General features: G+C 43.2%; 2 protein-coding genes and 1 pseudogene across 3 annotated transcripts; all 3 read right to left on the reverse strand.

The window, feature by feature from the left end:
• Nucleotides 1–374: 374 nt before the first annotated feature.
• Nucleotides 375–27900, reverse strand: LOC135530219 (eukaryotic translation initiation factor 4E type 2-like; annotated as a pseudogene).
• Nucleotides 27901–30620: 2720 nt separating this feature from the next.
• Nucleotides 30621–44991, reverse strand: LOC135530220 (TSC22 domain family protein 1-like). Its single transcript, XM_064958584.1, has 5 exons — nt 44359–44991; nt 37475–38173; nt 37232–37380; nt 34200–34251; nt 30621–30861 (listed from the first exon to the last, which is right to left on the reverse strand). The coding sequence occupies exons 2-5, from the start codon at nt 38171–38173 to the stop codon at nt 30727–30729; spliced, it is 1035 nt and encodes a 344-aa protein (XP_064814656.1). The 5' UTR covers nt 44359–44991; the 3' UTR covers nt 30621–30726.
• Nucleotides 44992–65724: 20733 nt separating this feature from the next.
• LOC135530221 (2-acylglycerol O-acyltransferase 2-A-like) lies at nt 65725–95868 on the reverse strand. 2 transcript variants are annotated; one of them, XM_064958585.1, is made up of 7 exons: nt 95820–95868; nt 95438–95598; nt 81866–82044; nt 77262–77466; nt 68619–68793; nt 67642–67841; nt 65725–66532 (listed from the first exon to the last, which is right to left on the reverse strand). In XM_064958585.1, the coding sequence occupies exons 2-7, from the start codon at nt 95529–95531 to the stop codon at nt 66378–66380; spliced, it is 1008 nt and encodes a 335-aa protein (XP_064814657.1). In that variant the 5' UTR covers nt 95532–95598; nt 95820–95868; the 3' UTR covers nt 65725–66377. The 2 variants fall into 2 exon arrangements, with proteins under 2 accessions (XP_064814657.1, XP_064814658.1); XM_064958586.1 differs by lacking the exons at nt 81866–82044; nt 95438–95598; nt 95820–95868 and adding an exon at nt 79482–79728.
• Nucleotides 95869–132629: the final 36761 nt, after the last annotated feature.

Genomic DNA, 132629 nt, shown 5'->3' on the forward strand with positions numbered 1-132629 from the left:
CTGCTTCTCAGCAGTCTGAGGCACTGCATCTCAGTTGGCCTGGCATCGTGCGGGTTCGGCCGGTGTAGGCCGTCATTATAAAAAAAATGTTATATTCTGAATTGCCAAGTTAAATAAAGGTTAAATAAAAAAACTTCTGTATGTGCCTCTACACTACGCTTTATTATTTAAAAAAATATCCCGGTTCCTATCCCTCTCACATTTTGTTCCGCCCCTCAAATTATACAAATGTAACTGCCTGAGAGCACTGGACAGGAAACAACCACATGGAACCATGTAGTCAACATTACATGAGCATTCCAAAGGTCACATTTAGGATTTTAAAAAACAGATTAAGATTAGGGTTAATGTAATAATGACGTGGTCAGACAGGATACCAAAGACACTTTTATTTCTGTATTGTCATGGAAGAACACACAGTTGGTCCCACACTGGCCTGTTGTAACTCAAGGACAAGCTGCAAAAACACACTACTCCATCTCCGCAGTGAAAAATCTATGAGTGAGAGAGGCAGAGATGGGAGTGGAGGGAGGGAGAAAACGTTCTCTCCCTCCAGTCCAGTCTCTCCCTCCCTCCACTCCAGTCTCTCCCTCCCTCCACTCTCTCCATCCCCCCACTCCAGTCTCTCCCCACTCGTTGTTCTCCCTCCTCCTCTTGCTTTCTCTCCATCCTCCATCTCTTCACAGGGTGATCTTTGTGTTGCGGAAGCTGGAATTATCCCTAAGAAGAAAACGCAGATCAATATACAGAATTCTCCTTAGAGACAACACACTGAGTGGTCGTTAGGTGGGAGTGTGTGTGTGAATCGTACTTGAGGCTGTCGTTGTGTGTCTTGTACTCCATGATGGTGTTGGGAGGGAGGTTCAGAACGCGTCGAAGAGTGTCTCGGATTCTAGATGTCGTCACCTGATCGCTGGCCGTCTTATTCCATATAGACAAGATGTCTTCCTGTAAACAACAAGAACATTACACACTAACCCTGATCGCTGGCTGTCATGTAGACAGGATGTCTTCCTAGAGAAACACACATTACACTGACCACTCGATATTCGTGTTCACGCGCTCCAGCAGGTGTATCTCACTGATCATCCATAAAGCCAACACCTCATTCGGCCGCCTTTCGTTCCAGTACTCTGCTGCCTGTGACTGGAACGAATTGCAAAAATCGCTGAAGTTGGAGACCTTTATCTCCCTCACCAACTTCAAACATCAGCTATCTGAGCAACTAACCGATCGCTGCAGCTGTACATAATCTATTGGTAAATAGCCCACCCATTTTCACCTACCTCATCCCCACAGTTTTTATTTATTTACTTTTCTGCTCTTTTGCACACCAATATCTCTACCTGTACATGATCATTTATCAATCCAGTGTTAATCTGCAATATTGTAATTATTTGCCTACCTCCTCATGCCTTTTGCACACATTGTATATAGACTCCCCTTTTTTTTCTACTGTGTTATTGACTTGTTAATTGTTTACTCCACGTGTAACTCTGTGTTGTCTGTTCACACTGCTATGCTTTATCTTGGCCAGGTCGCAGTTGTAAATGAGAACTTGTTCTCAACTAGCCTACCTGGTTAAATAAAGGTGAAATAAATAAAATAAAAAACAAGTCAAACGCTCGTTGTCGAGTCATCGAGGGCTCCCCTGCGCCCTTCGGAAGCCTCTTCGAGAGGGAATCCTTTGCCAACTTTGTGCCCTTAGTAGTAGGGATGTGACATTTAAAATGTTTAAACAAATTTTGGATCGTTAACGTTTAGAAAAAAATCCCTAACCGAAAACCTTTTTATTACAGTTATCCCAAAACTACCACTCGCAGGCCACTAACATAAAATTACATTGAACAAATACTGTAAGTAGGAGATCAGAATCTTTCAAATTATTTGGATATAAAGCGCTCCGCAACTCATCGTTGACAGCTGGAAAAAAATTATAGAGTGAGACGGGGAAGTGACATCATCAGTCCTGTATGAACTGACTGTGAAATGGAGGCAGTACAGATGCTGAAAGGGAGGCGCCGTGAGACCAAACCCGTTTCTGGCAGCCGTGAGATAAGGAACGGAGGGAGTAAGGCATATCTAGAACCAGACTACTAGATACCAATGGTATAGAATGTCAGCTTCAATACCCATATCTAGAACCAGACTAAAAGATACCAATGGTATAGAATGTCAGCTTCAATACCTATAAGGCATATCTAGAACCAGACTTGTTGGATGTCTATGAACACGCGGTCATGTATCACATTGAAGTGGGAAACAAAGTACGTACTGACAACATGGAGGAATAACCCATGTTATACTAACCCTAACCCTAACCTCTAACCCAACAAGCCATCACATTGAAGTGGGAAACGAAGTACGTACTGACAACATGGAGGAATAACCCATGTCATACTAACCCTAACCCCTAACCCTAACCTCTAACCCAACAAGCCATCACATTGAAGTGGGAAACGAAGTACGTACTGACAACATGGAGGAGAGGGAGGTGAGCGCCGTCTGGTAGGGTTTCCACTAGTTACCACAGACAAATCGGCTATATTGTAAAAATGTATGAAAACAAGGTTAGCAGTGTGGTTAAGGTTAGGGTTAACGTTAGCAGTGTGGTTTATGTTCAAATCAAAGTTTGTCACATGCGTCGAATACAACAAGTGTAAACATTACCTTGAAATGCTTAATTACAAGCCCTTAAATCATATTTCTTGAACTGCACTGTTGGTTAAGAAAAAAGTGACCAAGTAGACTAAAACAATAATTAATAATAAAAAGTAACAATAACGAGGCTATATACAGGGGACACCGGAGTCAGTGTGCGGGTTAGGGTTAGCATGTTATTGGAGGTCATTTGTACATGTAGGTTAATAACCTCTTGAAGCTAGGGGGCACTATTTTTATGTTTGGAAAAATAACGTTCCCAAAGTAAACGGTCTATTTCTCATGACCAGATGCTAGAATATGCATATAAATTGACAGATTAGGATAGAAAACACTAAAAAGTTTCCAAAACTGTAAAAATATTCTGTGAGTATAACAGAACTGATATTGCAGGCGAAAGGCTGAGGAAAATCCAATCAGGAAGTGCCTCATATTTTGAGACCTCTGTGTTCCTATGCAGGCCTGTCCTCCATTTAAAGGGATATCAACCAGATTCTTTTTCTGTGGCTTCTCTAAGGTGTCAAGTCTTTAGACATAGTTTCAGGCTTTTACTTTGAAAAATGAGCGTGAAGGATCACATTGCGTAAGTGGAGAGGTGGGGGCTCAGAGTGAGTTGGTGCGCAATTGAGTAAACCGGCCATTGTTCCTCCCGCTGTTATGGAAAAAGCTACACACTCGGTTGATATATTATCTAATATATATTTTAAACTACCTGAGGAATGATTATAAAAAACATTTGACATGTTTCTGTGGACATTGTGAAAACTATTTGGAATTTCAGTCTGCGTTGTCGTGACCTCTCTTTCCTGTGGATTTCTGAACATAAACAAACAAACAAACGTCGGTATTTTGGGTATAAAAATCATCTTTATGGAAAAAAAGGAACATTTGTTGTGTAACTGGGAGTCTCGTGAGTGAAAACATCCGAAGATCAAAGGTAAATGATTAATTTGAATGCTTTTCGTGACCAAGATTCCTGATGCTTAGTGTACATAATGCTATCGATAAATTTACAAACGCTTGGATTGCTTTAGCTGTAAAGCATAATTTCAAAATCTGAGACAACAGGGTGATTAACAAAAGGCTAAGCTGTGTTTCAAAATATTGCACTTGTGAATTCATGAATATGAATATTTTCTAGTAATATTATTTGACTGTTGCGCTATGGTTTTCAGTGGTTGCAGATGAAAATGATCCCGCTACAGGGATGCCTTTTGGACCCAGACGTGGTGCTCCGGTACTGCTTGCCGTGTGGTAGCAGGGAGAACAGTCTATGACTTGATGATGAGTCTGACAATTTTATGGGCTTTCCTTAGACACCGCCTATTATATAGGTCCTGGATGGCAGGAAGCTTGGCCCCAGTGATGTACTGGGCCGTACACACTACCCTCTATAGTGCCTTATGGTCAGATGCTGAGCAGTTGCCATACCAGGCGGTGATGCAACTAGTCAGGATGCTATCGATGTTGCAGCTGTAGAAATTTTTGAGGATCTGGAGACCCATGCCAAATCTTTTCAGTCTCCTGAGGGGGAAAAGGTTTTGTTGTGCCCTCTTCACCAATTTCTTGGTATGTTTGGACCATGACGGAAAGGCTCTGGAGCAACGAACAGCCCTTGCTGTCTCTGCCTGGCCGGTTCCCCTCTTTCCACTGGAATTCTCTGCCTCTAACCCTGTTACAGGGGCTGAGTCACTGGCTTTCTGGTGCTCTTTCATGCCGTCCCTAGGAGGGGTGCGTCACTTGAGTGGGTTGAGTCACTGATGTGGTCTTCCTGTCTGGGATGTGCCTCCTGTCTGGGATGTGCCCCCTCCCTTGGGTTGTGCCGTGGCGGAGATCTTTGTGGGCTATACTCGGGCTGGTCTCAGGATGCTAAGTTGGTGGTTGAAGATATCCCTCTAGTGGTGTGGGAGCTGTGCTTTGGCAAAGTGGGTGGGGTTATATCCTTCCTGTTTGGCCCTGTCCGGGGGTATCATCGGATGGGGCCACAGTGTCTCCTGACCCCTCACGTCTCAGCCTCCAGTATTTATGCTGCAGTAGTTTATGTGTCGGGGGGCTAGGTTCAGTTTGTTATATCTAATTCTCCCTTTCTCTCTCTCGGAGGACCTGAGCCCTAGGACCATGCCTCAGGACTACCTGGCATGACTCCTTGCTGTCCCCAGTACACCTGGCCGTGCTGCTGCTCCAGTTTCAACTGTTCTGCCTGCAGCTATGGAACCCTGGCCTGTTCACCGGGCGTGCTACCTGTCCCAGACCTATTATTTGACCATGCTGGTCATTTATGAACATCTTGGCCATGTTCTGTTATAATCTCCACCCGGCACAGCCAGAAGAGGACTGGCCACCCCTCATAGCCTGGTTCCTCTCTAGGTTTCTTCCTAGATTTTAGCCTTTCTAGGGAGTTTTTCCTAGCCAACGTGCTTCAACACCTGCATTGCTTGCTGTTTGGGGTTTTAGGCTGGGTTTCTGTACAGCACTTTGAGATATCAGCTGATGTACGAAGGGCTATATTAATACATTTGATTTTGATGATGGTATCCACATCACCAACAAACTTGAAACTCTCGACCAGCTCCACTACAGCCCCATCGATGTTCGGGTTAAGGTTTAAAACCATATTTTAAGAAGAGAAATTTTAAAAATAGTTGGGTTTTATGATTTTGTGGCTAACTGGTAACTAGCGACAACCAATAGCCAGGAATGTGGTAGATTGAGCTGTATTGCACCAAGCGGCCAAGCGCCAAACCACACGTGTGTGTACGTACCTGGAAGCGATTAGAGACCACCACCCCACAGATCTCCTCTCTGTGTGTGTGTGTGTGTATGTGTGTGTGTGTGTGTACGTGTGTGTGTGTGTGTGTGTGTACGTACCTGGAAGCGAATAGAGACCACCACCCCACAGATCTCCTCTCCCACCATGAACTGTTCTCCCAACATGGCCAGAATAATGTTCTCCCAGAACCTGCTGGCCAGACCTGTCAACAACAACAATATTAACAACATGGCCAGAATAATGTTCTCCCAGAACCTGCTGGCCAGACCTGTCAACAACAAGTGGTGTCAGATTTCACCTCCTGTTTCACACAGTAGACATACTCCAGTGCTTCTGAAATCAGGGCTACTGCTCAATTCAAGCCATTTTAATCTAGTGTCAACAGATCGATTTCTAAGCAAAATGGAGGTCGGAACCAGTACCAGAACGTCCCTTAAGCCGACGTAGCTAGATAGTTGGCTAAGTTAGCTACTGTAGCTATCCAGTACCTCTTCCAGTATGTGTTGTGATGTAGCTAGTTCATTAGCTACTGTAGCTATCCAGTACCTCTTCCAGTATGTGTTGTGATGTAGCTAGTTCGTTAGCTAGGCTAGCTACTGTAGCTATCCAGTACCTCCTCCAGTATGTGTTGTGATGTAGCTAGTTCATTAGCTACTGTAGCTATCCAGTACCTCTTCCAGTATGTGTTGTGATGTAGCTAGTTCATTAGCTACTGTAGCTATCCAGTACCTCTTCCAGTATGTGTTGTGATGTAGCTAGTTCGTTAGCTAGGCTAGCTACTGTAGCTATCCAGGACCTCCTCCAGTATGTGTTGTGATGTAGCTAGTTCATTAGCTAGGCTAGCTACTGTAGCTATCCAGTACCTCCGCCAGTATGTGTTGATGTGATGTCTACACTTGAAGGGAGATTTAGAGAAGCAAAGCGAATACACACACACACAACAGACCTTTCCGCAGCCTGATGATCCACTTCCCTCCGTTCTTATTAGCTTCATCCTGGAGGGTTACACACACACACACACACACAGAATACCAAAAAGGTATGGTTATACTGGAAGGGATGCTATCATACTGATGGACTCACCATCTTAGAGACACACACCTCCCACATTATACCTATATATATATATATATACATATATTTAAAAAATAATATCATCTATGTTAATTTATTATATTTATATTAATTAACAATGTTAATTGTTTACTCCATGTGTAATATATATATATATAGGTATATATATATAGGTATATATAGGTATATATATAGGTATATAACTCTGTGTTGTCTGTTCACACTGCTATGCTTTATCTTGGCCAGGTCGCAGTTGCAAATGAGAACTTGTTCTCAACTAGCCTACCTGGTTAAATAAAGGTGAAATAAATAAAAATAAAAAAATAAAAAAATATACAGTTGTGGCCAAAAGTTGAGAGCAGTTTGCTGCTTCAGTGTCTTTAGATATTTTTGTCAGATGTTACTATGGAATACTGAAGTATAATTACAAGCATTTCATAAGTGTCAAAGGCTTTTATTGACAATTACATGAAGTTGATGCAAAGAGTCAATATTTGCAGTGTTGACCCTTCTTTTTCAAGACCTCTGCAATCCGCCCTGGCATGCTGTCAATTAACTTCTGGGCCACATCCTGACTGATGGCAGCCCATTCTTGCATAATCAATGCTTGGAGTTTGTCAGAAATTGTGGGTTTTAGTTTGTCCAGCCACCTCTTGAGGATTGACCACAAGTTCTCAATGGGATTAAGGTCTGGGGAGTTTCCTGGCCATGGACCCAAAATAACGATGTTTTGTTCCCGAGCCACTTAGTTATCACTTTTGCCTTATGACAAGGTGCTCCATCATGCTGGAAAAGACCTTGTTCATCACCAAACTGTTCCTGGATGGTTGGGAGAAGTTGCTCTCGGAGGATGTGTTGGTACCATTCTTTATTCACAGCTGTGTTCTTAGGCAAATTGTGAGTGAGCCCACTCCCTTGGCTGAGAAGCAACCCCACACATGAATGGTCTCAGGATGCTTTACTGTTGGCATGACACAGGACTGATGGTAGCTCTCACCTTGTCTTCTCCAGACAAGCTTTTTTCAGGATGCCCCAAACAATCGGAAAGGGGATTCATCAGAGAAAATGACTTTACCCCAGTCCTCAGCAGTTCAATCCGTGTACCTTTTGCAGAATATCAGTCTGTACCTGATGTTTTTCCTGGAGAGAAGTGGCTTCTTTGCTGCCCTTCTTGACACCAGGCCATCCTCCAAAAGACTTCGCCCCAAGCATACTTCCAAAGTTGTGGCAAAATGGCTTAAGGACAACAAAGTCAAGGTATTGGAGTGGACATCATAAAACCCTGACCTCAATCCCATAGAAAATGTGTGGGCAGAACTGAAAAAGTGTGTGCGAGCATGGAGGCCTACAAACCTGACTCCGTTACACCAGCTTTGTCAGGAGGAAGGGGCCAAAATTCAACCAATTTATCGTGGGAAGCTTGTGGAAGGCTACCCAAAACATTTGACCCAAGTTAAACAATTGAAAGGCAATGCTACCAAATACTAATTGAGTGTATGTAAACTTCTGACCCACTGGGAATGTGATGAAAGAAATAAAAGCTGAAATAAATCATTCTCTCTACTATTATTCTGACATTTCACATTCTTCAAATAAAGTGGTGATCCTAACTGACCTTAGACAGGGAATTGTTACTTGGATTAAATGTCAGGAATTGTGGTTACGGTGTATGTAAACTTCTGACTTAAACTGTATAATAATAACAATGTATACATCTACATGTTACCTCCCACATTATACCCATATATAATAATAACAACGTATATATCTACATGTTACCTCCCACATTATACCCATATATAATAATAACAACGTATATATCTACATGTTACCTCCCACATTATACCCATATATAATAATAACAACGTATATATCTACATGTTACCTCCCACATTATACCCATATATAATAATAAATAATGTATATATCTACATGTTACCTCCCACATTATACCCATATATAATAATAACAATGTATATATCTACATGTTACCTCCCACATTATACCCATATATAATAATAACAACGTATATATCTGCATGTTACCTCCCACATTATACCCATGTATAATAATAATATAATGTATACATCTACATGTTACCTCCCACATTATACCCATATATAATAATAATATAATGTATATATCTACATGTTACCTCCCACATTATACCCATATATAATAATATAATGTATATATCTACATGTTACCTCCCACATTATACCCATATATAATAATAACAACATATATATCTACATGTTACCTCCCACATTATACCCATATATAATAATAATATAATGTATACATCTACATGTTACCTCCCACATTATACCCATATATAATAATAACAACGTATATATCTACATGTTACCTCCCACATTATACCCATATATAATAATAATATAATGTATATATCTACATGTTACCTCCCACATTATACCCATATATAATAATAATATAATGTATATATCTACATGTTACCTCCCACATTATACCCATATATAATAATAATATAATGTATATATCTACATGTTACCTCCCACATTATACCCATATATAATAATAACAACGTATATATCTACATGTTACCTCCCACATTATACCCATATATAATAATAACAATGTATATATCTACATGTTACCTCCCACATTATACCCATATATAATAATAACAATGTATATATCTACATGTTACCTCCCACATTATACCTATATATAATAATAACAATGTATATATCTACATGTTACCTCCCACATTATACCCATATATAATAATAACAACGTATATATCTACATGTAACATCCCACATTATACCCATATATAATAATAATATAATGTGTATATATCTACATGTTACCTCCCACATTATACCCATATATAATAATAATAATATAATGTGTATATATCTACATATTACCTCCCACATTATACCCATATATAATAATAATAATATAATGTATATAGAAATGTTACCTCCCACATTATACCCATATATAATAATATGTGTATATATCTACATGTTACCTCCCACATCATACCCATATATAATAATAATAATATAATGTATATAGAAATGTTACCTCCCACATTATACCCATATATAATAATATGTGTATATATCTACATGTTACCTCCCACATTATACCCATATATAATAATATGATGTGTATATATCTACATATTACCTCCCACATTATACCCATATATAATAATATGTGTATATATCTACATATTACCTCCCACATTATACCCATATATAATAATATGTGTATATATCTACATGTTACCTCCCACATTATACCCATGTATAATAATAATATAATGTGTATATATCTACATGTTACCTCCCACATTATACCCATATATAATAATAATAATATAATGTGTATATATCTACATATTACCTCCCACATTATACCCATATATAATAATATGTGTATATATCTACATGTTACCTCCCACATTATACCCATATATAATAATAAATATGTGTATATATCTACATGTTACCTCCCACATTATACCCATGTATAATAATAATAATATAATGTGTATATATCTACATGTTACCTCCCACATTATACCCATATATAATAATATGTGTATATATCTACATTACCTTCCACATTATACCCATGTATAATAATAATAATAATATAATGTGTATATATCTACATGTTACCTTCCACATTATACCCATATATAATAATAATAATATAATGTTATATATATACATATTACCTCCTACATTATACCCATATATAATAATATGTGTATATATCTACATGTTACCTCCCACATTATACCCATATATAATAATAATATAATGTATATATCTACATGTTACCTCCCACATTATACCCATATATAATAATAATATAATGTTACCTCACATTATACCCATATATAATAATGTATATATCTACATATTACCTCCCACATTATACCCATATATAATAATATGTGTATATATCTACATGTTACCTCCCACATTATACCCATGTATAATAATAATAATATAATGTGTATATATCTACATGTTACCTCCCACATTATACCCATATATAATAATATGATGTGTATATATCTACATGTTACCTCCCACATTATACCCATATATAATAATAATAATATAATATGTATATATCTACATGTTACCTCCCACATTATACCCATCCCACATTATACCCATAATAATAATAATATAATGTGTATATATCTACATGTTACCTCCCACATTATACCCATATATAATAATATGTGTATATATCTACATTACCTTCCACATTATACCCATGTATAATAATAATAATAATATAATGTGTATATATCTACATGTTACCTTCCACATTATACCCATATATAATAATAATAATATAATGTGTATATATCTACATATTACCTCCCACATTATACCCATATATAATAATATGTGTATATATCTACATGTTACCTCCCACATTATACCCATATATAATAATAATATAATGTGTATATATCTACATGTTACCTCCCACATTATACCCATATATAATAATAATATAATGTGTATATATCTACATATTACCTCCCACATTATACCCATATATAATAATATGTGTATATATCTACATGTTACACATTATACCCATATATAATAACATTATACCCATACCCATATATAATAATAATAATATAATGTATATGTATATATCTACATGTTATCTACATGTTCCCACATTATACCCATATATAATAATATGATGTATATATCTACATGTTACCTCCCACATTATACCCATATATAATAATAATAATATAATGTGTATATATCTACATGTTATACCCATATATAATAATAATATAATGTATACATCTACACATTATACCCATGTATATATCTACATGTTATAATACCCATATAATAATAATAATGTGTTATATATCTATAATGTTACCTCCCACATTATACCCATATATAATAATAATATGTGTATATATCTACATGTTACCTCCCATTATACATGGGTTTGATTCCCCTATTAAACAAGTGGAAGTCAGAGTGGCCAGTCAGATCTATATCGCACCAGGTGACTGTAGAACTTCCAGAACTGCTCCATGGCAACCAATCATAGCATAATAACATCAATGTAATCATCTGGTCACATCCTAACCCAATCAACCACATGTTAAACACAGTGTGTATATAATAATATAGTGGTGTATGTACTGACCACATTATGCGTGTTGGTGGTGTGTGTACCCATGTATATAATGTTAAACACAGTGTGTATATGATGCGTGTATAGTGGTGTGTGTATGACCGATGCGTGTTACCTCCCACATTATACCCATATTGGTGGTGTATATATGTACATGTTACCTCCACATTATGTATATATAATGCGTGTTATGGTACATGTTACCTCCCACATTATACCCATATATAATAATAATATGTGTATATATCTACATGTTACCTCCCACATTATACCCATATATAATAAGGTATGTGTATATATCTACATGTTACCTCCCACATTATACCCATATATAATAATAACAACATATACAGTCAGTATATACCACAAGGTATAGTTATACTGTATATAGGATGTTCCCCTACTGCACATTATCACCGTCTACACACACATATATCACATCAGTATGACCTCCCACATTATACCCATATATAATAATAATACTGCAGGATATATCTACACATTACCACCCACATTATACCACATATATAATACCACAAGGTATAGTTATATAGAAATGTTACCTCCCACATTATACCCATATATAATAATATGTGTATATATCTACATGTTACACACACACACACACACAGTCATATATAATAATAATAATAATATAATGTAGAGGATGTTACCTCCCACATTATACCCTGTATATATCTACAGTTACTCATTATACCCATATATAATAATAATAATATAATGTGTATATATCTAACACACACTCCCACATTATACCCATATATAATAATATGATGTGTATATATCTACATGTTACACTCCACACAGTTATACCACAAGGTATATAATACTGGAGATGATGTATATATCTACAGGACTCACCTCTAACACATTATACCCATAACATAATAATATAATGTGTATATATCTACATATTACCTCCCACATTATACCCATATATAATAATATGTGTATATATCTACATGTTACCTCCCACATTATACCCATATATAATAATAATAATATAATGTGTATATATCTACATGTTACCTCCCACATTATACCCATATATAATAATATGTGTATATATCTACATGTTACCTCCCACATTATACCCAAGGTATAATAATAATATAAGTGTATATATCTACATGTTACTCACCGTCTAACACACACACACACACACACACACACAGTAATATAATGTGTATATATCTAAGGTATAGTTATCATGTATAATAATAATAATATGTATAATACCTCCCATTATACCCATATATAATAATACATATACCACATGTTATCCCACATTATACCCATGTATAATAATAATGGATATAATGTTATATATCTGCAGGACTCACACATTATACACATATATAATAACAATAATATAATGAGTATCACAAGGTATATTATACCCATATATAATAATATGGAGATATGTTACCTTCCACTGCAGGACTCATGTTACCTTCCACATTATACCCATATATAATAATAATAATATAATGTGTATATATCACACATTCACATGATACCCATATATAATAATAATAGTTATAATGTATATAGAAATGTTTCCCACATTATACCCATATATAATAATAGGTATATATCTACATGTTACCTCACACACATACACACATATAATAATAACAGTAAGTATATGAAATGTTACCCCACATTATACCCATATATAATTATACTGTGTATATAGGATGTTCCCCACATTATACCAGGATATATATATCTACATGTTACCACACACATACACACACACAGTCAGTATGAGTATATACTACACAAGGTATATATATATAATATGGATAGGATGTTACCCCTACATTATGCAGTGACTACATATTACCTCTAACATTATACCCATATATAATAATATGTGTATATATCACATGTTACCTCCCACATTATACCCATATATAATAATAGTCAGTATGTGTATATATCCACATATTATACATTATACATATATGGAGAGGATGTATCTACCCTGCACATTACACCCATGTATGAATAATATAATGTGTATATAAACATGTTACACAGGCTAAATCTGCAAGGATTACTCCCACATGAACCCAATATAATAATATAATACAGTTACCTCCCACATTATTGTAGGGAAAATAATATAGTTACCTCCCACAGAGACCCATATATAATAATAATAATAATATAATGTGTATATATCTACATATTATCCCACATTATACGATATGGAGTATATAGACTACAGATTACCTCCCACATTATACCCAGGGAGTATAATACTGACAATAATACTGACATAATATAATGGTATATATCTACATGTTACCTTCCACATTATACCCATATATAATAATAATAAGATAACTGACAGAGGTATATATCTACATATTACCTCCCACATTATACCCATATATAATAATATGTGTATATATCTGACACCTTCCCACATTATACCCATGATATAATAATACTGAGAGGTATATAGACATGACACATTATACCCATGTATAATAATAATAATAGATGTGGATATATATCTACAGTTACCTCCCACATTATACATATATAATAATATGTGTATAGATCTACAGAGGGATTCCCTGACTTTAGGGAGACAAGGGAGACTGAGGGGAGACTGAGAGGGAGACCAGGAGACTGAGAGGGAGACTGACAGATGGCAACCAAGACTGTTACCTCCCACAGGAGACATCAATAATCAGATGGTCACATCCTAACCCATCAGGGAGACTGTTAAACACAGTGGAGACGTGAGTGGAGGGAGACTGACAGAGGGAGACTGAGACTGTTAAACACAGGGATATGACAGTGGTGGAGACTGACAGAGCGGAGACTGACAGTGGGAGACTGTTAAACACAGTGTGTATATGACTGTTAGAGTGTGAGTACTGACCGATGCGGAGGTGGTGTGTGTGGGAGACTGTTAAACACAGTGGATGACGTGTTAGTGGGAGACTGACAGAGGGAGACTGAGACTGACAGTGTACTGACCGATGCGTGTTGGTGGTGTGTGTGAGACTGACAGTATGATGACAGAGGGTGACTGACAGAGGGAGACTGTGTGAGGGAGACTGACAGAGGGATGACTGACAGTGGTGGAGACTGACGAGAGGGAGACTGAGAGGGAGACTGACAGAGGGAGTGCCGACTGAGGGAGACTGTTCATAACTCTGTGTGTTGGCAGCCGGGAGAGTCCTCCGAGAGAGGGATACCACAAGGTATAGTTATACTGGAGAGGATGGCAGGACTCAGGGAGACACAGAGGGAGACACACACACACACACACAGAGGGAGACTGAGAGGGAGACTGACACAGGGAGACTGACAGAGGGAGACTGACAGAGGGAGACCACAAGGTATAGTTATACTGGAGAGGATGTTCCCCTACTGCAGGACTCACCGACTAACAGAGGGACACTGAGAGGAGACACACACAGTCAGTATGAGTACCACAAGGTATAGTTATACTGGAGAGGATGACTGACAGGACTCAGAGGGAGACTGACAGAGGGAGACACACAGAGGGAGTACCACAAGGGTTATACTGGAGAGGATGACTGCAGGACTGTCTAACACACACACACACACAGTCAGTATGAGTACCACAAGGTATAGTTATACTGGAGAGGATGTTCCCCTGCACACACCCACTATGAGGCATTAGCTATAAAACAGGTTACACAGGCTAAATCTGCAAGGATTACTTGAACCCAAATATTAAATCAGATTTGAGGGAAAATAGGATAGATGAGCACAGAGAGACTGACAGAGGGAGACTGAGAGGGAGACTGACAGAGGGAGACTGACAGAGGGAGACTGACAGAGGGAGACTGACAGAGGGAGACTGACAGAGGGAGACTGACAGAGGGAGACTGACAGAGGGAGACTGACAGAGGGAGACTGAGAGGGAGACTGACAGAGGGAGACTGACAGAGAGGGAGACTGACAGGGAGACTGACAGAGGGAGACTGACAGAGGAGACTGACAGAGGGAGACTGACAGAGGGAGACTGACAGAGGAGGAGACTGACAGAGGGAGACTGACAGAGGGAGACTGACAGAGGGAGACTGACAGAGGGAGACTGACAGAGGGAGACTGACAGAGGGAGACTGACAGAGGGAGACTGACAGAGGGAGACTGACAGAGGGAGACTGACAGAGGGAGACTGACAGAGGGAGACTGACAGAGGGAGACTGACAGAGGGAGACTGACAGAGGGAGACTGACAGAGGGAGACTGAGAGGGAGACTGACAGAGGGAGACTGAGAGGGAGACTGACAGAGGGAGACTGACAGAGGGAGGGGGATGAATCTCATTTGTTCCCATCTGGTCAAGTCTGTCAGTGATGCCAGTTGTAGAATGTAAAGTAATGCTTCAATTCATATTTAAGGAATGGATGTGGTATATTATTACGCATTTCTTTCAAATAGACTGTTGTTGGCAATTAGCACATTTTGCAGGTTGGATTAGTGAAAATATATACAATGAAATGAAAAATCTACAGTAAACACACCTACTCATTCAAGGGTTTTTCTTAATTTTTTACTATTTTCTACATTGTAGAATAATAGTGAAGACATCAGAACTATGAAATAACACAAATGGAATCATGTAGTAACTCCCCCAAAAAAGTGTTAAACAAGTCTAAATATATTTTATATTTGACATTTCTTCAAAGTAGCTACCCTTTGCCTCGATGACAGCGTTGCATACTCTTGGCATTCTCTCAACCAGCTTCACCTGAAATGTTTTCCAACAGAAGGAATTCCCACATATGCTGAGCACTTGTTGGCTGCTTTACCTTCACTTGGCGGTCCAACTCATCCCAAACCATTTCAATTGGGTTGAGGTTGGGTGATTGTGGAGGCCAGGTCATCTGATGCAGCACGCCATCACTCTCCTTCTTGGTCAAATAGCCTTAACACAGCCTCGAGGTGTGTTGGGTCATTGTCCTGTTGAAAAACAAATGATAGTCCCACTAAATGCAAACACGATGGGATGGCATTTCACTGCAGAATGCTGTGGTAGTCATGCTAGTTAAGTGTGCCTTGAATTCTCAATAAATCACAGACAGTGTCACCAGCATAGCACCCCCACACCATCACACCTCCTCCTCCATGCTTCACGGTGGGAACCACACATGCTGAGATCGTCCATTCACCTACTCAGTCTCTCACAAAGACACGGCGGTTGGAACCAAGAATCTCAAATTTGGACTCATCAGACCAAAGGACAGATTTCTACCGGTCTAATGTCCATTGCTTGTGTTTCTTTGCCCAAACAAGTCTTCTTATTGGTGTCCTTTAGTAGTGGTTTCTTTATAGCAATTCGACCATGAAGGCCTGATTCACGCAGTCTCCTCTGAACAGTTGATGTTGAGATGTGTCCGTTACTTGAACTCTGTGAAGCATTTATTTGGGCTGCAATCGGAGGCTGGTAACTAATGAACTTATCTTCTGCAGCAGAGCTCCTGGGTCTTCCTTTCCTGTGGCGGTCCTCATGAGAGCCAGTTTCATGAAGGTGTTTGATGGTTTTTGCGACTACACTTGAAAAAACGTTCACAGTTCTTAATTTTCCAGATTGACTGACCTTCATGTCTTAAAGTAATGATGGACTGTCGTTTCTTTTTGACAGTTTGTACTGTTCTTGCCATAATATGGACTTGGTCTTTTACCAAATAGGGCTATCTTCTGTATACCACCTCTACCTTGTCACGACACAACTGATTGGCTGAAATGCATTAAGGAGGAAAGAACTTCCACAAATTAACAAGGCACACCTGTTAGTTTAAATGCATTCCAGGTGACTACCTTGTGAAGCTGGTTGAGAGAATGCAAAGAGTGTGCAAAGCTGTCATCAAGGCAAAGGTGGCTACTTTGAAGAATCTCAAATATATTTTCATTTGTTTAACACTTATTTGGTTACTACATGATTCCATTTGTTATTTCATAGTTTTGATCTCTTCGCTATTACTCTACAATGTAGAAAATAGCAAAAATAAAGAAAAACCCGTTAATAAGTAGGTGTCCAAACTTTTGACTGGTACTGTATGCGTGATTGTGTGTTTAGTGTGTGTTGCGTACCTTGCGTCGATTGTTGTTGATGGAGCCGTCTTCCTCCCGGTTACAGACAGTCTCATCCTGATCCTCTGGGTCGTCATCTTTCAGACTGGGGGGAGAGAATATACACGGAGTGTACAAAACATTATGCTCTTTCCATGACAGACTGACGAGGTGAATCTGTGTGAAAGCTATGATGATGTCACTTATTAAATCTACTTCAAATCAGATAAAGGGGAGGAGACGGGTTAAAGAATGATTTTTAAATCTTGAGACATGGATTATAATCTCTGGTGGACAGATTCGCATGTAAACAACGAGAATCTGTCAAGACTCACGTAGAATGTGACTACGGGTAGCAGTAGTTCCTTGTTTTGGGGAACGATCATTTGGACGAATCAGGATTAGGCCGTGTTTAAACTGGGGAGATGATTTCAAGCCCTGTGCTCAGTAGTTAGTGTACCCCCAGGGAAACACTAAAGACGGAGAGTTCGTTCTACATTTATATTTTTATTAAATGCCATGTTTCATATTAGCACCCCCAAAACAATAATTTGCAAATGTATCAATTTGATATGTCACTTTGAGATAAAAGCGATGTTACTGTGCCGGTACACAGCTTTGAAACACAGAATTGCACCAGCTGGCTGTGTAACGAGTGTGTGGCTTTTTGACAATAAGGCAAAAACGGGAGTAAGCAAGAAGGAGTCGACCGGGAATGCTACTCTAATAGGACAATTATATCAAGAAGACTTTATAACAGCCCTGATAGGCTCTTTATTGACAACTCTAACAGGACAATTATATCAAGAAGACTTTATAACAGCCCTGATAGGCTCTTTATTGACAACTCTAATAGGACAATTATATCAAGAAGACTTTATAACTGCCCTGATAGGCTCTTTATTGACAACTCTAACAGGACAATTATATCAAGACGTGTAGTCCACTTGTCATTCCAATCTCCTTTGCATTAGCGTAGCCTCTTCTGTAGCCTGTCAACTATGTGTCTATCTATCCCTGTTCTCTCCTCTCTGCACAGACCATACAAACGCTCCACACCGCGTGGCCGCGGCCACCCTAATCTGGTGGTCCCAGCGCGCACGACCCACGTGGAGTTCCAGGTCTCCGGTAGCCTCTGGAACTGCCGATCTGCGGCCAACAAGGCAGAGTTCATCTCAGCCTATGCCTCCCTCCAGTCCCTCGACTTCTTGGCACTGACGGAAACATGGATCACCACAGATAACACTGCTACTCCTACTGCTCTCTCTTCGTCCGCCCACGTGTTCTCGCACACCCCGAGAGCTTCTGGTCAGCGGGGTGGTGGCACCGGGATCCTCATCTCTCCCAAGTGGTCATTCTCTCTTTCTCCCCTTACCCATCTGTCTATCGCCTCCTTTGAATTCCATGCTGTCACAGTTACCAGCCCTTTCAAGCTTAACATCCTTATCATTTATCGCCCTCCAGGTTCCTCGGAGAGTTCATCAATGAGCTTGATGCCTTGATAAGCTCCTTTCCTGAGGACGGCTCACCTCTCACAGTCCTGGGCGACTTTAACCTCCCCACGTCTACCTTTGACTCATTCCTCTCTGCCTCCTTCTTTCCACTCCTCTCCTCTTTTGACCTCACCCTCTCACCTTCCCCCTACTCACAAGGCAGGCAATACGCTCGACCTCATCTTTACTAGATGCTGTTCTTCCACTAACCTCATTGCAACTCCCCTCCAAGTCTCCGACCACTACCTTGTATCCTTTTCCCTCTCGCTCTCATCCAACACTTCCCACACTGCCCCTACTCGGATGGTATCGCGCCGTCCCAACCTTCGCTCTCTCTCCCCCGCTACTCTCTCCTCTTCCATCCTATCATCTCTTCCCTCTGCTCATACCTTCTCCAACCTATCTCCTGATTCTGCCTCCTCAACCCTCCTCTCTTCCCTTTCTGCATCCTTTGACTCTCTATGTCCCCTATCCTCCAGGCCGGCTCGGTCCTCCCCTCCCGCTCCGTGGCTCGACGACTCATTGCGAGCTCACAGAACAGTGCTCCGGGCAGCCGAGCGGAAATGGAGGAAAACTCGCCTCCCTGCGGACCTGGCATCCTTTCACTCCCTCCTCTCTACATTTTCCTCCTCTGTCTCTGCTGCTAAAGCCACTTTCTACCACTCTAAATTCCAAGCATCTGCCTCTAACCCTAGGAAGCTCTTTGCCACCTTCTCCTCCCTCCTGAATCCTCCTCCCTCTCTGCAGATGACTTCGTCAACCATTTTGAAAAGAAGGTCGACGACATCCGATCCTCGTTTGCTAAGTCAAACGACACCGCTGGTTCTGCTCACACTGCCCTACCTTGTGCTCTGACCTCTTTCTCCCCTCTCTCTCCAGATGAAATCTCGCTTCTTGTGACGGCCGGCCGCCCAACAACCTGCCCGCTTGACCCTATCCCCTCCTCTCTTCTCCAGACCATTTCCGGAGTCCTTCTCCCTTACCTCACCTCGCTCATCAACTCATCCCTGACTGCTGGCTACGTCCCTTCCGTCTTCAAGAGAGCGAGAGTTGCACCCCTTCTGAAAAAACCTACACTCGATCCCTCCGATGTCAACAACTACAGACCAGTATCCCTTCTTTCTTTTCTCTCCAAAACTCTTGAACGTGCCGTCCTTGGCCAGCTCTCCCGCTATCTCTCTCAGAATGACCTTCTTGATCCAAATCAGTCAGGTTTCAAGACTAGTCATTCAACTGAGACTGCTCTTCTCTGTATCACGGAGGCGCTCCGCACTGCTAAAGCTAACTCTCTCTCCTCTGCTCTCATCCTTCTAGACCTATCGGCTGCCTTCGATACTGTGAACCATCAGATCCTCCTCTCCACCCTCTCCGAGTTGGGCATCTCCGGCGCGGCCCACGCTTGGATTGCGTCCTACCTGACAGGTCGCTCCTACCAGGTGGCGTGGCGAGAATCTGTCTCCTCGCCACGCGCTCTCACCACTGGTGTCCCCCAGGGCTCTGTTCTAGGCCCTCTCCTATTCTCGCTATACACCAAGTCACTTGGCTCTGTCATAACCTCACATGGTCTCTCCTATCATTGCTATGCAGACGACACAATTAATCTTCTCCTTTCCCCCTTCTGATGACCAGGTGGCGAATCGCATCTCTGCATGTCTGGCAGACATATCAGTGTGGATGACGGATCACCACCTCAAGCTGAACCTCGGCAAGACGGAGCTGCTCTTCCTCCCGGGGAAGGACTGCCCGTTCCATGATCTCGCCATCACGGTTGACAACTCCATTGTGTCCTCCTCCCAGAGCGCTAAGAACCTTGGCGTGATCCTGGACAACACCCTGTCGTTCTCAACTAACATCATGGCGGTGGCCCGTTCCTGTAGGTTCATGCTCTACAACATCCGCAGAGTACGACCCTGCCTCACACAGGAAGCGGCGCAGGTCCTAATCCAGGCACTTGTCATCTCCCGTCTGGATTACTGCAACTCGCTGTTGGCTGGGCTCCCTGCCTGTGCCATTAAACCCCTACAACTCATCCAGAATGCCGCAGCCCGTCTGGTGTTCAACCTTCCCAAGTTCTCTCACGTCACCCCGCTCCTCCGCTCTCTCCACTGGCTTCCAGTTGAAGCTCGCATCCGCTACAAGACCATGGTGCTTGCCTACGGAGCTGTGAGGGGAACGGCACCGCAGTACCTCCAGGCTCTGATCAGGCCCTACACCCAAACAAGGGCACTGCGTTCAACCACCTCTGGCCTGCTCGCCTCCCTACCACTGAGGAAGTACAGTTCCCGCTCAGCCCAGTCAAAACTGTTCGCTGCTCTGGCCCCCCAATGGTGGAACAAACTCCCTCACGACGCCAGGACAGCGAAGTCAATCACCACCTTCCGGAGACACCTGAAACCCCACCTCTTCAAGGAATACCTAGGATAGGATAAGTAATCCTTCTCACCCCCCCCTTAAATGATTTAGATGCACTATTGTAAAGTGGCGGTTCCACTGGATGTCAGAAGGTGAATTCACCAATTTGTAAGTCGCTCTGGATGAGAGCGTCTGCTAAATGACTTAAATGTAAATGTAATGTAAATGAATGGCAAGAGGAATGTTGAGTTGTCCTGAAAACATGGTAAGCTAACGTTACTGAGTGTCAAGCTAGTTAGCATGTTGGTTAGCAAGCTAAGTAGTTGCTAAGTAGTTGCGTTTTACAGACTGTCAGTTTTACACATAGCTAGCTAGATAATGAACTAAAGTGCAATTATCAGAACCCATTATCTAGCCTATGGTAGCTGTATCTGTCAGATGTAAAGCAAGGAGGATCATGGGATGTGTCAGAAGCTATGCATGTTGACTAACTACAACATGTTAGCTAGATCCAATTAGCTAGCTACAGCCTACAGATGTAACCGGAATAATCTGGGCTCTGGAGAGATGGCAGTTAGATGGTCAGAAAGTTACCCCAGCCACTAGCAGCTGATGACCTTGGTGATGTGGAGCCAGCATCACCCCAGCCACTAGTATCTCTGTAGCACCTAGCTAATTTCCGATTTATACGAAATTGTTTGACTACAGAGGTAGCAAAACTGTACTTCAACTCTATGATACTCCCCCACTTAACATACTGCTTGACTAGTTGGGCCCAAGCTTGCTGTACAACATTAAAACCTATTCAGTCTGTCTACAAACAGGCTCTCAAAGTGCTTGATAGGAAGCCCAATAGCCATCATCATTGTCACATCCTTAGAAAGCATGAGCTCTTGAGTTGGGAAAAACTTGTGCAATACACCGACGCATGTCTTGTATTCAAGATCCTTAATGGCCTGGCTCACCCTCCACTCAATATTTTTGTTAAACAGAAAACCCAGACATATGGCAGCAGATCCACAAGGCCTGCCATGAGAGGTGACTGTATAGTTCCCCTAAGGAAAAGCACCTTTAGTAAATCTGCATTCTCTGTGAGAGCTTCCCATGTCTGGAATACACTGCCATCAGACACACATAACTGCACCACATATCACACTTTCACAAAATGCTTGAAGACATGGCTAAAGGTTAATCAGATTTGTGAACATGGTCCCTAGCTGTGTGTTGCCGCTTTCCATGTTGTCTGTAGCTTGTGAGGTGTGGAAACACTTTGTTGCTTTTATGAATTTTGTCTTGTTGCTTTTATGAATTTTGTCTTGCTGCTTTTTGTTCTATGTTGCTCTGTCTGTATGCTACGTCTTGCTTGTCCTATGTTGCTCTGTCTGTATACTATGTCTTGCTTGATCTATGTTGCTATTGTCTATATTGTAATTGTTTTTAATAACCTGCCCAGGGACTGCGGTTGAAAATTCGCCGGCTGGCTAAAACCGGCACTTTTACTGAAACGTTGATTAATGTGCACTGTCCCTGTAAAAATAAAAATAAACTCAAACTCACCTGGAGATGGACTGATAGGGGTAGTGAGTGTGCTTGAAAGTGAGCCCTCACCCCTGACCCACTGATCCAGGGCTTCCTGCCAAACCAGTCTCTGACAGGGAGTTACTCCAGGATTATACAGCCCTGACCTCCCACTGCCCCAGGGCCTCCTGCCTAACCCTAACCCATATTATCCAGGGCCTCCTGCCTAACCCATAACATATTATCCAGGGCCTCCTGCCTAACCCATATTATCCAGGGCCTCCTGCTTAACCCTAACCCATATTATCCAGGGCCTCCTGCCTAACCCATATTATCCAGGGCCTCCTGCCTAACCCATATTATCCAGGGCCTCCTGCCTAACCCATATTATCCAGGGCCTCCTGCCTAACCCATATTATCCAGGGCCTCCTGCCTAACCCATATTATCCAGGGCCTCCTGCCTAACCCATATTATCCAGGGCCTCCTGCCTAACCCATATTATCCAGGGCCTCCTGCCTAACCCATATTATCCAGGGCCTCCTGCCTAACCCTAACCCATATTATCCAGGGCCTCCTGCCTAACCCTAACCCATAACATATTATCCACGGCCACTGGTTGAATTGGATGTACTCAAGACTTTTCTAAAAACAGTGTCCATCCTCTGTCCCCAGGTGAGTCTGCTGGGCTATGGAACTCTAGAGCAGCCACCCTGTTCAGTCATCTCTGAGAAAGGATGTAACAAGCTAACCCTTTCAATTGCCACATTGTGGGGGATGACCAATGCAGTAAAGTTTGGAATAAAACAATTCATTTTCCAATAGTTAGATTACCGAATAAATACTTTTTCTTAGGATGTTTGGCATGTTGGTTTTCACTTGGTTTCTTTTTTTACTTATGTGGTAACTTCAACATCAAGCACTGAGTTTATGATTCACAAAGTTAGTGTGGATGAAGGGGAGGAGACAGGTTGAAGAAGGATTTTTAAGCCTTGAGACATGGATTGTGTACCGGTCATTCTGAAAGTATTCAGACCCCTTTACTTTTGGATGAAATTCAGCTCTCTTCCTAGAGCTGGCCGCCTGCCCAAACTGGGAGAGAAGGGCCTTGGTCAGGGAGGTGACCAGGAACCCGATGGTCACTGACAGAGCTCCAGAATTCCTCTTTGGGGATGGGAGAGCCTTCCAGAAGGACAACCTTCTCTGCAGCACTCCATCAGGTCTTTATGGTAGAGTGGCCAGACAGAAGCCACTCCTCAAAAAATGGCCGGACAGCCCGCTTAGAGTTTGCCAAAAGGCACCTAAAGGACTCTCAGACAATGAGAAACAATATTCTCTGGTCTGATGAAACCAAGATTGAACTCTTTGGCCTAAATGTCAAGCGTCACGTCTGGAGGAAACCTGGCACCATCCCTATGGTGAAGCATGGTGGTGGCAGCATCATGCTGTGGAGATGTTTTCAGAGGCAGGGACTGGGAGACTAGTCAGGATCAAGGGAAAGATGAACGGAGCAAAGTACAGAGAGATCCTTGAGAAAAACCTGCTCCAGAGCGCTCAGGACCTCAGACTGGGGCAAAGGTTCACCTTCCAACAGGACAACGACCCTAAGCACACAGCCAAGACAACGCAGGAGTGGCTTCAGGTCAATTCTCTGAATGTCCTTTAGTGGCCAAGCCAGAGCCCGGACATGAGCCCGATCTAACATCTCTGGAGAGACCTGAAAATAGCTGTGCAGCGACGCTCCCCATCCAACCTGACAGAGCTAGAGAGGATCTACAGAGAAGAATGGGAGAAACTCCCCAAATACGGGTGTGCCAAGCATGTAGCATCATACCTAAGAAGAATCAAGGCTGTAATCGCTGCCTAAGGTGCTTCAACAAAGTACCGAGTAAAGGGTCTGAATACTCATGTAAATGTGATATTGCAGTTCTTTTATTTTTAATAATATTGCACACAAAAATAAACCTGTTTTTGCTTTGTCATTGTGTGGTAATGTGTGTAGATTGATGGGGAAAAAACAAATCCATTTTAGAATAAGGCTGTAACATAATAAAATGTGTAAGTCAAGGGTTGTGAATACTTTCCTAATGCACTGTGCATTAGTGCATGTCACACTGCATGGCACACTGCATGGCACACTGCATCAATGCATGTCACACTGCATGGCACACTGCATGGCACACTGCATGGCACACTGCATGGCACACTGCATATCAATCATCTTGCTGCTTTAGACTGGAACTGATGCTTTGTGGTTTTAAACTGCCGCCTATTGGAAATATTTCAAGTTATTAATTCACAGCAGACCGTAAAGACATTGGAGAGGTAGATGAGATATGTATATTTTTCTTATTAATTCCAGAGATCAGTCTCAAACCTGCTCCACGCCAATTGCAGGACTTTCACACAGAGGTCACCAAGTCACACCCAGTTCAAACCACATTTAAAAAAAATACAAATGTGGCTTGTTTATCAAATGTTCTTCCTTGGAATAATAACACAATTATTTAAAAACTGTAAATACTTATAGGTTTTGATTTTTTTTTTATTATGAAAATGCTCTTTAGTATTATAACTAACATATTACTAAAATAGTTTGTAAAAGTGTTGTAGGCTACCCTGGTCTATAATTAGGGCTACGGCGTGTTCAGGGGTACAGCTAGGGGTTACGGCGTGTTCAGGGGTCACGGCTAGGGGTCACGGCTAGGGGATACTGTGTGTTCAGGGTTACGGCTAGGAGTTACTGCGTGTTCAGGGCTTATGGCGTGTTCAGGGGTTAAGGCGTGTTCAGGGGTTAAGGCGTGTTCAGGGGTTACGGTGTGTTCAGGGGTCACGGCTAGGGGATACTGTGTGTTCAGGGTTACGGCTAGGAGTTACTGCGTGTTCAGGGCTTATGGCGTGTTCAGGGCTTATGGCGTGTTCAGGGGTTAAGGCGTGTTCAGGGGTTACGGCTAGGGGATACTGTGTGTTCAGGGGTTAAGGCTAGGAGTTACTGTGTGTTCAGGGGTTACGGCGTGTTCAGGGGTTACGGCGTGTTCAGGGGTTAAGGCATGTTCAGGGGTTAAGGCGTGTTCAGGGGTTACGGCTAGGGGATACTGTGTGTTCAGGGGTTAAGGTTAGGAGTTACTGTGTGTTCAGGGGTTACGGCGTGTTCAGGGGTTACGGCGTGTTCAGGGGTTAAGGCGTGTTCAGGGGTTACGGCTAGGGGATACTGTGTGTTCAGGGGTTACGGTGTGTTCAGGGGTTACGGCTAGGGGATACTGTGTGTTCAGGGGTTACGGTGTGTTCAGGGGTTAAGGTGTGTTCAGGGGTTAAGGCGTGTTCAGGGGTTACGGCGTGTTCAGGGGTTACGGCTAGGGGATACTGTGTGTTCAGGGGTTACGGTGTGTTCAGGGGTTTACGGCGTGTTCAGGGGTTTACGGCGTGTTCAGGGGTTTACAGCGTGTTCAGGGTTACATATTGAGAAAGAGGGACATGTTTTGTTTAGGTTTTACACATTTTTCTAAATATAATATAGTTAACCATGATCAGAAAATGTTTCACTTTTGATGGGTAGGCACCAGTCATTTATGGCACCGTGGGTCACCACAACGTGCACCCAGGCAAACAGTGATATCGCTCACCGGGGAAATCTCGTTTAGCGCAGCTGGCATTGTGATGCAGAAGAATGAGTTGAGCACGGTGCTCAATATAACCAATAGTAGCTGGTAGCATGAAAAATGTCCTCAAATAAAGGCTTTTTCGCAGTTACTTCAAAACTATTGCAAGCAGCTGGGACATACGATAATGTTATAAAATGGCGGATTCAATATACTAATTTTCAGTGGAGCCAGGACCGACTTAAAACGTTACCACTTCCATGCAGTTTACAACCACGCAAGGGTTGCTGTTAGCTAACCTTACCTAATTGGCGGACTGTGTGTAGATGTTACCTAATTGGTGACTGTGGGTAGATGTTACCTAAATGGTGACTGTGGGTAGATGTTACCTAAATGGTGACTGTGGGTAGATGTTACCTAATTGGTGACTGTGGGTAGATGTTACCTAAATGGTGACTGTGGGTAGATGTTACCTAATTGGTGACTGTGGGTAGATGTTACCTAATTGGTGACTGTGGGTAGATGTTACCTAATTGGTGACTGTGGGTAGATGTTACCTAAATGGTGACTGTGGGTAGATGTTACCTAATTGGTGACTGTGGGTAGATGTTACCTAAATGGTGACTGTGGGTAGATGTTACCTAATTGGTGACTGTGGGTAGATGTTACCTAAATGGTGACTGTGGGTAGATGTTACCTAATTGGTGACTGTGGGTAGATGTTACCTAATTGGTGACTGTGGGTAGATGTTACCTAAATGGTGACTGTGGGTAGATGTTACCTAAATGGTGACTGTGGGTAGATGTTACCTAATTGGTGACTGTGGGTAGATGTTACCTAAATGGTGAATGTGTGTAGATGTTACCTAATTGGTGACTGTGGGTAGATGCTAAAACAACTAACATCGTGGTTAGCATCATGGCTAGCGCAGACAGATAACTTACTGTTCAAATTGATTCATCTCAGCTTCGAGCAGTCTTCTTCACAGAGAAGCGAACCTCACGACAACAAGGAGAGTTGATGGGTTTAAACGTTAATCGTTTATCGTTTATTAACCCGCTGGTTACGTTCACTCGCTTCAAACAACACGCAAGATAGCTGGTCGCGGTGCAACTGAAGTTCCACACAGCCGCGGTTCCGCTTGTGAACGGAAGCAGACGGGTCGGTGGATGGGACAAACGGAACGAAGTTGAACACGGAATGCCTCAGCTCCGTTAATTTCAGGAATGTATTGATGTTGGTTGGATGGATGGATGGACAGATCTATGGCCTGCTTTCCTATTTTAGATAATTCACAATAAACATAATGTAATACATGTTGCGGACCGGTATGCTCAGGCAGTATCTGAAGAACTGTAGCAGTAATATCATGGTCCACCACAGGAGGGCGCTTTTACCTCAGTTGTTCAAGTCTGTTCTGTCGTCAGTAGATGTAATACAAGCCTGGCAATGACAGTGGTGATAGTTTGCAATTTTGGGACTTTTCTATTGGTTTATTAAGCCAGGCAAGCACAAACAAGCACATATAAAGTATTTGATTTATGTTGGACATCAGAGCAACCTTGAGGGAAACTTATGAGTCAGAAAAGGATGTTCATATGATAGGCAAGATAATGTATACAAAACCGTGCCGAACATATCCAACTGACAATATCCTAAAGAGGTGTGGTGTGTATAGAGGTGTATATAGAGGTATCGTGTATATAGAGGTGTATATAGAGATGTGGTGTATATAGAGGTGTGGTGTGTATAGAGGTGTATATAGAGGTGTGGTGTATGTGGAGGTGAGGTGTGGTGTGTATAGAGGTGTATGTAGAGGTGTGGTGTGTATATAGGTGTATATAGAGGTGTGGTGTATATAGAGGTGTATATAGAGGTGTGGTGTATATAGAGGTCTATATAGAGATGTGGTGTGTAGAGAGGTATATAGAGGTGTGGTGTGTATAGAGGTGAGGTGTGTATTGAGGTGTGGTGTATATAGAGGGGTATATAGAGGTGTGGTGTGTATAGAGGTGTGGTGTGTACAGAGATGTGGTGTGTATAGAGGTACATATAGAGGTGTATATAGAGGTGTGGTGTATATAGAGGTGTGGTGTGTATAGAGGTGTATATAGAGGTGTGGTGTGTATAGAGGTGTGGTGTATATAGGTGTATATAGAGGTATATAGAGGTGTGGTATGTATAGAGGTGTATATAGAGGTGTGGTGTGTATAGATGTGTGGTGTGTATAGAAGTGTGGTGTGTATAGATGTGTGGTGTGTATAGAGATGTGGTTTATATAGATGTGTGGTGTGTATAGAGGTGTGGTGCGTATAGAGGTGTGGTATGTATAGAGGTGTATATAGAGGTGTGGTGTGTATAGAGGTGTGGTGTGTATAGAGGAGTGGTGTATATAGAGGTGTTGTGTGTATAGAGATGTGGTTTATATAGATGTGTGGTGTGTATAGAGGTGTGGTGCGTATAGAGGTGTGGTGCGTATAGAGGTGTGGTGCGTATAGAGGTGCGGTGTGTATAGAGGTGTGGTGTGTATAGAGGAGTGGTGTATATAGAGGTGTGGTGTATATAGAGATGTGGTGTATATAGAGGTGTATATAGAGGTGTGGTGTGTATAGAGGTGTGTATAGAGTTGTGGTGTATATAGAGGAGTGGTGTATATAGAGGTGTGGTGTATATAGGTGTATATAGAGGTGTGGTGTGTATAGAGGTGTATATAGAGGTGTGGTGTGTAGAGGTATATAGTGGTGTGATGTGTATAGAGGTGTATGTACAGGTGTGGTGTATATAGAGGTGTTTATAGCGGAGGTGGTGTATATAGAGGTGTTTATAGCGGAGGTGGTGTATATAGAGTTGTTTATAGAGGAGGTGGTGTATATAGAGGTGTGTATATAGGTGGTGTATTTAGAGGTGTTCATAGAGGAGGCGGTGTATATAGAGGTGTTTATAGAGGTGGTGTATATAGAGATGTTTATAGAGGAGGTGGTGTATATAGAGATGTTTATAGAGGTGGTGTGTATAGAGTTGTTTAGAGGAGGTGGTGTATATAGAGGTGTGTATATAGGTGGTGTATTTAGAGGTGTTTATAGAGGAGGTGGTGTATATAGAGCTGTGTATATAGGTGGTGTATTTAGAGGTGTTTATAGAGGAGGCGGTGTATATAGAGGTGGTGTATGTAGAGGTGTTTATAGAGGTGGTGGTGTATATAGAGATGTTTATAGAGGTGGTGTATATAGAGTGGTTTATAGAGGTGGTGTATATAGAGGTGTTTATAGAGATGGTGTAAATAGAGGTGGTTATGGAGGTGGTGTGTATAGAGGTGTTTATAGAGGAGGCGGTGTATATAGAGATGTGAATAGAGGTGGTGTATATAGAGGTGTTTATAGAGGAGTAAATAGAGGTGGTGTATATAGTTTTTTTATAGAGGAGGTGGTGTATATAGAGGTGTGTATATAGAGGAGGTGGTGTATATAGAGGTGTTTCTAGAGGAGGGGTGTGTGTATAGAGGTGTATATAGAGGTGGTGTTGTATATAGAGATGTTTATAGAGGTGGTGTATGTAGAGGTGTTTATAGAGGAGGGAAAGATTGCAACACCTTGTAGAGTCCATGACCGACAAATTGAGGCTGTCCTGAGGGGGGGTGGGGTGTTCCTAATGTTTTGTACACACAGTAGATATCACAATATATAACTATCACTATATGTTGTATATAGAGATGTTTATAGAGGAGGTGGTGTATATAGAGGTGCTGATCCCTGACTGTTTCCTTCCCATCCTCTTAGCGCTCCGATCCACATTCTGACCCAGCTCAGCTGGTTACCCCTGACAACGCTGTGTGTGTGTGAGAGAGAGTTGTGAGTAGTCAGGCAGGTTTTTAGTAAGTTATTTATTCTTGTTTTCTGCAGTTAGAGAGAATCAGTAATGCTGTATGTATTCTGGAAGGACCACTGCAGGAGCGTAACATGGCGTTGCTGTTGTCAGTCTCTCAGAGTTCTCAGGATATAGTTCTCTCTCTCCAGCTGGGCGTTCCTTTCTGATAGTTCTTTAATCTGTTCCCATAGCAACTCCACTTCCTCTCTGACCGCCAGCATCAGATGGGTCTTTACAAGGTCCTGAGTGGACAAATATTAAGAACACCATGACAGACTGACGAGGTGAATCCTATGATCCTTCTTGATGTCACTTGTGAAATCCACTTCAGTGTAAGTGAAGGGGAGGAGACAGGTTAAAGAAGGATTTTTAAGCCTTGAGACATGGATTGTGTATGAGCAAGAGGAAGGATTTAAGTGCCTTTGAACGGGGTATGGTAGTAGGTGCCAGGCGCACTGGTTTGTGTCAAGGACCGCAATGCTGTCAAGAACTACAATGCTTCTGGGTTTTTCCACGCTCAACAATTTCCCGCGTGTGTCAAGAATGGTCCACCACCAAAAGGACATCCAGCCAATTTAACACAACTGTGGGAAGTATTGGAGTCATCATGGGCCAGCATCCCTGGGGAAAGATTGCAACACCTTGTAGGGTCCACCTTGTAGGGGGGGGGGTGTTCCTAATGTTTTGTACACTCAGTAGATATCACAATATATAACTATCACTATATAACAATATACTGTATCAATATATAACTATCACTATATAACAATATACTGTATCATTATATAACTATCACTATATAACAATATACTGTATCAATATATAACTATCACTATATAGCAATATACTGTGTCAATATATAACTATCACTATATAGCAATATACTGTGTCAATATATAACTATCACTATATAACAATATACTGTATCATTATATAACTATCACTATATAACAATATACTGTATCAATATATAACTATCACTATATAGCAATATACTGTGTCAATATATAACTATCACTATATAGCAATATACTGTGTCAATATATAACTATCACTATATAACAGGGGCGGCAGTGTAGCCTAGTGGTTAGAGCATTGGACTAGTAACTGAAAGGTTGCAAGTTCAAATCCCAGAGCTGACAAGGTACAAAATCTGTCGTTCTGCCCCTGAACAGGCAGTTAACCCACTGTTCCTAGGCCGTCACTGAAAATAAGAATTTGTTCTTAACTGGCTTGCCTAGTAAAATAAAGGTAAAATAAAAATAAAATAAATATACTGTGTCAATATATAACTATCACTATAACAATATACTGTGTCAATATATAACTATCACTATATAACAATATACATGTCAATATATAACTATCAATATATAACAATATACTGTATCAATATATAACTATCACTATATAACAATATACTGTGTCAATATATCACTATATAACAATATACTGTGTCAATATATAACTATCACTATATTACAATATACTGTGTCAATATATAACTATCCCTATATAACAATATACTGTGTCAATATATAACTATCACTATATACTGTGTCAATATATAACTATCACTATATAACAATATACTGTGTCAATATATAACTATCACTATATAACAATATACTGTGTCAATATATAACTATCACTATATAACAATATACTGTGTCAATATATAACTATTACAATATACTGCGTCAATATATAACTAGAGATATAGAACACACTGTAAACTGTGTGGTTTATAATCTGGGTGGTGGTGAACTCAACGAAGCTCCCCTTGAGTGGGTATCGATCACAGATACGTAGCATCTCATCATATTTCAACCAGCCATAAAAGTGATGATGACTGTTTTCTGACCAGTATAGCCGTCCCACCAGTTCCTGTGGGTTTTGTAGAAGACGTCATTGGGGGAGGTTGCCTATGTCTGGACTTGCCGCGTGGACCAATCAGGACGAAGACCTGGGTTTTGAATTTGCGAGTGGGGGGGTATCACAGAGGAATAGGCGGTAAAACCGCGGTGGTAACTGACGTCAGTGGAAGGGTTAGCGGCAGCTACAGCCTTCATATCCCTTGAGGTAGAAGGTCCATTGCTGACTCGAGATCGGATCTCTTCCCTTGCTTGCGAGGCTCACCAATACGGAGGTAAATATCGCCATCCTTGGAACAGTAATCGTCTGTTGATCAGTACCTTTAGCTTGTTCGAAGTGAGCGCCACTGTAAATTAGCTTCTTCATGCTAGCTAAGTGTTGCTTCTTGTATCATGTACTGTGATTGGTTGATAGGTTGATAAGGTTGATCGTTCCAAAACCACTGGAGGGGGTGAGCATGGTACCTCCCGGGCAGTTTGCGTTGGGGAGGTTCCAGCCTGAACCGAAATCTACAAGGTGTCGAAATAGTTCCACAGGGAAGCTGGCCCCATGTTGACTCCAATACTTCCCACTGTTGTCAAGTTGTCTGGATGTCCTTTGGGTGGTGGACCATTGATACACACAGGAAACGGTTGAGTGTTACAAACCCAGCAGAGTTGCAGTTCTTGACACAAACCGGTGCACCTGGCACCTTCTATCCTACCCCGTTCAAAGGCACTTACATATGTTGTCTTGCTCATTCACCCTCTGAATGGCACACATACACAATCCAGGTCTCAATTGTCTCAAAATCCTTCTTTAACCTGTCTCCTCCCCTTCATCTAGACGTGGATATCACAATAAGGTTATTACACAACAGACCTAGATATCACAATAAGGTTATTACACAACAGACCTAGATATCACAATAAGGTTATTACACAACAGACCTAGATATCACAATAAGATTATTACACAACAGACCTAGATATCACAATACATGGCATCACTATAAGGTTATTACACAACAGACCTAGATATCACAATAAGGTTATTACACAACAGACCTAGATATCACAATAAGGTTATTACACAACAGACCTAGATATCACAATAAGATTATTACACAACAGACCTAGATATCACAATACATGGCATCACAATAAGGTTATTACACAACAGACCTAGATATCACAATACATGACATCACAATAAGGTTATTACACAACAGACCTAGATATCACAATAAGGTTATTACACAACAGACCTAGATATCACAATAAGGTTATTACACAACAGACCTAGATATCACAATAAGGTTATTACACAACAGACCTAGATATCACAATAAGGTTATTACACAACAGACCTAGATATCACAATAAGATTATTACACAACAGACCTAGATATCACAATAAGATTATTACACAACAGACCTAGATATCACAATACATGGCATCACTATAAGGTTATTACACAACAGACCTAGATATCACAATAAGGTTATTACACAACAGACCTAGATATCACAATAAGGTTATTACACAACAGACCTAGATATCACAATAAGATTATTACACAACAGACCTAGATATCACAATACATGGCATCACAATAAGGTTATTACACAACAGACCTAGATATCACAATACATGACATCACAATAAGGTTATTACACAACAGACCTAGATATCACAATAAGGTTATTGCACAACAGAGACCTACCATTGCCTGCTCTATCTTGTTGTCTATTGCGATCATGCTGCTGCTCGACCCACTGCAAAGACAATAAAATAAACCAGTCAGAATATGTTGACGTGTGTCTAGGTTCAGTGTCATGTGGTGGCACATGGTTCACATTAATGCCTATTCCTAAATCAAACACCTCAAACAATCTAACATATTCCACTGCAGCAAAAACACACACACACCAATCTAAAATGGCACCCTGTTCCTTACATAGTACATAGACCAGGGTGCCTTCACAGTCTTTGTTAGATCACACAGCACAGAGGCACAGAGCCAGAGACCCACTTCAAACCCAGCCAGCTACGCTAACCCCACAGAGCCAGAGACCCAACTCTAACCCAGCCAGCTACCCTAACACCACAGAGCCAGACCCAACTCTAACCCAGCCAGCTACCCTAACCCCACTGAGCCAGAGACCCAACTCTAACCCAGCCAGCTACCCTAACCCCACAGGGCCAGAGACCCAACTCTAACCCAGCCAGCTACCCTAACCCCTAACTCCACAGAGGCAGAGACCCAACTCTAACCCACCCAGCCAGCTACCCTAACCCCACAGAGCCAGAGACCCAACTCTAACCCAGCCAGCTACCCTGACCCCACCAAGCCAGAGACCCAACTCTAACCCAGCCAGCTACCCTAACCCCACAGAGCCAGAGACCCAACTCTAACCCACCTAGCCAGCTACACTAACCCCACAGAGCCAGAGACCCAACTCTAACCCAGCCAGCTACCCTAACCCCACAGAGCCAGAGACCCAACTCTAACCCAGCCAGCTACCCTAACCCGTAACCCCACAGAGCCAGAGACCCAACTCTAACCCAGCCAGCTACCCTAACCGCTAACCCCACAGAGCCAGAGACCCAACTCTAACCCAGCCAGCTACCCTAACCCCACAGAGCCAGAGACCCACCTCTAACCCAGCCAGCTACCCTAACCCGTAACCCCACAGAGCCAGAGACCCAACTCTAACCCAGCCAGCTACCCTAACCGCTAACCCCACAGAGCCAGAGACCCAACTCTAACCCAGTCAGCTACCCTAACCCCACAGAGCCAGAGACCCACCTCTAACCCAGTCAGCTACCCTAACCCCTAACCCCATAGAGCCAGAGACCCAACTCTAACCCAGCCAGATACCCTAACCCCACAGAGCCAGAGACCCAACTCTAACCCAGCCAGCTACCCTAACCCCACAGAGCCAGAGACCCAACTCTAACCCACCCACCCAGCCAGCCACCCTAACCCCACAGAGCCAAAGACCCAACTCTAACCCAGCCAGCCAGCTACCCTAACCCCTAACCCCACAGAGTCAGAGACCCAACTCTAATCCAGCCAGCTATCCTAACCCCACAGAGCCAGAGACCCACCTCTAACCCAGCCAGCTACCCTAACCCCACAGAACCAGAGACCCAACTCTAACCCAGCCCCAGCCATCCAGTTGATCCCAGATGAGAGCAGGCTTTGTCTATGGATTTAGATTATGCAGATTACTTCCTGATTCTATCCACATGTCTCATTGGCAAATCATCACTTTACTTTCCGCATGGCGGAGTCTCCTGTCAAGGCGAGGGAAGTGTGTGCTCACAGAGCCAGAGACCCAACTCTAACCCAGCCCCAGCCAGCTACCCTAACCCCACAGAGCCAGAGACCCAACTCTAACCCAGCCAGCCAGCTACCCTAACCCCACAGAGCCAGAGACCCAACTCTAACCCAGCCAGCCAGCTACCCTAACCCCTACCTTAGGGTAGCTGGCTGTGGCTGGTTTAAGAGTTGGGTCTCTGGCTCTGTGGTGTTAGGGTAGCTGGCTGGGGCTGGTTTAGAGTTGGGTCTCTGGCTCTGTGGGGTTAGGGTAGCTGGCTGGGGCTGGGTTAGAGTTGGGTCTCTGGCTCTGTGGGGTTAGGGTAGCTGGCTGGGTTAGAGTTGGGTCTCTGGCTCTGTGGGGTTAGGGTAGCTGGCTGGGTTAGAGTTGGGTCTCTGGCTCTATGGGGTTCGGGTAGCTGGCTGGGGATGGGTTAGAGTTGGGTCTCTGGCTCTGTGTGGTTAGGGTAGCTGGCTGGGGCTGGTTTAGAGTTGGGTCTCTGGCTCTGTGAGGTTATGGTAGCTGGCTGGGGCTGGGTTAGAGTTGGGTCTCTGGCTCTATGGGGTTAGGGTAGCTGGCTGGGGCTGGGTTAGAGTTGGGTCTCTGGCTCTGTGGGGTCAGGGGTTAGGGTAGCTGGCTGGGGCTGGGTTAGAGTTGGGCCTCTGGCTCTATGGGGTTAGGGTAGCTGGCTGGGTTAGAGTTGGGTCTCTGGCTCTGTGGGGTCAGGGGTTAGGGTAGCTGGCTGGGGCTGGGTTAGAGTTGAGTCTCTGGCTCTATGGGGTTAGGGTAGCTGGCTGGGGCTGGGTTAGAGTTGGGTCTCTGGCTCTATGGGGTTAGGGTAGCTGGCTGGGGCTGGGTTAGAGTTGGGTCTCTGGCTCTATGGGGCTAACCCCATAGGGCCAGAGACCCAACTCTAACCCAGCCAGCTACCCTAACACCACAGAGCCAGAGACCCAACTCTAACCCACCCAGCCAGCTACCCTAACCCCACAGAGCCAGAGACCCAACTCTAACCCAGCCAGCTACACTAAGCCCACAGAGCCAGAGCCCCAACTCTAACCCAGCCAGCTACACTAAGCCCACAGAGCCAGAGCCCCAACTCTAACCCAGCCCCAGCCAGCTAGTTGAACACAAATGAGAGCAGGCTTTGTCTGTGGATTTAGATTCTCACGAGGGACCATTCTGCCTCTCCCACACACCACACTGTACTGCACTCTCATTGGCTCACACAGGCACAACCTCACTTCCAAACCCCACCCACTCAGTGCCTCAGCCAATGACAACATTCTCAGCTGCCCACTCGCTCGGAGTATGCTGATTATCTCTCTCTTTAGAATAAAGAAACACAGCTCTCCCACCCAACAGAAACATGACTGAGGTCAAATACACTCACTGTCCCGGAGGGGGATCTAACCCACACACACCACCATACCTGTCATCCCCCGGCAGATGGAAGCCCCCCCCGGAGCCGAACATGGACCAGCCCGAAGGAGTCTGGATGGGTGTCAAACTGGGTGGGAACACACCATCTCTATCCTGTAGGGGGGAGCTGGGCTGGGAATTAGACACTCTCAACAGGGACTAGACAGGTGGAGGGAGAGAGAGAGAGAAGAAGAAACAGTGAACACCTTCAAAACACCTCTGCGTGTGTGTGTGCGTGTGTGTGTGTTCTCACCCTCCCGGTAGCGTCCACATCCAGGCGTAGAGGAGGGGGGATGTTCCGTGGGCGGGGGCTGGGTGGAGGGGGCGTGGAGTTGACCAATCGTAAGTGGAGTCTGTCCAGGTGTGTGGGGGAGGACGGGCCACTGTGGAGGAGGAGGGGCTTCAGCCCTCCAAACCTCTCCCCATCTGACCCTATTGGCTGGGCCAGCAAGTGGGAGGTACCCTGAGAGTGCACAAGGTGTCCCGTCCTGAGCGCACGCACGTTCCCCAGCAGCCCGCCTGCAGCCCCTCCCCTCTCTAGACCAATCCCCTCAAGCGACTCCAGAGAGTGGGCGTGTCTCATGCTGTCAATCACCCGTCTAAGCCCCAACCCTTCCTCTCGTTCCAGGAAGTCAGTGCAGGTCCATCGCCCCCGGTGATAGGGTTCTCCGTGGCCCTGGCCCAATCGGACGACACGGAACCTGGATCCCTGTCCTGTGGCATCTTGGGAGTTGCATTTCCTCAGCGAGAGGGGAGTCGTCGGCTGGGAGGTGCTTCCCTGCTGGTGGAAGGGGCCAGGCTGGGAGGAAGCAGGGGATTGGCTGGAGGACGGAGGGGAGGGATTTGATTGGCTAGAGGCCTGGGCAGGGGGTGGGGCTTCCCCGGAGCTCTGAGTGTAGTCTGACGTCACACTGGTAATCTGGAAGCCACTCCTCTTCTTCCCTCCACTCATCTAAACACACAGAGACAGAGACACACAGTGAGAGCTGGATGTGCCAGCAGGGCTAGTGTGTGTGTGTGTTTTGATAAGTGGGGGGTTAAGGTTACTGTTAACTGACAGTGGTAGGGTACAGCAGTCAACCACAGAGGGTTACTGTTAACTGACAGTGGTAGGGTACAGCAGTCAACCACAGAGGGTTACTGTTAACTGACAGTGGTAGGGTTCAGCAGTCAACCACAGAGGGAGTGGCAGTGAGTAGCTATTGCACAACACTGGGCTAGATGTGTGTGTGTGTGTGTGTGTGTGTGTGTTCAGGTTGTGCGGCACTGACAGATATAAACCAGTTTACCAACATTACTAAATAATTATGACTTAAAAGAAACAGGTGGTATTTCTGCTTCATGATAAACACCAGATCTCACAGCTGGATTGGTGTCAACGAAGCACATCATATGATATAACAATCTGATACCTGGATAGGTGTTTAACAAAAAAACAGGCCCAATAACCATGATTTATGAGCGTTAGTAAAAATAAAGAAAAGAAGATGAGTTTCTCTGAAATCCTCCCAGATGTTCCCTAGTAAAGTCAAACTTGGTTACATTCATATGGCTATTTCACTGTCAGTTCTAGACTCAATCCTCTAACTTCTTGTGCTAAGTTGAGGGAAGGATAAATCTTTTCTCATCTTTTGCTGAGTTGAATGTGAACTCTACTCCGTTAAGGAAGACTTTCAGCGTTACGGGAAAACGCAGCGCGAATCTCACCCCCTTGTTGTACAGCTCATAGAATGCAGCCCGGTCCTTGGTTACCTTGCTGTAGTAGCTGTAGTAGCTGGCCGGTCCTTGGTTACCTTGCTGTAGTAGCTGTAGTTGCTGGCCAGTCCTTGGTCACCTTGCTGTAGTAGCTGTAGTAGCTGGCCGGTCCTTGGTTACCTTGCTGTAGTAGCTGTAGTAGCTAGCTGGTCCTTGGTTACCTTGCTGTAGTAGCAGGCCGGTCCTTGGTATTTTGCTGTAGTAGCTGTAGTAGCTGGCTGGTCCTTGGTCACCTTGCTGTAGTAGCTGTAGTAGCTGGCCGGTCCTTGGTTACCTTGCTGTAGTAGCTGGCCGGTCCTTGGTCACCTTACTGTAGTAGCATCCCGGTCCTTGGTCACCTCGCTGTAGTAGCTGGCCGGTCCTTGGTCACCTTGCTGTCGTAATCAAATGCATTTATATAATATATCCCATTTAGCGGACGCTTTTGTCCAAAGCGACTTACAAGTCGGCTGGGGTACTTTTACATATTGGTCGAACCCACGACGCTTGGCGTAATCACCGACTGAGCCACACAGGACTATAGCCCTATAGCCCTTCATACATCAGCTGATATCTCAAAGTGCTGTACAGAAACCCAGCCTAAAACCCCAAACAGCAAGCAATGCAGGTGCAGAAGCAGCCCGGTCCTTGGTCACCTCACTGTAGTAGCAGCCCGGTCCTAGGTCACCTTGCTGTTGTAGTTGGCCGGTCCTTAGTCACCTTGCTGTAGTAGCTGGCCAGTCCTTGGTTACCTTGCTGTAGTAGCTGGCCGGTCCTTGGTTACCTTGCTGTAGTAGCTGTAGTAGCAGCCCGGCCCTTGGTTACCTTGCTGTAGTAGCTGTAGTAGCTGGCCGGTCCTTGGTTACCTTGCTGTAGTAGCTGTAGTAGCAGCCCGGTCCTTGGTTACGTTGCTGTAGTAGCTGTAGTAGCAGCCCGGTCCTTGGTTACCTTGCTGTAGTAGCTGTAGTAACAGCCCGGTCCTTGGTTACCTTGCTGTAGTAGCTGTAGTAGCAGCCCGGTCCTTGGTAACCTTGCTGTAATAGCTGCCCAGTCCTTGGTTACCTTGCTGTAGTAGCTGTAGTAACAGCCCGGTCCTTGGTTACCTTGCTGTAGTAGCTGGCCGGTCCTTGGTCACCTTGTTGTAGTAGCTGTAGTAGCTAGCTGGTCCTTGGTTACCTTGCTGTAGTAGCAGGCCGGTCCTTGGTATTTTGCTGTAGTAGCTGTAGTAGCTGGCTGGTCCTTGGTCACCTTGCTGTAGTAGCTGGCCGGTCCTTGGTTACCTTGCTGTAGTAGCTGGCCGGTCCTTGGTCACCTTACTGTAGTAGCATCCCGGTCCTTGGTCACCTCGCTGTAGTAGCTGGCCGGTCCTTGGTCACCTTGCTGTCGTAATCAAATGCATTTATATAGCCCTTCGTACATCAGCTGATATCTCAAAGTGCTGTACAGAAACCCAGCCTAAAACCCCAAACAGCAAGCAATGCAGGTGCAGAAGCAGCACGGTCCTTGGTCACCTCACTGTAGTAGCAGCCCGGTCCTAGGTCACCTTGCTGTTGTAGCTGGCCGGTCCTTAGTCACCTTGCTGTAGTAGCTGGCCAGTCCTTGGTTACCTTGCTGTAGTAGCTGGCCGGTCCTTGGTTACCTTGCTGTAGTAGCTGTAGTAGCAGCCCGGCCCTTGGTTACCTTGCTGTAGTAGCTGTAGTAGCTGGCCGGTCCTTGGTTACCTTGCTGTAGTAGCTGTAGTAGCAGCCCGGTCCTTGGTCACCTTGCTGTAGTAGCTGTAGTAGCAGCCCGGTCCTTGGTTACGTTGCTGTAGTAGCTGTAGTAGCAGCCCGGTCCTTGGTTACCTTGCTGTAGTAGCTGTAGTAACAGCCCGGTCCTTGGTTACCTTGCTGTAGTAGCTGTAGTAGCAGCCCGGTCCTTGGTAACCTTGCTGTAATAGCTGCCCAGTCCTTGGTTACCTTGCTGTAGTAGCTGTAGTAACAGCCCGGTCCTTGGTTACCTTGCTGTAGTAGCTGTAGTAGCTGGCCGGTCCTTGGTCACCTTGCTGTAGTAGCTGGCCGGTCCTTGGTCACCTTGCTGTAGTAGCTGGCCGGTCCTTGGTCACCATGCTGTAGTAGCAGCCCGGTCCTTGGTCACCTTGCTGTAGTAGCTGGCCGGTCCTTGGTCACCTTGCTGTAGTAGCAGCCCGGTCCTTGGTCACCTTGCTGTAGTAGCTGTAGTAGCTGGCCGGTCCTTGGTCACCTTGCTGTAGTAGCAGCCCGGTCCTTGGTCACCTCGCTGTAGTAGCTGGCCGGTCCTTGGTCACCTTGCTGTAGTAGCTGGCCGGTCCTTGGTCACCTCGCTGTAGTAGCTGGCCGGTCCTTGGTCACCTTGCTGTAGTAGCTGGCCGGTCCTTGGTCACCATGATTTAGTAGCTGGCCGGTCCTTGGTCACCATGCTTTAGTAGCTGGCCGGTCCTTGGTCACCTTGCTGTAGTAGCTGGCCGGTCCTTGGTCACCTTGCTTTAGTAGCTGTCCGGTCCTTGGTCACCTCGCTGTAGTAGCTGTCCGGTCCTTGGTCACCTCGCTGTAGTAGCTGTCCGGTCCTTGGTCACCTTGCTGTAGTAGCTGGCCGGTCCTTGGTCACCTTGCTGTAGTAGCTGTCCAGTCCTTGGTCACCTTGCTGTAGTAGCTGTCCGGTCCTTGGTCACCTTGCTGTAGTAGCTGGCCGGTCCTTGGTCACCTTGCTGTAGTAGCTGGCCGGTCCTTGGTCACCTTGCTGTAGTAGCTGTCCAGTCCTTGGTCACCTTGCTGTAGTAGCTGGCCGGTCCTTGGTCACCTTGCTGTAGTAGCTGTCCAGTCCTTGGTCACCTTGCTGTAGTAGCTGGCCGGTCCTTGGTCACCTCGCTGTAGTAGCTGGCCGGTCCTTGGTCACCTCGCTGTAGTAGCTGGCCGGTCCTTGGTCACCTCGCTGTAGTAGCTGGCCGGTCCTTGGTCACCTTGCTGTAGTAGCTGTCCAGTCCTTGGTCACCTTGCTGTAGTAGCTGGCCGGTCCTTGGTCACCTTGCTGTAGTAGCTGTCCAGTCCTTGGTCACCTTGCTGTAGTAGCTGGCCGGTCCTTGGTCACCTCGCTGTAGTAGCTGGCCGGTCCTTGGTCACCTCGCTATAGTAGCTAGGGATCAGCCGGAGTTCAGACCCTTGGAACTCAAGTGTTTTTCTGTTACTGAGCAGAGGACACTGTTCTTCACTGAGTATTGATGGAACCTCACCAGCAACCTCAGGTGACTGTGACAGCAACTCCTTCCCCAAGATCTCCATCAACAGATTAGCAGTAAAGGTGGTAGCCTGTGGTAGTTTCACTATCTCGGGCAGGCCTGTGATTTTGATGGTTTGGTATCTTGATGGTTTGGTATCTTCTCCAGTACCCATGTCAGTTGGTGAGAGATTCCCGAGTCTTCTCCAGTACCCATGGCAGTTGGTGAGAGATTCCCGAGTCTTCTCCAGTACCCATGTCAGTTGGTGAGGGATTCCTGAGTCTTCTCCAGTACCCATGTCAGTTGGTGAGGGACTCCCGAGTCTTCTCCAGTACCCATGGCAGTTGGTGAGGGATTCCTGAGTCTTCTCCAGTACCCATGGCAGTTGGTGAGGGATTCCTGAGTCTTCTCCAGTACCCATGTCAGTTGGTGAGGGACTCCCGAGTCTTCTCCAGTACCCATGTCAGTTGGTGAGGGACTCCCGAGTCTTCTCCAGTACCCATGTCAGTTGGTGAGGGACTCCCGAGTCTTCTCCAGTACCCATGTCAGTTGGTGAGGGACTCCTGAGTCTTCTCCAGTACCCATGTCAGTTGGTGAGGGACTCCCGAGTCTTCTCCAGTACCCATGTCAGTTGGTGAGGGATTCCTGAGTCTTCTCCAGTACCCATGTCAGTTGGTGAGGGATTCCCGAGTCTTCTCCAGTACCCATGTCAGTTGGTGAGGGACTCCCGAGTCTTCTCCAGCCCAGTAACCCAATCGCCTATGTCAGTTGGTGACATTTCCAAGTCTGTAACCTGTACTCCCTGGGCTTTCACATCAATTTCAAGTTCTGCAAAAGGTTCATTGAATGTACTTATTTAGCACTTTCATGATAGCCACTACTGCTGGAACATTGTAGATACATCAGCCTTGTACCTGGTGTTGACTGTGTTTGGTGCTGGTTGTTGCTCCTCTTTATGTTGAGAAACAGCTACTAGCAACATGAGTCCGATCTTTTACTTCTCTGATATACAAATATTAGGTCAGTGTTAATATTAATATTTAAATATTAGGCCAATGTTAACATTTAAATATTAGGCCAATGTTAATATTAATATTTAAATATTAGGCCAGTGTTAATATTAATATTTAAATATTAGGCCAGTGTTAATATTAACATTTAAATATTAGGTCAGTGTTAATATTAATATTTAAATATTAGGCCAATGTTAATATTAACATTTAAATATTAGGTCGGTGTTAATATTAACATTTAAATATTAGGTCGGTGTTAATATTAACATTTAAATATTAGGTCAGTGTTAATATTAATATTTAAATATTAGGCCAGTGTTAATATTAATATTTAAATATTAGGCCAGTGTTAATATTAACATTTAAATATTAGGTCGGTGTTAATATTAACATTTAAATATTAGGTCGGTGTTAATATTAATATTAGGCCAGTGGTAATTTTATAGCATTTTAAGCAAAAAAAGGGGTGATAATATTGAATGATATTTGCGCACCTCACTCCATTACTCACCCAGAACAGGAAGCTCGAGCTACAGCTATATCATAACTAGACCAGTTGGTAACTCTACAGTCTATATCATAACTAGACCAGTTGGTAACTCTACAGTCTATATCATAACTAGACCAGTTGGTAACTCTACAGTCTATATCATAACTAGACCAGTTGGTAACTCTACAGTCTATATCATAACTAGACCAGTTGGTAACTCTACAGTCTATATCATAACTAGACTAGTTGGTAAACCTACAGTCTGTATCATAACTTGACCAGTTGGTAACTATACAGTCTGTGTATCATACCTAGACCAGTTAACTCTCCAGTATGTGTATGATAACTAGAACAGTTAACTCTACAGTCTGTGTATCATACCTACAGTAGGGCCGTTGTTAAGGTCTTCATAGGGGACAGCTATAACCCTAAGTATTACTGTTATCGGTTCAACAATCACTCAGCTACGTGCTTGAATGTAATTCCGCTCAGTGACGTCACCGGTCATAACGTACAACGAAGCCTCTATACAGCCTGACCCATCAACAAGTTCCGTCCATTTCAATACAATCCCTCCCCCCCCTTCACAGAGCTCTTCAGATGCACAACTTTCTTTGGTATTGTTTTTCCTTTTTGGTAGAGTTTGTTTCAGGCGAAAGACGACGTACCTTGTTTGATGGTCGCCTCTATGACTTACATGACGACATCTCATCACAGCTGAACAGACACACTGCATAACCTTCACCAGTTGGATGTTGGGATAAATAAATGTCAACTTTATAAAATCAGACTTTTATAAAAAAATTGTAGAAAGAGTTGGAAAAGTACTCCTCGCCCAATCGCCGCTAGCTCTATCGGCCGTAGCTCCCGTTTCCAGGCACACCCCACGGTTATAATATCCCGTTGGACCGGAGAGATGAGCAGGGACCGTACTTGGATCAGGGCATGGGGCAAAGGGTGAGGAGAGTCTGCTGCAGTCCCGGTCCGCCCTGTACTAGCAGCTCTTCCATGGAGCCCCGACAGAGACAGGCATCAGTAGAGGAGCCGCGGAGAGGGAAAGCAGGCTGGAGTTATATGTTAGCTGGCCTGGGACAAGTGAGTTAACTAACTACAGTAACTAACTACATTCTAGTTTTAACTAGCTACTTCTGCTTTCCGCGGTGTCTGTCCGTCTTTACTCTCCCTCCACCCGTCTCTCTCTCCAGGAAAAAGAAGGGTAGCGTTCTGCTCTCACACTATCTACATGTTTATTTATCTTCAGCAAACTGTTGACAACTTGCATAAACCCGGAAGTTCCGCTCCGTGTTTATGGCGCCCTGGCGGTCCCTGCTGGCCAGATCAAAGTACTGCTGTCTCCCTCCAGCGGATGGCGTTTTTTCGTTGTTTTTTCGAAGTGGGATGGGGCCTGATGCCATCGAAGAGGCGTGTACACGTGGGGAACTTGGTGTAGAGATATCGGAGGAGCAATGATTTTTATTTTATTTTTAATTTAACCTTAATTTAACGAGGCAAGTCAGTTATTTTCAATGACGGCCTACCAGGGCGCCTTGTTCAGGGGCAAAATGACAGATTTTGACCTTGTCTTCTCAGGGATTTGATCCAGCAACCTTTCAGTTTCTGACCCAACGCACTAGGCTACCTGCCATCCCTAATGTATCCCGTATAGCCCGGTGTTATTCATGATAATAGCCCATAGCCGGGTGTTGTTATTATTATTATTATTTTTTCACCTTTATTTAACCAGGTAGGTTAGTTGAGAATAAGTTCTCATTTACAAATGTGACATGGCCAAGATAAAGCAAAGCAGTGCAACACAAACAACAACACAGAGTTACACATGGAATAAACAAGCATACAGTCAATAACACAATAGAAAACTCTATACAGTGTGTGCAGATGAGGTAGGATAACGGAGGTAAGGCAATAAATAGGCCATAGTGGCGAAATAATTACAATTTAGCAATTAAACACTGGAGGGGTAGATGTGCAGAAGATGAATGTGCAAGTAGAGATACTGGGGTACAAAGGAGCAAAATAAATAAAATAGATAACAGTATGGGGATGAGGTAGTTGGATGGGCTGCTTACAGATGGGCTATGTATAGGTGCAATGATCTGTGAGTTGCTCTGTCAGCTGGTGCTTAAAGTTAGTGAGGGAGATATGAGTCTCCAGCTTCAGTTATTTTTGCAGTTCGTTCCAGTCATTGGCAGCAGAGAACTGTAAGGAAAGGCGCCCGTAGCCGGGAGTTATTCATGATAATAGCCTGTAGGTGTGTGTTATTCATGATAATGGCCCGAAGCCGGGTGTTATTAATGATAATAGCCCTTAGCTGTGTGTTATTCATGATAATAATTGCCCTTAGCTGTGTGTTATTCATGATAATAATTGCCCTTAGCTGTGTGTTATTCATGATAATAGCCTGTAGCTGGGTGTTATTAATGATAATAGCCTAGCTATGTGTTATTCATGATAATAGCCCGTAGCTGTGTGTTATTCATGATAATAGCCTGTAGCTGTGTGTTATTCGTGATAATAATTGCCCTTAGCTGTGTGTTATTCATGATAATAGCCTGTAGCTGGGTGTTATTAATGATAATAGCCTAGCTATGTGTTATTCATGATAATAGCCCGTAGCTGTGTGTTATTCATGATAATAGCCTGTAGCTGTGTGTTATTCGTGATAATAATAGCCCTTAGCTGTGTGTCATTAATTATAATAGCCCGTAGCTGTGTGTTATTCGTGATAATAATAGCCCTTAGCTGTGTGTTATTCATGATAATAGCCTGTAGCTGTGTGTTATTCATGATAATAGCCCGTAGCTGTGTGTTATTCATGATAATAGCCCGTAGCTGTGTGTTATTCATGATAATAGCCTGTAGCTGTGTGTTATTCGTGATAATAATAGCCCTTAGCTGTGTGTCATTAATGATAATAGCCCGTAGCTGTGTGTTATTCGTGATAATAGCCTGTAGCTGTGTATTATTCATGATAATAGCCTGTAGCTGTGTGTTATTCATGATAATAGCCTGTAGCTGTGTGTTATTATTATTATTAATGTAGCTGTGTGTTATTAATGATAATATCCGTATCCGGGTGTTATTAATGATAATAGCCTGTAGCTGTGTGTTATTCATGATAATAGCCCTTAGCTGTGTGTTATTCATGATAATAGCCTGTAGCTGGGTGTTATTAATGATAATAGCCCGTAGCTATGTGTTATTCATGATAATAGCCCGTAGCTGTGTGTTATTCATGATAATAGCCTGTAGCTGTGTGTTATTCGTGATAATAATAGCCTGTAGCTGTGTGTTATTCGTGATAATAGCCCTTAGCTGTGTGTCATTAATGATAATAGCCCGTAGCTGTGTGTTATTCGTAATAATAATAGCCCTTAGCTGTGTGTTATTCATGATAATAGCCCGTAGCTGGGTGTTATTGATGATAATAGCCCGTAGCTGTGTGTTATTAATGATAATAGCCCGTAGCTGTGTGTTATTCATGATAATAGCCCATAGCTGGCTGTTATTATTATTATTAATGTAGCTGTGTGTTATTCATGATAATAGCATGTAGCTGTGTGTTATTCATGATAATAGCCCGTAGCTGTGTGTCATTAATGATAATAGCCCGTAGCTGTGTATCATTAATGATAATAGCCCCTAGCTGTGTGTTATTCATGATATCAGAGGCTCTTATTGCTTGTCAATCCAATCCAGAATTTAATTCTCTCATTTTATTGCATTCTCTAGACAATCAACTCCAAGGAAGCAAGCTGGTGTTTTGACCAGGGAATGGTGGTGAAAAGGGGTCTGAGCTGGTGCCTCTTGCAGCTGAGGACACATCCCTGACAGTGGATGTGATGAGGTGACAAGATGGCGGCTGAGGCCACATCCCTGACAGTGGATGTGATGAGGTGACAAGATGGCGGCTGAGGCCACATCCCTGACAGTGGATGTGATGAGGTGACAAGATGGCGGCTGAGGACACATCCCTGACAGTGGATGTGATGAGGTGACAAGATGGCGGCTGAGGCCACATCCCTGACAGTGGATGTGATGAGGTGACAAGATGGCGGCTAAGGCCACATCCCTGACAGTGGATGTGATGAGGTGACAAGATGGCGGCTGAGGCCACATCCCTGACAGTGGATGTGATGAGGTGACAAGATGGCGGCTGAGGCCACATCCCTGACAGTGGATGTGATGAGGTGACAAGATGGCGGCTGAGGACACATCCCTGACAGTGGATGTGATGAGGTGACAAGATGGCGGCTGAGGCCACATCCCTGACAGTGGATGTGATGAGGTGACAAGATGGCGGCTGAGGCCACATCCCTGACAGTGGATGTGATGAGGTGACAAGATGGCGGCTGAGGCCACATCCCTGACAGTGGATGTGATGAGGTGACAAGATGGCGGCTGAGGCCACATCCCTGACAGTGGATGTGATGAGGTGACAAGATGGCGGCTGAGGCCACATCCCTGACAGTGGATGTGATGAGGTGACAAGATGGCGGCTGAGGCCACATCCGTGACAGTGGATGTGATGAGGTGACAAGATGGCGGCTAAGGCCACATCCGTGACAGTGGATGTGATGAGGTGAAGAGAGAATTTAGCCTACTTTATTTTCTCAGATTATTTGACCGGCATCTACCCATTATGTCATATCCTGAATGAGATGGTTGTCTCTGGACAGCCAATAACAGATAAGAACAATATATCCTGAATGGGATGGTTGTCTCTGGACAGCCAATAACAGATAAGGAACAGCAACATAAAGAACCTTGATCATAGGATTGTCAACCCTCCAGTTTGGCCTGGAGTCTCCTAAAATTGGACTTCATATCCTGAGGAATCATCAACCGCCTTAATGAAATGAATGTATTACCAAATCAAATTTTATTGGTCACATACGTGTTTAGCAGATGTTATTGAGGGTGTAGCGAAATGCTTGTGCTTCTAGTTCAGTGTCACGCCCTGACCTTAGAGATCCTTATTTATTCTCGATGTTTGGTTAGGTCAGGGTGTGACTCGGGTGGGAAAATCCTATGTTTTCTATTTATTTGTTGTTTTGCCGAGTGTGGTTCCCAATCAGAGACTGTCATGTCTTGTTATGTCTGTTCCTGTCCTTTCTCTTCATTCTCTCTCTCTGCTGGTCTTTTTAGGTTACCTTCTCTGTCTCTCATTCTTCAGCTGTTCTACATCTCCTCTAACTAGCTCATTCACTCTTTCACACCTGTTCTCTCTTCCCCCTCTGATTAGGTCTCTATTTCTTTCTCTGTTCCTGCTACTTTCAGTGTCTGATTCTTGTTTGTGTTTTTTGATGCCAGAAGCAAGCTGTCGTCTCGTTTGCTTCCACCTTGTCCTGTCCTGTCGGAGTCTGCCTGGCAGGAGCATCCTGCACTATACTAACGTTCTTTTTGTTCCGCTGACAACGTTGGAAGAGGATTTATGCCATTCCTGTATTTTCATTAAAGAACTCTGTTTTCTGTTAAAACCGCTTTTGGGTCTTCATTCAAGTTCATAACAGAAGAATCAGAACAAGAATGGACCCAGCGGCTCCGGACCCTTTTCACTCCGCCGTCGAGATCCAGGGAGCGATGCTAGGCAGACACGAGGAGGAATTGTCTGCTGCTCAACATGCCGTTGAGACCCTGGCCGTCCAAGTCTCCGACCTCACAAGACAGGTTCACCAACTCCACCTCGATCCACCGCCCACTTCCAGGGTTTCCGAGTCTCCGGAGCCCAGGATCAACAACCCGCCGTGTTACTCTGGGGAGCCCACTGAGTGCCGCTCATTCCTCACTCAGTGTGATGTGGTGTTCTCTCTCCAGCCCAACACTTACTCCAGGAGCGCAGCCCGCATCGCCTACGTCATTTCTCTCCTTACCGGACGGGCGCGTGAGTGGGGCACGGCAGTCTGGGAGGCGAGGGCTGAGTGTATTAACCAGTATCAGGACTTTAAGGAGGAGATGATACGGGTTTTTGACCGTTCTGTTTTTGGCGAGGAGGCTTCCAGGGCCCTGTCTTCCCTATGTCAGGGGAATAGATCCATAACGGATTATTCTATTGAGTTTCGCACTCTCGCTGCCTCTAGTGACTGGAACGAGCCGGCTTTGCTCGCTCGTTTTCTGGAGGGTCTCCACGTCGAGGTTAAGGATGAGATCCTCTCCCGGGAGGTTCCTTCCAGTCTGGACTCCTTAATAGCTCTCGCTATTCGCATAGAGCGACGGTTTGATCTTCGTCGCCGAGCTCGTGGAAGGGAGCTCACGTTCTCCGTTGCTCCCCTCTCCACATCACTGCCACCTGCCGCATCACTGCCACCCTCCTCCGCCGGCTCGGATGCTGAGCCTATGCAGCTGGGGGGTATTCGCATCTCGGCCAAGGAGAGGGAACGGAGAATCACCAATCGCCTCTGTCTCTACTGCGGCTCCGCTGGTCATTTTGTCACCTCATGTCCAGTAAAAGCCAGAGCTCATCAGTAAGAGGAGGGCTACTGGTGAGCGCAACTACTCAGGCCTCTCCTTCTGGATCACGCACTACCTTTCCGGTCCATCTCCGCTGGCCCGGTTCATCTGCTTCCTGCAGTGCCTTGATAGACTCTGGGGCGGAGGGCTGTTTTATGGACGAGACCTGGGCTCGGGAACATGACATTCCTCTCAGACAGTTAGGGGAGCCCAGGGCCTTGTTCGCTTTAGATGGTAGTTCTCTCCCCAAGATTCAGCGTGAGACGCTGCCTTTAACCCTCACTGTCTCTGGTAATCATAGCGAAACCATTTCTTTTTTAATTTTTCGTTCACCTTTTACACCTGTTGTTTTGGGTCATCCCTGGCTAGTGCGCCATAACCCTTCTATTAATTGGTCTAGTAATACTATCCTATCCTGGAATGTTTCTTGTCATGTAACCTGTTTAATGTCTGCTATCCCTCCTGTTTCCTCTGTCTCTTCTTCACAGGAGGAGCCTGGCGATTTGACAGGGGTGCCGGAGGAGTATCACGATCTGCGCACGGTGTTCAGTCGTTCCAAGGCCACTTCTCTCCCTCCACACCGGTCGTATGACTGTAGTATTGATCTCCTTCCGGGAACTACTCCCCCGGGGTAGATTATACTCTCTGTCGGCTCCCGAACGTAAGGCTCTCGAGGATTATTTGTCGGTTTCGCTCGACGCCGGTACCATAGTCTCCTCCTCCTCCCCCGCCGGAGCGGGGTTTTTTTTTTGTTCAGAAGAAGGACGGGTCCCTGCGCCCATGCGTGGATTATCGAGGGCTGAATGACATAACAGTTAAGAATCGTTATCCGCTTCCTCTTATGTCTTCAGCCTTCGAGATCCTGCAGGGAGCCAGGTTTTTCACCAAATTGGACCTTCGTAACGCCTACCATCTCGTGCGCATCAGGGAGGGGGACGAGTGGAAGACGGCGTTTAACACTCCGTTAGGGCACTTTGAATACCGGGTTCTTCCTTTCGGCCTCGTTAACGCTCCAGCTGTCTTTCAGGCACTAGTTAACGACGTCCTGAGAGACATGCTGAACATTGTTGTTTTCGTTTACATGGACGATATCCTGATTTTTTCACCGTCTCTCTCGATTCATGTTCAGCACGTGCGACGCGTCCTCCAGCGCCTTTTGGAGAACTGTCTTTATGTGAAGGCTGAGAAGTGCACTTTTCATGCCGCCTCTGTCCCTTTTCTCGGTTCCGTTATTTCCGCTGAGGGCATTAAGATGGATCCCGCTAAGGTCCAGGCTGTCATTGATTGGCCCGTTCCTAAGTCACGCGTCGAGCTGCAGCGCTTTCTGGGCTTCGCTAATTTCTACCGTCGTTTCATCCGTAATTTCGGTCAGGTGGCAGCTCCTCTCACAGCCCTTACTTCTGTTAAGACGTGCTTTAAGTGGTCCGTTTCCGCCCAGGGAGCTTTTGATCTTCTTAAGAATCGTTTTACATCCGCACCTATTCTTGTTACACCTGACATCTCTAGACAGTTTGTTGTTGAGGTTGACGCGTCAGAGGTGGGCGTGGGAGCCATTCTTTCTCAGCGCTCTCTCTCTGACGGCAAGGTCCATCCTTGCGCGTTTTTCTCTCATCGCTTATCGCCGTCAGAACGTAACTATGATGTTGGTAATCGCGAACTGCTCGCCATCCGCTTAGCCCTAGGCGAATGGCGACAGTGGTTGGAGGGGGCGACCGTTCCTTTTGTCGTTTGGACTGACCATAGGAACCTTGAGTACATCCGTTCAGCCAAACGACTTAATGCGCGTCAGGCTCGTTGGGCTCTGTTTTTCGCTCGTTTCGAGTTTGTTATTTCTTATCGTCCGGGCTCAAAAAACACCAAACCTGATGCTTTATCTCGTCTCTTCAGTTCTTCTGAGGTCTCCACCGACCCCGATGGGATTCTCCCTGAGGGGCGTGTTGTCGGGTTGACTGTCTGGGGAATTGAGAGGCAGGTAAAGCAAGCACTCGCTCACACTCCGTCGCCGCGAGCTTGTCCTAGGAACCTTCTGTTCGTTCCCGTTCCTACTCGTCCGGCCGTTCTTCAGTGGGCCCACTCTGCCAAGTTAGCCGGCCACCCCGGCGTTCGGGGTACGCTCGCTTCCATTCGCCAGCGTTTCTGGTGGCCCACTCGGGAACGTGACGCGCGTCGATTTGTCGCCGCTTGTTCGGTCTGCGCGCAGACTAAATCTGGGAACTCTCCTCCTGCCGGCCGTCTCAGACCGCTTCCCATTCCCTCTCGACCGTGGTCTCACATCGCTTTAGATTTTATCACCGGACTGCCTTCATCAGCGGGGAAGACAGTTATTCTTACGGTTGTCGATAGATTCTCTAAGGCGGCTCATTTCATTCCTCTCGATAAGCTCCCTTCTGCTAAGGAGACGGCTCAGATCATTATCGAGAATGTTTTCCGAATTCATGGCCTTCCGTCTGACGTCGTTTCCGACAGAGGCCCGCAGTTCACGTCTCAATTTTGGAGGGAGTTTTGCCGTTTGATTGGGGCTTCCGTCAGTCTCTCGTCCGGCTTTCATCCCCAGTCTAACGGTCAAGCCGAACGGGCCAATCAGACTGTTGGTCGCATTTTACGCAGTCTTTCTTTTCGTAACCCTGCGTCTTGGTCAGAACAGCTCCCCTGGGCAGAGTACGCCCACAACTCGCTTCCCTCGTCTGCTACCGGTCTATCCCCTTTTCAGTGTAGCCTCGGGTACCAGCCTCCGCTGTTCTCATCTCAGCTCGCCGAGTCCTGCGTCCCCTCCGCTCAGGCTTTTGTCCAGCGTTGCGAGCGCACCTGGAAGGGGGTCAGGTCGGCACTTTGCCGTAATAGGGCGCAGACTGTGAGGGCCGCTAATAAGCGTAGGACCAAGAGTCCTAGATATTGTTGCGGTCAGAGAGTATGGCTCTCCACTCAGAACCTTCCCCTTAAGACAGCTTCTCGCAAGTTGGCCCCGCGGTTCATTGGTCCGTTCCGTATTTCCCAGGTCATTAATCCTGTCGCAGTGCGACTTCTTCTCCCGCGCTATCTTCGTCGCGTTCACCCGGTCTTCCATGTCTCCTGTGTTAAACCCGTTCTTCGCGCCCCCGCTCGTCCCCCCCCCCCCCCATCCTTGTCGAGGGCGCACCCATCTACAGGGTTCGTAAGATTTTGGACATGCGCCCTCGGGGCCGTGGTCATCAGTACCTAGTGGATTGGGAGGGGTACGGTCCTGAGGAGAGGAGTTGGGTTCCCTCTCGGGACATGCTGGACCGTTCGCTGATCGATGATTTCCTCCGTTGCCGCCAGGTTTCCTCCTCGAGTGCGCCAGGAGGCGCTCGGTGAGTGGGGGGGGTACTGTCATGTCTTGTTATGTCTGTTCCTGTCCTTTCTCTTCATTTCTCTCTCTGCTGGTCTTTTTAGGTTACCTTCTCTGTCTCTCATTCTTCAGCTGTTCTACATCTCCTCTAACTAGCTCATTCACTCTTTCACACCTTTTCTCTCTTCCCCTCTGATTAGGTCTCTATTTCTTTCTCTGTTCCTGCTACTTTCAGTGTCTGATTCTTGTTTGTGTTTTTTGATGCCAGAAGCAAGCTGTCGTCTCGTTTGCTTCCACCTTGTCCTGTCCTGTCGGAGTCTGCCTGGCAGGAGCATCCTGCACTATACTAACGTTCTTTTTGTTCCGCTGACAACGTTGGAAGAGGATTTATGCCATTCCTGTATTTTCATTAAAGAACTCTGTTTTCTGTTAAAACCGCTTTTGGGTCTTCACTCAAGTTCATAACAGAGACAGCTGTCTATCATTATCTCTGATTGGGGATCATATATAAGTTGTGATTTTCCGTTTGGGTTTGTGGGGTGTTATTTTCTGTTTAGTGTCTGTGCCTGACGGAACTGTTCGCTTTCATTTTGGAATTTGTTATTTTTGTTTGAGTGTTTCTTGAAAATAAATATCATGAACACTTTCCACGCTGGTCCATTCTTCCTTCCACCGACGACGAGCGTTACAGTAAAGACAGTGCAGTAATATATAACAATTTCACAACAAATACCTAATACACACAAATCTAAGTAATGAAATAAGAATATATAAATATTTGGACGAGCAATGTCAGAACGGCATAGACTAAGATACAGAAGATAGTATAGAATACAATAAACACATATGAGATGAGTAATGTATAGACTAAGATACAGAAGATAGTATAGAATGCAGTAAACACATGAGATGAGTAATGTATAGACTAAGATACAGAAGATAGTATAGAATGCAGTAAACACATATGAGAATGGCAATGCAAGATATGCAAACATTATTAAAGTGACGAGTGTTCCATTTATTAAATTGGTGTTCAAGTCTGTATGTAGGCAGCAGCCTCTCTGTGCTTGTGATGGCTATACAACGTTAAATTACTTGTGTAATATCCTGAAAATTATTTCAGTCCAAGTTGTCAACCCTACTTGAAGTTACTGATGTAAAATTAAGCTGCTGATACCTAGCCTACCTGTAAATGTAACTAATATGTTTTTGTTTGGTTTCCATCACAGAATTGGATGGGCAATCACAGTAGAGCCCTGTATCCCAAACCCCAAAAGAACCAGCAATGTGTCACATCACCTGTCCTCATGCAATTTGTTTTGCAGGGAACACCTGTACGTTCTTTCATAGTGAAATATTTATACATACAGTGCCTTCAGAAAGTATTCACACCCTTTCTTATTGCAAGCATAAGTAAGTTCAGGAGTAAAAATGTTCTTAACAAGTCACATAATAATATACATGGACTCTCTGTGTGTATCAAGGCACAAGGCAAGACCCAAATGCAGATACAGTAGGCAGATGGTTGGAGTCTTACAATGTTTATTAATCCAAAGGGGTAGGCAATGGTCGTGGTCAGGCAAAAAAGTCAAAACAAGATTAGAGTCCAGGAGGTACAGAGTGGCAGAAATGCTTGTGGTCAAGGCAGGCGGGTACAAAGTCCATAAACAAGCAAGGGTCAAAACCAGGAGGACTAGAAAAAGGAGAATTCAAAAAGCAGGAAAACGGGAAAACCGCTGGTTGACTTGGAACATAAGACGAACTGGCACAGAGAGACAGGAAACACAGGGATAAATACACTGGCACAGAGAGACAGGAAACACAGGGATTAATACACTAGCACAGAGAGACAGGATACACAGGGATAAATACACTGGCACAGAGAGACAGGAAACACAGGGATAAATACACTGGTACAGTGCGACAGGAAACACAGGGATAAGTACACTGGGGGAAAACAAGCAACACCTGGAGGAGGTGGACAATAACGAGGACAGGTGAAACCAATCAGGCAATAGTGTTTAACTTGATTTTTGAATGACTACCTTATCGCTGTACCAGGGTAAACCTACACAAAACACAGCCCTTATTTTAAGTGTTTCTAAAATCCCCTATGGGAAAAACGAATGCAGGAAGAATGATTGGAACCATTTCCCTCTTTGACCGCTAGGCTTTATGGGTATTATGACACCTCGATTGTGGGGCTCTATAAAAAGGCACTAAAGTGAATAAATGAACGTTATGTGCTGACTACAAAGTGTTAAGTTCTGCAGAAATTTCAACACAACACATCACGGAGTACCACTGTTCATATTTTCAAGCATAGTGGTGGCTGCATCATGTTATGGGTCACAGTTTAGTGTCAACCCCTTTGAACTCCACCCAACACAGGATGTAATGTTCTCTAGCACACAACCCCAACACAGAAGACCAGGACAGGTAAGTATGCGCAAGGATACGTTTAATTTTTAACATGGATTGGACTCCCTCGGGTAGGTTACCCTCTCCCCTACTCCCTCAGTATCGGGCATGTGAAAGTGACACTGTTACACACTGAATTATTCTGATATGGCACTGCATATGGTGAAAGGCACTACAAATCTCCCTCCACTGCACACTGAATTATTCTGATATGGCACTGCATATGGTGAAAGGCACTACAAATCTCCCTCCGCTGCACACTGAATTATTCTGATATGGCCCTGCAACAATATACACTATGTATACACAAAAGTATGTGGATTACACCTTCAAAATGAGTGGATTCTGCCATTTCAGCCACACCCGTTTCTGACCGGTGTATAAAATTGAGCACAATAGCCAATCGCTATAGACAAACATTGGCAGTAGAACGGCCTTACTGAAGAGCTCAGTGACTTTCAACGTGGCACCGTCATAGGTTGCCACATTTCCAACAAGTCAGTTCCTCAAATTTCTGCCCTGCTAGAGCTGCCCCGGTCAACTGTAAGTGCTGTTATTGTGAAGTGGAAATGTCTTGGAGCAACAACAGCTCAGCTGCGAAGTGGTAGGCCACACAAGCTCACAGAACAGGACCGTTGAGTGCTGAAGCATGTAAAAATCGTCTGTCCTTGGTTGCAATACTCACTACCGAGTTCTAAACTACCTCTGGAAGCAAGTCAGCACAAGTACTGTTCGTCGAGAGCTTCATGAAATGGGTTTCCATGGCCGAGCAGCCGCACACAAGCCTAAGATCACCATGTGCAATGCCAAGCATCGGCTAGAGTGGTGTAAAGCTTGCCGCTATTAGACTCTGGAGCATTGGAAACGCGTTCTCTAGAGTGATGAATCACGCTTCACCATCTGGCAGACCAATGGATGAATCTGGGTTTGGCGGATGCCAGGAGAACACTACCTGCCCCAATACATAGTGCCAACTGTAAAGTTTGGTGGAGGAGGAATAATTATCTGGGGTTGCTTTTCATTTTTCAGACTAGGCTCCTTAGTTCCAGTGAAGGGAAATCTTAGCATTACAGCATTCAATGACATTCTAGATGATTCTGTGCTTCCAACTTTGTGGCAACAGTTTGGGGAATATCCTTTCCTGTTTCAGCATGACAATGACCCCAGCATGACAAGAACTTGACTGGCCTCCACAGAGCCCTGACCTCAACCCCATTGAACACCTTTGGAATGACTTCGAATGCTGACTGTGAGCCAGGCCTAATCGCCCATTATCAGTGCGCGACCTCACTAATGCTCTTGTTGCTGAATGGAAGCAAGTTCCTGCAGCAATGTTACAACATCTAATGGAAAGCCTTCCCAGAACAGTGGAGGCTGTTATTGCAGCAAGAACTACATAATAATGCCCATGATTTTGGAATGAGATGTTGGACGAGCAGGTGGCCTCATACTTTTGGTCATGTAGTGCGGTTATTCTAAGGGAAGGCACTGCAAACAACATGGTGAAAGGCACTCTGGTGCTGCACACAATATGGGACCCACCCTTGACCCTGCTCTACCCCTCTACAGGACTCTACTGATATGGGACAAAATGGGACATCGCGGTCTAGCGACTCCTGTGGTGGGCCGAGGCGCATGCATGCTCGGCCGTGGTCGCCAGGTTTATGGTGTTTCCTCCAACACATTGGTGTGGCTGGCTTCCAGGTTGGATGGGCATTGTGTCAAGAAGCAGTGCGGCTAGGTTGGGTTGTGTTTCTGAGGACGCATGGCTCACGACCTTCGTCTTTCCCGAGTCCGTACAGGATTTGCAGCGATGAGACAAGACTGTATCTACCAATGGGACATCACGAAATTGGGGATAAAAAAAAGGGGTAAAAGTTTTTTTAAATGAAATAGAATAAATAAAAGAGTTATTAAAGTGACTATGCATAAATACTAATAGAGGAGCAGCAGAGTAGAAGCTTTCCAAGTTATGGGTATGCTTGTCATCGTTAAGGACTGGGGAGCTTTTCAGGATGAAAATAAATGGAATGGAGCTGAGCACAGACAAAATCCTAGAAGAAAACCTGGTTCAGTCTGCTTTCCAACAGACACTGGGAGAAGAATTCATTTTTCAGCAGGACAATAACCTAAAACACAAGGCTAAATATACAGTGGAGTTACTTACCAAGACGACATTGAATGTTCCTGAGTGGCCTAGTTACAGTTTTGACTTAAATCTACTTGAAAATCTAGGGCAAGACCTGAAAATGGTTGTCTAGCATTGATCAACAACCAACTTGACAAAGCTTCAAGAATTTTGAAAATAATGAACGGGCAAATGTTGCACAATCCAGATTAGCTCTTAAAGACTTACCCAGAAAGACTTACAGCTGTAATTGCTGCCAAAGCAGATTCTAATATGTATCGACTCAGGGGTGTGAATAGTTATGTAAATGAGATATTTCTGTATTTCATTTTCAATAGATTTGCCAAAAATTCCTAAGAACATGTTTTCATTATGGGGTAGTGTGTGTAGATAGGTGAGAAAAATATATTTAATACATTTGGAATTCAGATTGTAACAAGAAAATGTGGAATAAGTCAAGGGGTATGAATACTTCAGAAAGGCACGATGACAACATCAGGGTTAGTATGTAGGGTGTTGAGGGTAGTCTGTAGGGTTTAGGGTGTAGGGCGTAGTCTGAAGGGTTTAGGGTGTTGGGCGTAGTCTGTAGGGTTTAGGGTGTTGGGCGTAGTCTGTAGGGTTTAGGGTGTTGGGCGTAGTCTGTAGGGTTTAGGGTGTGGAATAAGTCAAGGGATATGAATACTTCAGAAAGGCACGATGACAACATCAGGGTTAGTATGTAGGGTGTTGAGGGTAGTCTGAAGGGTTTAGGGTGTAGGGCGTAGTCTGAAGGGTTTAGGGTGTGGAATAAGTCAAGGGATATGAATACTTCAGAAAGGCACGATGACAACATCAGGGTTAGTATGTAGGGTGTTGAGGGTAGTCTGTAGGGTTTAGGGTGTAGGGCGTAGTCTGAAGGGTTTAGGGTGTAGGGCGTAGTCTGTAGGGTTTAGGGTGTGGAATAAGTCAAGGGATATGAATACTTTCTGAAGGCACAGGATACCAATCAATCACAATCAAAAGGTTCTGTACCAAGTTCAAAACAAGATTCAGTATAGAGAATGTTATTTTATGTTTTCAGTTTGAATATTTTCTTTGTCCTTTGTATGCACTGTCTGACAACGCGATCATGTCATGCCTTGTTTTGTCATTCATGATTCCGCTGTTTGGAAAATTGTCTTCTGGCCCTTTATGTTTCTTGGTAGAACCCTCAAAGACCCCTTTCGAACTACTGTTTTCCCATACAGAAGGCGAAAAGCCTTTTTCTTCTACTGAACCCTGTAACAAAGGGTTCGACATGTAAAATGTAAATGTAATGTAAATGAACTCTTCATCCGAGAGGTTATTCATGTCTTTGTGAGAAACCACTTTGGAAATAACCATTTTCATTGCATGGCACTATCCACAAGAATGGGTTATTACCATGATGTCCAGGGTTAATCAACAAGAAAAAAAAAGACTAATCAAATGGTTTTTAAAGATGCCCTCTGGTGGTCAAACTAGCATTAACAAGCATTAAATGAAAAAAATGGCTGACAATTAAATAACGTGCCACAGAATGCTGCAGCAGCACACAGTGCTGCGGTATGGCTTTTAAAGGAGGAACCACTGTACCACCTGGGTCCTGTTTCAGTAGTACTGAAATTAGGGTTAGGGTTAGTTATACCGTCAAGCCCTGGTGTTTTTCCAGACTGAACAGATTTAATTGCCTCAAGAAGTTCCTCCTCTGTAATACACAGGTCTTTATGTACATTTGTTCATTTTACATTATTATTAGGAAAGAAATCCTGACATCATTCAGTGGAAATGGAGGAGACAAAATAAAAATATGCTTAAACTATTTAACTTCCTCTTTCAAAGTATAATTTGGTGAATCATAGATGACTCCGTCATGTGTAACGAGTTTCTGTAAATTGTTGTTGGTAGCATTTCTATGTTCAAATTTCTATGTTCAAATTTTTCCATCCAATTCACTTTATTTTTGTAATACATTACACTTGATCGTTATTGAATAAGTATTTCCATTTCTTTGTGTTTTTCCTCTAACCTAAACTCAGCAAAAAAAGAAAAGTCACTTTTTCAGATCCGTCTTTCAAAATTAATTCGTAAAAATCCAAATACCTTCCCAGATCTTCATTGTAAAGGGTTTAAACACTGTTCCCCATGCTTGTTCAATGAACCATAAACAATTAATGAACATGCACCTGTGGAACGGTCTTTAAGACGCTAACAGCTGACAGACGGTAGGCAATTAAGGTCACAGTTATGAAAACGTAGGATACTAAAGAGGCCTTTCTGCTGACTGATAAACACCAAAAGAAAGATGCCCAGGGTCCCTGCTCATCTGCGTGAACGTGACTTAGGCATGCTGCAAGGAGGCATGAGGACTGCAGATGTGGCCAGGGCAATAAATAGCAATGTCCGTACTGTGAGACGCCTAAGAAAACGCTACAGGGAGACAGGATGGACAGCTGATCATCCTTGCAGTGGCAGACCCCGTGTAACAACACCTGCACAGGATCGGTACATTTGAACATCACACCTGTGGGACAGGTACAGCATGGTAACAACAACTGCCCGAGTTACACCAGGAACGCACAATCCCTCCATCAGTGTTGACTGTCCGCAATAGAGGCTGGGCAGAGGGCTGGTAGGCCTGTTGTAAGGCAGGTCCTCAGCAGATACCATCAGTGCTCAGACTGTTCACAATAGGCTGAGAGAGGCTGGGCAGAGGGCTGGTAGGCCTGTTGTAAGGCAGGTCCTCAGCAGACATCACCGGCAACAACGTCGCCTATGGGCACAAACCCACAGTGGCTGAATCAGACAGGACAGGCAAAAAGTGCTCTTCACTGACGAGTTGTGGTTTTGTCTCACTCGGGGTGATGTTCGGATTCGCTTTTATCATCAAAGGAATGAGCGTTACATCGAGGCCTGTACTCTGGAGCAGAATCGATTTGGAGGTGGAAGGTCCGTCATGGTCTGGGGCGGTGTTTCACAGCATCATCGGACTGAGCTTGTTGTCATTGCAGGCAATCTCAACGCTGTGCGTTACAGGGAAGACATCCTCCTCCCTCATGGGGTACCCTTCCTGCAGGCTCATCCTGACATGACTCTCCAGCATGACAATGCCACCAGCCATACTGCACGTTCTGTGCGTGATTTCCTGCAAGACAGGAAGGTCAGTGTTCGGCCATGGCCAGCGAAGAGCCCGGATCTCAATTCCATTGAGCACATCTGGGACCTGTTGGATCGGAGGGTGAGGGCTAGGGCTATTCTCCCCAGAAATGTCCGGGAACTTGCAGGTGCCTTGGTGGAAGAGTGGGGTACCATCTCACAGAAAGAACTGGCAAATCTGGTGCAGTCCATGAGGAGGAGATGCACTGCAGTGCTAAATGCCGCACCAGATACTGACTGTTACTTTTGATTTTGACCCCCCTTTGTTCAGGGACACATTATTCCATTTCTGTTAGTCACATGTCTGTGGAACTTGTTCAGTTTATGTCTCAGTTGTTGAATCTTTGTTGAATCTTGCTAAATTTATCAAATATTTACACATTTTAAGTTTGCTGAAAAAAAACGCAGTTTGACAGTGAGGACGTTTCTATTTTTGCTAAGTTTATTGTACCTCTATAGTAGTTTCCATCTACCTGTGCTGTTACTTCCTCTATTTCCTTTATTAGTCTAATCTCTTTAGACTAATAAACTGCTTTGAGTAGACTGTTGCTACTACCAGACCACAGCTAATTTACATACTTAGAACCCTACAGGCCCTTACAGAAACCTACAAGACTTGACAGAACCCCACAGAACCATACAGGACCCCACAGAACTTGACAAAAACCAGAAAGAACATTACAGGATTCTCTAGAACCCTACATAACTCAATTTTTATTTTTTTATTTCATTTCACCTTTATTTAACTAGGTAGGCCAGTTGAGAACAAGTTCTCACAACTGTGACCTGGCAAAGATAAAGCAAAGCAGTGCGACAAAAACAACAGAGTTACACATGGGATAAACAAATGTACAGTCAATAACACAATAGAAGATCTGTATACAGTGTGTGCAAATTAAGTAAGGAGGTAAGGCAATAAATAGGCTAATAGTGGCAAAGTAATTACAATTTAGCAATTTACATTGGAGTGATAGATGTGCAGATGATGATGTGCAAGTAGAAGTTCTGGTGTGCAAAAGAGCAGAAAAAAACATCCCCATATTTATTTTTTGTTGTTGAGGTCGGTAGTTGGTTGGTTGTATGGGATATTTACAGATGGACTGTGTACAGCTGCAGCAATCTATAAGCTCTTCTGACAGCCAATGCCAGAATGTCATTGGCGGCAGAGAACTGGAAGGAAAGGCGGCCAAAGCAGGTGTTGGCTTTGGGGATGACCAGTGGAATATACCTGCTGGAGCGCATGCTACGGGTGGGTGTTGCTATAGTGACAAGTGAGCTGAGATAAGGCGCGGCTTTACCTAGCAAAGACTTATTGATGACCTGGAGCCAGTGGGTAGGACCAGCCAACGAGAGCATACAAGTCGCAGTGGTGGGTAGGTTATGGGGCTTTGGTGACAAAACGGATGGCACTGTGATACACTACATCCAATTTGCTAAGTAGAGTGTTATGTGAATGACATCGCCAAAGTCAAGGATGAGCAGGATAGTCCGTTTTACGAGGGTATGGCAGTATGAGTGAAGTAGGCTTTATAGCGATATAGGAAACCGATTCTAGATTTAATTTTGGATTAGAGATGCTTAATTAATGCAAGTCTGGAAGGAGAGTTTACAGTCTAACCAGACACCGAGGTATTTGTAGTTGCAAGTCGGACGGGCAGGTGCGGGCAACAATCGGTTGAAGAGCATGCATTTAGTTTTACTTGCATTTAAAAGCTGTTGAGACCACGGAAGGAGTGTTGTATGGCATTGAAACTCGTTTGGAGGTTTGTTAACACAGTGTTCAAAGAAGGGCCAGATGTATACAGAATGGTGTTGTCTGCGTAGAGGTGGATCAGAAAATCACCAGCAGCAAGAGCAACATCATTGATATATACAGAGAAAAGAGTCGGCCCGAGAATTGAACCCTGTGGCAACCCCATAGAGACTGCCAGGAGTCCGGACAACAGGCCCTCCAATTTTACACACTGAACTCTGAGAAGTAGTTGGGGAGCCAGGCAAGGCAGTCATTAGAGAAACCGAGGCTACTGAGTCTGCCGATAAGAATATGGTGATTGACAGAGTCGAAAGCCTTGGCAAGGTCGATGAAGATGGCTGCACAGTACTGTTTATCGATGGCGGTTATGATATCATTTAGTACCTTGAGCGTGGCTGAGGGGCACCAGTGACCAGCTCGAAACCAGATTGCATAGAGGAGAAGGTACAGTGGGATTCGAGATGGTCGGTGATCTGTTTATTAACTTGGCTTTCAAAGACTTTAGAAAGGCAGGGTAGGATGGATATAGGTCTGTAACAGTTTGGGTCTAGAGTGTCTCCCCCTTTGAAGAGGGGGGATGACCACGGCAGCTTCCCAATGCTTGGGGATCTCAGATGATATGAAAGAGGTTGAACAGGCTGGTAATAGGGGTTGCGACAATGGCGGCGGATAGTTTCAGAAATAGAGGGTCCAGATTGTCTTTCCCAGCTGATTTGACCGTCTCTTTCAGCTGTCTGGATTTGGGTGAAGGAGAAGCGGGGGGGGGGGGGGCTTGGGCCAGTTGCTACGGGGGGGGTGCTGAGCTGTTGGCCGGGGGTTGGGGTAGCCAGATGGAAAGCGTGGCCAGCCGTAGAGAAATGCTTATTGAAATTCTCGATTATCATGGATTTATCGGTGGTGACAGTGTTTCCTAGCCTAGAGCATTGGGCAGCTGAGAGGAGGTGCTCTTGTTCTTGTTCTCCATGAACTTTACAGTTTTTGGAACTAGAGCTGCAGGATGCAAATTTCTGTTTGAAAAAGCTAGTCTTAGATTTCCTAACTGCCTGTGTATAGTGGTTCCTGACTTCCCTGAAAAGTTGCATATCGCAGGGACTATTCGAGGCTAGTGCAGCTCACCATAGGGTGTTTTTGTGCTGGTCAAGGGCAGTCAGGTCTGGAGTGAACCAAGGGCCAAGAGGAAAGCCCTTATACGACCAGGCATCCTCTACTGACGGGATGAGGTCAATATCCTTCCAGGCAACCCGGGCCAGTTTGATTAGAAAGGCCTGCTCGCTGAAGTGTTTTAGGGAGCGCTTGACAGCGATGATGGGTGGTCATTTGACCACGGACCCGTAACGGATGAGGCAGTGATCGCTGAGATCCTGGTTGAAAACAGCAGAGGTATTTAAAGGGCAAGTTGGTCAGGATGATATCTATGAGGGTGCCCATGTTTACGGATTTGGGGTTGTACCTGGTAGGTTCCTTGATAATTTGTGTGAGATTGAGGGCATCTAGCTTAGATTGTAGGACGGCCGGGGTGTTAAGCATATCCCAATTTAGGTCACCTAGCAGTACGAACTCTGACGATAGATCGGGGGAAATCAATTCACATATGGTGTCCAGGGCACAGCTAAGAGCTGAGGGGGGTCTATAACAAGCTGCAACAGTGGGGGACTTATTTCTGGAGAGATGGATCTTTAAAAGTAGAAGCTCTAATAGTTTGGGCCTGGATAGTATGACAGAACTCTGGAGGCTCTCTCTACAGTAGATTGCAATTCCGCCTCCTTTCGCAGTTCTGTCTTGACGGAAAATGTTGTAATTGGGGATGGAAATCTCAGAAATTTTGGTGGCCTTCCTAAGCCAGGATTCAATCACGGCAAGGAGATCAGGGTTGGCAGAGTGTGCTAAAACAGTGAGTAAAACAAACAGGGCCTGAGTTAGAGGCTGGGACCAGATAAACTAAATGAAGCACCGTGTTAATGAACAGACTAGCAGGCATCAGCTGTGTAGCCGAGTGGTCATAGGGTCCAATGAGCAGCAATAGGTGAAACAGGGAGTTGTTCGATTACTACGCAAGGCGAGCGGGAGACACGGCGTTCAGGAAGCTAGCGGGCCAGGGCTAGCAGATGGATCAACACCAACGAGGCAGAGGCCGGTTGAGAGCACATTGGCCGAATTACATCAGTAGGCCAGCAGACCAATCGTGATGGATCGGCGGGGCTCCGTGTCAACAAAGGGTTCAGGCCAATTGGCAAGAGAGGTATTGTAGTTGGTGTACAGCATTTGCTAGCCGGGAAATGGGCCTAGCTCGAGGCTAGCTGGTATATGCTTCTGGACAGGGTCGTTAGCAACAATAGCCACTCGGTAGGAACTAGCTAGCTGCAAAGATCCGGTGTATAATAAAATAATATATCCCATTTAGCAGACGCTTTTGTCCAAAGCGACTTACAAGTCGGCTGGGGCCACTACTTTTGCATATGGGTGGCCCCAGTGGGAAACGAACCCACTGGGAAACGAACCCACGACGCTTGGCGTTGCAAGCGCCATGCTCTACCGACTGAGCCACACAGGACCACAGGACTCTACCGACTGAGCCACACAGGTGTAATGGTCCAGAGATTGCGGCAGCAATCCGGTGATGTAGTGGAGGGAAAAAAGCAGTCCGATATGTTCAGGGCTGATATGGTGCTGTGCAGACTGGCAGATATTATCCAGGCTAAAGTGGCTGGAGTCCGAGCTAAAGGTGAAAACCGCTAGCAGTGGCTAACAATGACTAAAAAGCTAGTAGCTAATTAAAAAAATAGCAGATCTGTACCACATTGGGGGCGGGTTGCAGGAAGTTTATTTAATTAGAAAATGGAGAAAAAAAGATTGAAATATAATGAAATGTATACAACAAAAAATATAATAATAATAATAATAATAATAATATTTACATGGGACAAAAACAAACACGTCTTACTGCCCACCAGCTTGGTACTAACTAACCCTACAGGACCCCACAGAATCCTACATGACCCTCTAGAACCCTACACAACTCTATAGAACCCAACAGAACCCTCTAGAACCCCAACTAATCCTACAGGACCCTCTAGAACCCTCTAGAACCCGACAGGACCCTCTAGAACCCGACAGGACCCTCTAGAACCAGACAGGACCCTCTAGAACCAGACAGGACCCTCTAGAACCAGACAGGACCCTCTAGAACCAGACAGGACCCTCTAGAACCCTACATCAACTCCACAGAACCCTACATAATGCCACAGAACCCTACATAACGCCACAGAACCCTACATAACGCCACAGAACCCTACATAACGCCACAGAACCCTACATAACGCCACAGAACCCTACATAACGCCACAGAACCCTATAGAAGCCTAACCTTCAGCTAGAACTCTGACCTAGGTGTTGCAACAGCTTTGGATTTGTCTGTAAAGCTTCTTTTCCTGCTGATTACAGGTGTGGATGCACATATCTAGATGAAGTGGAGGTGTTTGTCTGGTGCAATGCCATAGTTGTCCTTGTTGTCTTCAAACACCGTAGTGAGGCCCTCCAGGTAGAGAGAATGGAGACAGTCTATATCATCTTTAGTGGGAGAGGGGGTCTGGACCACTGGAATAGGCCTACCCACTGGAGAGAGAGAGAGAGAGATGAGAGAGAGAGAGAGAGAGATGAGAGGGGGTCTGGACCACTGGAATAGGCCTACCCACTGGAGAGAGAGAGAAAGAGGGGGGGGGGGGTCTGGACCACTGGAATAGGCCTACCCCCTGGGGAGAGAGCGAGAGAGGGGGGTCTGGACCACTGGAATAGGCCTACCCACTAGAGAGAGAGAGAGATGAGAGGGGGTCTGGACCACTGGAATAGGCCTACCCACTAGAGAGAGAGACAGAGACAGGTGAGGGATGAGAGGTGAGGTGAGAGAGAGAGGTGAGGTGAGAGAGAGAGGTGAGGTGAGAGGTGAGGTGAGAGTGAGAGGTGAGAGAGAGAGAGAGGTGAGAGAGAGGTGAGAGAGGTGAGAGAGAGAGGTGAGGTGAGAGAGAGAGGTGAGGTGAGAGAGAGAGGTGAGGTGAGAGAGAGAGATGAGGTGAGAGAGAGAGATGAGGTGAGAGAGAGAGATGAGGTGAGACAGAGAGACAGAGACAGGTGAGGGATGAGAGATGAGGGAGAGGTGAGAGAGAGGTGAGGTGAGAGAGGTGAGGTGAGGTGAGAGAGATGAGGTGAGGTGAGAGAGAGGTGAGGTGAGAGAGAGAGGTGAGGTGAGAGAGAGAGGTGAGGTGAGAGAAAGAGAGAGGTGAGGTGAGAGAGAGGTGAGAGAGAGGTGAGAGAGAGGTGAGGTGAGAGAGAGAGGTGAGGTGAGAGAGAGGTGAGACATGAGAGACAGAGACAGGTGAGGGATGAGAGATGAGGGAGAGGTGAGAGAGAGGTGAGGTGAGAGAGAGAGGTGAGGTGAGAGAGAGATGAGGTGAGGTGAGATGAGGTGAGTGAGGATGAGGTGAGAGAGAGATGAGGTGAGAGAGAGATGAGGTGAGAGAGAGATGAGGTGAGAGAGAGAGGTGAGGTGAGAGAGAGAGGTGAGGTGAGAGAGAGAGGTGAGGTGAGAGAGAGAGGTGAGGTGAGAGAGAGAGGTGAGGTGAGAGAGAGAGGTGAGGTGAGAGAGAGATGAGGTGAGAGAGAGATGAGGTGAGAGAGAGAGATGAGGTGAGAGAGAGAGATGAGAGAGAGTTGAGTGTGTGTCTTACCAACAGTGTTTATGGGCTCTCTGTAGGGCAGGAGACCGAAGCTGTATTGGAACACTCCTCGTCCGGTGAACATAGGCAGCGCAACTCCCATGAGCCTTTGCAAGTGGTCCTGGAGCCAGCGGAGCGGCGAACCGGCAGGGTTGGTCATCTGGTCGAAGAGCTCATTCTCCCCAAAGGAGAACACAGGTACTAGCTGGGCCCTACGAGACATTACATATACTGGACATTACACAAACCAGCAGGGTTGGTCATTAGCTTGTTTTCCCCTGAAGGAGAACACAGGTAGTAGCTGGGTCCTATAGGACAATAACTGGGGGTGCCACTTCCCCCTTACTCTCAATAACTGGGGGTGCCACTTCCCCCTGACTCTCAATAACCACTTGCCACTTTCCTCTCTATTTTGGCCAACTCTTGCATGCAGAAATGCTATAACTCGGTGACATGTGGTTTTTCCAGCATGAACTGCTCGTTTCAAGTCCTGCTACAACATCTCAGTTGGGATTAAGTCTGGACTTTGACTAGGCCATTCCAGAAATTCAAACGTGTTTTTTTTAACCATTTTCACGTAGACTTGATTGTGTGTTTTGGATCATTGTATTGCTGAATGACCCAGCTGAGCTTCAGCTCACAGACGGATGGCCTGACATTCTCCTGTAGAATTCTCTGATACAGAGCAGAATTCATGGTTCCTTCTATTAAGGCAAGTTGTCCAGGTCCTGAGGCAGCAAAGCATCCCACTACCACCACCATGCTGACATAACAAACTAGAATAACATATTAACATAAACACTGGGACATGTTTCAGACCTATCTGTATTCCACAGCTATCCGTGTTTAAAATCTACCCATGTTGCAGACCCATCTGTATTCCACACCTACCCGTGTTTAAAATCTACCCATGTTTCAGATGTTTCCCACCTACCCGTGTTTTAAACCTACACATGACGTGTTTTAAGACTTCCTGTGTTCCCACCTACCCGTGTTTTAGTGCCAGTTTGATGAATCCCTTGCGGTGTAGAATCTGAAGGGTGAGAGCACCTGGCCGGGCATCTAGAGCCTCTGGAGCGCCCCCTATCGCCACCACTGCCACATTACCTCCTCTAGGAGCTGAGAGCAGGTAGGACAGGCTGGCTTTCTCACTGGATACCAGACCTGGCATGAACACATTATACACATCACACACACACCGTAACCCCAATTACACACACACACACACACCTTAACCCCAATTACACACCGTAACCCCACTTTTACACACACACACACACACACCGTAACCCCAATTACACACACACCTTAACCCCAAATACCAAACATTACACACCCTAATTACACACACACACACACACACACAAACCCTACTTACATAGACACCTTAACCCCAAATACACACACCATAATCACACACCTTAACCCAAAATACATACACACACACACACACACCGTAACCCCAATTACACACACACACACACACACACACCTTATCCCAAAATACATATACACACAAACATTACACACACACACTAACCCTACTTACACACACCTTAACCCCAAATACACACACACACACACACACACACAAACCCTACTTACATAGACACCTTAACCCCAAATACACATTACACACCATAATTACACACACACACCCACACACACCTTAACCCCAAATACACACACAAACACCTTAACCCTTATTTCACACACACACACACACACACACCACACACACACACACACACACACCCCAAATACACAAACACACACACACTAACCCTACTTACCTAGACACCTTGACCCCAAATACACACCATAATTACACACACACACACACCCCTGTAGACACAGAGAGAGAGACATGTATTCAGGATGCTCCCCACACACACCTTAACCCCAATTACACACACACACACCTACCTTAACCCCAAATACACACACACCCTAATTACTTACTTACACACACACACACACACTACCACCACATGTGATTTTCCATGTACACACACACTACCACATGTGATTTTCCATGTACACACACACTACCACATGTGATTTTCCATGTACACACACACACACACACACACACACACACACACAACACACACACTACCACATGTGATTTTCCATGTACACACACACATGTATTCAGGATGTTTCACCACACACACACACACACACATGTACAGATGTTCCACACACACACAAGAGACATGTATTGTGATTTTCCATGTACACACACACACACACTACCACATGTGATTTTCCATGTGTAAAGATATATGGTGCTTTCTAAAGGTTTGTAAAGGTCAGTACATTTCAAATATGCTAATGTATTCAGGATGTTTCCCTGTAGACACAGAGAGAGAGACATGTATTCAAGATGTTTCCCTGTAGACACAGAGAGAGAGACATGTATTCAGGATGTTTCCCTGTAGACACAGAGAGAGAGACATGTATTCAGGATGTTTCCCTGTAGACACAGAGAGAGAGACATGTATTCAGGATGTTTCATTGTAGACACAGAGAGAGAGACATGTATTCAGGATGTTTCCCTGTAGACACAGAGAGAGAGACATGTATTCAGGATGTTCCCCTGTAGACACAGAGAGACATGTATTCAGGATGTTCCCCTGTAGACACAGAGAGAGAGACATGTATTCAGGATGTTTCCCTGTAGACACAGAGAGAGAGACATGTATTGAGGATGTTTCCCTGTAGACACAGAGAGAGAGACATGTATTCAAGATGTTTCCCTGTAGACACAGAGAGAGAGACATGTATTCAGGATGTTTCCCTGTAGACACAGAGAGAGAGACATGTATTCAGGATGTTCACCTGTAGACACAGAGAGACATGTATTCAGGATGTTCCCCTGTAGACACAGAGAGACATGTATTCAGGATGTTCCCCTGTAGACACAGAGAGAGAGACATGTATTCAGGATGTTTCCCTGTAGACACAGAGAGAGAGACATGTATTCAGGATGTTTCCCTGTAGACACAGAGAGAGAGACATGTATTCAGGATGTTCCCCTGTAGACACAGAGAGACAGACATGTATTCAGGATGTTTCCCTGTAGACACAGAGAGAGAGGAACTGTCGACACTGACAGAAACACACAGACACGTTAGTACACGCCCAGTCAGTCTCTGGCCTATTGTGAAACAGAGTGGAGTCAGTTTGTCTGACTTTCACAACAGGAAAACCCTGCGGCAGCAAATACAGCGTGTACACACCCACACACTATCCACCCACCCACACACTATCCACCCACCCACACACTATCCACCCACCCACACACCCACACACTATCCACCATCCACACACACTATCCACACACTATCCACCCACACACTATCCACCATCCACACACACTATCCACACACTATCCACCCACACACTATCCACCCACCCACACACTATCCACCATCCACACACACACTATCCACACACTATCCATCCACCCACACACTATCCACCCACCCACACACTATCCACCCACCACCCACACACTATCCACCATCCACACACACACTATCCACCCACCCACACACTATCCACACACTATCCACCCACCCACACTCCACCCATGTATTCACCCACAGACATGTATTCAAGATGTTTCCCTGTAGACACAGAGAGAGAGACATGTATCCACCATCCACACACTATCCACCCACACACACACACACTATCCACCCACCCACCCACTATCCACCCACCACCCACCCACACACTATCCACACACACTATCCACCATCCACCCACCACCCACCCACACACTATCCACCCACCCACACACTATCCACCATCCACACACACACTATCCACACACTATCCATCCACCCACACACTATCCACCCACCCACACACTATCCACCCACCACCCACACACTATCCACCATCCACACACACACTATCCACCCACCCACACACTATCCACCCACCCACACACTATCCACCATCCACACACACACTATCCACACACTATCCACCCACCCACACACTATCCACGCACCCACCCACTATCCACCCACCCACCCACACACCCACTATCCACCCACCCACACACCCACTATCCACCCACCCACACACCCACTATCCACCCACCCACACACCCACTATCCACCCACCCACACACCCACTATCCACCATCCACACACACACTATCCACACACTATCCACCCACCCACACACTATCCACCCACCCACCCACTATCCACCATCCACACACTATCCACCCACACACACTATCCACCCACACACACACCCACTATCCACCCACCCACACACCCACTATCCACCCACCCACACACCCACTATCCACCCACCCACACACCCACTATCCACCCACCACCATCCACCATCCACACACTATCCACCATCCACACACACTATCCACCATCCACACACACTATCCACCATCCACACACACACACTATCCACCATCCACCATCCACACACACACACACACTATCCACCCACCCACACACACACTATCCACCCACCCACACACTATCCACCCACCCACTATCCACCCACCACCCACACACACTATCCACCCACCACCCACCCACACTATCCACCCACCACACACTATCCACACACTATCCACCCACCCACACACTATCCACCCACCCACACACTATCCACCCACCCACACACTATCCACCCACCCACACACTATCCACCCACCCACACACACACACACTATCCACACACACACTATCCACCCACCCAGACACACTATCCACCCACACACTATCCACCCACCATCCACCCACACACTACACACCATCCACACACACACTATCCACCATCCACACACACACTATCCACACACACTATCCACCATCCACACACACACTACCCACCATCCACACACACACACACTATCCACCCACACACTATCCACCCACCACCCACCCACACACACTATCCACCCACCCACAATCCACCGACCCACAATCCACCCACCCACACACAATCCACCCACCCACACACTATCCACCCACCCACACACTATCCACCCACCCACAATCCACCATCCACACACACACACACTATCCACCCACCCACACTATCCACCCACCCACACACACACTATCCACCCACCCACACACACACTATCCACCCACCCACACACACACTATCCACCCACCCACCCACACACTATCCACCCACCCACACACTATCCACCCACCCACACACTATCCACCCACCCACACACTATCCACCCACCATCCACACACACACTATCCGCCATCCACACACACACTACCCACCATCCACACACACACTACCCACCATCCACACACACACTTTCCACCCACCCACACACACACTATCCACCCACCCACCCACACTATCCACCCACACACACACTACCCACCATCCACACACACACTATCCACCCACACTATCCACCATCCACACACACTACCCACCATCCACACACACACTACCCACCATCCACACACACACTTTCCACCCACACACTATCCACCCACCACCCACCCACACTATCCACACACTATCCACACACTATCCACCCACCCACACACTATCCACCCACCCACACACTATCCACCATCCACACACACACACACACACTATCCACCCACACACACACTATCCACCCACCATCGACCCACACACTACCCACCATCCACACACACACACACACACACTATTCACCATCCACACACACACACACTATCCACACACACACACACACACACTATCCACACACACACACACTACCCACCGTCCACCCACCACCCACACACACTATCCACACACACTATCCACCATCCACACACACACTACCCACCATCCACACACACACTATCCACCCACCCACGCACCACCCACCCACCCACACACTATCCACACACCACCCACACACACTATCCACACACACTATCCACCATCCACACACACACTACCCACCATCCACACACACACCACCCACCCACCACCCACCATCCACCCACACACTACCCACCCACCATCCACACACTACCCACCATCCACACACACACTACCCACCATCCACACACACACTACCCACCATCCACCATCCACACACACTATCCACCCACACACACACACTATCCACCCACACACACACACTATCCACCCACACACACACTACCCACCATCCACACACACACTACCCACCATCACACACACACACACACTATCCACCATCCACACACACACTATCCACACACACACACACTATCCACCATCCACACACACACACTATCCACCATCCACACACACACTATCCACCATCCACACACACACACACTATCCACCATCCACACACACACTATCCACCATCCACACACACACACACACACACACTACCCACCGTCCACACACACACATCCCACATCCACACACACACACACTACCCACCATCCACACACACACTATCCACCATCCACCCACACACACACACTACCCACCATCCACACACACACTATCCACACACTATCCACCATCCACACACACACACTACCCACCATCCACACACACACTATCCACACACACACTATCCACACACACACTACCCACCATCCACACACACACACTACCCACCATCCACACACACACACTACCCACCATCCACACACACACACTACCCACCATCCACACACACACACTACCCACCATCCACACACACACACACACACACACCCACACATCCACACACACACACACACACTACCCACCATCCACACACACACACACAACCCACCATCCACACACACACACACACCCACCATCCACACACACACACTACCCACCATCCACACACACACACCCACATCCACACACACACCATCCACACACACACACACTACCCACCATCCACACACACACTACCCACCATCCACACACACACACACTACCCACCATCCACTACCCACCATCCACACACACACACTACCCACACACACAACCCACCATCCACACACACACACTACCCACCAACCACACACACTACCCACCATCCACACACACACACACACAACCCACCACCACACACACACACACACACTACACCACCATCCACACACACACACTACCCACCATCCACACACACACACACTACCCACCATCCACACACACTACCCACCATCCACACACACACACTACCCACCATCCACACACACACACACCCACACACACTACCCACCACACACACCCCACACACACACTACCCCATCCATCACACACACACACACTACCCACCATCCACACACACACACACACACACTACCCACCATCCACACACACACACACTACCCACCATCACACACACACACACTACCCACCATCCACACACACACACACACTACCCACCATCCACACACACACACACTACCCACCATCCACACACACTACCCACCATCCACACACACACACTACCCACCATCCACACACTATCCACCATCCACACACTATCCACCCACACTACCCACCATCCACACACACACACACACACACTACCCACACTACCCACAATCCACACACACACTACCCACCATCCACACACACACACACTACCCACACTACCCACCATCCACACACTACCCACCACACTATCCACTATCCACACACACACACTATCCACCCACCCCACACACACTATCCACCCACCCACACACACTATCCACCCACCCACACACACTATCCACCCACCCACACACACTATCCACCCACCCACACACACTATCCACCCACCCACACACACTATCCACCCACCCACACACACTATCCACCACCCACACACACACTATCCACCATCCACACACACACTACCCACCATCCACACACACACACATCCACCATCCACCCACACACACACCCACCATCCACCCACACACTATCCACCCACACACACACTATCCACCCACACACTATCCACACACACTATCCACCCACACACACACACTATCCACCCACACACACACACTATCCACCCACACACACTATCCACCCACACACACACTATCCACCCACACACACTATCCACCCACACACACACACACACTATCCACCCACACACACACACACTATCCACCCACACACACACACACTATCCACCCACACACACACACACTATCCACCCACACACACACTATCCACCCACACACCCACCATCCACCCACACCAAGTGTACAGACACTCAGCCTCATCTCCACACATGATGTAGTCTCTGAAGGGTACTAACCTCCACACATGATGTAGTCCCTGAAGAAGGGTACTAACCTCCACACATGATGTAGTCTCTGACGGGTACTAACCTCCACACATGATGTAGTCTCTGAAGGGTACTAACCTCCACACATGATGTAGTCTCTGAAGAAGGGTACTAACCTCCACACATGATGTAGTCTCTGAAGGGTACTAACCTCCACACATGATGTAGTCTCTGAAGGGTACTAACCTCCACACATGATGTAGTCCCTAAAGAAGGGTACTAACCTCCACACATGATGTAGTCTCTGAAGAAGGGTACTAACCTCCACACATGATGTAGTCTCTGAAGAAGGGTACTAACCTCCACACATGATGTAGTCTCTGAAGGGTACTAACCTCCACACATGATGTAGTCTCTGAAGGGTACTAACCTCCACACATGATGTAGTCTCTGACGGGTACTAACCTCCACACATGATGTAGTCTCTGAAGGGTACTAACCTCCACACATGATGTAGTCTCTGAAGGGTACTAACCTCCACACATGATGTAGTCTCTGAAGGGTACTAACCTCCACACATGATGTAGTCCCTAAAGAAGGGTACTAACCTCCACACATGATGTAGTCTCTGACGGGTACTAACCTCCACACATGATGTAGTCTCTGAAGGGTACTAACCTCCACACATGATGTAGTCTCTGAAGAAGGGTACTAACCTCCACACATGATGTAGTCCCTGAAGAAGGGTACTAACCTCCACACATGATGTAGTTTCTGACGGGTACTAACCTCCACACATGATGTAGTCTCTGAAGAAGGGTACTAACCTCCACACATGATGTAGTTTCTGACGGGTACTAACCTCCACACATGATGTAGTCTCTGAAGAAGGGTACTAACCTCCACACATGATGTAGTTTCTGACGGGTACTAACCTCCACACATGATGTAGTCTCTGAAGAAGGGTACTAACCTCCACACATGATGTAGTCTCTGAAGGGTACTAACCTCCACACATGATGTAGTCTCTGAAGGGTACTAACCTCCACACATGATGTAGTCCCTGAAGAAGGGTACTAACCTCCACACATGATGTAGTTTCTGACGGGTACTAACCTCCACACATGATGTAGTCTCTGAAGAAGGGTACTAACCTCCACACATGATGTAGTTTCTGACAGGTACTAACCTCCACACATGATGTAGTCTCTGAAGAAGGGTACTAACCTCCACACATGATGTAGTTTCTGACGGGTACTAACCTCCACACATGATGTAGTCTCTGAAGAAGGGTACTAACCTCCACACATGATGTAGTCTCTGAAGGGTACTAACCTCCACACATGATGTAGTCTCTGAAGGGTACTAACCTCCACACATGATGTAGTCTCTGAAGGGTACTAACCTCCACACATGATGTAGTCCCTAAAGAAGGGTACTCTGAACCAGAATGGCAGCATCAGGAGGTAGGGGGTCATTCCGGGGAACAGCGAGGTGAACCCTGACGCCTCCGTACAGAAGTTCCCAAAACCCCCCGCCACCAGAACACCATGGGGGTGGAACCCAAAGATGTAGTTAGAAACAGGGTCCAGATCCACCGTCTTTATGAGCTGGGGGTGGGGAGCAACAGGTACTGTAGTTAGAATCCTCGGCGTGGGTCCTAACCTTAACTCGGGACCCCCCCTCCCAGACCTGCACATTAAGGACCGACACTGAGAGGACCTAGATCCAGACCACAGCACCACCAGCCACATCCACACACCCCACCCCAACCAATCAACCCTTCCCCCCCCCAAGTCAACCATGCCCACACCTCATTTTGGCCCACTCAGATCAGACCTATGCCCCTCTTGCCCACCCCATGCCTCCCACTCCCACAAAGAGGGCCTCAATATAGAAGTCACACATACGCCCAGGCCGTGAGCAGGCAAACAGGCCCACCCCCACTCTTACACTAGCCCATGCCAATGGCATTTACCAGATGCTCAGCAGGCTCTGCTCACACTTACTGGTCTGAGGCCAAACCACACGACCAACAACATTGGACACTTTATGGAACACAAAGCCTTCACCATCTCATCGTGGAATATCCAAGGTCTGAGGTCATCTGCCTTTGGCCTAAAGAGCAGAAACCTGGACTTCACCAAATAAATCAGAAATACAGACATTGTCATCCTGCAAGAAACCTGGTATAGAGGAGACGGACCCACTGGTTGCCCTCTAGGTTACAGAGAGCTGGTAGTCCCATCCACCACACTACCAGGTGGGTGGTATAGAGGAGATGGACCCACTGGTTGCCCTCTAGGTTACAGAGAGCTGGTAGTCCCATCCACCACACTACCAGGTGGGTGGTATAGAGGAGACGGACCCACAGGGTTACAGAGAGCTACCGGGAGTAAAACAGGGAAGGGACTCAGGGGGTTTGCTAATTTGGTATAGAGCAGAACTAACTCACTATTACATTAAATCAAAACAGGAACATTTTACATTTGGTTAGAAATTCAAGAGGAAATGATCTCAACAGAGAAAAATGTCCTCCTGTGTGCTACCTATATCCCCCCACTAGAATCCCCACTAGAATCCCCATACTTTAATGACGACAGCTTCTATAGGAGGGGTACACCTATAGATCATCTCTTGGCAGTAGTACTGTAGACTACTTTATCACTGACCTCAACCCAGAGTCTCTCAGAGCGTTCACAGTCAGCCCACTGACAACCCTATCAGACCACAGCAAAATCACAATGTACTTGAACAGAGCAATACTCAACCATGAGTCATCAAAGCTGAACAAACTGCTATTAAGAAATGCTACAGATGGAAGGAGGGTACAAACCTACCAAACAACTATTGGCCAACAACAAATCCAATCCCTCCTAGACAACTTCCTGGACAAAATGTTTTCCTGCAATAGTGAAGGTGTAAAATTAACAGTAGGAAGCCTGAACAATATATTTGACCTATCAGCTAACATATCATATTTAAATTCCGGCAGAAAACCTAAGACAACTTACAACAATGAGAAACGGTTTGATGAAGAATGTAAAAACCTAAAAAAGAAATTGAGAAACCTATCCAAACAAAAACACAGAACCAGAAAACCCGAGACACACCTTCACTATGGTGAATCACAAACAATACAGAAATACACTACGGAAAAAGAAGGAACAGCACGTCAGAAATCAGCTCAATGTAATTGAAGAATCCATAGAATCAAACCACTTCTGGGAAAATTGGAACAAAATGGAGATGTATGGGTAAACCACTTCTCCAATCTTTTTGTCTCTATAACAAAGAACAAACAGCAAAAACATATACATGATCAAATACAAATCTTAAAATCAACTATTGAAGACTACCAGACTACCATTCTCCAATTATATTGAATGAACTACAGGACAAAATAAAAACCCTCCAACCCAAAAAGGCCTGTGGTGTTGATGGTATCCTCAATGAAATTATAAAATATACAGACTACAAATTCCAATTGGCTATACTTAAACTCTAACACCATCCCACAAACTGGGACAAAACACCCAATTGAGACTATGCAGAATTCTGCAAAAATATACTCTGTGTACAACGCAAAACTCCAAAAAATGAATGCAGAGCAGAGATAACATACCTGACTATGTACAGACTCAGTGAGCATAACCTTGCTATTGAGAGGCACCACCTCAGTCTTCTCTTGAGGTCTGCCTATGAGCTCACTGCCCACAAAATGAGGTGGAAACTGAGCTGCACTTCCTAACCTCCTGCCAAATGTATGACCATATCAGAGACACATATTTCCCTCAGATTACACGGATACACAAAGATTTAGAAAATAAGTCAAACTGATAAACTCCCATATCTCCTGGGTGAAATACCACAGTGTGCAAACACAGTTGCATGATGTGTGGCCCGTTGCCATGACAAAAGGGCAACCAGTGGAGCACAAACAACATTGTAAATACAGTCGTGGCCAAATGTTTTGAGAATGACACAAATATACATTTTCAGTCTGCTGCATCAGTTTGTATGATGGCAATTTGCATTTACTCCAGAATGTTATGAAGGGTGATCAGATAAATTGTAATTAATTGCAAAGTCCATCTTTGCCATGCAAATTAACTGAATCCCCAAAAAACATTTCCTCTGCATTTCAGCCCTGCTACAAGAGGACCAGCTGACATGTCAGTGATTCTCTCGTTAACACTGGTGTGAGTGTTGATGAGGACAAGGCTGGAGATCACTCTGTCATGCTGATTGAGTTCAAATAACAGACTGGAAGCTTCAAAAGGGGCGGCAGTGTAGCCTAGTGGGTAGAGCGTTGGACTAGTAACCGGAAGGTTGCAAGTTCAAATCCCCAAGCTGACAAGGTACAAATCTGTCGTTCTGCACCTGAACAGGCAGTTAACCCACTGTTCCTAGGCCGTCATTGAAAATAAGAATTTGTTCTTAACTGACTTGCCTAGTAAAATAAAATAAAAAGGAGGGTGGTGCTTGGAATCATTGTTCTTCATCTGTCAACCATGGTTACCTGCAAGGAAACATGTGCAGTCATCATTGCTTTGCACAAAAAGGATATTGCTGCCAGTAAGATTGCACCTAAATCAACCATTTATCGGATCTTCAAGGAGAGCGGTTCAATTGTTGTGAAGAAGGCTTCAGGGCACCCAAGAAAGTCCAGCAAGCACTAGGACCGTTGCCTTGAGTTGATTCAGCTGCGGGATTGGGGCACCACCAGTACAGAGCTTGCTCAGGTGTGGCAGGTGCGAGTGCATCTGCACGCAGAGCGAGGCGAAGAATTTTGGAGGATGGCCTGGTGTCAAGAAGGGCAGCAAAGAAGCCACTTCTCTCCAGGAAAAACATCAGGGACAGACTGATATTCTGCAAAAGGTACACGGATTGAACTGCTGAGGACTGTGGTAAAGTCATTTTCTCTGATGAATCCCCTTTCCGATTGTTTGGGGCATCCTGAAAAAAGCTTGTCTGGAGAAGACAAGGTGAGAGCTACCATCAGTCCTGTGTCATGCCAACAGTAAAGCATCCTGAGACCATTCATGTGTGGGGTTGCTTCGCAGCCAAGTGAGTGGTCTCACTCACAATTTGCCTAAGAACACAGCCATGAATAAAGAATGGTACCAACACAACCTCCGAGAGCAACTTCTCCCAACCATCCAGGAACAGTTTGGTGACAAACAATGCCTTTTCCAGCATGATGGAGCACCTTGTCATAAGGCAATGGAGCACCTTGTCATAAAGCAAGTGATAACTAAGTGGCTCGGGGAACAAAACATTGATATTTCAGGTCCATGGCCAGGAAACTCCCCAGACCTTAATCCCATTGAGAACTTGTGGTCAATCCTCAAGAGGCAGGTGGACAAACAAAAAGCCACAAATTCTGACAAACTCTAAGCATTGATTATGCAAGAATGGGCTGCCATCAGTCAGGATGTGGCCCAGAAGTTAATTGACAGCATGCCAGGGCGGATTGCAGAGGTCTTGAAAAAGAAGGGTAAACTCTGCATCAACTTCATGTAATTGTCAATAAAAGCCTTTGACACTTACGAAATGCTTGTAATTATACTTCAGTTTTCCATAGTAACACCTGACAAAAATATCTGAAGACACTGAAGCAGCAAACTTTGTGTAAATTAATATTTGTGTCATTCTCAAAACTTTTGGCCACGACTGTACTACCTATATTTATCTGTTCATTTAATTTCCCTTTCATACTTCAACTACTTGCACATTGCTACAACACTGGACATAACCAATAATATAACATTTGAAATGTCCATATTCTTTTAAAACGTCAAAGCCCTTTGAATTGAAATGAGAAAGAGAGGAAGCCATTTGAATTGAGAGAGATGGGGGGAAAAGGAAGGAAGTTTGGCTGAGCAGCATGAGCCTCTTGCAGAGCAGTATTGCTTAGACACAGGTTTCATTGAAATGAATGGGAGCGTCTCACACTCTTTCAAAAGTTACGGCCCATGTAGAAGGCCTGTTAGGGGTCAGTCTTACATTTAGAGGGAAGTAGTCTCTGAAGTGTTTCCAGACGCTCCAGTTCCGAAGCCACTCTGACCTCCGACCCCCGCTGGTGGGTGTGTCCCTGTCCAGATACAGCCAACCAGCATACAGCGCCGCCAGAACCCACCAATCAGAGACGCACAGCAACACATACCCTGCTAGACAACACTGGGCTGGGGGATGGGGGGGGAAATAGGGCAGACATGTTATTGGTCAGTTACTCGCTGGGGGGAGGAAAATAAGGTCACATGTTTGATAAAGGAGAGCAGAGAGCAAATGTGTGGTGTGGTGTGGTGTGGTGTGGTGTGGTGTGTGTGTGTCCATTCTCACCCACACATACCCCTGTCCCCTAACAAGGTGACCCCAGCTTCACTACAGAGACAAAGGTAATGCATGGTCTGCATTGGAAGCACAGCGGTGATATGGTCTCAGTGCATTCAACATACTCTGGGAGGTGCATGGCGCTGTGGTACAGAGCTCTATTTGACCTCTGGGAGGTGCATGGTGCTGTGGTACAGAGATGGATCTGACCTCTGGGAAGTACATGGCGCTAGGGTTAGAGGGTTACACTATACAACCATAACCACTGATCTAGGACCAGATCACCCTGCCCCAGTCCTAACCTGATCCATTAGATACTAACCTAACCACTGATCTAGGACCAGTCCTAACCTGAACCATTAGATACTATCCTAACCACTGATCTAGGACCAGTCCTAACCTGAACCATTAGATACTATCCTAACCACTGATCTAGGACCAGCCCTAACCTGAACCATTAGATACTGATCTAGGACCAGCCCTAACCTGATCCATTAGATACTAACTTAACCATTGATCTAGGACCAGTCCTAACCTGAACCATTAGATACTAACCTAACCACTGATCTAGGACCAGCCCTAACCTGAACCATTAGATACTGATCTTGGACCAGCCCTAACCTGATCCATTAGATACTAACCTAGGACCAGTCCTAACCTGATCCATTAGATACTGATCTAGGACCAGCCCTAACCTGATCCATTAGATACTAACCTTGGACCAGTCTTAACCTGAACCATTAGATACTGATCTAGGACCAGCCCTAACCTGAACCATTAGATACTGATCTAGGACCAGCCCTAACCTGATCCATTAGATACTAACCTTGGACCAGACTTAACCTGATCCATTAGATACTAACCTAGGACCAGCCCTAACCTGATCCATTAGATACTAACCTAGGACCAGTCCTAACCTGATCCATTAGATACTATACCAATTTACAGAGGCCAGGTCATGAAGGAAGGCTTGCTCATTAAAGTGTTTTAGCAAGCGTCTATGGCAAATCAGGATAGGTCGTTTCACTGAGCAGCCATTACGAACACAGGCTGTAAAACAGTGATCACTAAGGTCATTACAGAAACACCAGACTGATACCTATCAGGATTATTTGTGAGGATAACATCGAGGAGAGAAGCCTTTTCTGGGTGTTTGGAGTCATACCTTGTGGGATTGGTGATAATCTGAGAAAGATTTAGGGAGTCCCATTGCCTTAGGACTTGGTCAGGTAGTTTAAACCCGTCCCAGTTTAGGTCACCTAGCAGGACAAATTCAGGCTTCGTGTAAGGGGCCAGGGGAAAGCTTAGGGCAGGTAGGGTACAGGCCAGTGCTGATGGAGGACGATAGCACCCAGCAACAGTAAACAAAGAGCTATTTGAAAGTTTAATGCTTAAAACCAGCAATTCAAATAGTTTGGGGACAGACTTGGTGGAGACAACCGAGCACTGAAGGTGATCCTTGGTAAAGATTATCACTCCCCCACCTTTGGAAGATCTGTGTTGCCAAAAAAAGGTTATAACCAGAAAGGCTAACATCAGTGTACAAAACACTCTTTCTGAACCACGTCTCAGTAATGACCAACACATCTGGATTGGAGCTGTGAACCCACACTTTAAATTTTTTATTTTACCTTTATTTAACTATCAGTGAAGCAGTGAAGCAGATAGAGCACAAGTCAGAATTGGGGCTAGCAACAGTAGATGGACCAGGGTGTACATGCACATTTCCAGATATCATCAACAGTAATACAATCAGGGAACAGCAGAGGACAGGGAGAGCTCTGCAGTGCTGATTTATGACACCTGAATGTGCATCAGATGGCAACAAGGTCATATTGTACAGCAATTTCATCAGGTAACATGAACACAAAGCCGGCGAGAGGTGGTTAGAATAGGATGGTAGGACAAAAGTCTGTGTAACCAATAGAGAGTCAGAGTCCCGAGTGTGGGAACAAACAGTCTGTCCCACGGTTGGGTAAAGAAAGTTTGTTGTCAACAAAACATGCAGGACTCATCAGGCAAATAGCAAAATGTACAAGAAAAAATGTAATATATAACGACTTGAGGCCATTGTAAGTTCAGAGTCACTCGCCCCAACAGTGTCTGTGTGCTGGAGGATAACGAAAGCTGGGGAGAGGGGTGAGTGTGGTGGAGGTAGCTGTACCAGACAGGGGGAGACAGACCAGGGAGAGAGGGGTGAGTGTGGTGGAGGTAGCTGTACCAGACAGGGGGAGACAGACCAGGGAGAGAGGGGTGAGTGTGGTGGGGGTACCTGTATCAGACAGGAGGAGACAGGAGGGCAGACAGTGAACAGAGAGGGGTGAGTGTGGTGGAGGTAGCTGTACCAGACAGGGGGAGACAGACCAGGGAGAGAGGGGAGTGTGGTGGGGGTAGCTGTACCAGACAGGGGGAGACAGACCAGGGAGAGGGGTGAGTGTGGTGGAGGTAGCTGTACCAGACAGGGGGAGACAGACCAGGGAGAGGGGTGAGTGTGGTGGGGGTAGACCGCTCGCTCCAACCGGTTCCGGGTTGGAGCGAGCGGTCGCATCTACTCTTCGGTCCGCAGGTAGTATAACTTTTCATTACATTTCATTATAGTACAACGGTTTGATTTGTCTAATCTTAGCAATTTCTTCTTAGCTAGCTACATAGCCGTCTTTGTATCAAAGATAATTGCGTAATTATCGTATTTCGTCGTCCTAACGTAGTCTACACTGCTTTCTGCCCAGCAGCTAGCTAACGTCCACTAGCACAGCAGCTAGCTAACGTCCACTAGCACTGTAGAAACTATTACACTCAACGACTCGATTAGTGTAGTGTTAGCTAGCTACATAGTTGTCTTTGCTGTCTTCGTATCCAAGGTAATTGTGTAGTTTAGAGTGTGTAGACTTAGAGTGATTATCTTAATTTACCGAGGTTAGCTAGCCAGCTATTTGTCATCCTTAACGTAGGAGTCACTGCTAGCTAGCTAGCCAACAGCTAGCCAACGTCTTCCGAATTGAACTTCAACAACCCGGTCAACATTCCGCCTCGCTCCACAGGTAGTATCACATTTTCATTTCACTTCATTACAGTACAACGGTTTGATTTGTTTGATCGTAGCTAGCTAGCTACATAGCCGTCTTTGTATCTAAGACAATTGTGTAGTCTGGAGCGATTTTCTAGGTTAGCTAGCCAGCTATTGTCGTTCTTTTAACGTAACGTTACGTAATCAACACTGCTAGCTAGCCAGCTAGCCCCCGAATAGCAGCACTGTAGAAACTATTACACTCGACGGAACGACTTGATTAGTGTAGTGTCAACAACGTAGCCACTGCCAGCTAGCCTACTCCAGCAGTACTGTATCATTTCAATCATTTTAGTCAATAAGATTCTTGCTACGTAAGCTTAACGTTCTGAACATTCGATAAGTGTAGTCCACTTGTCATTCCAATCTCCTTTGCATTAGCGTAGCCTCTTCTGTAGCCTGTCAACTATGTGTCTATCTATCCCTGTTCTCTCCTCTCTGCACAGACCATACAAACGCTCCACACCGCGTGGCCGCGGCCACCCTAATCTGGTGGTCCCAGCGCGCACGACCCACGTGGAGTTCCAGGTCTCCGGTAGCCTCTGGAACTGCCGATCTGCGGCCAACAAGGCAGAGTTCATCTCAGCCTATGCCTCCCTCCAGTCCCTCGACTTCTTGGCACTGACGGAAACATGGATCACCACAGATAACACTGCTACTCCTACTGCTCTCTCTTCGTCCGCCCACGTGTTCTCGCACACCCCGAGAGCTTCTGGTCAGCGGGGTGGTGGCACCGGGATCCTCATCTCTCCCAAGTGGTCATTCTCTCTTTCTCCCCTTACCCATCTGTCTATCGCCTCCTTTGAATTCCATGCTGTCACAGTTACCAGCCCTTTCAAGCTTAACATCCTTATCATTTATCGCCCTCCAGGTTCCCTCGGAGAGTTCATCAATGAGCTTGATGCCTTGATAAGCTCCTTTCCTGAGGACGGCTCACCTCTCACAGTCCTGGGCGACTTTAACCTCCCCACGTCTACCTTTGACTCATTCCTCTCTGCCTCCTTCTTTCCACTCCTCTCCTCTTTTGACCTCACCCTCTCACCTTCCCCCTACTCACAAGGCAGGCAATACGCTCGACCTCATCTTTACTAGATGCTGTTCTTCCACTAACCTCATTGCAACTCCCCTCCAAGTCTCCGACCACTACCTTGTATCCTTTTCCCTCTCGCTCTCATCCAACACTTCCCACACTGCCCCTACTCGGATGGTATCGCGCCGTCCCAACCTTCGCTCTCTCTCCCCCGCTACTCTCTCCTCTTCCATCCTATCATCTCTTCCCTCTGCTCATACCTTCTCCAACCTATCTCCTGATTCTGCCTCCTCAACCCTCCTCTCTTCCCTTTCTGCATCCTTTGACTCTCTATGTCCCCTATCCTCCAGGCCGGCTCGGTCCTCCCCTCCCGCTCCGTGGCTCGACGACTCATTGCGAGCTCACAGAACAGTGCTCCGGGCAGCCGAGCGGAAATGGAGGAAAACTCGCCTCCCTGCGGACCTGGCATCCTTTCACTCCCTCCTCTCTACATTTTCCTCCTCTGTCTCTGCTGCTAAAGCCACTTTCTACCACTCTAAATTCCAAGCATCTGCCTCTAACCCTAGGAAGCTCTTTGCCACCTTCTCCTCCCTCCTGAATCCTCCTCCCCCCCCCCCCTCCTCCCTCTCTGCGGATGACTTCGTCAACCATTTTGAAAAGAAGGTCGACGACATCCGATCCTCGTTTGCTAAGTCAAACGACACCGCTGGTTCTGCTCACACTGCCCTACCCTGTGCTCTGACCTCTTTCTCCCCTCTCTCTCCAGATGAAATCTCGCTTCTTGTGACGGCCGGCCGCCCAACAACCTGCCCGCTTGACCCTATCCCCTCCTCTCTTCTCCAGACCATTTCCGGAGACCTTCTCCCTTACCTCACCTCATCCCTGACTGCTGGCTACGTCCCTTCCGTCTTCAAGAGAGCGAGAGTTGCACCCCTTCTGAAAAAACCTACACTCGATCCCTCCGATGTCAACAACTACAGACCAGTATCCCTTCTTTCTTTTCTCTCCAAAACTCTTGAACGTGCCGTCCTTGGCCAGCTCTCCCGCTATCTCTCTCAGAATGACCTTCTTGATCCAAATCAGTCAGGTTTCAAGACTAGTCATTCAACTGAGACTGCTCTTCTCTGTATCACGGAGGCGCTCCGCACTGCTAAAGCTAACTCTCTCTCCTCTGCTCTCATCCTTCTAGACCTATCGGCTGCCTTCGACACTGTGAACCATCAGATCCTCCTCTCCACCCTCTCCGAGTTGGGCATCTCCGGTGCTGCCCACGCTTGGATTGCGTCCTACCTGACAGGTCGCTCCTACCAGGTGGCGTGGCGAGAATCTGTCTCCTCGCCACGCGCTCTCACCACTGGTGTCCCCCAGGGCTCTGTTCTAGGCCCTCTCCTATTCTCGCTATACACCAAGTCACTTGGCTCTGTCATAACCTCACATGGTCTCTCCTATCATTGCTATGCAGACGACACACAATTAATCTTCTCCTTTCCCCCTTCTGATGACCAGGTGGCGAATCGCATCTCTGCATGTCTGGCAGACATATCAGTGTGGATGACGGATCACCACCTCAAGCTGAACCTCGGCAAGACGGAGCTGCTCTTCCTCCCGGGGAAGGACTGCCCGTTCCATGATCTCGCCATCACGGTTGACAACTCCATTGTTTCCTCCTCCCAGAGCGCTAAGAACCTTGGCGTGATCCTGGACAACACCCTGTCGTTCTCAACTAACATCAAGGCGGTGGCCCGTTCCTGTAGGTTCATGCTCTACAACATCCGCAGAGAACGCCCCTGCCTCACACAGGAAGCGGCGCAGGTCCTAATCCAGGCACTTGTCATCTCCCGTCTGGATTACTGCAACTCGCTGTTGGCTGGGCTCCCTGCCTGTGCCATTAAACCCCTACAACTCATCCAGAACGCCGCAGCCCGTCTGGTGTTCAACCTTCCCAAGTTCTCTCACGTCACCCCGCTCCTCCGCTCTCTCCACTGGCTTCCAGTTGAAGCTCGCATCCGCTACAAGACCATGGTGCTTGCCTACGGAGCTGTGAGGGGAACGGCACCGCAGTACCTCCAGGCTCTGATCAGGCCCTACACCCAAACAAGGGCACTGCGTTCATCCACCTCTGGCCTGCTCGCCTCCCTACCACTGAGGAAGTACAGTTCCCGCTCAGCCCAGTCAAAACTGTTCGCTGCTCTGGCCCCCCAATGGTGGAACAAACTCCCTCACGACGCCAGGACAGCGGAGTCAATCACCACCTTCCGGAGACACCTGAAACCCCACCTCTTCAAGGAATACCTAGGATAGGATAAAGCAATCCTTCTCACCCCCCCCCTTAAATGATTTAGATGCACTATTGTAAAGTGGCTGTTCCACTGATGTCAGAAGGTGAATTCACCAATTTGTAAGTCGCTCTGGATAAGAGCGTCTGCTAAATGACTTAAATGTAAATGTTAAATGGGTACCTGTACCAGACAGGGGGAGACAGACCAGTACCAGACAGGAGGAGACAGGAGAGGGCAGACAGTGAACAGAGAAGGGTGAGTGTGGTGGGGTAGCTGTACCAGACAGGGGGAGACAGACCAGGGAGAGAGGGGAGTGTGGTGGGGGTACCTGTACCAGACAGGAGGAGACAGGAGAGGGCAGACAGTGAACAGAGAAGGGTGAGTGTGGTGGAGGTAGCTGTACCAGACAGGGGGAGACAGACCAGGGAGAGAGGGGAGTGTAGTGGGGGTACCTGTACCAGACAGGAGGAGACAGACCAGGGAGAGAGGGGTGAGTGTGGTGGAGGTAGCTGTACCAGACAGGGGGAGACAGACCAGGGAGAGAGGGGAGTGTGGTGGGGGTACCTGTATCAGACAGGAGGAGACAGGAGGGCAGACAGTGAACAGAGAGGGTTGAGTGTGGTGGAGGTAGCTGTACCAGACAGGGGGAGACAGACCAGGGAGAGAGGGGAGTGTGGTGGGGGTACCTGTACCAGACAGGAGGAGACAGGAGAGGGCAGACAGTGAACAGAGAGGGGTGAGTGTGGTGGAGGTAGCTGTACCAGACAGGGGGAGACAGACCAGGGAGAGAGGGGAGTGTGGTGGGGGTACCTGTACCAGACAGGGGGAGACAGGAGAGGGCAGACAGTGAACAGAGAGGGGTGAGTGTGGTGGAGATAGCTGTACCAGACAGGAGGAGACAGGAGAGGGCAGACAGTGAACCTGTCTTTTAATCAGGGGACTCCATGACATCTCCTGTCCTCCATCTGTATTAACCTGTCTTTTAATCATGCTTCCAAGATGGTGTAGCAGTGCAGACGTGGTTTGTTGTCCTCTCGTTTACTTTGTCTTTTTTTTGTTATAGCCAAAACTTTCATCAGAAGGTAGCCAGCTAATTAGCTACGTTACTAGCTATTTAATCATCGTTAGCCACTGCTAGTGGCCTTTACCCTCTGCTCAGGCACCAGCCGTTTTTTTAGCCTGGATAATACCTGCCAGCTTCTGACTGTTTTTCTCCACTACAACGCCAGATTCCTGCCGACCATTGATCATCACAGCTAGCTATCTTCAACTGAGTGACCCAGCCCAGAAGCTAGCCCTGAGCCAGGCGCATCTCCCGGCTAGCAAACAAAATTCCCAAAACTACAATAACTCTTTCGCCATCTTGCCCTGCCCCTTCGTCGACACGGGGCCCCGCCGTACCACCACGACTGGCCCGCAGATGTAATTCCATCAGCTGTGCCTTCAACCGACCTTTGCCAGACGACGGAGCAGACGCTTCTACTTACCCCGGACTGCTAACTTTAAATGCTGTGTCTCCCGCGTGCTAGTGGAGCAACGCCTACCTAGCTGCTTCCCTGTTCCTTCTATTGGCCGCATAGCTGATGCCTGCTGGACTGTTCATTTATCACGGTACTTCACTTTGTTTATCTGTCGGCCCCAGCCTCCAACTCCGGCCCTAAGTGTAGTTAACCGACCCGCTCTGTCCATTCATCGCTATTTTACCTGTGTGTAGTTAACCGACCCTTTCTGTCCATTCATCAGCATTTTACCTGTTTGTAGTTAACCGACCCTCTCTGCTCATTCATCACCATTTTACCTGTTGTTGTTGACTTAGCTGATTAGCTGTTGTGGTCTTACCCGTTGTTGACTTAGCTCGCTCTCCCAATCAACACCTGTGGTTGTTTTATACCTCGCTTTATGTCTCTCTCAAATGTCAATATGATAAGTATCTTAAACAACAGTATACATTGTATTAGTTTACTGCGGAGCCCCTAGTCCCACTGTACATGCCTGAGATACCTCCTTTGTCCCACCTCCCACACATGCGGTGACCTCACCGAGTAGAACCAGCATTCCCAGAGATGCAACCTCTCTTATCATCCCTCAGTGCCTGGGCTTACCTCCACTGTACCTGCACCCCACCATACCCTTGTCTGCACATTATGTCCTGAATCTATTCTACCACACCCAGAAATCTGCTAATTTTATTCTCTGTCCCCAACGCACTAGACGATCAGTTTTGCTAGCCTTTAGCCGTACCTTCATCCTACTCCTCTGTTCCTCGGGTGATGTGGAGGCTATCCCAGGCCCTGCGTGTCCCCAGGCACTCATTTGTTGACTTCTGTAATCGAAAAAGCCTTGGTTTCTTGCATGTTAACATCTGAAGCCTCCTCCCTAAGTTTGTTGTACTCACTGTTTTAGCACACTCCGCCAACCCCGATCTCCTTGCCATGTCTGAATCCTGGCTTAAGAAGGCCACCAAAAATTCTGAGATGTCAATACTCAACTACAACATTTTCCATCAAGATAGAACTGCCAAAGGGGGAGGAGTTGCAATCTACTGCAGAGATAGCGTGCAAAGTTCTGTCATACTTTCCAGGTCTATGCACAAACAGTTTGAACTTCTCATTTTAAAAATGAATCTCTCCAGAAATAAGTCTCTCACTGTTGCCACCTGCTACCGACCCCCCTCAGCTCCCAGCTGTGCCCTGGACACCATATGTGAATTGATTGTCCCTCATCTATCTTCAGAGTTCATTCTGTTAGGTTACCTAAACTGGGATATGCTTAACACCCCAGCAGTCCTACAATCTAAGCTAGATGCCCTCAATCTCACACAAATTATCAAGGAACCCACCAGGTACAACCGTAATTACATAAACATGGGCACCCTTATAGATATCATCCTGACCAACTTGCCCTCCAAATACACCTCTGCTGTTTTTAATCAGGATCTCAGCGATCACTGCCTCATTGCCTGCATCTGCTATGGGTCCGCGGTCAAGCGATCACCCCTCATCACTGTCAAACGCTCCATAAAACACTTCTGCGAGAAGGCCTTTCTAATCGACCTGGCCCAGGTATCCTGGAAGGATATTGACCTCATCCCGTCAGTCGAGGATGCCTGGTCGTTCTTTAAAAGTGCTTTCCTCAACATCTTAAATAAGCATGCCCCTTTCAAAAAAATGTAGAACAAAGAACAAATATAGCCCTTGGTTCCCTCCTGACCTGACTGCCCTTGACCAGCACAAAAACATCCTGTGGCGGACGGCAATAGCATCGAATTGTCCCTGCGATATGCAATTGTTCAGGGAAGTCAGGAACCAATACACACAGTCAGTCAGGAATGCAAAGGCTAGCTTTTTCAAAAAGAAATTTGCAGCCTGTAGCTCAAACTCCAAAAGGTTTTGGGACACTAAAGTCCATGGAGAACAAGAGCACCTCCGCCCAGCTGCCCACTGCATTGAGGCTAGGCGACACGGTCACCACCGATAAATCCATGATAATGGAACATTTCAATAAGTATTTCTCTACGACTGGCCATGCTTTCCTCCTGGCTAACCCAACCCCGGCCAAAAGCTCCATCCCCCTCGCAGCTACTTGCCCGAGCCTCCCCAGCCTCTCCTTCACCCAAATCCAGATAGCTGATGTTCTGAAAGAGCTGCAAAACCTGGACCCCTACAAATCAGCTGGGCTCGACAATCTGGACCCTCTCTTTCTAAAATTATCTGCCACAATTGTTGCAACCCCTATTACCAGTCTGTTCAACCTATTTTTCCTTTCTTCCGAGATCGCTAAAGATTGGAAAGCAGCCGCGGTCATCCCTCTCTTCAAAGGGGGTGACACTCTAGACCCAAACTGTTACAGACCTACATCCATCCTGCCCTGCCTTTCTAAGGTCTTTGAAAGCCAAGTTAATAAACAGATCACTGACCATTTCGAATCCCACCGTACCTTCTCCGCTGTGCAATCCGGTTTCCGAGCTGGTCATGGGAGCACCTCAGCCACACTCAAGGCACTAAACGATATCGTAACCGACATCAATAAAAGACAGTACTGTGCAGCCGTCTTCATCGACCTGGCCAAGGCTTTCGACTTTGTCAACCACCGTATTCTTATTGGCAGACTCAATAGCCTTGTTTTCTCAAATGACTGCCTCACCTGGTTCACCAACTACTTCTCAGACAGAGTTCAGTGTGTAAAATCGGAGGGCCTGTTGTCCGGACCTCTGGCAGTCTCTATGGGGGTACCACAGGGTTCAATTCTCAGGCCTACTATTTTCTCTGTATATATCAACGATGTCGCTCTTGCTGCGGGTGATTCCCTGATCCACCTCTACGCAGACAACACCATTCTGTATACATCTGGCCCTTCTTTGGCCATTGTGTTAACTAACCTCCAAACAAGCTTCAACGCCATACAACACTCCTTCCGTGGCCTCCAACTGCTCTTAAAAGCTAGCAAAATCAAATGCATGCTTTTCAACTGTTCGCTGCCCGCACCCGCCCGCTTGACTAGCATCACTAGTCTGGACGGTTCTGACCTAGAATACACGGACAACTCCAAATACCTAGGTGTCTGACTAGACTGTAAACTCTCCTTCCAGACTCATATCAAACTTCTCCAATCCAAAATCAAATCTAGAATCGGCTTTCTATTTTGCAACAAAGCCTCCTTCAGTCACGCCGCCAAACTTACCCTAGTAAAACTGACTATCCTACCGATCCTCGACTTCGGCGATGTCATCTAAAAATTAGCTTCCAATACTCTACTCAGCAAATTGAATGCATTCTTTCACAGTGCCATCCGTTTTGTTACCAAAGCACCTTATACCACCCACCACTGTGACCTGTATGCTCTAGTCGGCTGGCCCTCGCTACATATTCGTCGCCAGACCCACTGGCTCCAGGTCATCTACAAGTCTATGCTAGGTAAAGCTCCACCTTATCTCAGCTCACTGGTCACGATAACAACACCCACCCGTAGCACGTGCTCCAGCAGGTATATCTCACTGGTCATCCCCATAGCCAACACCTCTTTTGGCCGCCTTTCCTTCCAGTTCTCTGCTGCCAGTGACTGGAACAAATTGCAAATTGCAAATTGCAAAAAAAAATATAAAAAAATAAATCATCGAAGCTGGAGACTTACATTTCCCTCTCTAACTTTAAACATCAATCCATCTGTAATTAGCCCACCCAATCTACCTACCGCATCCCCATATTGTTTTTATTTACTTTGCTTCTCTTTTGCACACAGTATCACTACTTACACACCATCATCAGCTCATCTATCACTCCAGTGTTAATCTGCTAAAATTGTAATTACTTCGCTACTATGGCCTATTTATAGACCTTTTTTTTCATAGTGTTATTGACTGTACACTTGTGTATTCCATGTGTAACTCTGTGTTGTTGTTTGTGTTGCGCTGCTTTGCTTTATCTTGGCCAGGTCGCAGTTGTAAATGAGAACTTGTTCTCAACTAGCCTACCTGGTTAAATAAAAGGTTAAACATTTTTTTAAATAAAAAAAATCTTTCTCCAAGTTGAAATGAATTGGCTAGCTAGCTAACGTTAGCTAGCAGGAATCTTCTTAGCTAGCAAGTTCGAGGTCAAACATTATCAGTAGCAAGCTGGCTAACATTACATCCTATCAAACCTTATCGTCAGGCGCCACATTAGCTATGTAAATCTTCCTCTCCATGACTTTACTTCAGATTAGGGAGAGGCTGTGTATTTAGCTAGCTACATCACATTACCCAGTAGGGAGAGGGTGTGTATTTAGCGAGCTACATCACATTACCCAGTAGGGAGAGGCTGTGTATTTAGCGAGCTACATCACATTACCCAGTAGGGAGAGGCTGTGTATTTAGCTGGCTACATCACATTACCCAGTAGGGAGAGGCTGTGTATTTAGCGAGCTACATCACATTATCCAGTAGGAAGAGGCTGTGTATTTAGCTGGCTACATCACAGTATCACAGCTAGCAGACCACACCTTGTTGTCTCTGGGTAATTAGACATAACTGTAAAATATTACACTGACCCAGGTTGAACCTGGCCTTTACCCGTCAATGTCATCGGGCAAAAGCAGGAAGGGAAGAGCGCCCTTCTCAAATCCAACAGTAATCTGGTGCAAAACATGCCTTCACGGCGCCCGGGCGAGATGAATCGAACCCCTCATTGGTAAACACGCCTTTACGGCGCCCGGGCGAGATGAATCGAACCCCCTCATTGGTAAACACGCCTTCACGGCGCCCGGGCGAGATGAATCGAACCCCCTCATTGGTAAACATTGGAATGCAAGTAATCCAGGCCCAACCCATCCATACAATTCCCGACTCAATTCCAAATATCGTTTTGGACAACACTGATTTTATTGCCAATATTATCCAATTAATACTTTGTAATCAATTTTGACACTAGAATGAATGACTCATATTAATACCACATAGTTTATACCTGAAAAGTTGATTCTAGGAGGCAGTATAAATGGGTTAGTCAATCTATTGGCAATTCAGTTTGACTATTTACTCTATTTGCAACAAACTGATTGATCGAACCTTGAGAACATCACAACACTCTCAGCTAATCTCCAACACACAGAGACTCAACCAGTGAAGAACAAACACTATTGTAAATAAAACCTGTTTATTTATTTTCCCTTTTGTACTTGAACTATTTGCACATCATTACAACACTGTATATATCCTGTATCCTACATAATATGACATTTGAAATCTCTTCAAAATTATTTTGGAACTTTTGTAAGTGTAATGTTTACTGTACATATTTTGTTAATTTCACTTTTGTTTATATATTTCACTTGCTTTGGCAATGTAAACATATGTTCCCTACGCCAGTAAAGCCCTTAAACTGAAATTGACTCACCGAGCGCAAGGAAAGAGAAGACCCACTGCAGCACCGCGGCTGTCTGGAGTCTCCTCCGCAGCGGGATGTTCAGCGGAGCGAACAGGATCTTCATCTCGGGAAACACACGACCTTTCCGGCTACAAGGTTTTAATCTGCCTGGTCCCGTTCTGTCTGTCTGGCTGCGGGTGTGTGAGAGAGAACACGTTGTTGTTTTGAGTGATAGCTCCTAATTTTCTGCAACAAAGTTCTGAAACGCACGGGTCAGGCTCGTGCAGCACCGTGGAAGTTGCGTTATCAACGTTACTCGGTTGTTGCTGGTCTTCAGTTAACCTTTCTAGTTTCAGTGACGGAGTTAATATCTGCAAACGAACTTTAGAAATTAACTAATAGAACAAGTCACCTGCAAGAGGACTCTCCACTCCACGTCACGACCTTCTTCCCGGAATGGAACCGTGTCAACCAATCAAAGGAGAGGAGAGGTCGGGAGGACAGATTTATACCAGAATAATAATAAATAGTAGTTTAAACTCTAGTTATTTATAATAATAATAATAGTAGTAGACCGAAACTCTAGTTATTTATAATAATAAGTAGTAGTAGACCTAAAGCCGAGTTATTTATGCTAATAGTAAACATAAACTCTAGGTATTTATAATAATAATTAGTAGCTTAAACTCTAGTTATTTATAATAATAGTAGGCCTAAACTCTAGTAATTTATAATAATTAGTAGCTTAAACTCTAGTTATTTATAATAATAGTAGACCTAAACTCTAGTTATTTATAATAATAATAATAGTAGACCTAAACTCTAGTTATTTATAATAATAAGTAGTAGTAGACCTAAACTCTAGTTATTTATAATAATAAATAGTAGCCTAAACTCTAGCTTATAATTAGTAGTAGAATAATTAGTAGTAGACCTAAACTCTAGTTATTTATAATAATAATAATAGTAGACCTAAACTCAAGTTATTTATAATAATAATAGTAGTAGACCTAAACTCTAGTTATGTATAATAATAATTAGTAGTAAGTCTAAACTTTAGTTATTTATAATAATAGTAGACCTAAACTCTAGTTATTTATAATAATAGTAGTAGACATAAACTCTAGTTATTTATAATAATAGTAGTAGACATAAACTCTAGTTATTTATAATAATAATAGTAGTAGACCTAAACTCTAGTTATGTATAATAATAATTAGTAGTAGTAGTCTTTAGTTATTTATAATAATAGTAGACCTAAACTCTAGTTATTTATAATAATAGTAGTAGACATAAACTCTAGTTATTTATAATAATAGTAGTAGACATAAACTCTAGTTATTTATAATAATAATAGTAGCAGTCCTAAACTCTAGTTATTTATAATAATAGTAGTAGACCTAAACTCTAGTTATTTATAATAATAATAGTAGTAAACCTAAACTCTAGTTATTTATAATATTAATAGTAGTAGTCCTAAACTCTAGTTATTTATAATAATAGTAGTAGACCTAAACTCTAGTTATTTATAATAATAATAGTAGTAGACCTAAACTCTAGTTATTTATAATAATAGTAGTAGACCTAAACTCTAGTTATTTATAATAATAGTAGTAGACCTAAACTCTATTTATTTATAATAATAGTAGTAGTCCTAAACTCTAGTTATTTATAATAATAATAGTAGTAGTAGACCTAAACTCTATTTATTTATAATAATAATAAGTTCAAACCCCCGAGCTGACAAGGTATAAATCTGTCGTTCTGCCACTGAACAGGCAGTTAACCCACTGTTCCTAGGCCGTCATTGAAAATAAGAATTTGTTCTTAACTGACTTGCCTGGTTAAATAAAGGTAAAAAAAAGTTATTTATAATAATAATAGTAGTAGACCTAAACTCTAGTTATTTATAATAATAATAGTAGTAGACCCAAACTCTAGTTATTTATAATAATAGTAGTAGACCTAAACTCTAGTTATTTATAATAATAGTAGTAGACATAAACTCTAGTTATTTATAATAATAGTAGTAGACATAAACTCTAGTTATTTATAATAATAGTAGTAGACCTAAACTCTAGTTATTTATAATAATAGTAGTAGACCTAAACTCTAGTTATTTATAATAATAATAGTAGTAGACCCAAACTCTATTTACATTTATTCATAATAATAGTAGTAGACCTAAACTCTATTTACTTATAATAATAATAGTAGTAGACCTAAACTCTAGTTATTTATAATAATAATAGTAGTAGTAGACCTAAACTCTAGTTATTTATAATAATAGTAGTAGACCTAAACTCTAGTTATTTATAATAATAATAGTAGTAGACCTAAACTCTAGTTATTTATAATAATAATAGTAGTAACCTAAACTCTAGTTATTTATAATAATAATAGTAGTAGACCTAAACTTAGTTATTTATAATAATAAGTAGTAGTAGACCTAAACTCTAGTTATTTATAATAATAAATAGTAGCCTAAACTCTAGCTTATAATTAGTAGTAGAATAATTAGTAGTAGACCTAAATTCTAGTTATTTATAATAATAATTAGTAGTAGGTCTAAACTTTAGTTATTTATAATAATAGTAGACCTAAACTCTAGTTATTTATAATAATAGTAGGCCTAAACTCTAGTTATTTATAATAATAGTAGTAGACCTAAACTCTAGTTATTTATAATAGTTAGTAGCCATAAACCTAAACTCTAGTTATTTATAATAATAATAAGTAGTAGACATAAACTCTAGTTATTTATAATAATAATAGTAGTAGACCTAAACTCTAGTTATTTAGAATAATAATAGTAGTAGACCTAAACTCTAGTTATTTAGAATAATAATAGTAGTAGACCTAAACTCTAGTTATTTAGAATAATAATAGTAGTATTCCTAAACTCTAGTTATTTATAATAATAATAAGTAGTAGACCTAAACTCTAGTTATTTATAATAATAATAGTAGTAGTCCTAAACTCTAGTTATTTATAATAATAGTAGTAGACCTAAACTCTAGTTATTTATAATAATAATAGTAGCAGTCCTAAACTCTAGTTATTTATAATAATAGTAGTAGACCTAAACTCTCGTTATTTATAATAATAATAGTATTAAACCTAAACTCTAGTTATTTATAATAATAATAGTAGTAGTCCTAAACTATAGTTATTTATAATAATAGTAGTAGACCTAAACTCTAGTTATTTATAATAATAGTAGTAGACCTAAACTCTAGATATTTATAATAATAATAGTAGTAGACCAAAACTCTAGTTATTTATAATAATAATAGTAGTAGACTTAAACTCTTTTTATTTATAATAATAGTAGTAGACCTAAACTCTAGTTATTTATAATAATAATTAGTAGTAGGTCTAAACTATAGTTATTTATAATAATAGTAGACCTAAACTCTAGTTATTTATAATAATAGTAGTAGACATAAACTCTAGTTATTTATAATAATAGTAGGCCTAAACTCTAGTTATTTATAATAATAGTAGTAGACCTAAACTCTAGTTATTTATAATAATAGTAGTAGACCTAAACTCTAGTTATTTATAATAATAATAGTAGTAGACCCAAACTCTATTTACATTTATTCATAATACTAGTAGTAGACCTAAACTCTATTTACTTATAATAATAATAGTAGTAGACCTAAACTCTAGTTATTTATAATAATAATAGTAGTAGTAGACCTAAACTCTAGTTATTTATAATAATAGTAGTAGACCTAAACTCTAGTTATTTATAATAATAATAGTAGTAGACCTAAACTCTAGTTATTTATAATAATAATAGTAGTAGACCTAAACTCTAGTTATTTATAATAATAGTAGTAGTAGACCTAAACTCTAGTTATTTATATAATAATAAGTAGTAGACCTAAACTCTAATTATTTATAATAATAATAAACTCTAGTAATAGTAGTAGTCCTAAACTCTAGTTATTTATAATAATAATAGACCTAAACTCTAGTTATTTATAATAATAGTAGTAGACCTAAACTCTAGTTATTTATAATAATAGTAGTAGACCTAAACTCTAGTTATTTATAATAATAATAGTAGTAGATCTAAACTATAGTTATTTATAATAATAGTATAATAACTCTAGTTATTTATATAATAATAGTAGTAGACCTAAACTCTAGTTATTTATAATAATAGTAGTAGACCTAAACTCTAGTTATTTATAATAATAGTAGTAGACCTAAACTCTAGTTATTTATAATAATAGTAGTAGACCTAAACTCTAGTTATTTATAATAATAATAGTAGTAGACCCAAACTCTATTTACATTTTTCATAATACTAGTAGTAGACCTAAACTCTATTTACTTATAATAATAATAGTAGTAGTAGACCTAAACTCTAGTTATTTATTATAATAATAGTAGTAGTAGACCTAAACTCTAGTTATTTATAATAATAGTAGTAGACCTAAACTCTAGTTATTTATAATAATAATAGTAGTAGACCTAAACTCTAGTTATTTATAATAATAATAGTAGTAGACCTAAACTCTAGTTATTTATAATAATAATAGTAGTAGACCTAAACTCTAGTTATTTATAATAATATATAAATTAGTAGTAGTAGACCTAAACTCTAGTTATTTATAATAATAGTAGTAGACCTAAACTCTAGTTATTTATAATAATAATAGTAGCAGTCCTAAACTCTAGTTATTTATAATAATAGTAGTAGACCTAAACTCTCGTTATTTATAATAATAATAGTATTAAACCTAAACTCTAGTTATTTCTAATAATAATAGTAGTAGTCCTAAACTATAGTTATTTATAATAATAGTAGTAGACCTAAACTCTAGATATTTATAATAATAATAGTAGTAGACCAAAACTCTAGTTATTTATAATAATAGTAGTAGACCTAAACTCTAGTTATTTATAATAATAGTAGTAGACATAAACTCTAGTTATTTATAATAATAGTAGTAGACCTAAACTCTAGTTATATAATATAGTATAATAAACTCTAGTTATTTATAATAATAGTAGTAGACCTAAACTCTAGTTATTTATAATAATAATAGTAGTAGACCTAAACTCTAGTTATTTATAATAATAATAGTAGTAGACCTAAACTCTAGTTATTTATAATAATAGTAGTAGACCTAAACTCTAGTTATTTATAATAATAGTAGTAGACCTAAACTCTAGTTATTTAGAATAATAATAGTAGTAGACCTAAACTCTAGTTATTTAGAATAATAATAGTAGTATTCCTAAACTCTAGTTATTTATAATAATAATAAGTAGTAGACCTAAACTCTAGTTATTTATAATAATAATAGTAGTAGTCCTAAACTCTAGTTATTTATAATAATAGTAGTAGACCTAAACTCTAGTTATTTATAATAATAATAGTAGCAGTCCTAAACTCTAGTTATTTATAATAATAGTAGTAGACCTAAACTCTAGTTATTTATAATAATAATAGTATTAAACCTAAACTCTAGTTATTTATAATAATAATAGTAGTATACCTAAACTCTAGATATTTATTATAATAATAGTAGTAGACCTAAACTCTAGTTATTTATAATAATAGTAGTAGACCTAAACTCTAGTTATTTATAATAATAATAGTAGTAGACCTAAACTCTAGTTATTTATAATAAATAGTTATTTATAATAATAATAGTAGTAGACCTAAACTCTAGTTATTTATAATAATAATAGTAGTAGACTTAAACTCTTTTTATTTATAATAATAGTAGTAGACCTAAACTCTAGTTATTTATAATAATAATTAGTAGTAGGTCTAAACTATAGTTATTTATAATAATAGTAGACCTAAACTCTAGTTATTTATAATAATAGTAGTAGACATAAACTCTAGTTATTTATAATAATAGTAGGCCTAAACTCTAGTTATTTAGAATAATAATAGTAGTAGACCTAAACTCTAGTTATTTATAATAATAGTAGTAGACCTAAACTCTAGTTATTTATAATAATAATAGTAGTAGACCCAAACTCTATTTATTCATAATAATAGTAGTAGACCTAAACTCTATTTATTTATAATAATAATAGTAGTAGACCTACACTCTAGTTATTTATAATAATAATAGTAGTAGTAGACCTAAACTCTAGTTATTTATAATAATAGTAGTAGACCTAAACTCTAGTTATTCATAATAATAGTAGTAGTAGACCTAAACTCTAGTTATTTATAATAATAGTAGTAGTAGACCTAAACTCTAGTTATTTATAATAATAGTAGTAGTAGACCTAAACTCTAATTATTTATAATAATAATAAGTAGTAGACCTAAACTCTAATTATTTATAATAATAATAAGTAGCAGTCCTAAACTCTAGTTATTTATAATAATAGTAGTAGACCTAAACTCTAGTTATTTATAATAATAATAGCAGTAAACCTAAACTCTAGTTATTTATAATAATAATAGTAGTAGTCCTAAACTCTAATTATTTATAATAATAATAAGTAGTAGACCTAAACTCTAGTTATTTATAATAATAATAGTAGTAGACCTAAACTCTAGTTATTTATAATAATAATAGTAGTAGACCTAAACTCTAGTTATTTATAATAATAGTAGTAGTAGACCTAAACTCTAGTTATTTATAATAATAGTAGTAGTAGACCTAAACTCTAATTATTTATAATAATAATAAGTAGTAGACCTAAACTCTAGTTATTTATAATAATAATAGTAGTAGACCTAAACTCTAGTTATTTATAATAATAATAGTAGTAGACCTAAACTCTAGTTATTTATAATAATAATAGCAGTAAACCTAAACTCTAGTTATTTATAATAATAATAGTAGTAGACCTAAACTCTAGTTATTTATAATAATAGTAGTAGACCTAAACTCTAGTTATTTATAATAATAATAGTAGTAGACCTAAACTCTAGTTATTTATAATAATAATAGTAGTAGACCTAAACTCTAGTTATTTATAATAATTAGAATAAAAGTTATTTATAATAATAGTATAAACTCTAGTTATTTATAATAATAGTAGTAGACCTAAACTCTAGTTATTTATAATAATAATAGTAGTAGACCTACACTCTAGTTATTTATAATAATAATAGTAGTAGTAGACCTAAACTCTAGTTATTTATAATAATAGTAGTAGACCTAAACTCTCGTTATTTATAATAAATAGTAGTAGACCTAAACTCTAGTTATTTATAATAATAATAGTAGTAGACTAAACTCTATTTATTTATTCATAATAATAGTAGTAGACCTAAACTCTATTTACTCTAGTTATTATAATAATAATAGTAGTAGACCTAAACTCTAGTTATTTATAATAATAATAGTAGTAGTAAACTCTAGTTATTTATAATAATAATATAGTAAACTCTAGTTATTTATAATAATAATAGTAGTAGACCTAAACTCTAGTTATTTATAATAATAATAGTAGTAGACCTAAACTCTAGTTATTTATAATAATAATAGTAGTAGACCTAAACTCTAGTTATTTATAATAATAAGTAGTAGTAGACCTAAACTCTAGTTATTTATAATAATAAATAGTAGCCTAAACTCTAGCTTATAATTAGTAGTAGAATAATTAGTAGTAGACCTAAATTCTAGTTATTTATAATAATAATTAGTAGTAGGTCTAAACTTTAGTTATTTATAATAATAGTAGACCTAAACTCTAGTTATTTATAATAATAGTAGGCCTAAACTCTAGTTATTTATAATAATAGTATAATAATAGTAGTAGACCTAAACCTAAACTCTAGTTATTTTATAATAATAGTAGTAAACATAAACTCTAGTTATTTATAATAGTTAGTAGACCTAAACTCATAAACCTAAACTCTAGTTATTTATAATAATAATAAGTAGTAGACATAAACTCTAGTTATTTATAATAATAATAGTAGTAGACCTAAACTCTAGTTATTTATAATAATAATAGTAGTAGACCTAAACTCTAGTTATTTATAATAATAATAGTAGTAGACCTAAACTCTAGTTATTTATAATAATAAGTAGTAGTAGACCTAAACTCTAGTTATTTATAATAATAAATAGTAGACCTAAACTCTAGTTATTTATAATTAGTAGTAGAATAATTAGTAGTAGACCTAAACTCTAGTTATTTATAATAATAATAGTAGTAGGTCTAAACTAGTTATTTATAATAATAGTTTAGTTATTTAAAATAATAGTAGACCTAAACTCTAGTTATTTATAATAATAGTAGTAGACCTAAACTCTAGTTATTTATAATAATAATAGTAGTAGACCTAAACTATAGTTATTTATAATAATAGTAGTAAACATAAACTCTAGTTATTTATAATAGTTAGTAGCCATAAACCTAAACTCTAGTTATTTATAATAATAATAAGTAGTAGACATAAACTCTAGTTATTTATAATAATAATAGTAGTAGACCTAAACTCTAGTTATTTATAATAATAATAGTAGTAGACCTAAACTCTAGTTATTTATAATAATAATAGTAGTAGACCTAAACTCTAGTTATTTATAATAATAATAGTAGTAGTCCTAAACTCTAGTTATTTATAATAATAATAAGTAGTAGACCTAAACTCTAGTTATTTATAATAATAGTAGTAGACCTAAACTCTCGTTATTTATAATAATAGTAGTAGACCTAAACTCTAGTTATTTATAATAATAATTAGTAGTAGGTCTAAACTATAGTTATTTATAATAATAGTAGTAGACCTAAACTCTAGTTATTTATAATAATAGTAGTAGACCTAAACTCTAGTTATTTATAATAATAATAGTAGTAGACCCAAACTCTATTTACATTTATTCATAATACTAGTAGTAGACCTAAACTCTATTTACTTATAATAATAATAGTAGTAGACCTAAACTCTAGTTATTTATAATAATAATAGTAGTAGTAGACCTAAACTCTAGTTATTTATAATAATAGTAGTAGACCTAAACTCTAGTTATTTATAATAATAATAGTAGTAGACCTAAACTCTAGTTATTTATAATAATAATAGTAGTAGACCTAAACTCTAGTTATTTATAATAATAAGTAGTAGTAGACCTAAACTCTAGTTATTTATAATAATAAATAGTAGCCTAAACTCTAGCTTATAATTAGTAGTAGAATAATTAGTAGTAGACCTAAACTCTAGTTATTTATAATAATAATAGTAGTAGGTCTAAACTTTAGTTATTTAAAATAATAGTAGACCTAAACTCTAGTTATTTATAATAATAGTAGGCCTAAACTCTAGTTATTTATAATAATAATAGTAGTAGACCTAAACTATAGTTATTTATAATAATAGTAGTAAACATAAACTCTAGTTATTTATAATAGTTAGTAGCCATAAACCTAAACTCTAGTTATTTATAATAATAATAAGTAGTAGACATAAACTCTAGTTATTTATAATAATAATAGTAGTAGACCTAAACTCTAGTTATTTATAATAATAATAGTAGTAGACCTAAACTCTAGTTATTTATAATAATAATAAGTAGTAGACCTAAACTCTAGTTATTTATATAATAATAGTAGTAGTAGACCTAAACTCTAGTTATTTATAATAATAGTAGTAGACCTAAACTCTCGTTATTTATAATAATAGTAGTAGACCTAAACTCTAGTTATTTATAATGATAATAGTAGTAGTAGGCCTAAACTCTAGTTATTTAGAATAATAATAGTAGTAGACCTAAACTCTAGTTATTTATAATAATAGTAGTAGACCTAAACTCTAGTTATTTATAATAATAATAGTAGTAGACCCAAACTCTATTTATTCATAATAATAGTAGTAGACCTAAACTCTATTTATTTATAATAATAATAGTAGTAGACCTAAACTCTAGTTATTTATAATAATAATAGTAGTAGTAGACCTAAACTCTAGTTATTTATAATAATAGTAGTAGACCTAAACTCTAGTTATTCATAATAATAGTAGTAGTAGACCTAAACTCTAGTTATTTATAATAATAGTAGTAGTAGACCTAAACTCTAGTTATTTATAATAATAAGTAGTAGTAGACCTAAACTCTAATTATTTATAATAATAATTACCTAAACTCTAATATTTATAAGTAGTAGACCTAAACTCTAGTTATTTATAATAGTTATTTATAAAAGTTATTTATAATAAATAGCAGTAAACCTAAACTCTAGTTATTTATAATAATAATAGTCCTAAACTCTAGTTATTTATAATAATAGTAGTAGACCTAAACTCTAGTTATTTATAATAATAATATAGTAAACCTAAACTCTAGTTATTTATAATAATAATAGTAGTACCTAAACTCTAGTTATTTATAATAATAATAGTAGTAGACCTAAACTCTAGTTATTTATAATAATAATAGTAGTAGACCTAAACTCTAGTTATTTATAATAATAATAGTAGTAGACCTAAACTCTAGTTATTTATAATAATAGTAGTAGTAGACCTAAACTCTAGTTATTTATAATAATAGTAGTAGTAGACCTAAACTCTAATTATTTATAATAATAATAAGTAGTAGACCTAAACTCTAGTTATTTATAATAATAGTAGTAGTCCTAAACTCTAGTTATTTATAATAATAGTAGCAGTCCTAAACTCTAGTTATTTATAATAATAGTAGTAGACCTAAACTCTAGTTATTTATAATAATAATAGCAGTAAACCTAAACTCTAGTTATTTATAATAATAATAGTAGTAGTCCTAAACTCTAGTTATTTATAATAATAGTAGTAGACCTAAACTCTAGTTATTTATAATAATAATAGTAGTAGACCTAAACTCTAGTTATTTATAATAATAATAGTAGTAGACCTAAACTCTAAGTACTAAACTCTAGTTATTTATAATAATAGTAGTAGACCTAAACTCTAGTTATTTATAATAATAGTAGTAGACCTAAACTCTAGTTATTTATAATAATAGTAGTAGACCTAAACTCTATTTATAATAATAATAGTAGTAGTTATTTTAATAATAATAGTAGTAGACCTAAACTCTAGTTATTTTAATAATAATAGTAGTAGTAGACCTAAACTCTAGTTATTTATAATAATATAGTAGACCTAAATAGTTAATAATAGTAGTAGTAGACCTAAACTCTAGTTATTTATAATAATAATAGTAGTAGACCCAAACTCTAGTTATTTATAATTTATTCATAATAATAGTAGTAGACCTAAACTCTAGTTATATTTACTTATAATAATAATAGTAGTAGAATAAACTCTAGTTATTTATAATAATAATAGTAGTAGTAGACCTAAACTCTAGTTATTTATAATAATAGTAGTAGACCTAAACTCTAGTTATTTATAATAATAATAGTAGTAGACCTAAACTCTAGTTATTTATAATAATAATAGTAGTAGACCTAAACTCTAGTTATTTATAATAATAAGTAGTAGTAGACCTAAACTCTAGTTATTTATAATAATAAATAGTAGACCTAAACTCTAGCTTATAATTAGTAGTATAATAATTAGTAGTAGACCTAAACTCTAGTTATTTATAATAATAATAGTAGTAGGTCTAAACTTTAGTTATTTATAATAATAGTAGACCTAAACTCTAGTTATTTATAATAATAGTAGTAGACCTAAACTCTAGTTATTTATAATAATAATAGTAGTAGACCTAAACTCTAGTTATTTATAATAATAGTAGTAAACATAAACTCTAGTTATTTATAATAGTTAGTAGCCATAAACCTAAACTCTAGTTATTTATAATAATAATAGTAGTAGACATAAACTCTAGTTATTTTATAATAATAGTAGTAGACCTAAACTCTAGTTATTTATAATAATAATAGTAGTAGACCTAAACTCTAGTTATTTATAATAATAATAGTAGTAGACCTAAACTCTAGTTATTTATAATAATAATAGTAGTAGTACCTAAACTCTAGTTATTTATAATAATAATAGTAGTAGACCTAAACTCTAGTTATTTATAATAATAATAGTAGTAGACCTAAACTCTAGTTATTTATAATAATAAATAGTAGCCTAAACTCTAGTTATTTATATAATTAGTAGTAGAATAATTAGTAGTAGACCTAAACTCTAGTTATTTATAATAATAGTAGTAGACCTAAACTCTAGTTATTTATAATAATAATAGTAGTAGACCTAAACTCTAGTTATTTATAATAATAGTAGTAATAAACTCTAGTTATTTATAATAGTTAGTAGTAGACCTAAACTCTAGTTATTTATAATAATAATAGTAGTAGTAGACCTAAACTCTAGTTATTTATAATAATAATAGTAGTAGACCTAAACTCTAGTTATTTATAATAATAATAGTAGTAGACCTAAACCTAGTAACCTAAACTCTAGTTATTTATAATAATAATAGTAGTAGACCTAAACTCTAGTTATTTATAATAATAGTAGTAGACCTAAACTCTAGTAATAACCTAAACTCTATAGTTATTTATAATAATAGTAGTAGACCTAAACTTAGTTATTTATAATAATAGTAGTAGACCTAAACTCTAGTTATTTATAATAATAATAGTAGTTATTTATAATAATAATAGTAGTAGACCTAAACTCTATTTACTCTAGTTATTTTTCATAATACTAGTCTATTTACTTATAATAATAATAGTAGTAGACCTAAACTCTAGTTATTTATTAATTATAATAATAATAGTAGTAGACCTAAACTCTAGTTATTTTATAATAATAATAGTAGTAGTAGACCTAAACTCTAGTTATTTATAATAATAGTAGTAGACCTAAACTCTAGTTATTTATAATAATAATAGTAGTAGACCTAAACTCTAGTTATTTATAATAATAATAGTAGTAGACCTAAACTCTAGTTATTTATAATAATAAGTAGTAGTACCTAAACTCTAGTTATAATAATAATAGTAGCCTAAACTCTAGCTTATAATTAGTATAGAATAATTAGTAGTAGACCTAAACTCTAGTTATTTATATAATAATAGTAGTAGGTCTAAACTTTAGTTATTTATAATAATAATAGTAGTAGACCTAAACTCTAGTTATTTATAATAATAGTAGGCCTAAACTCTAGTTATTTATAATAATAATAGTAGTAGACCTAGTTATTTATAATAATAGTAGTAAACATAAACTCTAGTTATTTATAATAGTTAGTAGCCATAAACCTAAACTCTAGTTATTTATAATAATAATAGTAGTAGAGTAGACCTAAACTCTAGTTATTTATAATAATAATAGTAGTAGTCCTAAACTCTAGTTATTTATAATAATAATAAGTAGTAGACCTAAACTCTAGTTATTTATAATAATAGTAGTAGACCTAAACTCTCGTTATTTATAATAATAGTAGTAGACCTAAACTCTAGTTATTTATAATAATAATTAGTAGTAGGTCTAAACTATAGTTATTTATAATAATAGTAGTAGACCTAAACTCTAGTTATTTATAATAATAGTAGTAGACATAAACTCTAGTTATTTATAATAATAGTAGGCCTAAACTCTAGTTATTTAGAATAATAATAGTTGTAGACCTAAACTCTAGTTATTTATAATAATAATAGTAGTAGTCCTAAACTCTAGTTATTTATAATAATAATAAGTAGTAGACCTAAACTCTAGTTATTTATAATAATAGTAGTAGACCTAAACTCTATTTATTTATAATAATAATAGTAGTAGACCTAAACTTTAGTTATTTATAATGATAATAGTAGTAGTAGACCTAAACTCTAGTTATTATAATAATAGTAGTAGACCTAAACTCTAGTTATTCATAATAATAGTAGTAGTAGACCTAAACTCTAGTTATTTATAATAATAGTAGTAGCAGTCCTAAACTCTAGTTATTTATTATTTAATAATAGTAGTAGACCTAAACTCTAGTTATTTATAATAATAATAGTAGTAGACCTAAACCTAAACTCTAGTTATTTTATAATAATAGTAGTAGACCTAAACTCTAGTTATTTATAATAATAATAGTAGTAGACCTAAACTCTAGTTATTTATAATAATAATAGTAGTAGACCTAAACTCTAGTTATTTATAATAATAATAGTAGTAGACCTAAACTCTAGTTATTTATAATAATAATAGTAGTAGACCTAAACTCTAGTTATTTATAATAATAGTAGTAGTAGACCTAAACTCTAGTTATTTATAATAATAGTAGTAGTAGACCTAAACTCTAATTATTTATAATAATAATAAGTAGTAGACCTAAACTCTAGTTATTTATAATAATAATAGTAGCAGTCCTAAACTCTAGTTATTTATAATAATAGTAGTAGACCTAAACTCTAGTTATTTATAATAATAATAGCAGTAAACCTAAACTCTAGTTATTTATAATAATAATAGTAGTAGACCTAAACTCTAGTTATTTATAATAATAATAGTAGTAGACCTAAACTCTAGTTATTTATAATAATTGTCAGGATTTGGCCAGGGTTGTTCCGGGTTTTGGTCAGTAGATGTCCCCATTGTGCTTTTTGTCCCTATGTTTTTCCCTTGATCCCCATTATTATTTGCACCTGTGTCTCGTTTTCCCCTGATTGTATTTAAACCCTTTGTTTCCCTCAGTTCTGTGCTCTGTGTTTGTATGTTAGCACCCTGCCCTAGTGTTCTGTGTGCTCTTGTCAATTCCGGGTGAAGTTCTTGTGGTATTCTGTTTTTTGTTTTTGTTTATTTTTGGTGAGTTTCTTTTGAGGTCTTTTTGTGTTTTTCCTACCACCTTTTGGATTTGCCATTTTTTGTATTTTAGGATTTTTTCTTTATTAAATACACCGTCTTAAGTACTGCTGTGTCTGCCTCATCTTCTGGGTTCTGCTGTCTATTCGTGGCTCAGTTGGTTAAGTGACTGTTTCTCACTCCGGAGACCCAGGTTCGAAACCGGGTCCTGACAGAAACACAGAGCCAAAAATGAACCCAGAGGCAGCCAGTTCCCAGGACCTTTTTGCCACGCTGTCCCACCACCAGGAGACTGTCCAACGCCACGAAGCCGCCCTGGTTCAGCAAGAGGCCTTAATGGCTAGACATTCTCATCTTCTGTCGGAGATGCTGACTTCCATTAAGCAAATATCTGATCGACTTACCCCGGCAACAGTTTCCGTCCCAGTACCTCAGGTTCACGTACCCATGGCAGTTAACCCCCTGGCTGAACCTCGTCTTCCACCTCCCCAACGGTTCTCAGGTGATCCAAGTGCTTGTAAAGGCTTTCTCACTCAATGTTCTCTCTCCTTTGAGCTGCAACCCTCGTCGTTTCCCACCGACCGGTCTAAGATCGCATATATCATTACCCTGCTGTCGGAAAAAGCCCTGGCCTGGGCTACTGCTGTGTGGGATGCCCATAGTTCCTGCTGTGCCAGCTACTCTGCCTTTGCTGAGGAATTCAAACGAGTGTTTCAAGGCCCAAGCAGTGGTTCTGACTCAGCCAAACAGCTCCTGACTCTCCATCAAGGTTGGCGCAGCGTGACGGACTATGCCATCCAGTTCCGCACGGTGGCAGCAGCAAGTGGCTGGAACAACGAGGCGCTCACGGTGTGCTTTCTGAAAGGCCTTTCCGACACTATCCAAGATGACCTGGCCACTCGGGAACCACCGGACAATCTCGAGTCCCTGATCAAGTTGGCCTCACGCATTGACCAGCGTCTGAGAGAGAAAGAACTCAACCGTAGACCTCTAGCCCCTATCAGTCCCAGCTCCGAGTCCCCACCTTTATCATCGCTGGCTCCACCGGAACCCATGCAGATTGGACGCATCTCCCAGGCTGAGAGAGACCGCCGGATGAGGGAGCGACGCTGTCTATATTGCGGCAAACCGGGCCATTTCCGTTCCACGTGTCCCGGGCTCCAGGGAAACGCTCTGTCCCGTACAGACCGGGGGAACTGTAACGGGAAACATAACCTCCTCCCATCCGTCCAACTCCCGTCTGCTCATTCCAGTCACCCTCTCCTGGGACAACCACAAGCTTCACCTTCAAGCCTTGGTAGACTCTGGAGCCGCCGGTAACTTCATGGATGGTGTCTGGGCGAAGGAGAATGGCGTTCCCTCTGAACCTCTAAGTGAACCCATGAGGGTCACTACATTGGATGGAAGCCCTTTGGGATCTGGACTTGTCACTCATGTCACTACCTCCTTGAGACTTTCAGTTTCACAACACCAGGAATTGATGAACTTTCATTTGATCTCCTGTTCCGAGTTCCCTCTCGTCCTTGGATACCCCTGGCTTCACAGCCATAACCCTCACATCGACTGGTCTGTGGGCACTATCAAGCAGTGGGGTCCTACGTGCCAAGCTACTTGTATTTTCCAGAATTCCCCGAGTTCTACTCCCGAGTCTTTAGAATCCATCGACCTGACCCGAGTTCCCGAGTGTTACCATGACCTCAAACTGGTGTTTAGCAAACAGAGGGCCACCATGCTACCACCCCATAGATCTTACGATTGCCCCATCGACCTGTTTCCGGGCACCTGCCCCCCAGGGGTCAGATCTTTTCCCTATCTCCACCCGAACGAGCTGCTATGGATACCTACATCAAGGACTCTCTGGAAGCAGGCCTCATGCGTCCATCAACCTCCCGGCGGGAGCAGGGTTTTTCTTTGTGGCCAAGAAAGATGGTGGATTACGTCCTTGCATCGACTACCGGGGACTCAATGACATAACCGTCCGTAACCGTTACCCGCTACCCCTTATGGCCACAGCCTTCGAGCTGCTCCAGGAAGCAGTTGTTTTCACTAAGCTTGACCTGCGGAACGCATACCATCTTGTGCGGATCAGACCTGGTGACGAGTGGAAGACCGCTTTCAACACGCCTACTGGTCACTATGAATACTTGGTGATGCCCTTCGGCCTGACCAACGCCCCAGCGGTGTTCCAAGCGCTCATAAACGATGTGCTTAGGGATATGCTTAACATATTTGTGTTCGTTTACTTGGATGACATCCTCATCTTTTCGAGCTCCCTTCAAGAACACACTAAGCATGTCAGACAAGTACTCAAACGCCTCCTGGACAGCCATCTGTACGTTAAGCCGGAAAAATGTGAATTCCATTCATCCCGAGTACAATTCCTGGGATTTGTAGTGGAACCCGGTCGAGTCCAAATGGACCCTAGGAAGGTAGGGGCGGTAGCGGATTGGCCCACCCCCAAATCCGTTTCCTGGGCTTCACAAACTTTTACCGCAAGTTCATCAAGAACTTCAGTTTGGTGGCAGCTCCTCTCTCAGCTTTAACCAAAGGTGGCAATGCAAGGTTTGTGTGGGGAAGAGAAGCTGAGACGGCCTTCCAAGGACTCAAGCAGCGCGTCCTCTCTGCTCCCATCCTGATACTACCGACTACAGATGAACCATTTGTGGTGGAGGTAGACGCATCAGAGGTTGGTGTTGGAGCTGTCCTGTCTCAGAGGGGTGAAGACAAGAAGCTTCATCCGTGCGCTTTCTTCTCACACCGGCTTACCCCGACTGAGAGGAACTACGATGTGGGGGATCGTGAACTCCTAGCGGTTAAGATGGCATTGAAGGAATGGAGACACTGGCTCGAGGGGGCTTCTCACCCGTTTCAAGTGCTTACGGACCACAAAAATCTGGAGTATATCCAGCAGGCGTAAGCGATTGAACTCTAGACAAGCTAGATGGTCTCTTTTCTTCAATCGATTCCAGTTTATCCTCACCTATCGGCCCGGGTCGAAGAATCTCAAACCGGATGCCCTGTCCCGAGTCTACGCTCCTGCCATTCGAGATGACACGGACATGCCTGTCCTTCCTGCTGCTAAGATTGTGGCTCCGATCTCGTGGCAAGTTGAGGATACCGTGAGACGTGCTCAAGCTAGCGAACCGGACCCTAAAGGAGGCCCTGCCAATCGGTTGTTTGTCCCCAAGGCAGTGAGGACTCAGGTCCTTCTGTGGGGGCACTCCTCTCGCCTCACCTGTCATCCGGGCGTAGGTCGCACCTTGGAGTTCATCCAGCGTAAGTTCTGGTGGCCTACCATAAGAGAAGACGTTGCCACTTTCGTCAATGCCTGCCCCGTGTGCTGCCAGGGCAAATCTTCTCACCTCCGCCCTCAAGGACTCCTTCACCCTTTACCTGTTCCCCACAGACCCTGGTCCCATATCTCATTGGACTTTATTACTGGACTTCCTCCATCCCATGGCAATACTACTATCCTAGTCATAATCGACAGGTTTTCAAAGGCGGCCAGGTTCGTCCCTCTGACTAAGTTACCTTCTGCCAAGGAAACGGCTGAGTTGGTAATTAATCATGTGTTCCGAGTCTTCGGCATTCCTCAAGATGTGGTTTCTGACAGAGGTCCCCAGTTCGCCTCAAGGTTTTGGAAGGCCTTCTGCCAACTCATGGGGGCTTCTACCAGTCTATCTTCAGGGTACCATCCGGAGTCCAACGGCCAAACAGAGAGGATGAATCAAGAGCTGGAAACCACCCTCCGATGTATGACTCGTGACAACCCGTCCACATGGTCATCCTTTATTGTTTGGGCCGAATACGCGCACAACACCTTGCGCTCCTCCTCCACTGGTATGTCCCCGCACGAGTGTCAGTTTGGCTATGCTCCTCCATTGTTCCCGGACCAGGAGGCAGAAGTCAGAGTGCCTTCAGCCTTGAGGTTCGTCAGACGCTGTCGGCTTATGTGGAGGAAGACCCGTCTTAATCTGATGCGTTCCTCACAGAGGTATCAACAACAAGCCAACAGACGTCGCCGTCCCGGGCCTACCCTGCGCCCGGCCAGAGAGTCTGGCTTTCCACAAGAGACTTACCTCTACGGGTGGAGTCTCGCAAGCTGTCCCAAAAATACATCGGTCCCTTCAAGGTTGCCAGGAGAGTTAACCCAGTTTCTTATCGCCTACACTTACCCAGATCCCTTAAGATTAATCCCACATTTCATGTGTCATTGTTAAAACCTGTTGTTTTCTCCCCTTGTCCCGGCAGACAGACCTCCCCCTCCGCCTCGTGTCATTGGAGGCCAGCCGGCTTATACCGTCCACCGGATACTGGATTCCCGCCGGGTGCAGCGGTCCTGGCAGTATCTGGTGGACTGGGAAGGCTACGGTCCTGAGGAGCGCTCCTGGGTTCCTGCCAAAGACATCCTGGACCCTGACCTCATTCGTCAGTTCAGGGTCCTCCACCCTGAGAGAGCTGGTAGGAACGTCAGGAGCCGTTCCTAGGGGGGATTCTGTCAGGATTTGGCCAGGGTTGTTCCGGGTTTTGGTCAGTAGATGTCCCCATTGTGCTTTTTGTCCCTATGTTTTTCCCTTGATCCCCATTATTATTTGCACCTGTGTCTCGTTTCCCCTGATTGTATTTAAACCCTTTGTTTCCCTCAGTTCTGTGCTCTGTGTTTGTATGTTAGCACCCTGCCCTAGTGTTCTGTGTGCTCTTGTCGATTCCGGGTGAAGTTCTTGTGGTATTCTGTTTTTTGTTTTTGTTTATTTTTGGTGAGTTTCTTTTGAGGTCTTTTTGTGTTTTTCCTACCACCTTTTGGATTTGCCATTTTTTGTATTTTAGGATTTTTTCTTTATTAAATACACCGTCTTAAGTACTGCTGTGTCTGCCTCATCTTCTGGGTTCTGCTGTCTATTCGTGGCTCAGTTGGTTAAGTGAATGTTTCTCACTCCGGAGACCCAGGTTCGAAACCGGGTCCTGACAATAATAGTAGTAGTAGACCTAAACTCTAGTTATTTATAATAATAGAGTTGAAATCAGAAGTTTACATACACCTTAGCCAAATACATTTAAACTCAGTTTTTCACAATTCCTGACATTTAATCCTTGTAAAAATGCACCCAATTTATTGTGGGAAGCTTGTGGAAGGCTACCCGAAATGTTTGACCCAAGTTAAACTATTTAAAGGCAATGCTACCAAATACTAATTGAGTGTATGTAATCTTCTGACCCACTTGGAATGTGATGAAAGAAATAACAGCTGAAATAAATAATTCTCTCTACTACTATTCTGACATTTCACATTCTTAAAATAAAGGGATGATCCTAACTGACCTAAAACAGGGAATTCTTATGAGGATTATATGTCAGGAATTGTGAAAAACTGAGTTTAAATGTATTTGGCTAAGGTGTATATAAACTTCCGACTTCAACTATGTATAATAATAAAAAGTAGTAGACCCAAACTCTAGTTATTTATTATAAAAGTAAGTAGTAGGCCTCTACTCTAGTTATTTATAATAACAATAATAGTAGACCTAAACTCTAGTTATTTATAATAAATAGTAGGCCTAAACTCTAGTTATTTATGAGGGGTTAGACTAGACTAATGTTGTAGGTATGACGTCCCAGCAGGGTTAGGTGTTTCTGTAATGGTAGTGTTATCTATCAGCAGGGTTAGGTGTTTCTGTAATGGTAGTGTTATCTATCAGCAGGGTTAGGTGGTTCTGTAATGGTAGTGTTATCTATCAGCAGTGTTAGGTGTTATCTATCAGCAGGGTTAGGTGGTTCTGTAATGGTGGTGTTATCTATCAGCAGTGTTAGGTGTTGTCTATCAGCATGGTTAGGTGGTTCTGTAATGGTAGTGTTATCTATCAGGTGGTTCTTAATGGTGGTTCTATAAGTGGTAGGTGTTATCTATCAGCAGGGTTAGGTGGTTCTGTAATGGTGGTGTTATCTATCAGCAGTGTTAGGTGTTGTCTATCAGCATGGTTAGGTGGTTCTGTAATGGTAGTGTTATCTATCAGCAGGGTTAGGTGGTTCTGTAATGGTGGTGTTATCTATCAGCAGTGTTAGGTGTTATCTATCAGCAGGGTTAGGTGGTTCTGTAATGGTGGTGTTATCTATCAGCAGTGTTAGGTGTTATCTATCAGCAGGGTTAGGTGGTTCTGTAATGGTGGTGTTATCTATCAGCAGGGTTAGGTGGTTCTGTAATGGTGGTGTTATCTATCAGCAGGGTTAGGTGGTTCTGTAATGGTGGTGTTATCTATCAGCAGGGTTAGGTGGTTCTGTAATGGTGGTGTTATCTATCAGCATGGTTAGGTGGTTCTGTAATGGTGGTGTTATCTATCAGCAGGGTTAGGTGGTTCTGTAATGGTGGTGTAATCTATCAGCAGGGTTAGGTGGTTCTGTAATGGTAGTGTTATCTATCAGCAGTGTTAGGTGTAATCTATCAGCAGGGTTAGGTGGTTCTGTAATGGTAGTGTTATCTATCAGCAGGGTTAGGTGGTTCTGTAATGGTAGTGTTATCTATCAGCAGGGTTAGGTGGTTCTGTAATGGTAGTGTTATCTATCAGCAGTGTTAGGTGTAATCTATCAGCAGGGTTAGGTGGTTCTGTAATGGTGGTGTTATCTATCAGCAGTGTTAGGTGTTATCTATCAGCAGGGTTAGGTGGTTCTGTAATGGTGGTGTTATCTATCAGCAGGGTTAGGTGGTTCTGTAATGGTAGTGTTATCTATCAGCAGGGTTAGGTGGTTCTGTAATGGTAGTGTTATCCCCCTCCCCCCCTCAGAACAGCCTCAGTTTGTCGGGTCATGGACTCTACATAGTGCCAAAAGTGTTCCACAGGGAAGCTGACCCATACTTCCCACTGTAGTTTAGTAGGATGGAGGCTGTATGGATCTGTAACTGCTACAGTGTAGTTAGTAGGATGGAGGCTGTATGGGTCTGTAACTACTACAGTGTAGTTTAGTAGGATGGAGGCTGTATGGATCTGTAACTGCTACAGTGTAGTTTAGTAGGATGGAGGCTGTATGGGTCTGTAACTACTACAGTGTAGTTTAGTAGGATGGATGGGCTCCAGTGTAGTTTATAGCCTATGGATCTGTAACTGCTACAGTGTAGTTTAGTATGATGGAGGCTCCATAGCCTATGGATCTGTAACTGCTACAGTGTAGTTTAGTAGGATGGAGGCTCCATAGCCTATGGATCTGTAACTGCTACAGTGTAGTTTAGTAGGATGGATGCTCCATAGCCTATGGATCTGTAACTGCTACAGTGTAGTTTAGTAGGATGGAGGCTCCATAGCCTATGGATCTGTAACTGCTACAGTGTAGTTTAGTAGGATGGGTGCTGTATGGATCTGTAACTGCTACAGTGTAGTTTAGTAGGATGGAGGCTGTATGGATCTGTAACTACTACAGTGTAGTTTAGTAGGATGGAGGCTGTATGGATCTGTAACTGCTACAGTGTAGTTTAGTAGGATGGAGGCTGTATGGATCTGTAACTACTACAGTGTAGTTTAGTAGGATGGAGGCTGTATGGTTCTGTAACTGCTACAGTGTAGTTTAGTAGGATGGAGGCTCCATAGCTGTATGGATCTGTAACTGCTACAGTGTAGTTTAGTAGGATGGAGGCTGTATGGGTCTGTAACTACTACAGTGTAGTTTAGTAGGATGGAGGCTGTATGGATCTGTAACAACTACAGTGTAGTTTAGTAGGATGGAGGCTCCATAGCCTATGGATCTGTAACTTCTACAGTGTAGTTCAGTAGGATGGAGGCTGTATGGATCTGTAACTGCTACAGTGTAGTTTAGTAGGATGGAGGCTGTATGGGTCTGTAACTACTACAGTGTAGTTTAGTAGGATGGAGGCTCCATAGCCTATGGATCTGTAACTGCTACAGTGTAGTTTAGTAGGATGGAGGCTCCATAGCCTATGGATCTGTAACTGCTACAGTGTAGTTTAGTAGGATGGAGGCTCCATAGCCTATGGATCTGTAACTGCTACAGTGTAGTTTAGTAGGATGGAGGCTCCATAGCCTATGGATCTGTAACTGCTACAGTGTAGTTTAGTAGGATGGAGGCTCCATAGCCTATGGATCTGTAACTGCTACAGTGTAGTTTAGTAGGATGGAGGCTCCATAGCCTATGGATCTGTAACTGCTACAGTGTAGTTTAGTAGGATGGAGGCTCCATAGCCCATGGATCTGTAACTACTACAGTGTAGTTTAATAGGATGGAGGCTGTATGGATCTGTAACTACTACAGTGTAGTTTAGTAGGATGGAGGCTGTATGGATCTGTAACTACTACAGTGTAGTTTAGTAGGATGGAGGCTGTATGGATCTGTAACTGCTACAGTGTAGTTTAGTAGGATGGAGGCTGTATGGATCTGTAACTACTACAGTGTAGTTTAGTAGGATGGAGGCTGTATGGATCTGTAACCTACAGTGTAGTTTACAGTGTAGTTTAGTAGGATGGAGGCTGTATGGATCTGTAACTACTACAGTGTAGTTTAGTAGGATGGAGGCTGTATGGATCTGTAACTACTACAGTGTAGTTTAGTAGGATGGAGGCTGTATGGTTCTGTAACTGCTACAGTGTAGTTTAGTAGGATGGAGGCTCCATAGCTGTATGGATCTGTAACTGCTACAGTGTAGTTTAGTAGGATGGAGGCTGTATGGGTCTGTAACTACTACAGTGTAGTTTAGTAGGATGGAGGCTGTATGGATCTGTAACAACTACAGTGTAGTTTAGTAGGATGGAGGCTCCATAGTCTATGGATCTGTAACTGCTACAGTGTAGTTCAGTAGGATGGAGGCTGTATGGATCTGTAACTACTACAGTGTAGTTTAGTAGGATGGAGGCTGTATGGATCTGTAACAACTACAGTGTAGTTTAGTAGGATGGAGGCTCCATAGTCTATGGATCTGTAACTGCTACAGTGTAGTTCAGTAGGATGGAGGCTGTATGGATCTGTAACTACTACAGTGTAGTTTAGTAGGATGGAGGCTGTATGGATCTGTTACTACTACAGTGTAGTTTAGTAGGATGGAGGCTGTATGGATCTGTAACTACTACAGTGTAGTTTAGTAGGATGGAGGCTGTATGGATCTGTAACTACTACAGTGTAGTTTAGTAGGATGGAGGCTGTATGGTTCTGTAACTGCTACAGTGTAGTTTAGTAGGATGGAGTCTGTATGGATCTGTAACTACTACAGTGTAGTTTAGTAGGATGGAGGCTGTATGGGTCTGTAACTGCTACAGTGTAGTTTAGTAGGATGGAGGCTCTATAGCTGTATGGATCTGTAACTGCTACAGTGTAGTTTAGTAGGATGGAGGCTGTATGGATCTGTTACTACTACAGTGTAGTTTAGTAGGATGGAGGCTGTATGGGTCTGTAACTACTACAGTGTAGTTTAGTAGGATGGAGGCTCCATAGCTGTATGGATCTGTTACTACTACAGTGTAGTTTAGTAGGATGGAGGCTGTATGGATCTGTAACTACTACAGTGTAGTTTAGTAGGATGGAGGCTGTATGGTTCTGTAACTGCTACAGTGTAGTTTAGTAGGATGGAGTCTGTATGGATCTGTAACTACTACAGTGTAGTTTAGTAGGATGGAGGCTGTATGGTTCTGTAACTGCTACAGTGTAGTTTAGTAGGATGGAGGCTCCATAGCTGTATTGATCTGTAACTGCTACAGTGTAGTTTAGTAGGATGGAGGTTGTATGGGTCTGTAACTACTACAGTGTAGTTTAGTAGGATGGAGGCTGTATGGATCTGTAACAACTACAGTGTAGTTTAGTAGGATGGAGGCTCCATAGCCTATGGATCTGTAACTGCTACAGTGTAGTTCAGTAGGATGGAGGCTGTATGGATCTGTAACTACTACAGTGTAGTTTAGTAGGATGGAGGCTGTATGGATCTGTAACTACTACAGTGTGGTTTAGTAGGATGGAGGCTGTATGGATCTGTAACTACTACAGTGTAGTTTAGTAGGATGGAGGCTGTATGGGTCTGTAACTGCTTACATTACATTTACAGCTCCGTAGGCAAGCACCATGGTCTTGTAGCGGATGCGAGCTTCAACTGGAAGCCAGTGGGAGAGAGCGGAGGAGCAGGGTGACGTGAGAGAACTTGGGAAGGTTGAACACCAGACGGGCTGCGGCGTTCTGGATGAGTTGTAGGGGTTTAATGGCACAGGCAGGGAGCCCAGCCAACAGCGAGTTGCAGTAATCCAGACGGGAGATGACAAGTGCCTGGATTAGGACTTGCGCCGCTTCCTGTGTGAGGCAGGGTCGTACTCTGCGGATGTTGTAGAGCATGAACCTACAGGAACGGGCCACCGCCTTGATGTTAGTTGAGAACGACAGGGTGTTGTCCAGGATCACGCCAAGGTTCTTAGCGCTCTGGGAGGAGGACACAATGGAGTTGTCAACCGTGATGGCGAGATCATGGAACGGGCAGTCCTTCCCCGGGAGGAAGAGCAGCTCCGTCTTGCCGAGGTTCAGCTTGAGGTGGTGATCCGTCATCCACACTGATATGTCTGCCAGACATGCAGAGATGCGATTCGCCACCTGGTCATCAGAAGGGGAAAGGAGAAGATTAATTGTGTGTCGTCTGCATAGCAGTGATAGGAGAGACCATGTGAGGTTATGACAGAGCCAAGTGACTTGGTGTATAGCGAGAATAGGAGAGGGCCTAGAACAGAGCCCTGGGGACACCAGTGGTGAGAGCGCGTGGCGAGGAGACAGATTCTCGCCACGCCACCTGGTAGGAGCGACCTGTCAGGTAGGACGCAATCCAAGCGTGGGCCGCGCGGAGATGCCCAACTCGGAGAGGGTGGAGAGGAGGATCTGATGGTTCACAGTATCGAAGGCAGCCGATAGGTCTAGAAGGATGAGAGCAGAGGAGAGAGAGTTAGCTTTAGCAGTGCGGAGTGCCTCCGTGATACAGAGAAGAGCAGTCTCAGTTGAATGACTAGTCTTGAAACCTGACTGATTTGGATCAAGAAGGTCATTCTGAGAGAGATAGCGGGAGAGCTGGCCAAGGACGGCACGTTCAAGAGTTTTGGAGAGAAAAGAAAGAAGGATACTGGTCTGTAGTTTTGACATCGGAGGGTCGAGTGTAGGTTTTTTCAGAAGGGGTGCAACTCTCGCTCTCTTGAAGACGGAAGGGGACGTAGCCAGCGGTCAGGGATGAGTTGATGAGCGAGGTGAGGTAAGGGGAGAAGGTCTCCGGAAATGGTCTGGAGAAGAGAGGAGGGATAGGGTCAAGCGGGCAGGTTGTTGGGCGGCCGGCCGTCACAAGAAGCGAGATTTCATCTGGAGAGAGAGGGAGAAAGAGGTCAGAGCACAGGGTAGGGCAGTGTGAGCAGAACCAGCGGTGTCGTTTGACTTAGCAAACGAGGATCGGATGTCGTCGACCTTCTTTTCAAAATGGTTGACGAAGTCATCTGCAGAGAGGGAGGAGGGGGGAGGGGAGGAGGATTCAGGAGGGAGGAGAAGGTGGCAAAGAGCTTCCTAGGGTTAGAGGCAGATGCTTGGAATTTAGAGTGGTAGAAAGTGGCTTTAGCAGCAGAGACAGAGGAGGAAAATGTAGAGAGGAGGAGTGAAAGGATGCCAGGTCCGCAGGAGGCGAGTTTTCCTCCATTTCCGCTCGGCTGCCCGGAGCACTGTTCTGTGAGCTCGCAATGAGTCGTCGAGCCACGGAGCGGGAGGGGAGGACCGAGCCGGCCTGGAGGATAGGGGACATAGAGAGTCAAAGGATGCAGAAAGGGAAGAGAGGAGGGTTGAGGAGGCAGAATCAGGAGATAGGTTGGAGAAGGTATGAGCAGAGGGAAGAGATGATAGGATGGAAGAGGAGAGAGTAGCGGGGGAGAAGGCGAAGGTTGGGACGGCGCGATACCATCCGAGTAGGGGCAGTGTGGGAAGTGTTGGATGAGAGCGAGAGGGAAAAGGATACAAGGTAGTGGTCGGAGACTTGGAGGAGTTGCAATGAGGTTAGTGGAAGAACAGCATCTAGTAAAGATGAGGTCGAGCGTATTGCCTGCCTTGTGAGTAGGGGGGAAGGTGAGAGGGTGAGGTCAAAAGAGGAGAGGAGTGGAAAGAAGGAGGCAGAGAGGAATGAGTCAAAGGTAGACGTGGGGAGGTTAAAGTCGCCCAGGACTGTGAGAGGTGAGCCGTCCTCAGGAAAGGAGCTTATCAAGGCATCAAGCTCATTGATGAACTCTCCGAGGGAACCTGGAGGGCGATAAATGATAAGGATGTTAAGCTTGAAAGGGCTGGTAACTGTGACAGCATGGAATTCAAAGGAGGCGATAGACAGATGGGTAAGGGAGAAAAGAGAATGACCACTTGGGAGAGATGAGGATCCCGGTGCCACCACCCCGCTGACCAGAAGCTCTCGGGTGTGCGAGAACACGTGGGCGGACGAAGAGAGAGCAGTAGGAGTAGCAGTGTTATCTGTGGTGATCCATGTTTCCGTCAGTGCCAAGAAGTCGAGGGACTGGAGGGAGGCATAGGCTGAGATGAACTCTGCCTTGTTGGCCGCAGATCGGCAGTTCCAGAGGCTACCGGAGACCTGGAACTCCACGTGGGTCGTGCGCGCTGGGACCACCAGATTAGGGTGGCCGCGGCCACGCGGTGTGGAGCGTTTGTATGGTCTGTGCAGAGAGGAGAGAACAGGGATAGATAGACACATAGTTGACAGGCTACAGAAGAGGCTACGCTAATGCAAAGGAGATTGGAATGACAAGTGGACTACACGTCTCGAATGTTCAGAAAGTTAAGCTTACGTAGCAAGAATCTTATTGACTAAAATGATTGAAATGATACAGTACTGCTGGAGTAGGCTAGCTGGCAGTGGCTGCGTTGTTGACACTACACTAATCAAGTCGTTCCGTCGAGTGTAATAGTTTCTACAGTGCTGCTATTCGGGGCTAGCTGGCTAGCTAGCAGTGTTGATTACGTTACGTTACGTTAAAAGAACGACAATAGCTGGCTAGCTAACCTAGAAAATCGCTCTAGACTACACAATTGTCTTAGAAACAAAGACGGCTATGTAGCTAGCTAGCTACGCTCAAACAAATCAAACCGTTGTACTGTAATGAAGTGAAATGAAAATGTGATACTACCTGTGGAGCGAAGCGGAATGTTGACCGGGTTGTTGAAGTTTAATTCGGTAGACGTTGGCTAGCTGTTGGCTAGCTAGCTAGCAGTATCTCCTACGTTAAGGACGACAAATAGCTGGCTAGCTAACCTCGGTAAATTAAGATAATCACTCTAAGTCTACACACTCTAAACTACACAATTATCTTGGATACGAAGACAGCAAAGACAACTATGTAGCTAGCTAACACTACACTAATCGAGTCGTTCAGTTGAGTGTAATAGTTTCTACAGTGCTAGTAGACGGTAGACGTTAGCTAGCTGCTGGGCAGATAGCAGTGTAGACTACGTTAGGACGACGAAATACGATAATTACGCAATTATCTTTGATACAAAGACGGCTATGTAGCTAGCTAAGAAGAAATTGCTAAGATTAGACAAATCAAACCGTTGTACTATAATGAAATGTAATGGAAAAGTTATACTACCTGCGGACCGAAGTGTAGATGCGACCGCTCGCTCCAACCCGCAACCGGAACTGCTACAGTGTAGTTTAGTAGGATGGAGGCTCCATAGCTGTATGGATCTGTAACTGCTACAGTGTAGTTTAGTAGGATGGAGGCTGTATGGATCCTTAACTACTACAGTGTAGTTTAGTAGGATGGAGGCTGTATGGATCTGTTACTACTACAGTGTAGTTTAGTAGGATGGAGGCTGTATGGATCTGTAACTACTACAGTGTAGTTTAGTAGGATGGAGGCTCCATAGCTGTATGGATCTGTTACTACTACAGTGTAGTTTAGTAGGATGGAGGCTGTATGGATCTGTAACTACTACAGTGTAGTTTAGTAGGATGGAGGCTGTATGGGTCTGTAACTACTACAGTGTAGTTTAGTAGGATGGAGGCTGTATGGGTCTGTAACTACTACAGTGTAGTTTAGTAGGATGGAGGCTCCATAGCTGTATGGATCTGTTACTACTACAGTGTAGTTTAGTAGGATGGAGGCTGTATGGATCTGTAACTACTACAGTGTAGTTTAGTAGGATGGAGGCTGTATGGATCTGTAACTACTACAGTGTAGTTTAGTAGGATGGAGGCTGTATGGATCTGTAACTACTACAGTGTAGTTTAGTAGGATGGAGGCTGTATGGATCTGTAACTGCTACAGTGTAGTTTAGTAGGATGGAGGCTCCATAGCCTATAGATCTGTAACTGCTACAGTGTAGTTTAGTAGGATGGGAAGCTGGCCCCATGTTGACTCCAATACTTCCCACTGTTGTCAAGTTGTCTGGATGTCCTTTGGGTGGTGGACCATTGATACACACAGGAAACGGTTGAGTGTTACAAACCCAGCAGAGTTGCAGTTCTTGACACAAACCGGTGCACCTGGCACCTTCTATCCTACCCCGTTCAAAGGCACTTACATATGTTGTCTTGCTCATTCACCCTCTGAATGGCACATGTACACAATCCTATGTCTCAATTGTCTCTAGGCTATGTCTCAATTGTCTCAAGGCTTACAAATCCTGTCTCCTCCCCTTCATCTACACAATTTGAAGTGGATTTAACAGGTGACATAAATAAGGGATCGTAGCTTTCACCTGATCAGTCTACGTCATGGAAAGAGCAGCTGTTCATAATGTGTTGTGTACTCTGTGAAAATGAGGCCCCTGGAATCTCTGGTGCTGCAGTAGTATTAGTAGTGTTGCCATCTATCAAGTCTGGTGTGCTGCAGTCTCTCTCAGGATCCACCAGAGGGAGCACACAGACCACATAATCCACTGGACACCTCCATCCTCTCTATAACCGTTTGTGTTCTGGTACAAAGCTTGTAGTCTGCAGCCAGAACAGGAGATACAGCGGCCTCTGAAACACTCCTCTCTCCATCTCTCTATCTCTATCTCTCTCCATCTCTCTATCTCTCTATCTCTATCTCTCTATCTCTCTCCATCTCTATCTCTCTATCTCTATCTCTCTCCACCTCTCTATCTCTATCTCTCTCCATCTCTCTATCTCTATCTCTCTATCTCTCTCCACCTCTCTATCTCCATCTCTATCTCACTATCTCTATCTCTCTCCATCTCTCTATCTCTCTCCACCTCTCTATCTCTATCTCTCTCCATCTCTCTATCTCTATCTCTCTCCATCTCTCTATCTCTCTCCATTTCTCTTTCTCTCCATCTCTATCTCTCTCCATCTCTCCATTTCTCTTTCTCTCCATCTCTCTATCTCTCTCTCCATCTCTCTCTCTCTCCATCTCTCCATTTCTCTTTCTCTCCATCTCTCTCTCTCCATCTCTCCATTTCTCTTTCTCTCCATCTCTCTATCTCTATCTCTCTCCATCTCTCTATCTCTCTCCATCTCTCTATCTCTATCTCTCTCCATCTCTCTATCTCTCTCCATCTCTCTCTCTCTCCATCTCTCCATTTCTCTCTCTCTCCATCTTTCTTTCCATCTCTCCATCTTTCTCTCCATCTCTCTCTCCATCTTTCTCTCCATCTCTCTCTCCCTCCATCTTTCTCTCCATCTCTCTCTCCCTCCATCTCTCTCTCTCTCCATCTCTCTCCATCTCTCACTCTCCATCTCTCCATCTCTATCAGCAGGGTTAGGTGTTATCTATCAGCAGGGTTAGGTGGTTCTGTAATGGTAGTGTTATCTATCAACATGGTTAGGTGGTTCTGTAATGGTAGTGTTATCTATCAGCAGGGTGAGGTGGTTCTGTAATGGTAGTGTTATCTATCAGCATGGTTAGGTGGTTCTGTAATGGTAGTGTTATCTATCAGCAGGGTTAGGTGGTTCTGTAATGGTAGTGTTATCTATCAGCAGGGTTAGGTGTTATCTATCAGCAGGGTTAGGTGGTTCTGTAATGGTAGTGTTGTCTATCAGCATGGTTAGGTGGTTCTGTAATGGTAGTGTTATCTATCAGCAGGGTTAGGTGGTTCTGTAATGGTAGTGTTATCTATCAGCAGGGTTAGGTGTTATCTATCAGCAGGGTTAGGTGGTTCTGTAATGGTAGTGTTGTCTATCAGCATGGTTAGGTGGTTCTGTAATGGTAGTGTTATCTATCAGCAGGGTTAGGTGGTTCTGTAATGGTAGTGTTGTCTATCAGCAGGGTTAGGTGGTTCTGTAATGGTAGTGTCTCTCTATCTCTCTCCATCTCTCTATCTCTCTCCATCTCTCCATTTCTCTCTCTCTCCATCTTTCTCTCCATCTCTCCATCTCTCTCTCCATCTCTCTCTCCCTCCATCTTTCTCTCCATCTCTCTCCCTCCATCTCTCTCTCTCTCCATCTCTCTCCATCTCTCACTCTCCATCTCTATCTCCATCTCTCCATCTTTCTCTCTCTCATTCTCTCTCCACCTTTTCATCTCTCTCTCCATCTCTCACTCTCTATCTTTCTCTCCATCTCTCCATCTCTCTCCACCTCTCCATCTCTCCATCCACACGTTGAAATGCAGTCTGTCTTCTGTGGCCAAACATTCATTCTGTTTTTCATTTCAGGTCCACACACACAGGTTGTTGAGGTTATAATGGAGGGTAGTAGGGGTGGGGCCAGATGGGATAGATGTGTCCTATTGGTGGAGAGCAGGGGCTGATTATGACGTGGACATGTATCCAGGCTCGAGCCCGTTTTACCGCAGTATCGTCGCGCCGCAGTAGAACAGAACAGTCAGTCTCGCATCGTCTGTGACTGTAGATTAGTCGTCTATCGATAGACTATAGCACCTGTCGTCATCACCGGTGGATTGAAAAGCCTAGCATTTATTCTGAAACACCTCGCGCATTTTACCGGACTAGACAGACATATAACGGTCATAAATCGGGACATCTCATTTTACCGCGCCAGACAGCCAGAATCCTCATTTTTAGTTGACACCGAGTACAAACTGCCGCACGATACGCAACGGGCACCATGAACAACAAGGAAGATGAGCGCGTGGACACCGGAGTCAAGGAGCCATACTTTTGGAACCCTCGGACACACGAGTTCCTGGGCCGGACCGCAAGCAGCTGGGGTCAGTCAGTCTCTCTGTCTCTCTGTCTCTCTCTCTCTCCTGCTCTCAGATGGTTTGAATCTGTCCAGTGATCCTTCATGCAAGTAGCCCCCCTCCTTTCAGTCCAGTAGGCTGACATTATATGATGTGTGTTGTGTGTTTAAGGCTGTGGCTGTAATTACAAGCAAATAACTGCCGGTCTCATGGTAATTGACCGTTAATGAACATAAACACCTTTCGCATCTTCCACACAGCCTACAAGCCACTGATGAAGACCTTTGGAACGTCTACGTTTAAAAAAGACTAATACATCCATGTAATATAGTCTACACCATCACAATAAATCCATTATTTATTTCAGACAGGTCTAAAGAAACCTGATATGAAGAAAATGTGGTCTATTTCAGAAGAACAGAATAGCTACTCTGAGTTGTCCTTATGTTATGGCTCCTGAGTGGCGCAGCGGTCTAAAGCACTGCATCTCAGTGCTAGAGGCGTCACGACAGACCCTGGTTTGATCCCGGGCTGTGTCACAACCGACCGTGATCAGGAGTCCCATAGGGTGGTGCACGAAACACTAGCCTATGTCAGTCTACTATCTACGTCCTATTCTATTGGTCAACTTGTCCTTCTGTACCAGAAATACATTTTCCGAACATACTCTGGGACAGTTGTGGGATACGATAGATCCAAAATTAATACAACCACTTGCATCGAGAAAACTTTTACAAGCAATGAGGTAATAGCAGAACTTTTAGCTTAAAATGTGAACATTCTATTAGGCTATTTCTTCACATTATGAGCGCAGCAATGCGCACACGGCAGTAGACAATAAGCGCAAATGTTCACGTTATGAGCGCAGCAATGCGCACACGGCAGTGGACTATAAGCGCAAATGTTCACGTTATGAGCGCAGCAATGCGCACACGGCAGTGGACTAAAAGCGCAAATGTTCACGTTATGAGCGCAGCAATGCGCACACGGCAGTGGACTATAAACGCAAATGTTCCAAAATGCAATCAATTCGTGGGAAAACATAATTCTCAAAAGTGAGTGCGATTCTGCATGTAATGGTTTATTATAAAGGTGCATTTTATGGTGAAAATGATCTCCCCCAAACTGGAAACTCAAGCTCCTCCTGTTTAGTTAGACTCTGTACCCAGTGTAAAGAGGATTAATGTGCTTCATTAGAAATACTTATTTAATACTAAACTTATCAAACATATAGGACTATGGACTAGGCTACATGAGGTGTGATACTAACCTTATTAAAACATATAGGACTATGGGCTAGACTACATGAGGTGTGATACTAACCTTATAGGACTATGGGCTAGACGACATGAGGTGTGATACTAACCTTATAGGACTATGGGCTAGACTACATGAGGTGTGATACTAACCTTATTAAAGCATATAGGACTATGGGCTAGACGACATGAGGTGTGATACTAACCTTATTAAAACATAATAATAATAATAATAATAATAATAATATATCCCATTTAGCAGAGCTTTTGTCCATACTAACCTTATAAGTCTTATAGGACTATGGACTAGACTACACTGTGATACTAACCTTTTACATACTACATGGGTGGTCCCACTGGACTAGACTACATGGTGTGATACATGGACTATGGGACTACAGGTGTGATACTAACCTTATAGGACTATGGACGCTTGGCGATACTGATAGGCGTACTAGACCATGCTCTTTACCGACTGAGCCACACAGGACCCCATATAGGACTATGGACTATGGACTAGACTACATGAGGTGTGATACTAACCTTATAGGACTATGGACTAGACTACATGAGGTGTGATACTAACCTTATTAAAACATATAGGACTATGGGCTAGACTACATGAGGTGTGATACTAACCTTATAGGACTATGGGACTAGACTTATTAAAACATGAGGTGTGATACTAACCTTATTTATAGGACTATGGAAACTAGGACTATGACTACAGGTGTGATACAAACCTTATAGGACTATGGACTAGACTACATGAGGTGTGATACTAACCTTATTAAAACATATAGGACTATGGGCTAGACTACATGAGGTGTGATACTAACCTTATAAAACTATGGACTAGACTACATGAGGTGTGATACTAACCTTATTAAAACATATAGGACTATGGGCTAGACTACATGAGGTGTGATACTAACCTTATAGGACTATGGACTAGACTACATGAGGTGTGATACTAACCTTATTAAAACATATAGGACTATGGGCTAGACTACATGAGGTGTGATACTAACCTTATGGGACTATGGACTAGACTACATGAGGTGTGATACTAACCTTATTAAAACTATGGACTAGACTACATGAGGTGTGATACTAACCTTATAGGACTATGGACTAGACTACATGAGGTGTGATACTAACCTTATTAAAACATATAGGACTATGGGCTAGACTACATGAGGTGTGATACTAACCTTATAGGACTATGTACTAGACTACATGAGGTGTGATACTAACTTTATTAAAACATATAGGACGATGGACTAGACTACATGAGGTGTGATACTAACCTTATAGGACTATGGACTAGACTACATGAGGTGTGATACTAACCTTATTAAAACATATAGGACTATGGGCTAGACTACATGAGGTGTGATACTAACCTTATAGGACTATGGACTAGAACTACATGGTGTGACTACATGAGGTGTGATACTAACCTTATTAAAACATATAGGACTATGGACTAGACTACATGAGGTGTGATACTAACCTTATTAAAACATATAGGACTATGGGCTAGACTACATGAGGTGTGATACTAATAGGACTATGGACTAGGTGTGATACTAACCATAGGACTATGGACTAGACTACATGAGGTGTGATACTAACCTTATAGGACTATGGACTAGACTACATGAGGTGTGATACTAACCTTATAGGACTATGGGCTAGACTACATGAGGTGTGATACTAACCTTATAGGACTATGGACTAGACTACATGAGGTGTGATACTAACCTTATAGGACTATGGACTAGACTACATGAGGTGTGATACTAACCTTATAGGACTATGGACTAGACTACATGAGGTGTGATACTAACCTTATAGGACTATGGACTAGACTACATGAGGTGTGATACTAACCTTGGATTAAAACACCTTATTAAAACATATAGGACTATGGACTAGACTACATGAGGTGTGATACTAACCTTATAGGACTATGGACTAGGACTACATGAGGTGTGATACTAACCTTATTAAAACATATAGGACTATGGACTAGACTACATGAGGTGTGATACTAACCTTATAGGACTATGGGCTAGACTACATGAGGTGTGATACTAACCTTATAGGACTATGTACTAGACTACATGAGGTGTGATACTAACCTTATTAAAACATATAGGACGATGGACTAGACTACATGAGGTGTGATACTAACCTTATAGGACGATGGACTAGACTACATGAGGTGTGATACTAACCTTATAGGACGATGGACTAGACTACATGAGGTGTGATACTAACCTTATAGGACGATGGACTAGACTACATGAGGTGTGATACTTACCTTATAGGACTATGGGCTAGACTACATGAGGTGTGATACTAACCTTATAGGACTATGGACTAGACTACATGAGTGTGATACTAACCTTATTAAAACATATAGGACTATGGACTAGACTACATGAGGTGTGATACTAACCTTATAGGACTATGGACTAGACTACATGAGGTGTGATACTAACCTTATTAAAACATATAGGACTATGGACTAGACTACATGAGGTGTGATACTAACCTTATTAAAACATAGGACTATGGACTATGGACTAGACTACATGAGGTGTGATACTAACCTTATAGGACTATGGGCTAGACTACATGAGGTGTGATACTAACCTTATAGGACTATGGACTAGACTACATGACTATGGACTAGACTACATGAGGTACTAACCTTATAGGACTATGGACTAGACTACATGAGGTGTGATACTAACCTTATAGGACTATGGACTAGACTACATGAGGTGTGATACTAACCTTATAGGACTATGGACTAGACTACATGAGGTGTGATACTAACCTTATAGGACTATGGACTAGACTACATGAGGTGTGATACTAACCTTATAGGACTATGGACTAGACTACATGAGGTGTGATACTAACCTTATAGGACTATGGACTAGACTACATGAGGTGTGATACTAACCTTATTAAAACATATAGGACTATGGACTAGACTACATGAGGGTATGATACTAACCTTATTAAAACATATAGGACTATGGGCTAGACTACATGAGGTGTGATACTAACCTTATAGGACTATGGACTAGACTACATGAGGTGTGATACTAACCTTATTAAAACATATAGGACTATGGACTAGACTACATGAGGTGTGATACTAACCTTATTAAAACATATAGGACTATGGACTAGACTACATGAGGTGTGATACTAACCTTATTAAAACATATAGGACTAGACTACATGAGGTGTGATACTAACCTTATAGGACATATAGGACTAGACTACATGAGGTGTGATACTAACCTTATTAAAACATATAGGACTATGGACTAGGCTACATGAGGTGTGATGCTAACCTTATAGGACTATGGGCTAGACTACATGAGGTGTGATACTAACCTTATTAAAACATATAGGACTATGGGCTAGACTACATGAGGTGTGATACTAACCTTATAGGACTATGGGCTAGACTACATGAGGTGTGATACTAACCTTATTAAAACTATATGGACTAGACATAGGTGTGATACATGATGGTGTGATACTAACCTTATTATAGGACTATGGACTAGACTACATGAGGTGTGATACTAACCTTATTAAAACATAAAAACACTACATGAGGTGTGATACTAACCTATAGGGGCTAGACTACATGAGGTGTGATACTAACCTTATAGGACTATGGACTGGGCTACATGGTGTGATACTAACCTTATTAAAACATATAGGACTATGGACTAGACTACATGGTGTGATACTAACCTTATAGGACTATGGACTAGACTACATGAGGTGTGATACTAACCTTATAGGACTATGGGCTAGACTACATGAGGTGTGATACTAACCTTATAGGACATATGGACTAGACTACATGAGGTGTGATACTAACCTTATTAAAACATATAGGACTATGGACTAGACTACATGAGGTGTGATACTAACCTTATAGGACTATGGGCTAGACTACATCAGGTGTGATACTAACCTTATAGAACTATGGACTAGACTACATGAGGTGTGATACTAACCTTATTAAAACATACTAGGACTATGTGTGATACTAACCTTATAGGACTACATGACTACATGAGGTGTGATACTAACCTTATAGGACTATGGGCTAGACTACATGAGGTGTGATACTAACCTTATTA

This window comes from Oncorhynchus masou, unplaced genomic scaffold, assembly GCF_036934945.1.
Source record: "Oncorhynchus masou masou isolate Uvic2021 unplaced genomic scaffold, UVic_Omas_1.1 unplaced_scaffold_1293, whole genome shotgun sequence".
NCBI lineage: Eukaryota > Metazoa > Chordata > Actinopteri > Salmoniformes > Salmonidae > Oncorhynchus > Oncorhynchus masou.

Coding starts and splice junctions, on each gene's coding strand:
- LOC135530221 (XM_064958585.1), bottom strand. CDS start 95,531: ATGAAGATCCTGTTCGCTCCGCTGAACATCCCGCTGCGGAGGAGACTC. Junction 77,467..81,865: donor GAGACTACTTCCCTCTAAAT/GTAAGACTGACC, acceptor CCCCACCCCCAG/CTCATAAAGACGGTGGATCT. Junction 67,842..68,618: donor AAACTGGCACTAAAACACGG/GTAGGTGGGAAC, acceptor AATGTCTCGTAG/GGCCCAGCTAGTACCTGTGT.
- LOC135530220 (XM_064958584.1), bottom strand. CDS start 38,173: ATGAGTGGAGGGAAGAAGAGGAGTGGCTTCCAGATTACCAGTGTGACG. Junction 34,252..37,231: donor CATCTGCCGGGGGATGACAG/GTATGGTGGTGT, acceptor TTGTCTTTGCAG/TGGGTCGAGCAGCAGCATGA. Junction 30,862..34,199: donor ACAAGATAGAGCAGGCAATG/GTAGGTCTCTGT, acceptor TTGTCCACTCAG/GACCTTGTAAAGACCCATCT.